The sequence below is a fragment of the Buteo buteo genome, chromosome 1, assembly GCF_964188355.1.
Source record: "Buteo buteo chromosome 1, bButBut1.hap1.1, whole genome shotgun sequence".
Lineage (NCBI taxonomy): Eukaryota > Metazoa > Chordata > Aves > Accipitriformes > Accipitridae > Buteo > Buteo buteo.
In genome coordinates, this window is record NC_134171.1 from 2,679,558 (window position 1) to 2,823,218 (window position 143,661).

Sequence of the window (143,661 nt, forward strand, 5' to 3'; positions counted from 1 at the left end):
AAAAACCTTCCCGGTGCAGAAAATTTCCTATATAAGCAAAGTTCTCTCAGGTGTGTAAATATTGCTGAGGTGTTCTTTAAGTTAATAACAATGTGATATAGTTAAGTTAATAAGAATGTTAATTCCAGAAACCTTTTGTAGCCCACCTAGGGAGAAAACATACCCAGCTCAAGTGAGGGTTTTGCACATGCAATGGGCACTCGAGTCTTATCCCGCTGACTTGTCGTCTGCCCTTTCCTATGCTTTGGCTGAATCTTCTTCAGATTATAAACATGGTCAAGGAATGACCAGTCACCAGCTTCAAAACTCCTGATATTTAAAAGGCGCATCCCCAGCGGTGTGGGTTTTGTGCTTGACATTTATATCCATGCTCAAGCAGAGCAGCGTGTGGCTTTGCGGATGGGCGCCGACTCGTCGGGTCGTGTTGCAGCAGCGTTAACAGAGAAACTTAATGCACTGCAGAATAGAAAATATCAATTCAGAGAGAAAAGAAATTTTGCCTCCTGTTAAATGGAGGAACAGCCAGCCCGGTGTAATCTGCTCCTGAAGCCTCCTCGCATCCTCTGTGCCCGCTCTCCAAAGCCCCATCATGCCACTGGGTTGTCCTCACCTCTCACTGCCTTGATCCTCTCTCTGTGGCCGGGAGATGGTTCATGGTTTTCTCTTGGGACTTCTTCCTAAAAAAATCTTTACATGTATTACACATTTTTTCCTCTTTTTTTTTTCTTTTTTTTTTTTTTTTTCCCCAAATCCAAGGAAAGTTCTCTAACTGCTTTTGAATACTGGGAGGAACTGGGGGATGCTTTTTGTGGCTGTTTGATTGCAGGAAGGTTTACAATGCAATTGCAATGCTAGCAACGTGCTCTTTCACAGTTTTAACTCTTCTGCATCAAGAGCTTTACAAAGGCTGATGCATCTTCTTTACATTTTATGATGGGATAAGTGAGGTATGGCAATTTCATGACTTTTTCCCTGAAATGAGATGTTAGCAGTGAGATCTTCCAATATGAAACTAGAAAGACTAGATATAAGGAAGAAATGTTTTACAACGAGGGTGGTGAAACCCTGGCACAGGTTGCCCAGAGAGGTGGTCGATGCCCCATCCCTGGAAACATTCCAGGTCAGGTTGGACGGGGCTCTGAGCAACCTGATCGAGTTGAAGATGTCCCTGCTCATTGCAGAGGGGTTGAACTGGATGATCTTTAAAGGTCCTTTCCAACCCAAACTACTCTGTGATTCTATGATACTATGAAACCATTCATTTTATATTTCTGGTTCATCTCTTAAATCCATGACAGCAAAGTTATCTTGATGAACTCTGGCCAAGGCTTCTTCCAGATGGCACAGCAAAGGCAAAGCTCCAGGCTTTAGAAACTCAAAGGGTTTCCTAAGTCAGTGGATGCTTTTACACCAAGTGACCTCACTTGCTCTAACTAGCTCATCCTAAAGCTCTCCTGGAGACATGGATGCTGTGCCTTCTTCTTCATGGAGAAGGTCAGTTGCAATGACATGGTTGAGAGGAAAGACATGGACGAGAGGAAATGGCCTCAAGTTGCAGCAGGGGAGGTTTAGATTGAAAATTTCTTTACTGAAAGGGTTGTCAGGCATTGGAACAGGCTGCCCAGGGAAGTGGCGGTGTCACCATCCCTGGAAGTGTTAAAAAACCAAAAGCATGGACAAGGCACTTCAGGACATGGTTTAGTGGGCATGGTGGTGTTGGGTTGATGGTTGGACTTGATCGTAAAGATCTTTTCCAACCTAAACGATTCTACGATTCTAAGTAAAGCCTGCTTGGCTCTAGCTGTCACAAGGAGACTTTGGATGACACATAGCGCACGCTTACTGCCCGTGGAAATGCTGCAGAGGTAAGGGTAAGGGATGTGTTAAAAAAGAAAATATTTTCATGAAATGTCCTCTTTCCCAAGCTTTTATCTGAAGGTACATTTTGCAGGCTTTTAGTTTCATAGCAAGTTTTGAGCTGTTGGGGTTTTGTAGTGAGCTAAAATTTCAAAAGAGATTTCCAAGATGTTGTCATAGTTTTAATGGAAGGGAAAAAAATGCTGTGATTTGCACTGAAAGTAGACATAAAATCCCCAAGGAGACAGGGCAGAGGCAGGTACCTCCGCACTGAATATCAGCGCCATGTGAACATTGCCCTTCCTCACCCACGGGGCTTACACACAGCTCTGTGACAACAAAAGCTATCTCCGATGAGCCACCTGATTGTAAAAACATCCCTTTTGACAAAAAAGAGGGTATTTGGCCTTCGCAAGATATCATACCATTTGCCTTCAGAGCAGTTCAAAGCCGTCAGCCGGCGGCAGGCGAAGGGCTGTGCCTTGCGAGTGTGTTTGCTAATGAGATCAGTGGTTCATTTTCATTTAATGGGCTGCAAGAGAGCACTTTGCTGAAGGGCTGTGCTTGAAATTAGAGTTGCCAGGAGGCCGTGGCGTAAAAGCCCAACTCCTTTGTTTCCGATGTGGGCGACAGCCATAAATTGCCATTTAACTTGACAGCTCGGTTCCTATTGTTCGCTTTTTAAAGATCAAGCAAGGTAAAGCGCTAGATGAAAAGCTCAGGATAACACAAGGGAGAAGGCAGACAAGGTCAAAGTCAAGGTCAAAGACGGGAGATTCCTCACGCCCTTCTCTTGACAATAGGGCAATTTTATTTCTGTGCTGTCGGCGGAGGACACTGTTTTCTATTCTAATTTTAGCTTCCTTTTAGCTAGTAAACAGTGAATATGATTGTGCTGGCTAAACAGGAATTGTAGTCACACAAACCCCAATTGCATTTTGCAGATACTTCCTACTCAATGCACAATCCTATTTCCTCACGTTATTATTTTACAGTTAGGAAAATGAGCAGCAATGAAATCTCATTTTGTATCACCGGACCTCAGACCTTCTCTTGTTTTCTTATATTGCCCGTGCAGCATGGAGGAGCATCACGCTGTTTGTGTGGAAAAAAGCACGAAGGGCTTTGCGGACTTTTCCGCAGATGCTATCTCACTGATTATCCCGGGCAGGTTCCCCCCTTCCTCCCTTTTTAACTCTCGTCTCGCTTTTATGCAGTCCCCTCCTCTGCATAAAGCGCTCCTCCGCTCGAAATCTCTCCCAGCTGGTCGGGGAATAGTTTCTGCTCATTGTCCCCAGATCTGCCATGCAAATGCAGCATCTCTGCTGTGCCAGGCGAGCAGCACGCTCCTCCTTCCCCTCGCCCAGCGCTCTCTAGAAAACAGAATATTTCGAAGGTATGTTGAAGACAGTAATCTGGCCATTTTTCTGACTCTGGGGCAAGAATGGATCATTTCTAATTGTCCGTGTTTGCATCTTAAGTGCCCTGTGTTGTGCAGGAAGACATCAGATTTCCTTAATTTTTTCTGTTGAGGAAAAAAGCTTTTCCTTTGTCTCCCCTAGAACAAAGAAATGCGAACATGCTATTTAAACAGTGAGGGCTAAGCCCATCCCCAGGGTAAAGGCGCTGCCTTAATGGGGTTACATGCAGAAGAAATTTGGCTCGGAGTGTGTAATCACTGCCTGAATTAATGAAAAAAGGGTTTCTTTGGAATAGGCTGAATAGCCCAGCTGCAGCAATTATCTCGTCACTCATCAGAATGACGACAAAATTAGTTCCAGATATAAAACCGGACAACGGAGGCGAGACACCTAGCGTGTATTTATTTTCCCAGTTAATGACACTTGAGGCTGCCTTTCTGTCCCCATATGTTTCGTGCAGCCTGTGCCGCACGCTTGCGGCTCACAGCAAAGCCCCGGGGGTCCACGCGACGCGAGATGGGGACGTGGACGTCGGGTTGTGCAAAAATCGGCTCCTTTTTCAGGAATCTGCTGCAGGTCCATCTCAGCAATCCTGGCCGGTCCCCAGCTCATGACCTCTGCAGGCAGGTCCTGCCTTTAAAATGGAGACCCCAGCCTGGCTGAGCCCCATCGTCGTGCTCATTGCTGGGGATACAGGGAGCAGCATCGTCACGCCGACCGCGACGTGCACGGATCTTTATCCATCCGTCGGGGACCCACATCTCTCTTGTGGCTTCTAGGTGCCACATGGTGCCAGGAACAGCCAAGACGGGCAATTGGTTTCTTGGGGAAACCAAACACGGGGCTTTTCCCCAGTCGCTGTTTGTGAACCGGGGGGCTGAGCCTGCTGCTTTGGTTATCATCTCTTCCTAAAACGCTGGGACTCAGCCGGTTTGCGTGGCTGTGATTCATGTCTTGTGGTGAGTGTTGAAGCAAAGAAGTCCAGTTTAGGGTGAAGTGGGAACGGGGACATCATTTGCTAATACTAGCTCTGTGCATTGGCTTACGGCTACTGCCCAAATTCCCCGTGGGTCTTGGAACCAACAGATAATCGCAAAGGGTTCATGCTCTACCCTTTGTGAGTGAAGAAGGAGAAAAACTGCTGTACAGTAAGACTAAGAAATTTCGTTACATATTTAGCAGGATTATGGACTAAACACCCCTTCTGCACTGCCTGCTCAGGACTATTGGCAGGAAGCTTTAACACTGGGGGAACTGGCAGCAGAACTGCCCCTGGAAAGACCGGAGCTGCAAAAAACCATTTTTGACTCAAGGGAGCAAACCATAGAGGTCCAACAGGGAAACGTAGCATATGGGGCACTGTTTTCCACCTAAAATCTCTTACCAGCCCTTCTGTTGGAGCACCCAGTGTCTTTTGCACAGGAGCATCAGGACTCTCACATCCCTGCTATGCTCTCATGAGCCTGCGATCACGGATTTTGCTTCCAAACCCACCTGATAGTGTATCTGTGATCTGGCACACAGGCATCCTCTTCCTTTCTATCCTCCCAGCCTGACTTTAACATGTCCACATAATCTTGGCCAGGTTTTTCCCCAAGGTTGGTGCAGGGTGACCCCAATAGGTTCTTTGACACCACAAATCTCCCTTACATGTTCAGTACTTGCATAGGCAGCTCCAAGCCTAAAATAGCTAATAAAGGCTGTATTCTGTGTTTGGGGGACTTTTAGCTGGCAGACACGTGCTGGCATGTTGCACCTCAGATACAGCTGCATTGGGTGGTGGGGGAAAAAAGACTGGTAGATTAATTTTGTGTTTTCATTTAAAATATCTGCAGGAATGAAAGCTTTTACATCAGGAAAGATTATAATAGCTGCAGTTGACTCACTGCAATCTCCCATTGAAGGAGGCTTATAGGATGCCAGGAAGAAAAGCATGTGATTTTTTTTGAAAAGGGGTTTTTTTCTCTCCTGGTATTTGAAGGCATGCAGAGCCTTTGCTTAAATGAGAGCTGTGATTTCAGTTTTGCTTGTGTGCCCTGCATCCCTGCACGAGCAGTTACCAGAGACCATTTTGTGTATTGTGTTTCCAGCCGACAAGCAGAGCTACATAAATAACCCAGCTGCTGCTACCGGGTGTCACACATGACTTCCAAGAAAGGGCTGACAATGCCCCTTCCCCAAGGAAAGCTGGCAAATGTGAACCGAAGCGGTGGGAAACCCCCTTGGGAAGAGGCTGCCCAGCTGGCTCAGCGCTGCGTTTCTCAGGGAACGGGAAAACCAGTCGCCTTCTTTCCAGGCCGCCCGTCAAACCGGGTGACCTTAGGTGACAATGACAAGCGTATCTGTTCCGTGGGATTTAACCGCCCCTCTCGGATCGCATGTGGGCGATCAGATGGGTGCCGTCTTTGGGGTGAAATACAAAAAGACATCACTGTGTGGTTAAAGAACTGGTGGCACCACTTTGCAGCAAGCCCATTAGCCATTTGCCAGCTGACTGAGCTTTGGGAAGCTTTCTATGCCTGTGCACCAGGTATTTTAAACTATCTGCTCCTGTCTTAGTATTATTACTAGTAATAATAATCAATAAATTAAGGCCTATGGGATTCCCCACTGAGATATCGCTCCATTACAAATACCTGCTGAGAAAGCTGTTCCTGCTCAAATCGCTGTCCCACTGGCTGGAACAGCCCTCGGGGTAGAGAGAAAGTTGTAAATCATGGTCTTGTAGAGGCTGGTGCCGGTTTAGTGCAAGGGATAAAGAGCCCACAAAGGCTTTTGTGCTCCGGGTTGGAGTGACACAATTCCTGCCCATGCCCAGGGATGAGAAATCAGGGCTGCCATCCCTATCCAATCAGGATTTTTTTTCTTGTGAAAGACACGGGTTTGATCTTTGAACTTGGCCCATGGTGTGCGCGACAACACGGTGAGGTTAGCAAAGGTGAAATAATCCAAAATAATCCTCCACCCAAGTGCTTTGTGCTTGTCCTGCAGCATGGACTAGTGTCTCTCCCTGCAGTAATTTGGGAAGAAAACTGATGGGAGCTGCTGAAAGAGGCTGGGGTGATGCAAGACCTGAAGTTTCTTGAGTAATGAAGAAGTTGGCTCCAGCAAAGCCCAACCCCTCCAACGCTCAGCATTCAGTCCTGCCGTGGAGAGCAGCCAAAAAGCAGATTTTGGGCCATTATTTCCTAAGACATGGGGCCAAAGCACAGCTTACAAGGGGCCTCAGCAGCTGCCTCTGCATAATGTCAACGCTGTGCCTTTCCCGTCAGCTCTTCACGGCTGGGTCTTACTTCTAGATGCTTCCCCTTAAGTCTCTTAAGATTCTTTAGCTCATGAAACACAATAAAGGTTGCTCACTGGTATTGGAATAGAGTTTCTCTGAAGCCTGCCCGCCAACTCTGATTTTTGGTGAAGATTTCCCCAGCATGTTAAGCAACAGGCTGTAGCGTTTCACTTTCCAGCTGTCACTGTCCTAGAGGTAGGGAGAGAAGAGTTTCTTAGTAAACCAAGATTTACGGCCGGTTATGCCTGTGTGCTTTCCCAAGCTGTGTATTTCACAACAATAATTGGGAATGGAGAAGCTCTCAGCAGCTTTCCTTCCCAAGGCTGGGTTTTAGGCTCTGCTTGTTTCATAACTGAGTGGTTTTGGTTTTTCTGCTTGCAGATGCGAGAATGCAGCACGCCGAAGCTCAGCGAATTGACCGAATACAACATTTTTCCCTGCGCGTTCCTTTCCAAATCTCCGTAATCACGTATTTGATTTGCAAAGGATCCTTTTGCTAGTGGCTTCAAAGCTGACCCGGTTGGAGCAAGCCATAAAATGAACTGTGTTCCTCTAATTTGTCTTGGTAACAGGGGGACGCGGCGGCTCGCGAGCCCTGAATGCTGCCACGCAGAGATGCTTGCTGAGCGCATCCCAGCGCGCGCCCGGTAGATCACCAGGATCCATGCCGAACATCAACTCCCTGAATAAATGGCTCGGGAGGACAATGCGTTTGTCCCCATCCGTCACTGAACAAAACCTGGGAGCTGAGCCTGGAGCCGTGCTTTGGCTGCTGGCTTTGTCCCACCCGCGGGTCCCCGCCGGTTCCCACGGCCCCTCTGCCAAACGGGGCTGCGCCTGCAAGCTCAGCCTTCCTCCCTCCGGACTGAGGCAGGAGGGAGGAGGAGGAGGATGGAGTGCTGCTGGTTTTAATAATCATCACCTTCATTTTCACGGATGAGTGAAAACGACTTCAAGTTTTCACAGAGGGTGAAGGCAATTGCTGCTTGGTGTTTTGCTGATCAGACTCTTGGCTTTCCGCTAGGCAAGCCAAATTGGAAAAAAAATAGCTCTACAAATGATCTCATTGCTGTTTCCTTCCCCTGGATCCAACAAGCAGAGCGCGCGCTGAAGTGGTGTGCAAGGTACTGCTTTGTCGGAGATCTGGGAAACTCTGCAGGGAACCTGGTCAGGAGCTGCATTTTGCCGTGAAAGAGGTTCAAAAGGAGACGGAAAGGCAGCTGTGAGACTGCAGGACAGAAATTAGTGATGGAGTCTGAGGACATAAATGTCCTTCTTTGGAGAAAAAGGAGAGAAAGGGATTAAGAGGAGTTAGGTCCCAATTCCCACTGCACTGTTGATGGTGCCTTCATCTTGCAAAGGAGGTGGACAGCACTGGACTGAGCATGGAGGTGGGTGGGAAACCATTGAAGACGTTGGCGACAGCACGACTATCTCACTTAAACGAAATGTTGGCAAAAGGAGATAAAAAGCGTAAGTGGATTTTCCCTTTCTGACATCCCTGGCCTTGCCAGCTCACAACCTTTCTGAGCCAGAAACCATTGCAAGCTGGAAACAGGGAGTCCGAGAGTGCGAAACTCCAGATAAGGAGAAATTCTGGCTGTTTTCTGGGAAAAGTGGTGGGCGAAAGATGGAGGGGAATGGTCTCAGAGAGTAAGAAACAGCTCCTTGGAGTCTGTTTAGGAGAGGAAAACAGAGAGGAGAGGTGCACCACCACAGCATGGCTCATATCTTCACAGAGCCCCTAAGAATTTTTCAGTGATGCAGTGGAGTTAAAGTGAATATAAGCATGCTGACAACTTTGCTTTCTTAGTCACCTTCTGTGGATCCCTTAGGAGGACCCCAGAACTCTCCAGGACCAGCGGCGGAGGATCCATGCCAAACGTGGAGAGGCTCAGAGATGCTCTTCACCTACATATCCAGCCTTTGAAGACATTGCATCGCCTGAAGTTGCAGCCTCTCCCCAGCCTGATGGGTTGAGGCCAACAGGTAGAGACTTGAGAGAGAGCTGGAGAGCTGTAAAATCAGATGCTGTTGGCTTAAATCCTGTTTAAAGAAGTGTATCCCCAGGCAGCGTTGAGAGGAGGCTCCTGGAAGACTGAAGCACTGTGAGGGGAGGCTTTTGAGCCCCGGAGGAAGGGAGATGGGAGAGGTGGGAAGCTGTTCCTGGAGATAATGAGGCACAGGGGAGGCCACACAGCAAGCACTGTAAGTCCTGGCTTCCTCCGTTCATCTGAGGCTGAAACGATTATATCAAAGGGAGGGAAAAAAGATGGATGTAGGGCTGGTTGCCTCCAAGAGCTGGTGGCCACCCAACAGGAGGACAGCTGTAGTGCTGAGTGTGGGTAGGTGCTGGCTACCACCAGGTCCCAGGGAAATCCTTGAGGTTTGGGGTATGGGGCCCAAGGGAGGTTGCACTGTCTCCATCCTTGGAGATTTTCAAGAACAGGCTGAATACAGCGCTGAGCAACCTGTTCTGACCTCATGGCTGACCCTGCTTTGAGCAGGAGGTTGGAGTAGAGACCTCCTGAGGTCCCTTCTAACCTGAATTTCCCTACAGTCCCATGATCCTAAGACATATCCAGGCTATTCCCCCTTTGCAGAGCCTTTCTAGAGCATCCAGGGGGTTAGAGGAGAGAAGCCAGCACATCATCCCAGACAATTATTTCCTTTCTTTCGTCAAACAAGATCCCAAACTGGTAAATCTGATGTTGCCAAACAGCTTTAGAAAATGCTGCTTTTAACTTCCAGGGTCACATGGTGACTGGGTAGATGAGACCTGAGTTTTATTCCATGGAGCTAGACAGAGTAACACCACGGAAATGAAGCTGGTCAGAAATTTAGAAAAGAATAACGTTTATTTTTTTCATCAAGGAGTGTCATACCGTAGCACCTGGAGATGTCCCAGACCGTGCTGAGATTAAGAAGCCACGACGCCATTCTCAGGGACGGTGGTTTGCCCATCTGGCAGCAACATCTCTCTGCTCCAACCACCGTTGAAGAAGTCAAGGGCAACTTCAGCAATGACCACCAACAGCACCGAATTCCCTACTTGCGTGGAGTTAGCAATTGCAAACAGAACATCCAATAAACCCCTTCCAGTTCATAGTCACCCTCAGCCTCATCTCTCTCTTAGCTAAACTCTTCCTTTACAAAGAGCAGTGGCTATAAGAAAAAAAGTCTGGGTAACTCTGGGTCAGCACTGCTATTTTTGCAATACGTTTCCTGTGCTTGCAGGATGTCGGTGTGTCGTGTCTCCATCATCTCCTGCATCTCCACCCTGTGTCCCATGGGCGCATGGTGCCAGATTCACGGTGGTATAGACACGCAGACCTCAGCTTGTTGGAGAACTAACTTGGCTTTTTATTTTCTTTGACGTGGGGGCTGCCTTTTGCAATGAGAATAAAACAATCATTTCAGGGTAGAGGAAATCTTAATATCTCTCCTCCCAAAATAGCACTTGAGAAGAACTTGAGAATCTTTTAGCCTGAAGAACTTGGATAAATGGAGTAGGAGGGTTTTTATCAACATCATAATTTATTATTTAATTTTCCCTCCTGAGGTAAGAAGTGGGAAACTTTTGTTACTGTCTTGTTTTATCCCTGTCTGGTGCTATTCATAAATTTTTTCATGAAGAGCTCTGTAGGCAGCAAGTTTGTTCTCGCTACGAACATCCACTGCTCTCAGGACACTGCCTGGAGGGTGGACTCTGCTGAAACATTTATAAGATCCCATAAAGGCAACAGGATCCCATAAATCTGAACAGAATGGAGGGAAAACAATTCTTATGAAACACAGCAGGGGACTACCTTGTTTGTTTACCACGCAAGCATAGCACACTTCTCTCTGAGAAGTCTCAATTATTTCCTTAAAAGTGCTGTTACAGCGGGAAAATGGCTCCTTGTATTCTTGATGCTACATAGGGATAAGAAAAAAAAAAAAAGCAAGCCCCCAAAAGTGGATCCTTGGCTCATAGGAAGCTGGCAGTGGGATCTGTGTAAGCCATAAAGCTTTTCTGTTTGTTTTTATCTGTAGCCGTTGTGCTGTCACTGCTACCAGTTACCAGCTGCATCTCAGCTGTGCCTGGCACCATAGCGAGAGCCGGAGCCATGCCATGCCATCCTCTGCTTTTATTTCTGGGCTTGCTTCTGCCTGGTCAAACACAAGGGATGGAGACTGGTCTTCCTGCTGGTAATCCGGGGGTTCCACCATCCTGGAAAGTCTTCCCAGATGGCTTGTGGACGGCTCCTTGGCATGCACCGGGACATCAAAGCCTTCCCGCAGCCGACAAACCCAGCAGCCCATGCCTTTCACGGGGAAGGGTTGTGCACGTGCCAGTAGCACGGGATGTATGCATTAATTTTTTAATAAAATGCAGCCTCCAGCCTTCCGAGCAGCCGCCAGCCAAGGGTGAGAAGTTTAGGCATTCCTCACGGGTGGGGGAATGGAGGATCTCTCCAGGTGCACGTCTTGGGGCGAACAACAGCTATTTTTGGCCTCTGTGTGTCCAACGTTGTTTTCTCCATCGGTGCAGCAGGGATTTACTAAAAATAAGGAGGTATTCACGGGAGAGGGTGCGAAGGCAGCTGTTTCCATAGGCAGATGCCAATGTTGAGGTACCCAAGCTGAAAGCACAGTGAGAGAGAGCCCTGTCAGGTCAAGTGAACAGAGACTTAACCCAGATTTGGTGGTTTACTGTTGGACAAGATCTAGGTCAGGAGGACCCACCAAGGAACCTCAGCAGCAGCTTTCCCCCTTTTCCAAAGCGCTCTGCTTTCCTCTTCCTTTCTTTGGTAATTGTTATGGATTTCATTCAGCTTTTTCAGCCTTCAAAACATGGAACAATAGTGGGACAGCGAAGCTCAGGAAGCTGGGGAGCAGGAACAATAGTTGACGCTGTGTCCTTTCCCAGCCATGCTGCCAGACACCCCTTCCCCTTCCACATCCCTCCTTCTCCAGGAAGTCTGACCTCTCTCTTGGGTGTTTTCCAGGCTGTTGATCTGCTTTTCCATCGCCGTGCAGCCAAGGAAAATGCAAGGCTGCAGGTAACAGCCTGGTGCAACGCACCAGTGGTGCAAAATGTCTTTCGTTTTGGCTGAAAGAAGAGCCTTGGGGGCAAAATTGCACTAACTCCTGCCCTGGGAAGACGTTTCCCCTCTCGCCGTAGCCTTGCGGTGTTTCTGGGGATTTGGGCACGTGAACAGCCCTGTGGTGATGGATCATGGCCATCAGGGTCTCGGCTGCGTGCCAAGGAGGAGATGGAAGGAGCCAACACAGCACCCAAAAGTTAAGGATGGCGCTTGTTGCAGGGAAAACACAGTGAGGACGCGCTCTTAGGACACATCCCCTTCCCAACACGAGCGATGGATGCGGAGGGAGCCTGGGAAAGCCTTTCGGAGGCTGGTGGTCCACAGCCGAGGATGGGGGCAACTGGTAGGAGTTCTGCAGGAGACCGTCCCGTTCAGCATACGACAAGAGAGGCAGGAGGGATGCGTTTTAGGGGCTTTCTGGAGGGAAGCCGAGGGTTTTTAGCAATGCTGACAAACACCAAGGTGTCTGTTTTTCCTTTCAGTGCTTCAGTTCCTGCTGCTGATGTTGCCTTAGCACGTCCAGGGGCTCAAAAACCAGGGAGAGCTCGGGATGGAGAAGGTGCCAACTCCCCATCAGCACACAAGACGGGGCTGGGTGGTGCGACCCATGGTTTAGGGACATCTGTACATCGAACCCATCGGGGCTTTATCGGTGAGGCCAGCTAAAATGCTTCCCAGTTGCCCCAGGGCAGCTGGGTCATGGCCCAGTATATTTATCTTGTCTTCTCTGCTCCGCAGCAGTGAGCAAAGTCCAATTTGGTTTGGGGGGAAAAAAAGAAATAACACTTTGGAACGTGTTTGCACCTGCACCGAGTTAAAAGCGAGGTGTGCGTGGGAGCCCTTAATCCCTCCCCGTGTGCCCCCTGTTCGCATTGGGGTCCATTGCAAAGCAAAAAGGGGTTTGCTCTTAGCAGCCCGCGTCTCCGTCGCACCCAAAAGCTGCAGATTTAGGGCTTTATGCCGCGCTTGCCAAACACTAGCGTCATTAAAATACGATGCAGACAAATGGTCTTATCTCTCTCTCCACCTGGGATGAGGAGCCGGGGTGATTAATGGGGACGGCAACGAGCGCAGAGAGCTCCGCCATCACAGATTAACGTTGGTCTTTCTGCCGGGGTGGGGGGGGACAGCACCAGGGGGTGGGATGAGAGCGGCGACAGCAAATTCAAGTTTTCCTTCATGCTTATTCGACCGCTTGTCATGCCACGGGGCAGCTTTCCTTTCTGCCAGGCTATGACGCAGGAGGAGAAGGATGCGTTCCCCGCGGCCGGGGGGGGGGGACGACACGCGTGATTAATAGGTTTCAAGCCGTGTGCCCCGGCACGGTTCGTTAAACCCCGGCTTCAGATCCTTCCCTGCATCGTGTTGACCTCAGTCCTTTAATTAGAGATACTTGGAGGTGTTGGTGTGTGCGGGACCTAAAATCACGGTGCTGGGTGTGCTGCCTCGTTTGGGGTTTTATTTTTTTTTAAATTTTTTTTTTTTTTGCAAGGACGCAACACACAGGCCCAAGGGGATGGTGGGAAGATGCGATAACTGTAAAATGGGAAAGGCTGGGGAAGGGGGGGTCCAAGTCCGGAGCCTGTGGCGAGGCTGGCACCTCCGAGCTGGGCAGGATGGGGCAGGACGGAGGAGGCGAAACTCGGGTCTCTTCCCAGGAGGGGCTGGGGGCTCTACTTCCCCCCCCCCCCCCCCAAATTTCTGGCGTAAAGTGAATAAAAGGGGTCTTTGAGGGTGGTTGTGCCGGTATCGGGAGACAGCAGAGGCTGGGGCAGTGGGCAGATGGGTGATGGTTGGAAAGGGGGGGGTGGTTGGAAAGGGGGGGTGTTTTGGGGGGGGTGGTTGGAAAGAGGGGGTGTTTTGGGGGTGCTGGTAGGAAAGGGGGGTGTTTTGGGGTGCTGGTTGGAAATGGGGGGTGTTTTGGGGAGTGCTGGTTGGAAAGGAGGGGTATTTTGGGGTGCTGTTTGGAAAGGGGGGTGTTTTGGAGGGGTGGTTGGAAAAGGGGTTTTTTTTTGGGGGGTGCTGGTTGGAAAGGGGGGGTGTTTTGGGGGGTGTTGGTTGGAAAGCGGGGGTGTTTTGGGGTGCTGTTTGGAAGGGGGGGTGTTTTGGGGGGGTGGTTGGAAAGGGGGGGTGTTTGGGGTGCTGTTTGGAAAGGGGGGTGTTTTGGAGGGGTGGTTGGAAAAGGGGGGTGTTTTGGGGGGTGCTGGTTGGCAGGGAGGGTGTTTTGGGGGGTGTTGGTTGGAAAGCGGGGGTGTTTTGAGGGGGGGGTAACAAGAGAGGGACCATGTGAGATATCAGGGGTGCTGGTGACTCGCCCCTGAGGGGTGCCCGGCCACGGTCTTGGGGCACAGCGGTGTGGGGAAGGGTTAATTCGGGGGGGGGGGTGTTATGTGAGGGGTACAATGCTGGGGAGGGGAGGGACAGAGGGGGTCCGTGTCACCTCAGGGGGGTCGTGTCACCTCAGGGGGGTTCGTCTCACACAGACCCGCGGGGCTCCGGGGGGGGATCGGACGAGCTCACGCCACGGCGGGCGGGGGGGGTGTGTGTGGGATTAAGGGGTGTGTGCTGTGGTGGGGGGTTGGACGCGCCCATGAGCTGCGGGGCGGGGGGGGGAGGCGTGGAACGGCCGCTGCGCTGGGGGTGTGCGCGCTGGGGGGGGGGTGAGTTGGACGAGCCCATGCCTCGCGGAGGGGGGAGCCATCCATCTCCCCCGCCGCTTTTGCGCTCAGCTGTTGCCGGCGTTTGAAGCCTTCCCGTCCCCGCTCCGTGTAAAATCAGAAAAAGAAGGTCGGCGTTGTGAATCCCGCCCGGCCGGGGGAGGCGAAGATCACAGGCGGGGGACTCGGCCTTCCCCCGGCTCCCCCTACGGCGGGGGAGAGCGGTGGTGCGGCGCGGGGCGGGGCGGGGCGAAGCGGGGCGGGGCGCAACGGCCGCAGTGCTGCCGGCTCCCTCCTCCCCGCCGCATCGCTGTCGCCATGGCGCTGTGTGGCCGCTCCGCTCTCCTCCTGCCGCCCCCGCGCCCCTCGCCGCGCCGCCCCCGGGCCGCCGAGGCTTTCGTCAGGTAACGGAGGGCGAGGGGAAGGGAGTCCGCCGGGGAGGGAAGGGGGGGTGAGGAGCTGACAGGGAGGAGCCGGGCCGGGCTTTGGGTTGAGCTGAGGGGGCAGGTAGGGTGGGGCCGGGCTGGGTTTTGAGGGGCACTGAGGGGGCTGGGGGGGGATGAAGCAGGGTGAGGGCGTTGAAGAGGCTGGGCTGGGGTGTTAGGAGAGGTGGGGGTACTGAGGGGGGGGGGTGATGTAGAGGTTTTGGGGGAGGTGGTGTGGGAGGGGGGGTTTGGGGGGGGTTAAGGGGTTCGGTTGGGGGAGAAACCGGGGTGTTCGGAGAGCTGTGGGAGCTGAAGGTGGCGGTTGGGAGGAAAATAGGGTGTTAAGGGCGTTGGGGTGGGCTGGTGGGAAGGTTGGGGGGGTTAAGGGCTTTGGAGGTGCTGAGGTAGGCTGGGAGAGAGGGGTTGGGGGCATTAAGGAGAGGTTTTGTGGTGTGCAGGGGGTGTTAAGGACTTTAGGGGGGGTATTGCAGGAGGACTTGAAGTCATGAAGGAGGTTGGAATGGTTGTGGGGGGCTGGAGCATTAGGAGCAGCATTTGTGGGGCTGGGGCTGTGGGGAGAAGGGGCAGGGGGGTTAATTTTGCAGGTGGCTACTGGGAGAGAAGTGTTGATGGCCTTGACAGGACGGCAGGCAGGGGCCTGACTTGACCTTGTGGGTGTAGGGATTGGCGAATCCTGAATCCTGCTGGAGGAGGGTGTGTGGGAGGCTGCGATGGACTGGGGACGGGGGGACAAAAAGGGCAGTTTGGGGACCTTGGAGAGGGGCTGGTCTGGAGAGAGTGGGCTTGGGGTAGTGTTACTGTGGGAAGCTAAGCCTGGGTCTGGTTTGGGAGGGGATGCGTGTGGGGCTACCTTGGAAGTAGGGAAAAAGGGCTTGTGAAAGGTAGGAAAGCCGAATTAGGGTAGGGATGGCAGAGATTTGGGAGGAGTTGAGGGATTATGGAGGGAAAGGAGATTGCGTGTTTGTGTGGGCATCTGTTGGGTGGCTTGTGGAGAATTGCTTGAGGGTATGAAGGCAGTAACATTCTCTGAGCTTCAGAAATATTGGGTATAGTGCTTGACAAGAGATGGGGCCTGGGGACATGTTAGATGATAGCGTTGGCTCTATGGGAGCTCGGGTGTCAGCTCAGGTATCGTTAGGTTGCTAGAGCTCTATTTCCTTTTAAAGACTTAAGGTGTACCCATGTGTGGATTAGACTACAGGGTATTATCTGAAGTGTCTGAATAGAGGGAACGGCTTCATGTTGTGCCAGGGGAGGTTTGGATTGGATATTAGGAAAAATTTCTTCACCGAAAGGGTTGTTAAGCATTGGAACAGGCTGCCCAGGGAAGTGGTGGAGTCACCATCCCTGGAGGTATTTAAAAGACATGTAGGTGTAGTGCTTACGGACATGGTTTAGTGGTGGGCTTGGCAGTGTTAGGTTTATGGTTGGACTCGATGATCCTAAGGGTCTTTTCCGACCTAAATGCTTGTATGATTTTATTCTATAATATCACAAAGAACAACACAGGAACTGAAGTGCTTGATGCTTTCAATAGTTATAGAACAATGCATGGAAGTATTCACCAGTGTGAAGTCAGATAATAGAGTAACTGGGACATTGCATGTAAATTGCAGACAAACAGTTGGCCAAACTACTTGGGTATTAAAATCTGTCTATGTTTGCTGTAGATTTTCAATTAAAAAAAAAAAAGTTTTTTATCTTTTGTACAAGAAGGGAATAAAAACACTTTCACTTTTCAGACAATATGCCTGTAAAATGAGAAATTCTGTACTGTGAGAGAGAAATGGAGGTCGTTCTGTTTGCCTGAAATAAATGAACATGGCTGTTCTGTGATGGTTATGTTCCCTCTCTGCCTGCAGTTAGAAATTGAACTGATCGTAAGAGGGAAGGAAAAGTGACCTTTTCAAATAATTTTTTCACTGAATAAATTAATCTTATTTGTTTAGAAAGGGCTTAGTATTTGTTTATAGCTGGAAAGTATCTAAAAATTCATCATGATCAGTAACAAAATACCAAGACACTAAAAAAAAGAGCTGAAAGAAAATGGTTTCCACTCGAGCCTCTCTCTTTATGAGTGATTTTTGTAATCTGAGATCCTGTTTTAGAGTTGTCATGAGAACATTCAGACTCTCTGTGAACATCTGCAAGCTTTTGAGCTCCACTGGGAGATCCAGACAGCATCTGTAATTTGGCATGTTTGTAGGAGGCATGTCATCCGTTAAGTTTTTTTCCTCCTCAACATTCGTTCTTGTGCAGGTTTTTTTTCAGGCCAGATGGAGGCAGGGAGGCCAGTGTTTGCAATAAATTTCCCAAGCAGTCAGCAGATACCAGGCAGTTAATAAAAATAAAACAATCCGTTACCCTCCTCCCCCTGCCCCCAAGTCCCAAACAGGAATGGAAAAATTCTTAACACTATATAAAGAATAGAGAAACGGCCAGAGATAATTCTTGGAGTTCTTCCACATACTTCAGAGTTTTGGTCTGCCATATGGTGTGTTGGGAGCTGGCGTTTATCATGGCGACCCTCGGCGTTGTAACAGCAAAAGCAAGAAAAGAATGGTTTTGTAAATAAAGAGAAAAAATCCCTTAACTAAGAGATGAGTATTGCCCGAAAAAGGGTATGCCTTTTTAGAAGGTGATGTCATGTTTCATGTGTCTGTGTTTAGTGGCGTGGAGTGTTTTCCTTAAGAATACATGCATTTCTGAACAAAATTTCTATTAAATGCTTTTGTTAAATATCGTCATCTAAAACCAATGTTAATTTGTTCTATTTGGTAGGGTTCTGGAGCCACCCAATTTTGCATTACCTTTATATAAATAGAGCAGGCAAATCCTCATTATTAATTACCCATGTTTGTAACATAATAAAGATTAGTTCTAGCTGTGGGTCTATGTGTGGAAATGCAAAATGAGTACTTGGGTTCATTTTTATGTTGTCTCTGCCTATATGCCTAATATTATCATCCTCTAAACCATTCTGTTTTTAATCACATAGTGGTTAAGTATGTGGCTTTTTTTCCTATGGCTTTGGAGGAGCAGTTGGTGGGGTGTTTGGGAGCATGGTGGTGCAGGGACGAAAGAGTTGTTGTGGTTTCCCAACCAATTTTAGTAGGGGACATGTCTGTGTTGAAAGATTAACAGTTTGTATCCATGTGTTCCTTATGTAATTATACCAAGGTTCAGGATTTTGTAATAGCACTGTTTCACCGAAATTTTTTTAAGGAATGCACTGTATTTTAGCTATGCAAAGAGAGAGCTAATTTAACTTGCTGAAGTACGGGGGTGGGGGGGGGGAAGGAGAAACAAACCCCATTCCTTGAATACAGATGGGTTTCTACCATGTTAGGGAATTAATATGGCTTAGAGACTGTTGAGTGCTAGGCTGCAGCCAAAGTTAAGAGGGATGTGGCACAACCTATATGGCTGGTAGGAATAGAAAGGTAGAATAAGTGCTTGGGAAGGAAAAGCTGCCAAGGAGAGGAGCAGAGCTATGGCGTTAACTCGGCTGCCTGTGGAGCTTCAGCTGAAGTTACCCCTTTGTGATTGTTCAGCTTGAACCGATGGCAAAGCATCTGGCTTGGTGATTTCTGGCCATGTGGCTGCAGTGGTTGTGGTCCAGTAATGTGCTCTGCAAGTAAATTTAGTCTTAAGGCACTGTAGCTTAACTTCTGTTTTCTGCTGAAGTGGTAGATGCTTGCCTTGTCTTTCTGATCAGAGTTTGACTGATGGCAGAATAATTACACTTGAGCTGCTAGTCTTTCCTACTTTTTTCAAATATTGTCATTTTCTCAGGTGATAATGTTTTTGGGGAGGAATAGGTGGCATCCTCCATAAGATGCTGCAATTTAAGAAAGTGAAAATGCAGAGCTGGTGTTTGTAAATCAGCCTGTTAATCAGAGAACGTCTTAAGGCTGCAAGTCTAGCTGGTACGTATGTGTGTGTAGGTGATGGGCAACCTATCATTTGATTGCACCCATGGAAGAACTTCACTTTGTTTCCAGCCCAGTAGATGATGTTGAGGTCCAGTCTGTGAGTTGCTCACAGTAAGCAAGTATGCCTAAAGACTGCACTGTCCAGTGTGGTTACAGAAAATACTGGTATGAATATTGATGTGCATCCTTAATAAATAGTGTTACTGTTCAGATGTGCTGAAGTGCCAAAGATCCTGAACAAGCTTGTAATTTGCAAAAGGCATCAGGTAGTCCCAAATGTTTAGTAAGGAGAGGTTCATGCTTGCTCTCATGTGCTTTGAGGTCTCTGAATTACAGAATTGAGTATTACTGTCCATTTAAAGTCAAGAAGCAAGGAATTTCGTCCTGTAAAATGCACGCAGAGTTGAAATTTCTTCCTTTATGTCCAGTTTTAATATTTGCTATTTACGGTTGCTAAACATGCTAAGTGTCTTTAAAGTGGCTAGATCTCCTATTTACAGTCAAGTCCCTATGTTCATTGTAGAGAAATTTTGAAAATAGCTGGAAAATTGTCACGTATTTTAAGGTAGGTGAATGCCATTGTCTTCTGTGAGTGCCAAGCAGTAAAACAGAGTTATTTTGGTGAGCTAAGAAAAAAACCAGAAAACTCAGAAAGCATGTTACTGTTCAAGCTAGATAGTAAATTTCAAGTAAACTGCTTTTGAAATTAATTAAATTCTGAGAGTCTCTAACTCAGGCTGACTTCTGGTTTCTGTTTTCACAAATATATTAAATGATGATAATGTCAGACTGTGGGAAATCCAGGGAAATCCCATACTCTAATAGAAGCAGACAATAATAATGTTTCTGGTAGTAACTGTGAGGTCAACAAAAGGCCCATGAAAAATAAACTTGATGTTTTGGGGGTAGAGGGGAAACAGATGGTAGTAGCAGCAAGTTAACAAGAAGTGAGATTTGGAAAAAGATAAACTGTTTCAGCTTTCCATTTTATTTATTTATTAAATAAAGTATTTCATGTTAAAACCAGTGTCTGTCTTGGGTATCCAGCATGAATCTATTCAAGTCATTCCCTGAAGATGAACCTTGTTAATGTGAGGATTTGCACAAGCTTGCCAGGGGGGGGTCTCAGATTTTTTCCCTTCGTTTGCTGCGATCTATCAAAGCTTTACCACGTGTGGGTTTTTACGACTGCCTAGCCTTTGTGGGGGAGGAGCGTAACATCTGCCAATATGAAGCAAAACATACTCAGCACAGTGAAATCACATCCTTTGTCGGCTGAATTGCATGTTAACCACAGCTGTGGCCAGCCCAGACGTATGGTAAGCCAGCCTGTGGGAATCGGTCGGCAATCAATCAGGGATCAATGCTAGTATCGTTGCTGCATTAGTACCACTGGATTACAACATCAAGAAAAGGAAGCTTGCGCCCAGAATAAATTCAGCTAGCAACAAGAGATGCAGAAAAAAGTAACACGTTGTGGAAATGTAAATGAAATAAAAATTAAAATGAAAATACTGTGTGGCATTATTTTCAAAATGTATTTGTTCTTTCTGGTTGAGAAAGGCACAGTTGTTAATATTCTCTTTATTTGCCAACATACATGGCTTGTAGTGCAGTGTCTGTTACTAAGTTGTGACAGGCTAGACTGTTGTAAAGCAAGGTACTTTGCATAATTAGTATGAAGACATGTGAACAGATGAGCACTAGTTCTTAGAAGTTAATGATGTCAATTATCTTTTCCCCCTTTTTTTCTTGGATCTAGTCCAAGATTAGCAGAATAACAAGTACCTCAACGTATAGTTTCTTAATTGGCCCAAGCACACTTTATTGCCAGATGCCACTTCAAAATGTGGCTTTGCCTTCTGACCCGCCTTCATCAGCAGTCAGATCAGCTTGCTGATATTTGAAAGTGTAGGGGTTTTTTTTGGTTTGGATCAGTAAGCTGATCTGATTTGGCACATGGCTTCAAGATCATCAGTGAAGATACAAAGGCAGTGATAAGGGTGAGACTGTCCCTTGCAGCACCCTGGTCTCTTACACTGGCTTAAGATGATGTAGAAATTGCATCTTCTGTTCAAAAGTGCATGTTGGAAAAATTCTCCCTTTTCACCTACTTTCAACTTCTTATTCACTTCTATAGCAGCCTGGTTGTCTGTGGTTGTCTTGTTGAACAGGACTGGATAAGTAGTTTGCAGCTCATGTCTTGTCCAAGTCTCATTGAAGTCCAGGAATTTGGGGCTTCCTTAGAAGGGCTTCATGTAATTGTGTTTTTGAACACACCTAATGCTGATTTTTCAGCAGCAAGCTACTGTGAAATTTAGTTGTGGTTATGTACGTGCATGGATCCAGAGCCACATCTTCCAGGAAAGTGTCCGGAAGCCCAGAGGGTTATGCTGTTATGCGGAGGTTCATTCTTCATTGTTTCTGTTTGAAATTGTGTTACTGTGGCAAAATGAAAAGGAGTAAAAAGTCAGTACTCTTACTAGGGCGCTTGCTTTGGAGGCGGGAACAGTCATGGATTTTTGTTCCCAGGACAGTTTCTTTGTTTTTGTCAGATGACTGTTTAATGTGAAATGCAAGAAAATGCCTTTTTTTTCTCTGACTTTATACACAGTTTAGCCTGTATTGTTTAAAAGCATGTAGTAAGAATTCTAATTATTCTCTTCACTATTTCTGAATAACATCTTTCTTCAGACACAGAAGTCTTCTGTTTTTAATGTCAGCCTTTGAATGTAATGATTTATACACACTTGAGATGACGTTGAAAATATTTCTATGAAGAAGCTTTTTCAAAGATTTTTTTCATAGAAACCACTTCTTTAAACGAGGCAAGGAAAAATATTCTGCTGAAGGCTGTTTAATATTAAGATTGAAATAAACATCTTTGTGGTCATACATCTCATTACGAAATAATGAACATATAATTTGCCCTACGCTTTTTCCTTTTATGTCAGGATTATCTCCAGAGGGAAGCGTAGCATTGAGATTCATCTTTCCTTGGCAGAAGTTTCCTAGCAGCTTAATCTGAGAACTTCATATTTTTTTAAGGGGTGCACCAAAGTTGTAGTTCTTGTGGGATACTGAAAGTAATTCTAGGAGAGTAAAATTCCTAACCTGAAATCAAAACTTAAGGAGGCAAAGAAATACCCAACCCAGAACAAACGTGCAAATACTTTCCTCCCCCAATTCCTCTCCCCCCCCTTCCCCTCAGTTTACTTGAACAGATCAGAAAATATTTTCACAGAGCTCAAGAAGACAAAAACAATGTGTGTTTTACTTTGCTCTGCTCTGGTCTCGTTGCACAGGCTCATAACATTACCTTTTATTTTACATGATAAACATACTTGATAAGGTCTACCTTTCATTGAAGCTGTTAGTGTGAAATTAAAATTTAAAGCTCTTAGGAGTAACATACCTTGTATCATATAATAATGCTTTTTAATAAATGGGAGTATCTTTCCCCACAAGTTCCTTACACAGAGTTTCCATACTTGTTCTTTTGTCAAACCGAGCCCTAACCATTCCTTTCTTCTAAAAGTGATCAGTATATAGGGAAAAAAAATGATAGCAAAATCTAGGTAGGTATTCATGCTGTGTTTATAATGCATAAGAGGTTTGAAAAATATTTTACAATCCAGAAAAACCTGTCTTTGGCTGGAGAATTACTTAAATTTGCCTTGAGAGTAGAAGTTGAACGCGAGTAGTAGAAGGTTTTTTTGCATCTTGTTTCTGAGAGAAGTTGAATGAAAATTGACCTTGTGCCTTCAGATGTGAAACATTCATAATATTTTTTCTGATGACAGTTTCTTTTCTCACGCTGAGCAGAAGCAGGAAGATGCATCCTCTGATATAGTAAATGTTTTAATAAAAGTCAGTCCAGAAGCTGCTTGTTGTGTCACTACAGAAGTCCTTGGGCATGCTTTCTCACAGTCCTTTCAATCTGTCCTTCAGATCGTCTCAGGAAGCATGGGTTTCTCCTAAACAGGGTTTTGCAGATAGGTCAAGAAGCATTTTTGTTTTCATGCGGGCTTTGTACATAAAGTTGTTTCTGTTGTCTTGTGTTTTACAGAGGCAGTAGCAATTCTCTTTGCCTGCAGCTCATCCTTAAACAACTGTAGGCTTGTTTGCATACTAACATATGAAATATGTCAAATTATTTTGTACCCACAGTGGAGAGTCTAGCAATTTTTTCTACTCTTGATGTTGTGACGTGGGAAGTGTAAAAATACAAGCACTGTATAGCTTGCCATAGCGGATCATCTCTCACCTAGCTAATCGGGGGTCCTGTTTAATGATGGGATGAAAATCTTCCAGAATAAGATACAAAACCTGAAGTTTGGACAGCTGTGAGATTCAGTTTTAGGTTAGGTATTAAAGATCTAATAATGAGAAGTTGCTAAAATGTGCAGCATAAAGTTTGATGTTTCTTTCACAGACTTCATAGCATCACCTCCATGGGCAACAACATCCGATAGTATCTGATTAGGTGTTTTTTGCTGTCATCAGTGGCTTTAATTTCTGTTTCTGGTATTTAAGACTGGGTCAAAGTATCTATTCATATATGCAGTGGACTGTGATACAGGACAGTGTATAATATGAATTGGGAAGTTTCAGGCAAAAAGAATAATTGAGGGATTCAGAACTCAAATAGGCAACCTAAAAACGGGAGAAAAATAGAACTGGAGTGTAGCTCCTATGAAAGTGTCTTCAAATGTTGCCTTTACTGCAGACGTTCGAATTGCACTTAGATTAGCTATAATGCAATCCTTTCGTGTTCATTCTGTCTTTCGGAGAAAGTAGAGCATGATAATTGTAGTATTACTGAAAAGATCTATTTGCTTTTTACTTTACTTAAAGGAACTATGAAAACAGGAATACTTGACCTTACTTGTTTGTTTGAGCTGATCATAAATTTAGCTGTTTAAGTGTTTCTGTAGGACATGTTTGTTTCCTAGAGCTGAACAGCTCATAGTTATATAAACAAGACTGTAAACAAGCAAACACATTCAGTAATATCAGCAGTGAAATTTCTTGCCTTCTCTCTGTATTAAAACAAGCTCACAAAGTGTTGCCTAGAAGCACGAATTATGTTGCTCTCTGGCTATTGTAGCTGAATTTTTTGCCTGGCTTAGATGCATATTGGACAACTGAATTAAACCTCATATAATAAACAATTTGTTTTGATTATGAAACTCTTGGTGAGACTTGGTATTGTTCAGTTTCTTTTTAATGTAGATTATCAAAGATTATACTTTAAACTTATAATTTTCCCAAACTGTTCATTTTAGAAAAATTTCATGGTTTTAAGATGGAAGTCATGAGAGAGGTAACATGCATCTTATGAAAATGATCTAGATATTTATTTGGGTATAGAGAGGAAAAAGTTCCTGCTTTTGTGATCGCATTAAGTATTAGTCAGTTAGAGTTGTTTTGAGCTGTGGTTTACTTTGACTGGAAACCCACTAGTATAAGTTCAGTTTGTTAATTTGTCTTGGAGGAAAAAAATTGTTCTTGAAAAGTAACGTTCTTCTGGAGTTCAGCTTTTGTTATGTTAAATGAGAGCATTGGCTCTATATTTTTTCCATTACAGACAAAATAAAATTCTAGAGAGTAATACCAGATGCAAGGAAGAACTGTAGCACCTGAAGCTTAAACAATGAGAGAAACCCCCCTAGTCAGGAGCTGTCTTATCTTGGAGCGCTCACTGAAATTGCTTTTTCTTTTCTGTCTGAAAGTTCCCTCGATTCTGCATTTCTGCTTATGTGTGTGCTTGTAATAACGACAGGGTGACCCATCTGAGTCTTTGTGATACTGGTAAGCAAAAGCATCACTGCAAAACCGCAAGTAGCTTGACACTGACACAAGGACGTGGATGAGACCCTGCAGGTTTGTGAGTGGAGGCAGAGTTCTCTGTGCCTTCCCCCCTTCGCCCCTATACAAATATCATGCTTTTCACGTTGATCTTGTAAGAGGTCTGGGATGTGTCCATGTTATGTAGTTACACAGGGTGGAAGAGGTCTGATGGTGCTGGAGGTGCTGAAACTCGCCTCTTGCAAACTCCTCCTGGGGTGTAGGAGCTACTGTGGTCCTTTCCCTTGTCAGCTTTCTATTCGGGCATCATCTGCACCATGTTGCTTTGCTCTCCACTTCTCTGGTAGAGAAAGGAGCGTTGCTGGCTTGGTGAGAGGAAACTTGAACAGAAATTTTTGCTAGAGGTTAGAGATTAAGAAGGTACTTGGTTAAAGGGGATAGTTACTGGTTCTAGTCTTCTCTCAGGCCTATGTACTTCATCTTTTAGTGGACAAAAATAAGTGATCTGGGGATGGTTTGATATGAGATCTAAATGTATTTCAAACAAAAGATACCCAAGTTGAAGTGTGTCCACTTAGCTTTTTTTCTTTATTATATAAACTAGGTCAACTCTTTAGCCTACCAAATTTGAGCACTTCAAAACACTGACCTTAAGGACAAATTCTCTTTCTTTTGCAGCTGCAGCCGCCTTCGAAACATTCAGAGTATCCTGACACAGAGCAGCAAATCTCAACCTGATGGAATCCTTTGCATCTTAGGTTAGTTTTACCTTCCCTCCCCTCCCTGTTCCCCCCCCTCCCCTTTTTTTTTTTTTTTTTTTTTTTGTTCTCACTGTACTGGTAAAGATACCATAAGTTTCAGAAAGATGATGATCATCTCCTTCCTGCCCCAAGCCTCAGTCCTGTTTCTCAGTGAATGGACAGCTATCTGATTGTTACACTCTTTTCTCCCTAAATAATTTTTAGGCCTATTTACTAATTTCAGGCAAACTTGCTACAATAGTAATAAGATCAACATTTTTGCAAGCCTTATGAAAATTCAGTGGCTGGAGGGAACAGAGAATCTTTGTTAATGTCCAGTTGAAGGAAAGATGAAGATAACTTAATCCATATCTATTTGGAGTAAACATTCAGCTGTCTAGGCACTGTTTGCTTTCTAGCTGATGCTTGCTGTAAAAGCTCAAGGCTGAAGGCACAATGCGTCTCAGCTGGTTTCCCTGTGGAGGGGGGAAGTGGAAGGGATTGGGAGGTGCTGAGGTTAAGGGTGTGGAGAAGAGCAGAGGAGCTCCAAGGTTAGGGATCATGATATGCATAGCTGTGGAGGGTGGTGGTTGAGAACAGGCTTGGCTTATAAGAGATGCAGGGAGAGGGGGGAATAATCAGAAAACTGACAGAATTAATAAAACCTGAATTTAGGGGGAGAGAGGTCTTGCCTTAGAAGTAATTCAAAATGCATTTGCAGAGTTGCATGAGAAACCCAAGAAGCAGTTATGAGTTAAATAGTGGTATAAAAACAGCATGTGGTTTCAGTGCTTTATTTCTTTTGGGGTTGGGAGAAAAGGACAATACAAAATAAAGCTGCATGTGCAAGTATTCTGTAGGAAAGTAACAGGTTTTTTTAATAGTGCTTTAATATAATTTCTGTATGTAACATTGACTCTTGTTTCTTATTATATAATCAGTATCAAGACATTAAAGGAAAAATTCAGGAATGATGGTTGAAATTCCTTAGAGAAAAGGACCAAGGAGTGATTGTTTAAATAATGTATTACAGTTAAAGATGGAGGAATCTAATGTAGCTCTAAAGAAGCTGTGTGTAGTAACAGGCTTGCATTAAGAAATCATACAACAACCTGTTTTTTTAGGGTTTCGTTGTTTTAATGAAGTAGCAAGAAAACTTGAAGAAGCTCATTTACTGAACCACAAAGAAATTGTAACTGTGTATAACCTACTTCTCTTTTGGTTGATGCTAACTGTACAATGTGACTCTTCCATATTCTCTAGCGTAACAGTTTAAGAAGTGTTTGGCTAAGTAGTAACTTTACAGCTAGAAGGTCTATAAGGTCACTGCATCAGCCTTCCAATGAAACTTAATCATACAGGGTAAAGTACTTGGGTTTTGCCTTTGATGCTTGTCTAATTTTATAAAATAATGTCAAGTTGTGCCATCTTGCCATTGACACTGTAGTATTTCTTGACTATTGTTGACTCTGGAGCTCCACTGTGTCCCAAGCAAAGAACAGTCCCTCAAAACGTTGTATGGCTTTAGGGAAAGCATTACAGGCAAAAGGTATTGCTTTGTGTAATCCTCAGTGTAATGTGGAGTATTAAGTCCATGCATAAGGCCGTGCCTCTTAATAAATAAGCATTTCTGCTATGGAAGTATAGGAAGTATGTTTTGTTATTAGACTTGTGCTTTGCACTAATCTTTTTCAGCACCCACAATGGGACTGTTGTCTAATCTGACCTAATGCAGCCTGCAGAATTTCTCGCATAACTTCTGATTAAGTAGGCATGTCACTCTGTTATAAATGCATTAAATCGGTCTTCAGATACAAGCCTCAGATGACAAAAAATATGTAGTCTTAGATTTTGAGTCCTGTTGACTTGTATGGAAAGCAGATACTCGAAACTGTTTTTTTTTTACAGTCAGTACATGTTATATTCCACTTGGCTGTCTTTAATGACCTAGAGTTAATGTATTTCCCTCACCCCAGCTTTAATTATACATACTGGGCTGTGAGATAAAAACAATATAAACTTTCATAGCTTCGCTTCAAGTAGATTAGTATTTATACTGAAATTAAAAACAGCATTGTGAGATTCCAGAGATGAGGACTGACCAATTATTGATACAACTATTTAAATGTAGTTACAGCTGATTTTTTTTTTTTTTTAAAGAATCCTGTCATGTTATTTTAAAGTGGTTGAATGGTAGCATTCCTGCATTCTTTGCTGGGGAGAAAAGGCATCACAACTGACAGGAAGAAGGAATTTAGAGGTTGGCATGTCAGCTGTCTTTAAAAAGCTGTGATGTCTCAGCTGGAGCGCGTTGCTGTTAAAGCTGCTAAAACCCCAGTATATTAAACTCCTTAAGTTGTACACTATTTTTTTAACAGCGGTGTTTCTTGTATCTTACCTTTTGGCAGAGACTTTCAGCTCATGGTTAAGTTGATCTGATTTCTGAGGATATGTGTTTAGTTTCAGTAGGGTATGACCATAAATCTGACTGTAGTTGTGGGTGTTCTGATTGTAGACAAACTGTTTCACAGGTCAGCATAGATAAGCTAAATTTTTTACAGACTTTGACATTTACTTTTTATTCTCCCTGAAGAGGATAGGAATACTTTAGAGGCTGTACCAGTAAATCTTTATTTTATCTTTTTTCTGTACATGTATTACTACCTACTTTTTTAGATGTCTTTTTTTTCCTCCATTATATCCATCCTACACAGAGCTCTTGCTCTTCGTATGTGGGAGAAACCTCACCAGCATTTATTACATTGCATTCATTGTTCATCCTATTTCCTTCCAAATAGAGACTATTTTAATGATTATTGTGCCACTTCTGATGGCAGTTCCACAACTGCATGTTGGTTTTGAACACACGTCTAAAGGTGATCTGTCCATTTTCTCCAGCCTCACCTTCCTGCTACCTCCCTGGTGTCCCTAGTGCTCACATGGCTGTTCAGTGTGTTATGGAACAACTGTTCTTTGTTTTGATCCTCAAGGGCATGTCAGAAGTGCATGGCTGGGACAAAAAGCAGAAGTTTTTACCTGTCGGCTATGTTTATGTCAGCTTAGCAACTGTGAAATCACAGATACAGGAGATGGTTGAGCTGAATACTTTTTGCTGCACAAAAGGGGAGTCTCAGACTGCTCCTCTTTCCTTTCCTCTCTTTTATCCCCACATGCATTTTTGCATCAGTGCTGGTGGTTGTTTGATATCTTGCACCCACTTCATCCTACTGAGCAGACAGATTTTTTTTTTCTTTTTTTACTTCCTCCCCCCGCCTCCCATCCATGTTTGGCCAGACTAGTTTTCTGCCAATTTAGCAAAGTGAATCAGCTTGCTGAGAGGTCAGATGAGCACTGACTACAGGAGAAGGAGCAGGAATGGCTCTTTGGGCCATTAGACTGAGTTAGACTGAGTCATTGTCTAACTACACCCTTGTCATGAGTTGGGAACAGGCTGGGAGTTACTAAACTCCCAGCTCAGCTGGAGACAAGCGTGGGGGTTTCCTAATTAATAGCTTTCCCTATTGTTCTGTTGAGGAGGACTCATATGCTTTCTGGAGGTATCTTATCTTTGTCATTGTTTCACTTCCTGTTTATTTTCCGCTAACTGTATCTGTTCATGTAACTCCCTATGTTTCTGTAGGATAGTATTAAAGCCTTAGTATGAAAGCTCCTGTCTGTACAGGATACTTAAAAAACCCCACAAAACAACAACAACAACAAAAAACCAAAACCACAAACCCCAAGTATTCTGCAGAGTTAATGGTTTTATGGTAAGCTAATGCCTTGCCTGCTAGCCTGTCAGAGCTCTGCAAGCAATAAATTCACCCATGTCCTCTGTTATAAGAGTTAAGCCCCCCCCCCTTGTTAACATATTTTTGTCTTCTCTTCCCCTCCTTCTGTCATTAATGGAAGAAGGAGGGTTTTGGTGTTTAGCTTTGAAGATCTCTGCTTCAAACCTGAAGAGCTGGTGCACCCAGATAAAACATCAAACTCTTCAAGTGATGGTGACAACTTTTTATGAGGACAGTTTCTCATTTTTCTTCTGATCTTCTAGATGTTATAATCATCTGTTTGTTCTTCTGTTTCACTATGTGTTATTCTGTTAGCCCGTCCCTGAGCACACCACCTTAGGCTTTGGAGACCCTAGCAATGAGCCTGATAAGAAAAAGTGCAAATGCCATGGCCGCTTTCATCCATGCTGTTTGGCCTGTAGTTGAGGGCGTCCTGTGAGATTAACATTTGATGTGATAGGTGATGTTTGCTTACAAAACATAAGTAATGCTGCTTGCAGACCAACTGATCTAACATCTTGCTGTCACTGAAAGGGAGTATCCTAACTCCTACTTTGTGCTAGATTTTTGCTCATCTGATTGCCTTCAAAAGTTGCCTTAGTTAGGCAAATAATCAGTAAAACAGATTATCTTCAGGACATTGTGTGTGCTAGCTTTCTAAGGCTATAGCTGGTTTCAAGGAGACTGATTACGTTTAAATGGAGTTCCCTAGAACAATGGGACGGTTGCTTCCTGGAAGAATGGAGTCTCCACACTTGATTGTAACTAAAATCCCACCTGGAGACAGGGACTTTGGTACCGGTATTAGTGTGTGGAGTCCCATTGAATTCTATATTACATCGGTATGCCTGCTTTCATGGGGCTGGAAATGTAAATTAAGAGAGACAGTGTGTTCTCTCTCCTCCCTCTGTTGCGCGCTCTCTCTGAGTTCCCAGATCCAGGGCAATCTGGTTATGCAGGAAATTATTGGCACAGCAAAGACAGAACATTGCAGCAGCGGGGGGAAATGAGTGACTGGGTCTGAGCATTCTTTAGCTGAGTCTTATCGATGCCATGATCCGAGTTACAGATTGACTCCTAAAGCTCTTGATACTCCCTTTGTCAAGGGATGCCTCCTAACCCACAGAATTGTGACTTGTTAAAAAGAGCATGGTCCAAGGTCATATGTATATGAATGGGAGATCAGTGCTAGAAGCTAGATAGCAGAGGAATGAGGATTCAGAGATTGTGGTAGGAAAGATTTTTGAGGACTGAGAAAGCTGGGGCAGGTGTGATGCAGCTTCCCCCTTTCCCCACACAGTTCGAGGAATGCAATGCTATAGTGTGTTATTGGTGGTAATAACCATGAAGCCATGAGCGGGGAGCAGTGCTACAGAGGTTCATAGCTTCAGCACAATTTAAAGTGATTTGAATTTGTCTCTTCTGTAGCCTTACATCAGATGTCAGATACCTTGGAATATACATGATCTATCCAAAGGCCAGTTACTAAGCAAACAAGGGAGTTTATTAAGATGTGGGATTCAGTAGCTGGATGCAGACACGGCATCTTGTTAGCACTTTAAAGCTGAAGTGTAACATAAAAAAAGGAAAATAATTGGGAGAACCTAGGGTTTGTTCCAATTTCTGTTAAGTTCGGGTGACTCTTGAGTAGTTTGGTTTCCGATGCAAGTTCTGAAACCCAGACATCCAGGCTGTGTTATTACATTATCAGTGTACTGATCTCTCCTTTGGACAGTAGTAACAAATCTTGTTTTGTTGGCAACCTTCCAGCTGTACCCTAATATAACTTGGTAGGAAAACTTGATGTTAGTCTTTATGAGAAGTTTTGTAACAGTCAAGACTGGTGGCCTCTGTCATGTTTGGATGTCAAGGATGCTTCTTCATGCATAGTTTTACTTGTGGAGAAAACTTGATTTATTACAGTAGAATTAGGAATTTTGACTGTGACTGTCTTTAAGAGAGATTAAAACATTTCCTAAATCTGTGGCCTGTTTCCTTTCTCCTTGTATTTATCTTCTATCTCTTCATGCTCCAGATCTTCGATTGTTTTAATTTTATTTTCCCAAGGACCGGAAAAGGCTTTCCTTGGAAGTTGTTCGTATACCATATGTTTTGTCAGAATATCTTTTCGTGATTTGTTAGAAGTCCGCACTGGCTTTCTGGTGACTCAGGGATTGCACTATAATACTGATAAGATAATGTTTAATCATGTATTCTAAAGCAGGAGATTTAGGTCACAGGATTAGTTTGTTAGGAAGCTTCAATCAAGAACATATTAATTAGAATGCATACTGCATACAGACAGATGTTTAAGTTTGAATTACTAGATAAAATTGAACTTTTGTCGATGCAGAGCACTGCAGAAAACTAGACTTATTTTTTTTAAGCAATGCCTGTGGATTAAGGTCAAGAGTGGAATAACTATGTGTGGCAATGAACTTGCAAAAACTCCTTTTTCCCTACCCTGTTTTCCCAGTATGTTCAACAGGCATAAGGGCCCACCAACTATGTGAGGGAGTTGAGTTAATACTCCTGTTTTAAAGTTTTCTTATTAGGGATGAAACCAAACTTTTCAGGTGTACAATGTTAGGACGCATAACACTTCACATATGGTTTTGCTTTTGCAGGAATAGATAGTCGGTACAATGAAGGTTGCAGGGAACTGGCAAACTATCTGCTTTTTGGGTTGTATAACCAGAATAACAACGACTTTGAAAGAACTGGGTTTCCTGAAGAAGTTCTTGATGGTGAGTAGCGTACTCAGCAATTTTACCTATTCTTCAGTTTCTCTGGAGGGAGGGTGAGCAGGAAAAGGGGCATACCTCAAAAAAAAAAAAAAGTCTGTAAGTCTGTAGTTGTGTGTATACACACCTGAAAAACAGTTCTTAAAAACTCTGCTGAAGAACTCTTGTTTTTAAACACGTTCCCCAAAATGTTCTAAACCTAAACAAATGCAGCCCATTATGAGGAGTCCGAGTTCAGCCATGGTATGTATGTACATGTGTTATCAATTATTGTGTGATCACACCTCTGGAGTTCTAAAATACTTTAACTCTTTTTTACTTGAACATAGTAACTCACTTTTGTAATATTTGGAAGGTGGCCAATCACCATGATCATAGATTATTATTCCCTTATTTGCATGAAACTTTGAATACCTACCCCATAAGCTGTAGTGCTAGTTTTTAGTTGGAGCAACCTTTTGATGTAGTATCAGGCAAGAGCAACTATAGTTTACAGTTTTTAAGTGCTCTGTAAGGACTCATCGCTGACAGTCTTGGCTTTTCAAAGGACAGGCTGATGCAAGTTCTTTGCAAGCCTTCAGAATAAACCCACAGTTGTTTGGAACAGTAAGAAGTACTGTTGTACTTGGAACTGTATATGGCTGCCAACTGTTTCTTTTTTTAAAAGTGAGGAATGATTGTGTATTCAAGTAGTTAAACAGTTTTTTTTTTTTTAATGAGGTGCATTATACGAAAAGTGTTTTCTATACAGTTTCTGTGGGTGTTTCTTTGTGCCCATATGATTCTTCTCTGTATGGAGTCTTGATGCTGGAATAATATTTGTTCTGCTTGTTGCAGATATAATCATATTAATAAAACGTGACAGTGTCCATCTGTACTGTAACCCTGTGAATTATAATCATCTTTTGCCATATGTGGCGTACTGGAGGAACTTGCATTTTCACTGTCTAACTGAAAATGAGGTAAGTGGAAAACGAATGCAGATGAGAATTGCTAATGAACTGACATTCAATGTGGAACTTTTTTTTAACATTCCTTACAGAAGTCTTTTCTTCTTTTTCATACTCAGCAGGGGAGTAATCTGCGTATATATATGGGTATTAATCATTTTGCTAATGTGTGCGAGAAGAATATGCTTTTAATACTTTGTGTTTGTTGGAGCATGAAGACAAATTGCTCCCCTCTCCCACTAATTACTATTGTTTTGACATGAGTCAATGATCTTTTAATGAGGAAAAACATGTGGGTTGTGAGAAATGAAGAATCTGAATCAAGTACCACAGTCAACACTGAGATTTCCAATGATGGCCTTATTTGCTACCAAAGCGGTGTTTTAACGCGTTGTTTGCCAATAGTTTTAGAATACTAGAAAAGATTGGTTTAGTAAGCCATATAAAATCAAGAAACTTCATTATGTATTTTCACTTTGACTTTCAAGTCTTCCTTTCAAGAGCTATTAACCTCTCTTTCACTGGACTGTGTGAGTGATGTGAGTTTCATCTTGCATTTAGAAGTCAAGGTATTCTTAGAAAAGCTGTGTTTATCATGGTGAAGTACTCTTAGAGGAGCCAAAAATGAAAATACTGTTTGTCTAGGTGTAGTATAAGAACCCTTTATTGCATTTGAGACTGGAAATGCTTCTTCCTAAATGCCATCATGAGAAGCTTCTCTCCGGGCCCCCCGCCCCACCGACCCCGTTCAGTTCTTTGTAGTTCCTTTTCTAAATTAGAATTACACTGAATTCTGAAGGGAGTGGGTTAGGAGCCTGCAATGTCAATGCGTGAAGCTGGTGGAAGAATGAGTGGGGAGGGTAGGGAGAGAAACCCTTTGTTCCCTTGAGTTTCCAGCTTAAAAGCAATGGGGCTTATGATAGACTGCTTGTTTTTTTTTATGTGGCTGGCTGATAGTTCAGATCACAGAATTATGAAATAATTCAGGTTAGAAGGGAGCACTGGAGATCATCTTGTCCTACCTCCTGCTTAAGGCAGGCTTAGCGATGAGGTCAGATCAGGTTACTTGAGGTTTTTTGCAGCTGGATGTTGAAAGTGTCCAAGGATGATGACTGCAGAACTCTTGGCTATCTGCTCCATTACCTGACTGTCCTAATAGTGAAAAAGTATTTCCTTTTATCCAATCTGAACCTCTCTTCTTTTAAATCGTGCCTTTTGCCATGCGTCCTGCAACTGCAGACCGCTGTGGCGACCCTGGCTTCACCATCTCAGTAACATTATTGTGGGAGCTGGATGGCAGCTATGAGGTCCAGCCATTGCCTTCCCTAGGCTGAACAAGCGTGGGTCTTTCCCTGTAGGACAAGCATTCCAACCCACTGATCATCGTGGTGGCCCTCCACTGAACTTGCTCCAGTTTGTCAGTGTCCATTGTATGTGGGTCCCATAACTTGATACAGTGTTCTAGATACCATCCCATGAGTGCTGCTTAGAGGGGGATAATTACTTTGTGTTAAGATGTAAACAGCTGAGCTAAGGTTAAAGCATGCTGTAGCAAAATCTAAAGCCTGGCTTCATAAGGTTTTTCTGTTGCCAAAATTCCTATTGAAAGGGCAAATCTTGAAGCATACCTAATGGTGGTAAAACACATGCATTTTGGAATCAAGAGTAGAGTAGTTCTTAACACAGTATTGCTAGTACAACTGCAGTCTCAGCTATTGAATTTTAAGCTGCATCTGCTTATGGGCTTTTATATGACTTATCGTGCTAAGTAGTAACCTTAATCACACAGTACTGGCTTGAAATAAGGGTGTAACCAGAAAGGTAAACCATATGCCTTGCTGTCTGTGGAAATGAATGGAAAAGTTTGATTTCTGAAGCTGAAAGTATAAAGTTTACTTCATTGCTGTTTCATGTGAATGACCTGAGCGATGCACTTCAGTCACATTTCTAATGTATAAGAATTGCCAGTTTCCTAGATTGCTTCTGAAAGAGAAACAAAAAAACTGTTGCTGTGTCAGGCTTTAAGTGCATCCTGTTTACAGGAGGATTGCCTGTGGTAGCTTTTAAGCATTTTTTTTCTTCTTTTCAGCGATAGAAATAACTTTTGCTTGCTTGTGTAAAAATGAAGCCAAAAAAGCTCAAGAGTTTTGGAAATAAAGCAAGCAATGCCATACCTGGCTCTGTGCAGCTCTTGATGAACCTGGAAAACCTACAGCATCTCCTTCCTTTCTTCTTTCCTACTTGCCTTTAAGTAGACCATAGGAATTTAAGTGAATATCCTGGTTACTGGGAGAAAAAACATATTAATAAAGAATACCCATTTTCAAAATGGCCAAGCAAGATAAAGTACTGAAATTTGATGCATACTGGATAAGCTTTCTCGGTGTCGTGACGGTACTGTTTATGGAACGGGCTGTATTTATACCTGCAATAGCAGATAGTGAGCAAGCCTTTAGCACCCTGCCAAAACCCAAGTTCTTATTCTAATGGCATTTTAAGTCTTGAGAAACTGGCAGTTGTTTGGGGCTTGGCTTTGAACTGAAACTTTGATCTGGCTTCCTGGGATTGAAGAAAGAACACATCATGGAGGAACTTGGGCTGCATCTTAAATTCAGGCTTGTCTTAAAAGAACTTGTTCTTAAAATAAATTTGTTGGGTGTACCCTGAAGCTTACAAGAGCTATATACAAAAAGTTCATAATCACGTAATTTACCTTGATATTAAGTTCAGAGCACTGTACATAAAAAAAAAAAAAAAAAAAAAAAAAAAAAAAAAAAAAAGACAAAACACTACTGCCTTCTGATCTTGCTCCAGAAAGCAAGTGACTCTTGAAGTACCCAGCAGGGCTAGGCCTGTTGGTTTCAGACTTGCTGCTAAACTGTACCTTTTCAGATAAAAATCAGAGAGCATTTTTAGGTTTTTGTTCTGTTAAAAAAATGATTTTTGTGTGATTTATCTCTTCGGTCTAGTTTTTATTTTTTCTGACAACTTCAGTCTGCTACTAGTGTGAAACAGCAAGATGGTGTTGCATGGTGGTGTCTCCTCTTCTTTCCTCTTCCTTTTCCTACATATACCTCTCCCTCAGACAGAAATTGGTTCTCATTGCTTGTTCTGTGACCTGAGGCATATCTTGTCAGTTGGCTTTCCTGGTTTAGTGTTGTTAGGCTGGTAATACTTTATTTTTTTTCCTCAGCGGCCAGTTTTTTGTGGCACATCAGTTGGTATTGTCAAAATATCTTTTATTGTTTGAAAATTGTCCAGAATCTAGTAGATGATGTTGAAAGACTTCACTGAAAGCTGAAAATTAAGTGTATAATTATGTCTTTCTATAATCTTATTAAAAACCTTGCTCTGAAGTTTGATTTTTAAAGAATTTTCCATTGGCTTGAATACATCACTGCCATGGTGGAGTTTCCAAAATATAGAGACTCAAGAGGTTCTTTAACTTCTGGAGGCTGTAGGTAATATTTTAGTGGATTACATGACATTTGCTATGGAATTAAAACGGTAGAATACATATTCTCTTTAGAGCAAAACTGACAATCAAATTAGGCATGCCTTATCAAATTTTATTTTAAACAACTTCTTTCAGTATGAAGATGAAGAAGCTGCAGAGGAATTCAAAATTTCCAGCTTTGTAGACATGGTTCGAGATTGCAGTCGCATTGGTATTCCATACAGCTGCCAAGGTAGGTTAGCTTGTTTTATGCTTATAGTGTAAGTGTTTTGCAGCATGCAAGTCATGCAGTTCAGGGAATGAAGATTTCCTTGCCTTTGGTAAGAAAATAAGGATTAATACATCAGTAGTTTCCTTTTAGCCTCTTTTCACTTGAGTTGGATTTCTTTCTGAAAAATGTAAGCCCTTAGACTTCATCTGAAGAGTGTGAATGCTCACAGCGTGAGGCAAAGAAGTAATTTGCATTCAGAGAAGTGTGTTCTGCTGCTACAGAAGTTCTCTGTTCAGATGGGAGCTCCAGATAAATACTTCTTTATGTAAGGAAAAATTAAACATTTCGTTATGCAAGTTTTCCTTTTTTAGCACTGAAAAAACTGGACTGCATGACTTCCTGTTATGATCGGTAGCCAGCCTTGCAGCCTGAACAACGTAATCTTACATTGTTTGGTAAAGTGTACTTTGCAGTATCCCCAACAGTGAATAATGCAGAAGTAATGCGGCGCATGTACTTCACTGTGCAGCATAAGCATGTGGGGGTTTTGCTCCCTAGTACAGTAGGTGAGAGGCAAACAAAAAAAAAAAAGCTTTCTATTTTTGAACCATATATGTTCAAACCAAGCTAATTCAGGGGTTTGTTTTTTTTTGGTTGAGTTTGTTTTTCTTTTTTTTTTTAATTCCTAATTCTTCATTGCTTCTCTTGAGGAAAGAATGACATGCTCTGACTGCCTGGAAAATCATTAATGGGTCAGGGCATGGGGGAAGGATGGTGGTTCTTTGTTAGGAAGTATCTAAAGAAGGTGTGTAGATTAAGGATGATAACCACACTTCACTTCAGATGGCTTACAGCTTCACTGATGAGTACCAGGCTGAATAGTTGTCATCTACACCAACTTAAAATTCTGATTAACATGGGGATTATGTTGACAGTATTTTAATTAAGGCCAAATATTTGAAGAAATTAGAGTAAACAAAGCTTCCTGTTTATTATCTTGAATTTTAAAGGGCACAATTACTAATGGTCTTAGAATGAAATTTGTAAGGAGACACAATATCCTTTACTAGACCAATAGCTGGAAAAAACGGGCAAAATTTGGGGTGTAGAGAAAGGAGTTTCTAAAAGCTACCGTCTTAACAAAAAAAGTTTTTTCAATTGCAGATTTCAAGTTGTACAAAGACAGGAAAATTGTCATCCTTTATTAGAATCTCGGAACAACTCTTAAGATCTCATAGAAAGTTAAACTGCTAGTATTTGTGAGAGAATGTCTCTATGAAACATTTCTTTTGCAGGTCATCTACAGATATTTGATATGTTCATTGTTGAAAAGTGGCCAATAGTGCAGGCTTTTGCGCTGGAAGGAATTGGGGGTGATGGCTTCTTTACAATGAAATATGAAGTAAGTAGTTACATTTTTCATTTTCTTCCATTTCCATTCTGAAGCAGAAATTGAATCATGGAGTTTTTTCTGTTGGAAAGTACCTTTTGAGATCATCTGGTTCTGACTCCTCACTCAAGTGAGCTTCTAAGTTGGATGAAGTTTTTCAGGCTCTTATGAAGCTGAATTTTGAATGTGCAAGGATGGAGACACCACCGTCTTGCTGAGAAACTGTTATGAGCTACACAGCACTCTGTCCTGGATAAACCATGATTGTTTGGTTCCCCCTCAGCCTCACTGCTGTGATTTAAAACTTTCTTGCTTATCTTCTAGAGCCTCCTCTAGCAATAACAAAACCACTTTTTTTTAACTCTGCTAGATGGGTGTAGATCTTCAGGAGCTTTGCAGGAGAAACTGGTTAGTGACAAATACCTTGAAGCGAACTGAGAAAATCAGAAGTGACTGTATTTCTTGGGTCACTGGGTTTGACACAAGAGATGCATCTACTTTTCTCACCAACGTTGTATATTCTTGGGTTGTCATAGCCTGCTGAATAGGGCAACAGTCAAGATTTTGAATGGTGCTCCTAGTTTTAATAATGATTTGCTGTTCCACTCTGAGCAACTTTTGTCATTGGATTTGCCTATTATTAAATATACTCTAACAGCATCTTCAGAGCACAGCTTTGTATTTATGTACTTGTTTGAAGCTTCTTTTATTTAAATTTTCTTGGACCTCTGCCACAGAAATGCAGATGTCCTGTTTTTCTTGTCACTCCTCTATTTTTACAGCCACAATGTTCTTTGACTTCTGACAACTGGAAAAAACCCAAGGAATTAATAGTACCATTGTTAAAGTCTTATCACATGTAGTACTGTACATACTTGCTCAAAAATCTATTATGTGAGTTCAAGAGTGCCTTTCTCTGAGCACTGTACTCTTCCCACTGATACCTTTTTTCATCCTTTTTCTTTCTTCATTCCATCACTAGTACTGTAATCATCTTGCTGTGTGAATCTGTAAAAACCATTAAATACAAAGTGCAAGTAGATGAGCATCCTTGTGGATGTCTGCCTAAGTATCAATAGCCCTGCTTGATGTCTGAAATGAGTCAATGAAAATTTGACTGTGAATTCAGGAGTTGTTTGGGTCTTTAACTGCCCTTGCCAATTCATTTCATGAATCCATAGAGGCTTTGAGAAAATGTGTAGAAACAGTGTGCAATGACTTTGTAAAGACAGAGCCTCTGCTATTTCATTGTGGGAGTTGATACTGTCTTAATAGCACTCTTGCAGATTTAAAAAGGAGCAATGAAAATTCTCGGTATCTGGTTTAAGAGTAAGCATGTTGGCTCTGGCAGTTCAGCCAGTTCCAGTTTGAGTTCTTGCTTTCTTCCTCCTTAAAGTCATAAGGGGGTTTCAAGTGGGAAGTGACATTCTTAACTACTTACGTAACTGTTTATGCATGGTTATATGTTAGGCAGCTGCTATATGCCACAGATGGGGAGGAAAAACCAATCTATGGGAGGAAGTACATTTGGGATCACTGTAAATGATCTATAAATGAATACTTCTGCCATTATTAAAAGGGGGAACTCTCTGTGCATTTTTAGCTCCTCAGACTGACTTTCCCTTTGCTGTGCGTTCTATGCTGTTAGATTTGAAGATAATCTAATGATGATAACGTTCATTTTTTTTGTGCAGTGTTTTAAGGGCTGTTGCTCTCTTACTACAGAAGTCAAGAGTTGCTCAAGGTGCTGTAATCCAGAGAATTTACTGTACTGTTAAGTGAATGGAAGTGATGTCTGGGAAGTCATTACTGCTGTATCTAATAATATGAGTAACTGGAATAACTGTAAAGCAATGGTTTAAGAAAATTCCAGTCAGTGTTGCATTTTTTAATTAAGTGTGTGGTGGGGATCCCTGTAAATGCAGAAATTATTCAGATACAAGTGTCCCTTAAGAATATATTTTGAATACTGTTCTTATATGCATCATCTTACTACTGGGAGAAGGTATTGCAAATTGCTAAGTTAAACTAGCTTAGCCTAAATTTACATTATGCTTACAGCAAGAATTGGCTGGTGCGTGGGATAAGTAACCGTGGAGTCTGCTTCTTGTCTGTCTTCTCAGAAAACTGATCTTTCCCTTTTGCTTGCACAAGCTGATACTATTCTTTGCTATTAACTCAATTTGAAAAACCTTGTGAAATGATTTTTTGAAAGCTGCAAGCAGAACTTTGCACATACTTTAAACCCTCGCTTGAGGAGATGAGTCTCTGAAGCATCCAGAACGCTTGAATCTGGTCAATTCTTTTGTAACCAGTAGTGTAATTCAGAATTAAGGAGGACTTAGGCTGGGCAGTGTGCTGCAAGTGTGTTTCAGTGTGGCTTAAACCTGAATCTTTCGCATTCTTCATGGTGTTTTTCACAGAAGTGTGTTTTAAAATCTTTTTCAGTTAATGGATGTCAGTGTTGACTTATGGAAGACATACAGCAAAATGGATCCTGTTTCCTTGGAGGACTTGCTCTTTGAGGTAATGCAGGTGAAATACTCTGCATCAGCTACTAGTCTGTTAGTGTAGCTGCAGAGCAAAATTGTTGTGATTTTGTTTGATTTTAATAGTGCTTACGGACTTAATCTACTGGCTTTGCATACTGTTGTTCGCAAGGTCTCTTTCCTTTCCTCAAAACTACCACAAAGTCCACAAAACATTAAAATAGCTTGTCTGTGATTCCTTGAATTTCTTAATTTGCCTGAAATTCTCCTAACAGTTTTTCTAAATAGTGTGACTATTTTTCAGGTCATAGGACTATGTACAAAGTACAGCAAGTTGGTATGTCTGTGTGTGATAATCCTCCTTTTGGAGCGATGGGGGGCAAAAAAAAATCCGCTTTAACATACAGCCATTCTTCCAGGAAGAAACACTTTAAGGATTGCTTCGTAGCTACTTTAAGTGGGTAACAGTGACACACAGTGGCTGCCCTGATGCTTTATGAAATACAAACACAGTGTAAAGTGATTCCTCATTTCAATGCGATGGCTTGTTCTCAGTGCTAGAGAAGAAAGCAGTGTATGAGTATTAGTATGTACTATTTTGTTGTTAATTTTTTATTAATTTCTAAGTTGGCAGAAAAATAGGCTTTTAATATGTATTATTTAAGTATCCTTTATTAATAGAATGCTGGTAGTTCACACCAATTTGGTGATTTAGTCAACCGCTGTAATGAAAATTAATGTCATACAGTTTACAAGGCTGTCAGTCTAAATAATCTCTCTCTGGTGCTTCACTTCCCCCTTTCTATGGAAGTGAGAGAAATGTTTGGGACTTTTCTTGTACCTGATAAGTCTACCCTGAAACAGACTTACTTACCCTATTTTGAAGTTTTAAACCTGAAAGTTGTTGTTATGTTGGCTTCAGATTTTCTGAAGAAAAAAAAAAGGGGGGGGGGGCTTTCATACAATTCTGGTTTCATAGAAATTGGTGATTTGAAAAATGATTTTCTCAGTGAGGGTGAAGTTAGGTGATCCTAAAGAACGTTTGAAGCTTGTATATGTTTATACTTTTTTGTTGACACAGCTTTGATTTCAGAAAGTTTTGATTTGACCTCTACTTGGGATTTAAAAGAACCTTCTGTGCAATATTGGCATGTTCCAAAAAATTGAGAAAAGCACTTTTAGTTCTTAGCTTCTATGAAAAGCTTGAGACTGGAATATTCTCCAGCGATACGTTCCTCCCTCTAAATATTAACCTTCATTTTAAAGCTCTAATGTAGGCTTTATTAATGTTCTGGAAGGCTGATAAGATTTCATCAACATTCATTCTTTAAATTTCATTTATTGCTGCATTAATGAAGTGGCTGAAGTAAAATACTGTGTAATACTTACACCACTGCTAAAATAATAGTTCTGGTTTTGCCTGTTATATATATATCTGAAAAACTACACTGTCTAAAATCAGGATGTCTCTCATCTTCCAAGTTAGTATGTGACAAGTAACTGAAAGTAATCTTGAGAGTGTTTTAAAATTGCCTAGTTCTGTAAGGTTCCTGTTTTATCAGCATGGCACACTCTTTTTATTGATTCTCTGATTTTTTTAATTTGAATGCAACACTTACCTGTAGTCATCGTCCTTTTTTTATTCTGCTTTAGTGAGATGTTACTGATATTTCCTTTTCTACTTACCATTTTTTTTTACAAATGCGGATGAAGAAATGACTGTCTGCCACTTGCATACCATGAGCTTCCCAAATTCCCCACCCTGTTCCTCATTTTCTATGCACAAGCTTACTTAACATCAGATACAAATTACTGCAGAACCATACACAGATTTAAGAACTGAAAATTAAATCTCTCCAAGTGTTTGTTTTGGAAGTCTTATGGGAAACATGAGATCTGAGTTATGAATGATCTCAAAACAGTGTACTTGGCTTAAAAGCAGGTAGTGCAGGGCTCTGGTCCCTTTCTCTCTTCTGCATCTTCTCTCTCTTAAAAAAACCCCAAACGGACCCCAAACAAACAAACGAAAAACCACACACTGAAAAAAGACCCCCTAACATCCAGCAGAAAGTCCTTATCTTTTTCTTGTACTTACTGTTTCATTGGGCAGGTTGTATTCTATACTGCACAGTGCAATCTAATCTAAGTTGTTCTAAAGTAATTTGTCTTCATTTAGTACAACCTGTGACTTCCTTTCTCTGGTGTAACACTTGCCTTAGTAAGTAATGTTGGATATTCTTCTTCTAGGATTTAATGATTTTTGAACACCAGTGGACCAACTTTTTTGCTAATTTTGATACCGAAATTCCCTTCATTCTGGAACTATCAGAATCTCAGGCGGGGGAGGTATGCTTGCTTCAGTAATCCTTTGAAAGGCTAGTGTCATCCATGCAGAAGTAATAAGTATTGAGCATTGGGGTTTTTTGGGGGGGTGGTTGTTTTGTTTTGTTTTCTCCCTACCCCCATCTCACCTTTCATGTTTGATGAGTAGAAACCTATTGTTTTTTCTAAGTTCACCACCCACCTTACCTATCCATGGTATGATGGTTTAGGACTACCTGGTATAATTCAGTTGAGTGTTTGTTCACTGATGATTGAGCTTAGCTGATTTATGTCTGCACAACAGATCCCTATTTGTAGGTAGATTGACTTTCATTTTGGTGGAAGCTCTGGTATGTGCACTTCCCAACAAGTTGAGGTTGCACATATCAAATCCAAACGTAACTGATGGTAACATACAGCATGGGTGAAAATAGCATGGTATTTTTGGTAGTGGATGTTGCTTTTTAAGCATATATGAGACTTAATGGAGGTTGGAAGTAGTTTTTGAGAGTTCAGGAGCTTTGTCCGAGAAGGACAATTCAGGTTTGTTCTTAATGATAGTGAGAATATATCACACTTCCTGTTCATTTCCTTGTTAATCAGTTGTTTTGTTTTTAATTCTTCACAGCCCTTCAGAAGTTATTTCAGTCATGGAATGATCTCAAGCCATATAACAGATAACAGGTATTACTCATTCCCTGTGAATTTGTGGTGTCACTAGTATCTTGATACGTTCTTTCCATATCTCTGATGCCATAATGCTTATAAGTCCTTTTAGGACCATCTTAGTATATCACATCTCATCTTTGCATATTTAAAAAAAACATGCAAATGCACTTCTGGGAAGGATAAGATGAATTTTCATGGGATTTAATGCTGTAGTTATTACATATACAATGTCAGTATGTTTGAAACCATCCACCTTGTGCATCCTAGTATCAATTTCTTCATGGTCAGATATCTAAACAAACTCATGAACTCAATACACAGCATAGCTATGTTTGAAAATGTTGGTCCTGTTTATATGATACTCAAAACCAATTAAAATATGATGGTTCAAGAGGTCAGTATACTTTTATGAGTCACAGATTGCACAAGACCAATGCTTAAAGCAGGGCAGTTAAAAACCCAAATTTTAGCCAATATAAGCTGGACAATACAGGTCAGCTTTATTTTATTTCAGAATAGAATTTTAACTGAGAGAAAGGTTGTTTGTCATATGTAGCAAAACCGAGCGTTCTGCTGTTCTGAGCTAAGTAAAGGTTGCTTAGCTACCTGACTGTGTCTTGAGATTCTTCTTTATTTGAAATTAAACAGTGGAGTTCAATGTCCTTTATTGTTTTCAGCATCCTATGTTGTTTGCATTTAAATAATGAAAAGAAAAACCTTGACCTCTCCAGTTGAGTCTTGGGCCCAAAGCCAGAACTAAAACCACAATAGTTTTGTTTAATTCCAATATAGTAATTTGGGTTTTTTTTCAAGATGGTAAATTTTAAACTAGTCAGCTTTTCAAGGCAATTTATTTTAAAAAAAGAGGAAAAAACCCCTTTTAATAGCATTTGGGGAACAGCCTTGAGATATGTTCTTGTATATGAAAGAAATTATAGTCTTGTTAACTCGAGTGCCTTTTGTTTTTTTCTCTGGAACTTGGTCTTTTCAATGAGAAGCTTTCTGCAGCTGTAGTAAATTTTTTTTTTGTCCTACTTTTTTCATGAGAAATTCAGTAGTTTGTCCATCAGACTTGAAAGCTTTGATTTAATTTATTGTTTGTAAGTTTTCTTCAAGTATTTTGGTGGTGATACATTCTTTTCTCCTTAGCCCTAGCCGGCAGCCCTTTGTTCTGTTTGGTAGCCACTCAACTAAGGAAAACTTGAACTCTGGTAACTTTAATTTTCCATCAGAAGGACATCTTGTTCGAAACACTGGCCTTGGTGGAAGCACTGCTAAGCATATGGTAAGGCTTTTAAGTAGTTATCTGATATTTTGAAACTGTGTATATTTTCTTTTTCTTTGTGTATTTTTTGTGCCCTTAAAATGCTTACTTTCCACGAGTTAAATACCCAGTTCTTTGTAACGTATAAAAACATACGTTACCTTAACAGTCAGTTTAAGGAACAAACTTCCTTTCTTTCTCTTTCCAAGTCAAACTATACTGGGTGTTTCATCAGGGACTGCTGAATGAGTTAAAATATTTTGTCCCCTGTAAAAAGACAAGTTTTTAAACACTTGTGGTGCTGTAAATATGTGGGGTGGGGGAGAGGGAGTTGCTGTTTGTGAGGACGTTTGTCCTAGCCATAAAGTGAAAATCTTTGTGATGGTAGCATATGATGTACTTAACTCTGACACACAGATTTTATTTCAATCAGAATTATTTAGCCATTTCTTAAAAAGAAATGGACAGACCCTTTTTTTGATAATGACTTTGTGAATAGACACAGGATACTTACGTGTATCCAAATTTCAGTGTATGCTTCAGCAGCTGAACATTTCATGAAACTCTGAAAATCTTTCTGGTGTTCAAACAATGTTAAGATCAAGTTGTAAGATTAACTTGTTTCCATTTTCAAGTAAAAGCTTAGTTTTAAAACATATGATGAGGTCGATGGCTTGTTGCACTGCCGCGCAGGGGACGTAACTGGGGAAGCGACCCCAGGGAATTCAGATCCTCTGGCTGGCTGGGCTGGGTGCATCAAGAAGGTAACTCGCAGCGAAGGAGGAGAGGTAGCGTGCAGATTGCGTTGTGTAGTTCTCCCTGGTAGCCGACTTCCACGGGCTCGGGGAGCGTCCGTCAGTTGTGCGAGTCCGAAGGCTGTGCTGCTGAGGAGGTGGATGTGGTTGAGTACAGGTCTTTGTGGAGTGAACGTATGATTGAGGGAATGAGTTTATGATCTTGTCATGACAACATTTCATGCGTAGTTGCCTCAGGGATGGATGGACGGACGTGGGTATTCTGGACACGTTGCATGTGTCGCAAGCCTGAGAAAGATTTGTTTTAGCACCCCGGTGAAATCTCATCCTCCATTTGCTGCTCTGTCTAACCCTCTTTCTGTAAACACACTTCTGAATTTGTGTTTTATCCCCTTATTCCCATTAAGACCATTTGATATCTTTCAAAATGCAAGTACAGTTTTATTCTGATGTACTTGCTCCATCTGTTGTCCTCGGATTCTGACATTTTTCTTAAAAAGGTGGTTTATTTACAGGTGATACTGTTTTAATAGGGTGTCATGAAAATAGCAAATAAGACCAAGTGCAAGCATAGTTATGGGAACCTGACACTTTCTTCTTGATGAAAAGAGCAGTTGACATAGGAAATTGAAAACACATGCTTAACGCTTACGGAAGTCAGAGGTCATCTCCTTTCCAAAGTCTTTCAACCATTCAGGTCAAGTCAAAAGTGAAATATACCTTTGAAAGCGTAAGTTGCTTTTTTAAAATCCAGTTAAGTCTGTGTTGTACACTTCCTGTAGTATGTCAGTGGTTAGAAGACTTAAGGGGAACTTAGCTTATTGTTAATTATTACACCATTTTTTTTTACTAAGGTCTTTTTGTATCTCATTAATACTGACAACTAGGTAGTGCAGTGTGTATCTCCAAAGGGACCTCTGGCTTGCTCAAGGACCTATTTTTTTGGAACCACTCACATTCCTTTCCTGGGTAAGTATAGTAAAAATACCAAGCAGTAATCTAAGACAGTTATTCTCTTGGATTATTTAAAATTTGTAGCGATTAAAAGATGGCTTTGATTCGTTGCTGAGCATTAGGCCACGGAGTGGCAGGTACTGTGTAGTTCGTAGCCAGTGCGTGAAATCATAGCAGAACATTGTTCCATTGCACATCCTACTTTCATGTGTGAAAATCTGTCAGATATTTGCAAAGAATAATTCAAAGGTCAAGAAGTGTATTTGTGTTTGCATCAGAATGCAGTGTGAAGGTAGAGAGCACCTCAGTGTGCAGGCCTTTTAAAAGATAAACATTAAAGTCCATGTTCCATACAGTTTGATAGAAAAACACTCCCCAAAAATATGGAGTAATTCAAAGTGGTAGTTGTCAAATAAGCCTGCTTTTTTTTTTTTTTTTAATACAAAATAATTGAGGATTCTTAAAAGGGTAGAGAAAACTCTTTGACTTTTACCCTTTATGCTCGGGTTTGGGTCCAATACAGTGTGTTATAATAGCTGTATTCCCTAATAAAAACAAGCCATGTGAAATTTTTAAAAACAATTTTCTTACCCCCTTTAAATGGCTGCATGAGTCCATGGGTAAAGTCAGTCTCCTTAGGGTTACTCTGTATCTTGAAACCATATCTAGCTCAGAAAGTATCTAAAGAGAAGATGGTTGGAGGCTTGCGAAATGGAAGGAATTACAGCATATGTTTGCTCTAGTTGTGCTTTTTCCCAGGCATCCAGGAATGGCCACTTTGGGAGACAGGATACAATGTGAGAGGGATCTTTGTTCTGATCCAATGCAGCTGGTTTTAGGGAATGCAGGTCTTAGCGTTGGCCCTAGTAGGTACTGGCTGTACCGATATAAGTTAACCTGTGCGGAAGAAATGTTATGCCCAAGAAATTCTGTGTAAATGCTTCTGAAAGTGCTTAAAACAAATATTTTTGTTTTTAATACAGGAAATGACAACGAGATGCACAAGCAAGCTGAACAAGTGTAAGCTGCCAACTTTTTATTATTCCTTAACTCTTCACTCTTTCTGCCTTGTGGCAGTAGGTCAAAACTGCTTTTAGTCAGCAGTGGCTGTTGGCATTTGCAGAGTTACATTTTTATTTAGAATAATGGGAATGTGAGAGGGTTTCAAAGGCAAGTTGCTCATTGAGGGTTTCAGTGAGCAAACTAGGAATTGTTAGTGTGACATCCCTTCTGCTGTACAGTAAAGTATGAAAGCAAATATTAGTAAATTTTGCTTAAATTTTATTAAAGGGGGAAAGTATCTATAACTGAATGGGAGCATGTTCCACAGATAGAAGTAAAAGTAATTTTTAGTCTAGTTTCATTAAGCTAAACAATGTGTGAGATTTATAATGGTTAGTGGAAATGCCAACAGGGAACGCTCAAACTTGCAAAGAAATTTCACAGTGTTAAAGGATAAATAAAAGTTAACTTCTGAATTTTTTCTGTTAGTAAGCTACAAAGCTTCTGGACACTTTGACCTTCACAAACTCAGACTTTGTTTATCCATGTTGATGTCCACTTCTCTGCATGTTGTAGATACCTGTCAAGCTTTAAGAACATGGTAGATAATCTGCTTTGGTACTGCTCTCAATCTTGATAAACCAGACCTTTCCTTAGAGATTTTGTTCTCCTCGCTAGTCAGGATAATTTTAGGAACCTGTTCTTGCTTCTGCAAGACATGTTTGCAAGATATTAAAGATGTGTCAGAGAGAGCTGGTAGTGGTGATCTTTCATGCTAAGTACTGTTGACTTTTGGTAATTGCAGTATGGTTCTCAAAGACGTAAAAGTGAAGTTATAAACTGAGCAGCAGATTTTTCACTTTTTATAGTAAAGTTAACTTTGGCAGGTAATTTTGCTTACATATATGTTCTGCTCAAACATATAGAATATTTCTTGTCCTACTTCTAAAAGATTTTGTGCTAAATACAGCTCTAACCGAGAGGGCTACAGAAGTTCTAAGCAAAGCAGGGCTTAGTTGATAGGGGGAGTCTTTTATGAGAGTATCTTTTTCTTGGAAGCATCCCCGTATTGGATCAAGTAATCTACTTTCAATAACAGCAGCAAAATTAGCTCTTCTGGCAAGCCTGACCTCATGATTTTGGAATTAGTTTGCAGTTAAGTCTTGTAACTGGTTTTTATATTTGTCAATGTTTTCCAGTGAAGTAAAAAGTGGAAAAATATTTCATAAGCACTTTTCAGTCTATATTTGGCTGTGTTTAGGAAGCAGAACTGCAACCTAGAGTGCAGATTGGCTGAAGCGCATAAACCGACTGTGTAACTTTAAGTATCCCAGGGGTAAACTTCGTATTTTTACTTTTTTTAAGAAAATACTATTTGCTGTTTTGCATTGTTAGTATTAAAATTTAAAAATGGGAATAAGAGTAAGGTAACTGTAGCGTATTAATGTAAAGCACAGCCCGCTGTGAGGTGTTTTCTTGCAAATATGTATGTGAACTTGCGTGAAAATAGGAATGGTTGCAGAGTTAGGAAGAATTATAAACATTTTCCTGTAACGAATGTGCACTGAAAACAAAAGTTAAATGCATGTTAACTGCATGTTAAATGCAGTTAGTACATGAAATTATGTAGAAGAAACCTCAAAGTTGTAAGAAGTTTCAATTTTAAAATCGCTTACTGCTATTGTGGATGAAGTTCAAAGACAAGCATTGGTGCATTTTGAGGTTCCTCCATGTTGGGCCATGTTTGAGAGTTTCAGATGCTTTTTTCCATCCTTCAGGAATGCTTTGCATATGGCTTAAATACTGTATCCTTCTCTTTCCTCCCTTCTCTTCCCTCCCTCAACACCTAGCAGTTGCAGAGGAGTAATGAGAGGAGTTAAAGTTTGGGAAAGTAGGACTGTTTTGCTGATCTACTTATTTTCTTGTTGCTATTTAGCTAGAAGACAGAAGCTGATGTTTCTTAGTTGGGCACAGGTGTGGGGGTTTGTTTCTTTTCCCAATAGTTCTGGAGCTATAAATATGTCAGTAGCTGTAAGTCGCTTCTGGCTTCACCTAATCTTTGTTTATTTCAGTACAATTTTTTCAGTTCCCTTTTAAGAAGGGAATCAGACTGAGCTGTTGTGTAGATGTGCTCAAAAGGTTGTGGTGACTGGTTTGTTGTGGTATCTTTTTTTCTTGACATGCTCCAGAACAAGTCAGTCTCTGAAGTCAGTTCACTCTATTTTCCAGTTTTACTTTTGTGGTATGCGGGGCTACCATTCTATTCTTGTTGGAATATTTAGGATGTGATCCTCAATACAACTGCAGTGAGGGTCGACAATAAAACATTTTTTCTTGACTGATGACAGCAGGGATACATTTGTGCCAAGAGGTTTTTTTCCCAAGATACTCTGTAATTTGAGCAATTTACTTGCTGTAATTTTTTTTTTTTAAACTGAAAGGTTAAGTATAAAGCTATTTCTATGCTTATTTGAACAAGGACCCCTTCTGTATAAGGGTGTTGTGTTATGAGAGGAAAAAATGCTCCTTTAAACAGAGGAGAAAGAAAACTCTATCTGTCTAGTAAATGTTGTGTTTGTATTTCTCTTCAGTACGCTGTTGTCGCAAATATATACTGCTGTTGTAGAGGCTGTGCTTGCTGGCATTGAGTGCTATGCTAAAACTTCCACTGAATCCAAGGTAAATGAAGCACCAATTCTGTACACTGTAATTGTTGATTTGGATTGCTTGCAATATAAGATTACATGCAAACCAAAATTAAAAAAAAAAAATAAAATGTTTCAGTGACCTGCATAACATTAATGAAGTTAATACCGTGGCCTCCAACCAGTCTCTCTGAATTCTGTTTAAAACAGAGATATTTCAGAGTTTATCTGATCTTATCCATCTACAATTGTTTTTCCATCTTTCATGAATTTTCCTAACCTTATAGTAAGGAAAACTGGATATGTGAAAGAACAAATTTTAGCCTGGTGCATCAGTGTGTTATTGTTTAGTGTATGGTCTCTTGTTTATCTTAGGGTGCTCCTGTAGTTGCTGGGATTTGGAAGTATGGGAAGAGTTATTTTATTCTCAATTTCTTTTTTTTCAGGCAAAGGAGGTAGCAGAGCAGATGCTTATGTCTGTGTTAGATACCCTTCATTTAACACAACTTAAAACTGCATTACGGTATGTATTTTCAAATACTTATTGATTGATGTATTGAGTCAATGCATTAGCTTCTTTTGAGGAAAAAAATATGTCAAATGTTCATTTTAAACTGAACTTGCATGACTACCGAATTCCAAGACTTAATGCATTCAGAGTTTTAAAATCGTTACAATGATTCAATTTTTCTTTTCCCACTTTAATCACTTCAGCAGTTACTTTGCTTTAAATCTATTATTGCTTATTTTTTACATGTAGCAGAAGTAGAAAACACGTTTTTCACCAGTACAATTTCTGTTCTACAGCTCCAAAATCGCTTTTCAAATTCAGGCTGTGAATAATCATGGAAGGTTTGTATAACTGTCTTACACTTCTTCTTGTTAAGTAGTGCTTTTTATACAGTAATAAGTTTCTTTTTCTTGGAACTTCTGAGAAAACATTGCATTTGATTATTTCATACAAGATGTACTAAATGCTTTTGTGTATGAGACAGTTTAATGATTTCATGTCTGTAATTCTGTGGAATCTTAAACATTTTAAAAAAACTAGAACAACTGGGCAGACCAATCTTATTAACTGTTAATGAGTAGAAGCAGCATGAGCCCATTAAGAGTTTCCTTTTAAAATTGTGCTTTTCACTTAGTTGATATCACAAGCTTGTTCTTTTTTTAATCCCCATGCTGTCTAATTGACTGAAATGGCCTACACAAATAAGGGTTTATTTTAAAATTAAATAGCTTTTTTGGCTGCTATGAAGTCACTCAAAATGATCTAACCTTTAAATATTTAATTATCATTATTGTTCTAGAATTACTCCATTAGATAATGAGGATAGCCTGAGTTTGATTAAAACGGTAAGCTGTTCAGTATTCTGATTATATGTTTTATTAGAAAATAGAACTCAAGTGGCTTTTCTTAGGGGGGCATGCTGAGATTTTTATCTGTGTGAATACAAATGTAAGGGGAGAGATGGGAGAGATTTCAGATGCTGAAACCAAGGTAAGATTGAGTTTTAGCATCAAGTTAGACAGTGGAATTTGGAATAAAACATTAACATAGAGTTGTGATCTCAGACTTTCCACAATTTAGAAGCAGTGTTTTAGGAGGTTTAAAAATATGGATTTCACTGCTTCAATTCAAGTGTTTCAAGTTCTGCTTTCTCTTCCTTTCTGTCCAACTGTTTGATTGCTGTAGGCGTCTATGATGGTGTTTGACATTCCAGACTTGCTCACAGAAAGAGGATGCTTGGGATCTGTTGTCTTTTCAGAGTCCTTTCTAACATCACAGATACAAGTAAAAGAAAAAGGTAACTATTTTAAATTCGAACACCAGCATTGTCATGCTTTTAGCTTTGATGTGATAGAAGAGCAAAAGGGCTTCTGATGGATGTTATTACCATTACCGTGATGGTTTTAAGCCTTTGGGTTAATTAAAAGACCTAAATGTTTTAGCTTGCTAGTAATGAATACCTGAAGTGTCAAGTTCCTTTAATCTCACTGAAAGGACTTTGGGGTTTATGGCTGCCTTGTTATAGAGCGGGGCTGAGATGTAAAAAATGCAAGTGAACTAGTACCCTTCCTAAACTTTCTTCAGTCTTAGTGAATGTTTTCTACTGTATGAGGAAATTTGAACAGGTCTTTCCATCACTTTTGTAACACTCATTTTATATGATATGTTTTAATTTCAATTGCTCTTTGTTTGGAAGAGTTGAAACAAAACTAAAAAAGGGTGTGATTTTTAGAAAGCTTGTTTTGGAACAGTCTTAAATTTGAAATACAGGGTACTGAGTAATTTCCAGAACTTTAGACAAGTGCTTATTTTCCAGATTGCTTACATGTGACAAAGATAGATAGTTATTGAGGTTGTCTGAACAATATTTATGAACTCTTCTATCCAGACAGGCTGTGGGTTTTTTACCATGTGAGTTGGAAGACATTTGGTGGGGAGGAGAGCAAAGGAAGAAGCCGTATACTAAGACCAGAATAAAAGCAGGCTTTCTTTAGTATTGTTTAGCAGCTCTGTGTATGTTACAGCACAAGAGGACTGGGAGCTAGTCTGCTGTGAAAGCTTCACTTTAAGTCCTTAAAATAGTGAGGAAATTTTAATTTTTTTCTAAAGAAGTTTCACATCATAGAAGTAACTTATTGAACAGTCTGAGGTATATGGGTGGTATTAAACTACTTTGCTTTCCATTTACTTCCCTGCAGGTGGCAGCATTAATTCAGAAACCAGCCACATAATACTGACGGCAGCTATCCCAAGATATGCTTCTTGGCTGGTTAGTACACAAAAACTTACTTGAGTTGTTTCCATATGTACAGATTCACAAATCAAAACTTGTTATAAAAGTATGGAACTTGGGCATTGAAACAGAATATTAATATGTTAATACTATTCTGATTTTTTTAATTTGGACATGAAGTGAAAAACTAGTAAGTGCAAACAAACTAATGGTTCCATTCATAACACAAGTTTTAAATTATTTCAGTTTCACTACTTTAGTTTTTTTATCTGTGTAAAGGTCTGGGTGTTTTTCAAGTACACAGTGTGACTCTTGAAAATTCTGTTTGTTGCGGGGCACTTTAGATGACTTAAATGTCTGCCCCAACAGAAAGAAAGGTCGTCTTCCAGACCTCTACCGTTCCACTCTGTGTTAGAGGTGTAATTCCAATGAATGTTATGAAGTTGGACAACATTATGCCCTTTGGCCAGCCATACTTCTTAAACACTTAACGGTAATAAAAAATAAGACTGAATGGGATACAGTACTTTGACTATACAATGCTATTTTAGTCTATAACACAGTTTAATGGGGAGTATCCCCTTGAATGTGTTTCAGGGAACTATTTCAGTCCCGTGGTAACACAGTACTGAAGAGCACAAAGCTGTCTTTGAAGCGTTCAGGTTTCAGGACTTTATCTATCTGTGGTACCTAAGGTTCTTGTCTTGCCTTGAATCTTCTTTAATGCTTTTTATTTAATGTTAGACTTGCTTTATCTACTAACAATACAAATGAAAACTGTTTCTGGCTACAGGTTGAAGATAGTGATGTGAAACTGTCTGAAAAAGCACAGTGTGTACTGAAGGTAAATTAAATGTTTTTGTTAAACTACAGAAGTTACACTTTCAAGAACCAGTATTCAACAAATCTTAGCTGCTAGCAAAACTGGCTTTTATTAAGCTTGTTACTCCTCTTCTAAGACAGACTTGCCTGTTCTACCCTGTCCCTTAAACTTTGACCTACAAAAAAGAAATACATTGTGTGTAAAAGTTTGAGGTTTTCTTTATTTCAAAGAACAACAAAACCCAAGAGCAAAAAGAATTCTAATAAAGCTACAATTTCATGGAAGTCTCACCAAGTATTACCCATGGAGCTCATGTGTTTCGAAAAAAAACCAGCCTGAACTCAATGCCACTCTACATGCAACTTTCTTTTAACTTAATTAGCATGCTAAATGTCTAAAGGAAAACACTTTAAGCACTATGAAAAAAGAATTTGGGGTCTGGGAACATCTTAAACCACATGAGTTTCACATTTGTGGTTTAATTTGTGGTTACCAGAAATCTTCATTATAAATAGATTTATTTTCCTGTAATATACTTTTAGTTCAGTAAATTGACAATCTAAAAACAAAAAGCTATGCCTGGTGGTTGTGACAATAACTTGTAACTTAACAGCTGCTGGCAAAACCAAAATGGGGGGGAAGTGCTTTTAAAAATTATACTCTTGACATGCTGTCTTTCACTAGTTCTTCTGTATCAGTGCAGTTTAAAACTCTTTTAAATAAAGGTCTGACAGATGATGTTTAAAAAAATCTTTTCTCTTGAAGCAAAAGCACAAGAAAATAGTCTTTCCTGGCTTACAGTCCTTGATCCACTCTGTGATACTACTGTTTGTTTTTCCTGTTTAGGAAGACAAATCTTTTCTGGGCACTTTACTCACTGGAGGAGATGGAGCGTATATGTATTCTACCAATCCACAGGCCATGCCTGCAGAAGGTGAGATGTGTTTTTTTCAATTGCTTATAGAGTTGGCCCACTTTATCTTGTGGGGTTTTGGGGGGTTTGGTTGGGGTTTTTTTTGTTAAACAGGAGAGATGCGTGGTTTCTGGGATTCACACATCTGGTGAGCCTGCCTATACCACCGTCTTGAACTTTCTTTCCATTTGCCTTTACAACTCTCTGTTATTAAACTCTGTGTCTTACTTCTTTGTCCCCAACCTCTGTTTGAAACTCCTAATCCTAGAAGAAGGATTCCTGTCAGAGCCATAGGCTTGCTTTTGAGGCACATGGGACTCTCACATGATTGACAATCAGCCTTTGCAGACCTGGGAGATGGCTTTTATCCATAGTTAACGTTCAAAAGCATGCACAAACTGGCTGCGTCTATCCTTAATAGGTGATGTGCCATATGTTTTCTGTATCTATATGACCATCAGGTTGGAAAGATTGGGCATTACAGTAGTGACAGGATGCCATGGGCTGCCAGCTCAAGAAGTGAAGGCAAATATGTGCCTTTCAGGCAACGTGATATGCTGCCTGTGATATAGGAGGGGACTGGAATGATTTGCTTCTAATTTTATTTACAGCCTTGTGTTCTTTGCTCCTACCAAAGCCTCCTCCTGGAGCTGACGTGCTGTTCCAGATTTTTTCCATTGTCATTTTCACTCAGGAACTTCAGTGCTTGTTAGCACAGATGCTCACCACATTACAGAAAGTTGCTTGATGTTGGTCCTTCTCAGATTCAATCAAGTTACTGCTTTCTGACACGAGATCACTAGCAACAGTCTTGGATCATTCCTCCTCCTTTGGTGCCTTTTCCTTCAATGACTTAGAGTAACGTGAATATCTCAGTAATATGACTAAAGACAATTTGGGAGGACTGTTAGGAGGGGTTTCCCTCAGTCCACAGCCTTGTGTTAATGTGTCTTGCTTTGCCTTGAACCAATAGATACTTCTTCAGGTGTAATATTTTTATATTCCACTGTAAAGAGAAGGTACTGTTGTCACAGTACTGATGTACAACAGAAGATAACTAATATCTGACATCTAAGTGCTTAGTATAATCTGATGATCTTTAGAGGAAAATCTTTAGCTTTTTTTTTTGTAGTTATGCAATGTAGTGTTAAGGATAAATAATGATGTACAAGGCATTTAAACAGCAACCTTCACATTGCGGAATTTGCTTGTGCTCTAATTGAACAGATTTTAAAGAAGGAAGGTTAATGCAGAATAACGTATGTAGCTATTTTGCAATAAAGTGCTGTGGGCACACGTTCACTCAGTAAATAACTAGAGAATAGTGAATCTTTTTTTTTGGGGGGGGGGGGACGGGGGACAGACGACTTTGTGAAAACTAGCTCTGTGTACCCCAGTGGAGCAATTTACTTTTTTCCCTTTTTTGGGGACATTTGTGAAGCTACATGTTTTGATAACTCTTGAGATGGAGAGTTATAAGTAGGTGGTATAAGGACTATTATGTAACACTTCAACGAGCGAGATATTTTCTTAGGTGTCAAGTGAAAATGAACTTGGTCTCGTCCCCTTTCACGTACGCTGCAAGACCGTTTGCTGTGCTCTAATTTGGGCTCTACTGAGGTTGCAGCTATGTAGTCTGGCAAGATTAGGTACAAAAGGTGCTGTCAGACAGGCACTCGTTCTCTCTGTCGCTTGTGTCTTACTGTAATAAGGTATGCATTCATGACTAAAATGCATCAGGAAAGTTCAGGCTGTTAAACCTTCTCCTTTGTATGCTGATACATCTATGTTACAGATTTTTGTAGGATGAACTTAACTGAGTCAATCAGTCTTGCTAATGAAACTCTCTTTTGTGATTAATCACTTCTGGAAAATATACAAGTAGTGTATTGAGTTGTTCTTGATATAATTCACTGAATTCCAAGTTAAAGGAAGTCATTTTAGTTTGGATTAACTAATGCTCTTTTTGGCTTGCTTTTTCTGTTAGAAAAGAATTAACATTTCTGATTTCCTTTCTTTCCCCATTGACCCATCTGTGAAGTGTGATATACTGTGAGATTTGACAGAAATGTACTTCAAGTGTTGTACTTTGCATGTTTCTTCCTCGACCACTCAATAGAAGGCACATACCTGTGCTTGGATTTTGTGAGCACTGGAAGCATCAGCAATGAGCATCTTGTGGAGGTTTAATAGTTTACATATACATCTATGTAATTATGTATAGCTTTGTCTCCATTTTGCTTGCTGTGAATTTGGACCTTGAATTTGTGATCGTAGTGTTTCCCAATTCAATAGTAGCTGTCTCTCCAGTGCAATTTTTATGTTAATTAGAAGCTTCAGTCTAAAACAGTTAACTTTCATAGTTAGCAGAGCCTATATGTTTTTTAGGTAACTGTTGAAATTGCTTATCTAGGTATGGTGATTTGATTTCATATCAAGCTCTTTTTTATTAAAACAAAGGCTTAATACTGAACAATTTTGAAGATCTTATTCTAAGTTGCCATTTCAAGAGCAAAACCTCTTAGTTCCTTTGTTATTTCTTCTGAGCATTGTTTGATAGATTGAGCTAGATGTGTGGTCATGTTTAGCTGTACGTTTTAGTTACTTTGCTGCTTGGCTTTGCTGCTTTTGAAATGTAACTGCGTAATGCTGTTTTTTTCTCTTTGTCTTTTTTTTTCTGTAAAGAAAATATTTAACCTTTCCCTTTTGCTGACTCACATGCTTCCCTGTGTGGGATGTGATCCCGCTTTTAATGCGTGGTCCACCGCTGGTAGCAGAGGTCCAGCTGGCAGCCCCTGCTTAGTCATTTGTTCATGGCTTTCTTATGACTGCTGGAAATCTAGCTTTTTGCTGATGTCAGTTTCTAGTACTTCGATGGAATTTTGTTTTTATCCATTATACCATCTAGCCTTGATGTTTCTCATTTTCCAGCTGCTTTCCCCGGTCATGCAGGTTTGTTAAGAACTGAAGTGTCTGTAAGATGGCAAGAAAAACAGAGCCAGAATGAATGCCATGTCTCTGTTAGCTGTCACTAGATTGTTAGCTTCCAGGGAAATTGCTAGCCTGGTAACAGTTGTCTCTATACACAAAAGAAAATGCCAGTCTGCAGGTAAAGGGCTTTTCTGTTTTAAAGTTTGTCTTGGTCAGGAAGTGAAAGGAATACTGTTTTGGTTTGGTTTTGTGGTTTTTGTTTTTTTTAAACTGTTTGCATGATATGTGTTAGTATACTGACATTTTGCTGAAAATCTGACCAATTTGTTACAATGTTTAAATTTTCAGTTGTTTTGGATTTAAGTTTTTCTTAAGTTCTTGTTTTGTCAGTTTTACATTTCTGGAAGTTCGCTATTCAACATGATGGACATATTTTTGCCTTTAAAAAAAAAAAAAAAGCCGCAGAATATTTATGATAAGTGGGCTCCAGGGGATAAGGCTAAGTCAAATGCAATCATAGTCACGATTCCTGCCCTCGATAGTGAGATCCAGTGAAGATCAAATGGTTGTGCTCTGAATGCTGTCTAGATACTATCCCAAATCTTTACTTGAACATACTACTGCATGTTAAATACAACAAAATTCTCCAAGAACATAGATTTCTTCCTCAGAAAGAAGGGACATTCATCATATGATGCTAAAATACTGATATATACCTAATACAATTTTTTTCTTTCAATTTCTAGGCAAATTGTACTTCTTTTCAGATGGCATTCTCTTTTCTGATCCCCACCATGGCAGCATTTCCATTTCAAAGAACCATATGAGTTCCATTTCACTCTATGATGGGGTGAGTATTTTGTTTGTTCCTACTGTCATAAACTTTTAATCAATTTCTAACAATATTTCTGTAGGGTACTAGTACAAAGTTTTGATTCCAGTTGCAGTTTCATAAGTGTGTGTGTAAAGCTGTAATAACTGATGCAAATCTCTATGCTTTTGGTATTGGTTAGCTTAACCAATTACTGATTAGCTAAACTGTAAGGAAGAGAGAATTTTGTATTAGACTGAATTATGAATGTGGTCTTAATAGTATGGAAAATGGCTTTTTAATAAAAGAAAAACTGCAGAACATAGCATTCATAGAACATCTAGCTGTCTTAGTGATGGATTAAGAAAAGTTCGAGGCATTGTGAAGTCATATGGTATATTGGAGGGTGAAATGCTGCCTTCTATTCAAAATACATTTAACCTTCAGTCGAATGTTCGTGGCAGCATACTACTTATCTCTGGAGAGGTCACGAGCGGTGTCTGTCTCCTTTCGTAGAGTGTTGTGTAACTGACAGGGTGAAGGGACTGACTGGTTCATGTTTCCCAAGCTGCGAAGTGAGAAGGAAAGGCATGTTGCATCTAATTACACATATTCTGAGTAATTGCAGTAAAAGACACATTGTTATGTGTAGGCTTTTGCTATCCCTGTGATCAACTTATATCACTTCACTTGGCCAACTTGCCATGCTGATAATTTGGTGTTCTGGCTTACTTGGAGTTGAGAGTTAGGTTAATGATGGCAACTCAGCTTTTTTTTTACCTCTTCAGAGCAGACATGCTGGGTTAACTATCACTTTTTCAGAATGGAAAAGAGATTAATTGGTTGATTTATGTTTCCTAAGCACTGGAAAAAAAAAAAAAAGAAAAATCTCAGTTTCCTTTAGTTTCTATTTTCTTCAGGTACAGTATTACCCATTTGTTTAGTGACCTCCAGAAAGCATTGTGTTGCTATGATTTCATCATATAATGGAGGAAACCAGTAAAATACAATAGAAGTGTGTGATTCAATTGAGATGAAAACATAACAGTGAAGTGAATCTTACCTTAGCTGCCTTTTTCTTGTATATCATATTGATTGCCCCTTGGTAGTTTAAGAAGCTATTTTAACACTGACCTTCCTTCTATTGTTTGATTCAAGACACTCACTTTCATAAAACTAGCTATTTATGGGACCTGGCTATCATTCTTGAACTGTTGCCAGATTTTTGTGTAAAGCTAAACCTTGACAGAGAGCGTTTTATTGTTCAACTGACTTGGCATAATATAAGGGTGGAGAGCTTAAAATGTTAAGAAGTGACAGGAGAAGAAGGGTAATTGTTAGTATGTTTTTTCTGAAAGTTATTGCAACAACAATATTGATGGAAAATAAAGGATAATTTAATGCTAGGATTAAAAGAAAGGATACAAAGACTTAAGTGATGCAAAGTATAGTTTCTTAGCAGCTCTATCAGCATGCCTGCTAGGTGCTTTTCTTTTTAACTTGAAAACGTTTGCTGTTCGGCCTCCAACGTGTGCTGCAGGCTTTTCTATTCTGAGAAGCTGGGCACCTACCTGCCACCTAAGCTCCTGAAGTCCTTGAGGCTCATAGACATCGAGTGCATGGTGCACAGGGTAGATTCCTCAACTGTACCATGAAGGTCTAAAGCAGAAACCATCCCAATCTTAGCAGAGTCAAACACAAAACTCCCATCTCCTAAGGCAGCACTATTCCAGCTTAGTACCAGCCATCCTGGGGGTAAAAGAAAATCCAATAGGCTATACTGCCACACAGTCTCCAAACTCCCAGGTTTTGTTTATTTTTCTTGTGTAGCTGTTCGGTGTCTCAATAAACTGTATCAAGGCATCTTTACTGTATAGAGCTTAAGATGCTCTGTGCTTGGGTTTAAGGTCTTATTTAAGACCAGGTATTTCAGCTTATATTTTTAGTACCTGAATCCAGCATTCATTTTGGCCATTAATCAAGTGAACAAATACTGCTAAGTAATACTTGGATTTCACAACATTAACATCCTGTAAAACTTTGAGCTGGATTCTTTTAACCTAATGTCCGTGGGGATTATTGCTGCTTCTTTTCAGCTTATTTCAATTTGTGGAATCCTAAACGTTTTCCAGGAGGGGGAGCACATTCTGTGGGACACTTCATATGCAGATTGCAGCATGCATGAGTTGGCCTTTTAGTTGCTTCTCATGAAATCTGTAAGCTATCCTGCAGAATCCAGGACCTGTGGACCATGTTCCAAAAGCCATATTCTCTTAAGAAAAAAATTTCTTTCTTAGGAGAACATTTTTGTATGTTCTTCAGTAATATCAATAACTTTGAGAGGATTACTTCTATAATTAATCTCTCAGTCAGCAAAGGGTAGAGATTCTGTTTGCAAAAGTCTCTGAATTGATACCAGTTCTTAAGTAAGTGTTCCCCAGCTCGAGCTTTTTCTTCTTGAAAATTAGTTAAGTGGAGTTCTTTGCCCATTTCTCCTGTTGAAAAGGAGATGGATGCTACTCAGTTTCTGATTTGAACCCTAAGTAATGGAATCCCCATTTTCCAGGGATATTTCACACCAAAGTATTAGAAAAATAGTACAATTTGGCAGTGTGAAAAGAGTTACAAGTCAAAGCTTGAGCATAAAACACTTCGGCATCCTGCGAAGCTGTGCATAAATGCCTACCTTGAAATGTAGAAAACCAAGGGTAGGTGGTGTTTTATTAGAACAAAAATTGGACAACCTGAGTTCTTCTGAGGGAAACGGATCTTGAGGGCTCTTCAGCTTCCTGTTGGTGAAGACATAATTCAGGTGAAGAAGCAATGGATTTAATAGAACTTGTGCTCGTTAAAGAATCTGAGAGAAACAGGACACTTCCAAAATACAAGTGACCTACACTTTAAATTGCAGGTCTGATAGCTGTATCTTATTGCAGCATGGTTCCTTTCAGGTCAGAAACTCAAGAGCATGGTACAAAAAAAAAAAGTTTGCAATAGCACTATGCCATCCTTCTAATCTTTTTAGCTGACATTTAATTCATTCTTCCGGGGCATTTGGTGTCAGAGGAGATGTGTGGGTATAGATGAAGGTGGCTTTGTTGTGAAGCATTAGCAGAGGAAAGGGCTAAAGGTCTAGTTTTTGGTGGAGGGAAAAGAGTAGATATTAAAATGCAAGCTGTTCTTTTCAAGACAAGACAAAGCACGGGTACTTAGAACAATCTCAGATGCTTCCTTTAAAGCTTATGATAGCTTTCATAGCTGCAGAGTAGAAACTGAGGAGTACTGTAGGTGGCTGCAGTCGATCCTTCTGCTCCATACCTGCGCTACACGAGCTAATGGATTTTGAAATCTTTATGCGTGCCTAGCTATCACTGTAGTAGTTCTTTTCTGATTCTGCTAGTTAATGTGTTAAACCTTTTTTTCACTTTCAGTAACTGTTAATTATAATTTGTCCTGTTTCTTCCTTTTCTAGGATTCAACCAGTATTGTTGCTGCTCTCTTTATAGGCATCAAAAGTTCCTTGCTTGCTCATCTACCAATTGAATTTCATACCCAAGACAATTTTTTGATGATTGCACTTTTCCCCAAAACAAAGATTTATAAAGCTTTTTATTCACAGGTAAAGTAAAAAAAGGTTGGTTTGAGTGGGGGGAAAACCACACAATTATTCTTTGTGTTTCAGATGAGAGGCAAGGGTGAATTTGTTCATGTCTGTCTTAACAAATTAAATTTGGAAAGAAGAGGTTTATTACTCACGTTAGTTGAGCCACTAAAGCTTGTCACCTGATAAGTAAATACAAGAAAGGTTCAAGTTCAAGGTCTTTCTTGCATCACTCTTCACAAGCAAAACCTTTTCCTATATCTTGGTGAAAAGGCACAGTTTAGAAAGAAGGGGCAGTTAATACTGAGGGAACAACAAGTTAGGAAATACATCTCTGTGAAGCTGGATGGGATTCATGGAGGGTATTGAGAGAGAAGGCTGATGTGATTTTGAGGCTGTTAGTCTTATATATAAAATCAGGGTGTTGCAGTAGGAAGGACTGTTACAGATAACTTTTTCAATAGTGGCCGATAACATAACAAGGGGCAGTAACCATAGATTGTAGCTTTGAAGATTCAGACTGAATGTGAGTAGGAGGTCGGTGCAGTGACTGGAGCAGGTCAGCCAGACAGTGAATCTCCACCTTTGAAGATTTTTGAAAACTTGGCTGGACAAAGGCATGGCTGAGCTGATCTGTACTGCCAGCAGTGGTCCTGCTTCGAGCAGGAGGTGGGTCTGGAGACCTCCAGAGACTCCCTTCCAACCAGAAAATCTGATTCTCTGTGGGACCTATGGCATCTGCCTTGCAGATTTGAGATTATTGTGGAGTAGACTGCCCTGCTGTGTAGACCTTCCCAGTCCTTCCTAGGAGCATTATTGCTCCTGACCTTAGGAACTTGCTTGTGTGAGAAACTTTATCTTATGTATGCATTTCTAGTGATTGAGTTGCTCGTTAAGTTTAGTGCTCACCATGTGCTTTCATTTTGTCTTCTGAAGCCAGTGAGTGCTCTAAAAGCTTGTTTTCTAGTAGTTGCATTTTAAATGTAGCACTGGTGTATAATTGGCTACAGCAGTTGTATGTAGTGGCAGAGGTTCTATTGTGTTTTTTTGTGGTTAGACACATTTGGATCATGATCCTTAGGGAAGTTTTGTTGAAGACTTTAAGTATCCCATATGGCATTGTATTATTCTCTAAGTGGATTGGCTTCATGCATTGTAATGCAGAGGCTTTTAATAAATGAAACTTTATAACAATAGCACTTTTGAGGAAATAAGCCTGGACATTTTAGGACTTCACAAGGGTTTTATTATGTGATCATAACACTGGACTGGAAAAGACCACCTAGCTCATGAGTAGTCCCCACTGGTAGCATTAATGTTACCCTAAAAATTCTCTTCCTTTTATCTTAAGTGTTTAGATTCCTCCCACTGTTCCACTATGTGAATGGTTGGGAATATTTTGTTTGTTTGTTTTTGAATTTTCAGCCTCTTTTATTAGGTCTAATTTTATATCTGTTCTTCTTCTGCTTTACCAGCAGACATCCTTGAAGTATTTGGAAAATTCAGACCTATTCTTTCTGAGTTATTTGGCCTAATAAAATAAAACCAGAGCCCTTTTTAATCTATGCTTATTAAAAGTTCTCTTTTCCTCTGATAGTTGTAATAGTTTTCTTTTGATCTGTTTTTTTGGCTGTAGATATCCAAACTGAGATGAGGGTATTTGTTTCTTGTACAGAGGCAGTAATAGTTTTCTCTTCTGAAAATGTTCAGAAAGTACCGTGGTTCAAAACCTTGGTTTGCCTTTACTTTTCATTGCTGCCTTGCTTTAATAAATGGTGCTCATTTTTTGAGAAACTCCTTTGGGTCCTTTCTCTTTTGCTACCCACTGATGCTCCAGCTTGATTCTAGAAATGTTTGTGTGCTCATTCTTGCTTTCATACTTACCTTCTTCCTATTTTTCTTTCTGTTTTTTCTATTCTTACAGTTAGATCAATTTTTCTATTGAACATCTCAATGCTGCGTAGACTGTCTCCCAACTTAGATCCCCAAAATGTTGTCAATTCACTTCAGTCTATGCCAAATTAATTGCAAAAGGTGTCACGGGGCATTCCCTAAGTGACTCTGCTGGTGAATGTCCCCAGACTTCTGTTGGGTTTTTTTGAAATATTTATTCCTGGTTTCCTTTGAATTAGCTTTTTGCTGAACAGTTCTATACTAAGTTTCAGTTTTTGCAGTTTAACAGTTTCTCATCTGGCACCATACCAGTTACTTTGCTCAAGTTCAAGTAGATGAAACATGTCTTTTGTCTCAAAGATATTATCTCATGAACAAAAACTATTCATAAGATCAAGTGTACCAGATTGTGAGAGCCATGGAAACATATTACTGTATTTTGTTAGTATTTACCATCAGGTATTTATTGATTTCCTCCAAATTTTTTTCTGAAAGTCTGCATGCCATTGAAGTTGCACGGACATAGTAGTCATTCTACAGACCTGTCGTTACAAAGATTCCCTAATGTGTAGGCACTAGTTTTACTCTTCTGCAATCATATGGCATGATACCTGGCTTACTGGACGTATGCTTTAATTATTCCAAGCCTCCTTGAAATAGGGAATGGCAGTTACCCATTCCTCCAGATCTGAGTGTATTAAATTCCTTGTAACTGAGACAGTTGCAAGATTTTGAGCACACAGAACTGGAATCTGGTTTGCAGATCCTGCAAAGACAGGACAGTGCCTTTCACATCCTCACTCTAACTGGTAGGGGAGGAAAATTTGCTTAGGCTTTGGGATGTATGGATTTCTCTGGTTTTCTTCACCTTCTGTAATGCCATAGCAGCTCTTTTTTTAAATGTTCATGAAGTTATACAAAAAGGACTGATTTATTTCCATAGCATTCTGTCTCACTCTGACCTGTGTTTTCACTTTATCCCTAGCCCTTTGACTTCTAAAGAATAGAATTTTCTTTTGACCAGTCCTTCTCTCCATCCCTTGTGGGCATTTTCCTTAGTCTCTTATATGTGTTTTGAAGTGGTTATTTGTTTGGTTGCGTGGATCCTTCTACACAAGCAATATTGTCTTTGTTAGTATCAACAGTTTATTTTATTTTGATGTTTTTTTATCTCAGTCCCCTTGCGTTTAGGATGGCGATTTGTTAATGGAAAGCAGTCTTCCCCCGCCCCCAAGTTGTTTTGTCTTGCAGCAAATTATTGTGAAAAATGACGATGGCGGCTGCCTTTACTTATTAAAAGAAGGGAAATACCGAACACTTAAATGACTGTGTGATTCATCTGAATCTGATTTCTAGGTTCAGAGTGCCATTCATATTAATGTGACTTGGCTAGAGCAATAGGATGTGAGCCAAAACTCTGTTCCCTAGAGAAACGAAGGGCTCCCTTTTTCTTTTGCAAAGGAACGGAGTTTTTCTTAAATTTCTAGAAATGATTGCTGCAATCTTACCTCATGAAAATTACAATACTGCTTAAAGGAGACTTAGACTAATTCAGTTCCTGCTTTACAGCAGTTGGACTAGAAATAGCTAGTATTTTTATCAGTGAAGCACGCTGTGACTAAAAGATACACGTGAATGGTACTGTTGCTTTGGTGGGTAAATTTTTTTCCTATGATTTTTCCCCCAGCTATGAAGACGGGGGAAAAATTAGACCTTTTCAGTAAAGTTACTTTTTAGGGCAGTTCCAGTTTCACCAAAGAGAAGCTTACAAAATCTGATCTGTGGCGTCTTCTTCCATATTTTGAATTCTTGCAGCCACGCCAGCATTGTGAAATATTTAATGGCTAGTTAAAACGCATGTATTTTTTTTGGTGAACAAAAACAATTCCTAAACAAATTCAAAACAAATTTTGCAAAATAATGATGCTTACGCATAGGTCTGGTTTGTTCCAGGTTTTCTCTTCGTGGCAAAACCAGACAAACTCAGGATTATCTTTAACGGTTATCCAGGAAGAATTCCTGTCTGTGGAACAAAAGAGACTGTAAGTTCATGCCACTTACTCTAGTGCAATTATACATTAACTGTGTGCTACAATCAAAAAAATGCTGTCATTCATTGACGATCTTGATAATGATTCAAAAAGGAGTTGTTGCATTCTTAGTGCAACACTTGCTTTATTTTTTTGTACTAGTTAATATGTAGCCGTCTGATTTAAAGAAGATAAATTCCTAGGTTTCTCCTTTAACTAACCAATTAATTTGCTTGTTTTAGGCATTCCAGTGTTCAGAAGCTATTTAATGCCTTGTCTTTTCCTTCTGGGGAAAGATGCAGGGAGTTGAAAATATCTGCTGCCCTTCCAGAATTAGAGAGGTGAGAAATTATTTTTGTTTTCAAGGGATCGGTTTTATCAGAAATAATACAAAAATATTTTGGTATATGTAATACTTGTCTAAAAATTGCTTATTAATAACTCTGTCTTCACATAGATATTTTTAATCTGAGATTAATTATTTCTTCTCTAGGAAGCCTCTGTTCGACCCTTTAACAATTTTACTTTAGCAATTTCCCAACTATTTATATGGATGAAATCTTCTGGTCTTGATTGTAAGAAAATAAAACTTTTATTTTTTAAAGGTTTCTGCAACATTTTACAGTCAGCAGCGTCAGTCATGAGGCAATAATGAGAGCACATCTTCCTATTCTATTGCAACAGTCAGAAATCATTCCTGATAGCAAAGCAGAAAGTGATAAGGTAAGGAAGCAACCCAGCAATACTTCCTATCCCTATTATAGAATATTTGTCAAATATTCTGTCCATCACTAGTTCTGTTGCAGGTAATGTAGTAAAGTACTAATGTATGTTTAGCCATGCTCTTTGCCTCCTTCTCCAGTGCCACCAGTTCACACTAAACTTGCTTCAAGTCTGTTTCTTAGAATAAATTGTTCTGCCCTGTTTTCCTGATTAGGTTACTTGAATTTTTTTCATTTAAACAATCTTTTGGAAATGTTAATGGCCCTTCAGCCTGGTAAAAGAGAGGCAGAAAATGGGACCTAGATCTTCAAGTGAACAGTTTTCTCTAATGTCCAGAGAGAGTTCGCCCTAAAGCAGTAGCTTGTTTTTATGAATTGCTGAATAATTTAACTGAATTGTTCTCCAGAACATAAAAGTCCTTTAAATAGCATAGAGGTAGCACATGATATTTAACATTTGCTGATATTATCTGTAGAACGCTCAGTTCTCTATAGGGGCAATAACAATTGTCAAACTTAAGGAGTGCTTTAAATAGCATTTTCAGAGAAAGTATTTCCTTGTAACTTTCCAGCATTTGAAATCTGCTGTAAGCAAGAAAGTCAAAGCAGCAGGAATATAGTCTTTCTCTTTGCATATTGCAATACGGTACCAGACTTAATTTCTGGGAGCTAGTTCAGAGACCATACTGACACTTAAAATTAAGTATTAATTAATAAACCCTATGAATGCTTTTAAATCTGATTTTAGGGTTGGTTTAACTGTCTTTGTGTATGTTTAAAAAAAGAAAAAGAAAGAAAAGTCTTTTTATAATGTTCATACCAAATTCTATAAAACATGCTGTCGTGGTTTAACCCCAGCCAGCAACTAAGCACCACGCAGCCGCTCACTCACTCCCCCCCATCCAGTGGGATGGGGGAGAAAATCGGGAAAAGAAGTAAAACTCCTGGGTTGAGATAAGAACGGTTTAATAGAACAGAAAAGAAGAAACTAATAATGATAATGATAACACTAATAAAATGACAACAGTAGTAATAAAAGGATTGGAACGTACAAATGATGCGCAGGGCAATTGCTCACCACCCGCTGACCGACACCCAGCCAGTCCCCGAGCGGCGAATCCCTGCCCCCCCACCCCTTCCCAGTTCCTAAACTAGATGGGACGTCACGTGGTATGGAATACACCGTTGGCCAGTTTGGGTCAGGTGCCCTGGCTGGGCATGAGAAGCTGAAAAATCCTTGACTATAGTCTAAACACTACTGAGCAATAACTGACAACATCAGTGTGTTATCAACATTCTTCACATACTAAACTCAAAACATAGCACTGTACCAGCTACTAGGAAGACAGTTAACTCTATCCCAGCTGAAAACAGGACACATGCAAACTTAGTACCTCAGAGTTTTCTGAGTTACTTCCCTATATCTATTATCATGAATACTCATTTTCTGTGAGTATCTGAAAGTGATTTTGACGTTAGGATGCAAATAGTCTGCAGATGGCTATCTTCAAATATCATGCAGTTACAAACTGGAAGAGGTAATTTGTCTGTTAGTAGCAGGATGACGACTGGTTGCCAGTGTGACATAATTTCTTAAGTCAAGTTCAGCACGGAGAGTTGTTTCAGTCGTGTTTTCTCCAGAGCTCATTTGCATACTTCTGTAGCACACTCCAGTATATAGTGTAGAAATATATATATACGTGCACACACTTCGGAAATATGGTCTGACTGCTTTTCAGTGTTTCTTTGCTATGATGCCTGTCTAAGTACCACAAGAAATACACATAATGGAAACAGAGGTGCTTGATGCAGAAAAGCCATTGGTATGTTAGAGCTGTTAGTGTGCAGCCTCTTACCAATCCTACTCCAAACGCAGCTTTGCTGGAATAAACTTTGTGTATAGCATGCTCAGTTCAGTATCAGAAATCTAAAGTTGCTCTTTGTGTTTCGCAAGACTGTATGACATACACCATCACTTTTTGAACCATTTTGGCTGAATACTGTTCTATGCATTTGAACGTACCCTTGTCATCAGAGGAAACGTAACCTATTTAGTGTCTCTCAGTGTTTTGTCTGACAGCTGCATTAATACTTACACTGCAGACTATATTGAAATGTAAAGGCTTTGATAATACTGTTTGCTGTATTTGTTAATTAACCTTTCACTGTATTTAAGGTATGAAAAGCAAGAGTGAATACATCTTTCTAAAATGATGCATATCTGAGTAATTGCATAAACACAATTACAGTTCTACACTATCTCGCTGTTTCTGTGGTTAGTGTCAATTTTGTGTTTAGACTTAAGATTTTATCAAGTGAGAAGCCTTATGTGTGTGTAATTGTTGTAGCTCATTTCTAGTCTTCAAGTTGCCCCTCTTCTTACTTGTTCCCTGTGTTTTAGGTGGTTATCACCGTTATAACTGGTCTTCCAGGATGTCGTTGCAGTGATCTGTGCGCTTTTCTTGTAACTTTTAACAAGGAGCGTGGAAGGTTCGTACAGTTCTGGTTTTACAATCCAAAGCAGTGGTCATACTAACCACCAAAGAACTAGTCAGCGTGAAGGAAATGAAACTATCAATGTTTCACTTAATTTATTTTATTTTTTTATATCCTAGTTTCTAATTTTAAAACAGATGTGTTTATAAGAATAAATTCAGTAAATATTATGAGGCACCTTAACTAGTTCTACATAGCACACTATACGGTAGGGTATATTACTTCAATTCTGTTACTTCAGGTATCTCACTTAACTGTGTTATGCCAGGTAGATTTGCCCTTAGATTTTAGACATTTAGACAAGAAAAATAGCCCAGGAGATTTCTTTGTTGCTATTCCATATTAAGAATACCACAGGTATAACTGTAGATCTATGATGTGTGTCTGGAACTATCACTGATGCTACAAACAGTTAAGAATAATCTTAGAAGGGCCACATGAATCCTGCCTTACGCAAGTATGGAAGTCGTCACAACTTGAAGGAAACGGGTGAAGAGCTTCCATTTACTGACTTGTGGTAGTAAGTCTAAAATGCATTTTTCTTGGAGAAAAGACTATACCAACAGTCCTTGTTACAGCACTGTTTTTAATATGACCTGGTTTCTATTTTATAATAGCAGGAGATATGTTCAGGACATCTGTTGTGTGGCAGTAAGATAAATCTGCTCTAGGAATTAGCCATTCTGTCTGTTGATATAGCTTCTGGAAAACTAAAACAAAAAAATTCTTACCCTTTTAAATCTTATGGCCAAACACCTTAGCATTTAATCTTAGTAATGTTCTAGATTGTTTTTTTTGTATTACTTTTAACTCAGTGTCTTGATATTAGCAAGTTGATTCAGAACAGTTTTGTGGTTCTGTTTTTAGGGCAAGCATGTAAGGTGACTTTTGAGTGTTCTGTAATAATACATTTCATCATGTTTTCCTGCAAATGTCATTGTTATTTTTTATTTTTGCAGTGTAATATTTTCATGCCCAGAGTCTATAATTTTAGTTTACTGCATTGCTAAAAAAGATCAGAGTTACTCATGTGATGTGCTGCTTTGAAGATGATGTTGAACATTGTTTTATTAAAAAACAACAACAAAACCCCACAAAACCTTTTGGCAGTAATGTAAAGAATGTGCTTCAGCTGGAAATGATAGAAAGCCAAGTAAATTCCTCTTTCCCACGTGGTGTGAGAGATGTGGAATCTTAGAGCTTGTCAAATTTATTTTTGGTCTGTTGGTTCAAAGTAAAAAGAAAACAGAAATACTATGTCATAGAACATTCACTTCTTGCCTTGTTTTCTGTTGTTTAGGTGGATAGTTTATCGGCAAACTATGGATAGTCCTGAATGTTTCAGTGCAACCCACTTCCAGCGTTACCTCTCCAGTGTCCTGGAGGCTCAGCAAAACCACAGCGTCCGTCAGTCCGCTTATGCTAAAAGGAACAAGCGTCTCTTGGTGGTCTTACAAGGGTAAATGTTTGAAACCATTTTAACTGTTGCACAGAATAAGAGATTTCTCTTCCCTTCCTATTTCCAGGGCATTTTTAAACTTTCCCATCACTCTGAAACAGTCATATTTCTGTGCTAAAGTGTCGTACTCTGAATTCTGTTGTACGTATGTACTAAACTCAGCTTTTCTGCAACCTGTTAACTTTATTGCTTGTTACTCCATTGGAAAAAAGGTGTCTGTAGTCTTCCTTCAATCATATGGAAGGAGGGACTGCATTTGGTGGTTCTGCCCTATTTAGGAGATTGACTGTGACTTTTGGCTTCTCAGAAGAAGTTTTCTTGCCCTTCCCAGCTGCATCTTAGACTGGTGTTAAATGCCACTTTATTGGTGCAGCTGCGTGTGGTTTGGTTTTGTTTTTTGTTTCCCCCCTGCCCCTGGAGGTCCTAGATGGAGAGGCATTTGCCCTTGAAAGGCTGGCAAATTAATTATTGGTAGTTTTTCCCAACAGACCTGTGTTTTGCTGATAACAAAACAAAAAACAATGGAATAAATGCACAACTTCTTTACAGAATGCAGAGAAATGTTAGCTGAGTTCTTGCCCTACTTTCATGTATAATTTTATTTGAAAGTTTGCTAAAACGTTGACTTTGTTTTGATGAAAAATGGGGGTGGAGCCACCTCCCTATTTCTTTCAGAGGAAGATCTCTTGTCTTTCAGGCATTAGATGACTGAGAGCATTTTGGTAAAATTTGAGTTGCTTCAGAATATAAATTAATTTTAGGAAGTGTGATATGGTTTGACATAAAGACTATAATTATATCTCTCAAGTGCTTACTGTACCTTAAACTTTTGAAAGAGTGCTAGAAAATCTGTAATAAATAAATTCGTAGTTTCCAGAATTAAATGGCCCATTCAGTTGGCAATGTTTTTTCCTCCAAATAGAACCTTAAAAACCTAAGCTATTGTGACTCTTACTGAATTTTTTAAACATAGAATGAGTGTGCTACAATAAGCAAAAGAACCAATCTTTGCTTTTTTTCAAGATTTAGCATCTTTGTGTGCATAGATGCTTGCTTTTTCTTTGCATTTCTGCTAGTCCTTGCTTTGATTCTTTGGCAGTATTAGCTACAAAAAATGTGACACAAGCTTTCAAAGTTCCAGTTGATGAAAGATAAGGAGATAGAGGGGCAATATTGCATGCATGTGACTTGCTCTCCAAATAAATATTTGTGCAATTTTTGCACATCACTTCTCGTATGGTATGTTCTGAGTCTCTGTACTTCAGAATGAACGGCTCCATAAGAGCTCGCAGGCTTTTGTCCTGCTGGGTGACTTCAACCACCCTGACATCTGCTAGAAAAGTAGCATGGCAAGCTGTAGGCAATCCAGGGGACTCCTGGAATGCATTTAGGATAACTTCTTAAGCCAAGTAATAGACAGCCCTACCAGAGGGGATGCGATACTGGACCTGATGGTCACCAATGCAAGTGAGCTAATCAGTGGTGTCAAGACTGGAGGCAGCCTGGGCTGCAGTGATTGCACGCTGGTGGAGTTCACAGTCCTGAGGGATATGGGTCAGGCAAAGAGTAAAGTCAGGACCCTGAATTTTGGGAAAGCAGAATTCCAGCTGTTGAAGGAATCAGTAGGACTCCCTGGGAGACTTCCCTCAGGAACAAGGGAGCAGAACAGAGCTGGCAGATGTTTTAAGGATGCTTTCCATAGAGTGCAAGAGCTCTTGATCCCCATGTGTAAGAAATTGGGAAAGGAAGGCAGGAGACTGGCATGGCTGAGTCAAGACCTGCTGGTCTAACTAAAGGGCAAGAAGGAGAAATGCACAGGCAGTAGAAGCAGGGACAGGTATCCTGGGAAGAGTGTAGGGATGCTGCCTGGTTGTGTAGGGATGCAGTCAGAAAGGCCAAGGTGTGGATGGACCTGAACTTGGCAAGGGATGCAAAGAATAAGAAGGGCTTCTACTGGTGTGTCAGCCAGAAAAGGAAGGCCAAAGAAAGTGTACCCCCTTTGATGAGCAAGACTGGCAAACTGGTAACAGTGGACAAGGAGAAGGCTGAGGTACTCAACAACTTTTTTGCCTCGGTCTGATTGGCAACCTCTCTTCCCACACCTCTCAAGTGGACAGACTGCAAGGCAGGGACTGGGGGAGCAAAGTCCCTCCTGCTGTAAGAGAGGATCAGGTTTGTGACCACCTGGGGAACCTGAACATATGTAAGTCTGTGGGACTTGACGAGATGCTTCCCAGAGTCCTGAAGGAATTGGCTGATGTCGTTACCAAGCCACTCTCCCAAGATACTTGAAAAGTCATGGCAGTCAGGTGAAGTCCCTGGTGACTGGAAAAAGGGAAACATTGCATCCATTCTTAAAAAGGGTAGAAAGGAGGACCCTGGGAACTACCGACCTGTCAGCTTCACCTCTGTTTCTGGGAAGATCATGGAACAGATCCTCCTAGAAGCTATGCTAAGTCACATGGAGGACAGGGAGGTGATTCAAGGCAGCTAGCGTGCCTTCAACAGGGACAAGTCCTGCCTCACCAACCAAGTGGCCTTCTGTGGTAGAGTGACTACCTCAGTGGACAAGGGAAGAGCTACAAATATCGTTTGTCTGGACTTCTGTAAGGTCTTTGACACAGTCCCCCCCAACATCCTTCTCTAAATTGGAGATACATGGATTTGATGGGTGGACTGTTCAGTGGATGAGGAATTGGTTGGATGGTCACATCCAGAGGGTAGTGGTCAATGGCTCAATGTCCAGATGGAGATCGGTGACGAGTGGTGTCCCTCAGAGGTCCATACTGGGACCAGTGCTGTTTAGTATCTCCATCAATGATAGACAGCGGGATTGAATGCACCCTCAGCAGAAGGACTTGGGGGTACTGGTGAATGAAAACCTGGACATGAGCCGGCAATGTGCGCTCACAGCCCAGAAAGCCAACCGTATCCTGGGCTGCATCAGAAGTGTGACCAGCAGGTCGAGGGAGGGGATTCTGCCCCTCTGCTCCGTTTTCATGAGACCCTACCTGCAGTTCTGCGTCCAGCTGTGGGGTCCTCAGCACAGGAAAGACATGGACCTGTTGGAGCAGGTCCAGAGGAGGGACACGAAGATGATCAGAGGGCTGGAACACCTCTGCTGTGAGGACAGGCTGAGAGACTTGGGGTTGTTCAGCCTGGAGAAGAGAAGGCTCCAGGGACACCTTATTTCAGCCTTTCCGTACTTAAAGGGTGCTTATATTCTGGTAGCAGTGCTGGCTTCAGCAATGGCTAATGACAGGTTTTCTGTTATTTCTGCATAGTTGACTGTTGGTATAGATAGCTTTTTAAAGTAGCTGGAGTTTTCTAAATAATCCATTAACTTAACTGACAGTACAGCTTTGAGAGAAGATTGTAACTGGGTGAGAAATAAGCACCTGGAATAAAAACTCAGGTTCACTTAAACTTTGCTATCATACACGAGTATAATACAGCAATGGCTGGAGTACTGATAAAAAATGGACACATTAATTATAGAAGCACGCTGAAATCGGAGTGCTGATAACTGAGAGGTGTTGCTTTTTAATTTCTTGTTTTAGTTGAATAATACTTAGTGCTTAATATGCTAGGGAGTAGGCATCACGTGCTTGTATTAGATTATGCCTTTTGTGCTTCCTGAAAGCTGGACTTTTCAGTTGTTCAATGCAAAGTTTATACTGCTTTTCTCTGTAGTTGTCAATTTATTTCTAACGTTACTTGCAGTCAGCTTTATTTGTCTGTATTTGCCAAGTTTGAACTGGTTCATGATTATTTTTGTAGGCTTTTTTAGAAATCTAACCTTCTTGCAAGCAATTGATTTCTTACTAGATCTTGAAATGCATCATTCTGTTTCTCTGAATCCACTATTTCGTTTTCTTACAGATACACTGATGTTATTGATGTTGTACAGGCTCTGCAAACTCATCCTGACCCAGACGTGAAGTCGTCTTTCATCATTGGAACTGTTAATACTTGTGTAGAGCCACTGAGTTGCTATATGGAACATAGGTATACTTTAAGTTATTTCTACTAGTTTGAAAATAGATATAGAAGCTTGTGAGATCACTTTTATAATAATTAGAGATGTATGATGGCTAAATGCCATTGAACTGTCTTAAAACTCATAAAACTGGTAGGTAATCCATCTTGGATGAACTTTGAAGTACTGTTTGGTTTATAATGATGACACTTGGTTTCCACTAGGGATATAATTATATATAATATTAATAAAAGTTTAACTTGTGGAAGAATAAACAAAGATTGTCATTAGCATACTGCTTAAATATGTATACTCTGGCTAAGGTCTTTGTAAAATCTGGACAGTCAACTGTCCTGTCATGTGCTTTTTTAAATCATTCTTTTGACATCTTTTTGTGAGTGTGACTAAAAATTGAGATGCGTGTCTCAGTTTGGGTTGTTGATCATGTCACTGTTTTGGGATATTAAATGAAGATTGTACAGATTTAAAATATAGAAATTATGGGAAGCATAGTTTTGTTGAAGAGAATGACAAAGCACGGAAGCAAAAGCATTACAAATATTAAAATCTGATATCCTGGGTTACTGCAGAGGCAGGGTGGGGAGGAAACGGTAGCAAAGCCAAGTCGCTGACATTTTAAAATAGTGTGGTATGGTTGCTGTTTCATAGTGTGTATATATATATATATATGTGCTCCACACTTAAATGAACGTGGAACTGATTTCATAGACCTATCTGTAAAATTGTAATATTTAAATTTTGCAATTATGCCTTGCAGCTGGTTTGATAAAAGTAAGTTAAAGCAGTTACAATTTTCAGAGTTCTTAGCATTGCTGCTACTTGTGATAAAATGCTCTGCATCGCAGCTTAGAGGTGAACTGCCCGATCATTTTATAAAAGTGCATTCCTTAAACTTCCTAGCTGTTTTTAAAATGCTAACCATTGCGCTTCTTGTGCTTTGCACTAGTCAATAAATAGACATTACCTTACTGCTTCTTTTTGTCTCCGTGACAAAGATTGTAAATAAATAATAAAGACTACATAAAATATTTGTGAATTGATGCTGGAGTGCTGTTTTAACTTGTTCTTTCCATAATTGTAGGAAAGACAAGTTCCATTCCTAGGTTTTTTTTAAACTTACTAATGTGTTACTAGTCATGGTACTGAGTAGTATTTATAGCAGCAGTAGCCTGCAGTCCTTTGACTAACATTGTTTGTCTCTTGAAGTGCAGTAGCAATTGAAGGAAGAGGCATAGCCTATGCTGTAGACTATTTGTGTCTTGCTTTGAAGTTTCTTCTGATAAGAACTTACCAAGTAGCCATGTGCTGCCAATGACAAATCTTTCAGTTGGGAAGCTTTGGCAGTTTCACTGTGCAAATTGAGAAGAGTGATTTTAATGTCTGACTTGAAACTTTTGCAGTCACGAAAATCAGGACTCTTTCTTAAAGTCTCAAAATTCATTACTGTAGAGATCTAGCTCTTTTGTAAGCCTAGGATGAAGCTCTTCCCTGTGTTGAATAGTAAGCCAGGGCAGGGGGTGGTAGTTGAAGGGGCTCAGGTAAAGTACTCCCTTTCCTCTAGAGGTTTTTTTTTAATTGTCACTTGTCTGACGCTATCAGAAATTGGTATGATATGTACTACAGAAAGTATTATGTATATACAATCTTTCCATGAGAGTTTCCACCATGTTTGGAAGACACAATTCTTTAGGGCAAGCTTAAAATTCCTGTTGTTTAATTAGGAATTAAAATAATATTGAAGCCTTTCTGTTTTCCTAGAATACAGAATAGATTGCGTATTAGGAATTAGCTGTGAAATCCATTAAAGGATTAAAACCATCTACAAAACTAATTTTGGGGGAAGAACTCCTGAAAGACATAACATATAGGGATGTTCCAGTTACATGGACTGAAGAAAGGAAACATGAAAATGGGTTGGATAGTAAGACTCTAGCTGTCAGTGTCCAGATGAATGTTAATGCTTTACTTAAATAATAATATCCATTCTTGATGTACAAACTTCTGGTTTTTCTAGGCTTCTTTTTCCCAAGTTCTTGGACCAGTGTTCACAAGGTATGTGTCACTTTTCTTGACTTTGAGCTCTACAGAACAAGTAGCTGAGCCATATGGCCAAATAAATACACTGTAAATGCATATAGTCAAAGTATCATGATAAACTCTTCGAGGTAAGAACCATCTGTGCAGAAAAATCTCTCTTCCTACATTATTAAACACCATAGGTGCCTGGAGAAGATGTAAGAATATGGAGCATGATGTATTCTGGTTGTCCTCATCTGGAGGATAGGTTTTCCAGGACCATGAGTTAAACTGCTTACCATGAACTGTTATAACTCGTGCTGTGTTGTAAATCTAGGAGCAAAATGGATTGGATCTGAGTTCCATTCTTTTTTGGCAAGGCATGAGGAAATAGAGCTCTCCTTTTTGCTATTTTAGAGAGGGAAAAATGAGCTGGTTCCCTTGTTCCCCATATTTTCTTCTTAATGCAGTGTGGAGGATCCTCGCAGGGTTCATTTGACACTGAAGCAGACAAAAAAGCTCACTTGCAAAAGAACTGTTTCTTACCTGTATATTCAGTTTTATATCCTGACTATGAAATGCATCATCCTCCTTGTCAGGCGTGGAGAGCAGCTGTTGGCATAAATTGGATACCATCCTTCCTGACTCACCATCAACTGAGTTCTTTAAGTTTCAAGAGCAGAAGCAAATTCAGCTATAGCACAGTTGTTTTTAACAATTGTATAGCTGATTTACAATGTTGAGACCAGTACATGCTGGGGGTGTGTGTATATATGAGAACAGATCTCTCCAGTCAGATAATCATCATTTTAGGCAGACTGTAAGCTCAACCTGAAATTAGGTAGACCAATGACAGTTGAGATTTTTTTTTAAGTCGCTGTTGGACTGCAGTTACTGCAACATGACTTTCTGATTTTATGCTCATGTCTTCCCAAGTGAACTGCAGGACTAATTTTTGTGTTTGTATTTAAATGCAGTTGTCGGAGTAGGATGCTGCACTCTTCTTGTGGCTATTTAGACTCTATAGAGTCTAAATACTCTGTAGAGTTTTGCTGCCAGAATTATGCCACCTCTTATTCATGTGTGAAGGGACCCCAAAAGAATGAAATCCAAAAGAACGAGGTTGTGAACAAGCTGGAATGTAGGTGCTCTTGTATAAATCACTATTTTATTCTTACTTGGAGAGAAATGTTGGTGCTACAAATCAGGGAACCGACCAATAGATAATTATCATGATTATAGCCATGGTTGAAATTGAAGAGAGCAGGAGAATGTTAAGAATTAAGAATATAACAAAGTATCAATAACTACTGAGAAGTTAAGAATGCAAGCATGCTTTTTTTTTTTGATGACAGAATGAAAAAAAAAAACAAAAAAACCCCCAAGAGGCTCAAAGCTATCTTTTTTTTAAAGTGCAGTTGTACAGACCTGATTGGGTGAGAATTTGTCATTGTTCAAGGAGGAACTAGAAAATGCATAGGACAAGTATAGGTAATTTTTCTATGGTTCAGACACTGAAAGAAGGAAAAATACCGGAGGTTAGAAGAATGTTCTTCTGGCAGTGAATTATTTCTGCATGTTGCAAGGTTTTGTCGTCCAGTTTTCAGATATAAAATGTCACATTAGATAGCCTAGAGGTCTATTCCTGTAAAGCAAATTGTTTCACATGAATGGGGCAATTTTTGTGTAAAAAGTTGTAAGAGGAAAAGTATGCTTTGAACTGAGATGTGGTACACTCTTAAACTTTCCAGACAAATGCAGAATTGTATCACATGTATAGTAGGGAATTTACTTCTGCATAACTGAGAATTCATTTCTGGTGCAACGATAGCAGTATTTAATGAGACATTCACTTTGACAGATATTTGTCCTACTTTTTTTGTGTGTCATGCACCCCAATATTATTGTTTGTGTTACTGTGCCATCAGTGGGCCAAGACATGTCATACTGCACGTTGTACAAATCTGAAAACAGAAACTTGCAATGAGGGTGTAAGAAAAGACAAGTACGGCTATAGGCAAGTAGGAATTAATTAGACTTTTAGGTGGTTATCTTGTCCACATAACTATCTCACAAATTTGGGGAGTGAGTAGGATTAGCCTTTTGCTGCTGCTTTCCAGGTGTCTTCTATTTTGTGGCTTTCTCTATAAACGAAGGGGTACCTATGCATGTTAGCAACGTGACATCATATTACGAGTGACACTTTCTGTTTGGAAAGCCACAAGACTAAGAGAAACAGATCAGGATCAGGGAGAACTGATAAAGCCTGGAGTAGAGTGACCAACGTTAGCAGTTTTGCTTTGTCCCTCCCTTGCATACTTGTTTAAACTTTTCAAAAAAATCTTGCCACCATCCATGTGCTGTAATTTCCTTTTGTCTCACTCCTCCTAAATATACCTCTTTTTTTTCTTTCTTTTTCTTGCATAGAAGCTGTAAGATGACACCTTACTAGTCTAAGGGCACGTTGGCATCTCTTGTGTTGTATATTAAATTGTTTTGCAGATTAAGACATCGCTGTTGTTAAATACGCCCATTGTATGTTTGGGAGCAAAGAGGTTCCATTATTTTTGTAAAGCATATGTATTTTTAATCTATTCCTCCTGTTTTTTTACTGCTTCTGTTGAACATGCTATTCCCCAGGCGGCAAAGATTTTTTTTCCTTTAGATGAGTGTATAAATAAGGAATTAAACAAAACTGGGTGGTCTTCAAAATGTAGTAGAAACAGAGATGGCAGTGGCAATTTAAATAGAAAAGGTCAAAATTATTTGTTACGAAAGCTATATAGGCATCTTCCAGTTCACAGAAAGCTATTTTTCTTCTGGTTTATATTGCCTGTCGCTCAATTCAGAATCATGGACTGTTGCCTGCTAACCCAGGGCCAATTCTTGTGTGATACTGGCACTTACAAGATTTATGTATAGGTGTCTGCAGAGCCAAAGCTTGCGGGTTCCCCAGGCTCTGAGCAGTGTTCTGTTACTTCCAAGACTGCGTGGGAGTTTACAAGCAAGAATGACAGCTAGCGCCCGAAAGCTGTTCCCATTAGACGAGCACAAATGAAGCAGAGATTGATGGAGAAAGAGTATGGGTGATGAACATGAGACAAGATGCATAGGTTTCTGATTTGCTAGGTATTTTATTCCTTGAATCTTTTTCTTAACTTTAAGCTTTGCCAGCTTAGTCCCTGACAAATACCTATTCTCTCCAAGGCATCGTGCTTCTAACTGTAATATATGCTTCGTAGCATTTATGTTATGCAGCCTTTTTATTGTTCTGTGCCAACTTCACAGAAAGTATAACTATGTTTTTAATTAAACTCGACTTTTAAATCAATATCAAGTTTGGGCATATGAAGAAAGAAAAACACTGCGCATGTAGTGCACCCGCAGTGTGGTGGTTGTTGATTAGCTTATTCATAGTTTTCATCTTAATTGCATGATCTACATAATAATTTCAAGCATGCGTGTGACTTAAATTTCTAAGTGTGCTTGCTGCTTTTCCCCCTCCCCCTATCTCTCTCAAGAGCGACTGTGTATTGGAGAAAACTTAGATGTTTCTGAAATTGGAGTGGAAACTTCTGTGGGAGATTAAAAAAAGAGAAATACTAATGATGAAAATTTGCTTGGGCTATTGCTAAAATTCTAGCTTGAAAGGGTCAGTGATGCAAGTAACAGTGACTGGTAGCATTTGGTATAGAAATTTCTGTGTAAAGAAGCCTCTGCAAGGATTAGTGTACTTTAATGACTTCTGTAAAGATCAGGAATAACTGTAAGCAGCAGATCACGGTGTGAGCTTCATTACATACTCTGCTTTAAATAGTGATGGGTTGGGGGAAAGGCAAATGCATCCTGGTTCAATTGTTCATGGATATTCGAGAGTTTACTGTTCTGTCTTACACCCTACTTGTAGTTACGGGAAAGTGTCTGAAATGAGCTGCACACCTTGTGCAAAGAAATGCCATTCTGCACACATTTTGGACAATACTGACATCCTAGGAAGTCCTAAAGAGTTGGCAGTGCAATCTCTTTGAGGAACTGGGCTGAAATTCATTCTGATGTAGCACCTTCTTGTTATAAGTGGAAAGCAGAGGCTCTATAACACTGAAATTAGTCGGATAAGTGCAATATGTCATCATTTCCTAAATGAGAACCCTTCCTGTGCCCAAGGCTTGATGGCTGTGATCGTTGGTGTGTAATTTCTGATCACCTTCAGAGGCAGCATCTGCAGTAGCAGCAGTTGGTTGACTTATACCTGGCAAGACAGCAGGTATAACATAAAGACTGTGTTGCCAACTTCAAATCTTGGGAAGTTTTTGCTTAAGAAGAGTAACCATGTCTTCAATGAAATTGGTGGCACTAGGTGCAACGTGAAGGGGTATTGTTAAGCCTGAAAAAGGAATCGCTTTTCTGATCGCACAGCGGAGTCTTTTTGGGAATTGGGGCTCGGGACAAATAGTTATCCCATTGTTTTTCTCTGTTACCATTTTTGATGCCTTGTGGGTTCAGGCTTGCTGTCTGAATACCATTTTGGGGTCTGTCTCTAAAAACAGAGATTAAAAAAAAAAACCAAACCCTTCTCTTGTTTTTAGAAGTGACAACTGTCAGGGTCCAAAATACTGTCTTTTAGCTGTTTAGTCTATCTTTCTACACATTGAATTTGCCAAGAGGCTTTAAATGTTAGTATTTTATTAAACTAGTCCTTCTTAAATTGATTCTCTGATGAATTTATTCTTCTAATTAATTGATTCTTTTGATTAATTGAGTCTAAATAGCTTCTGTTAGATGAAAGGTTCCTTGCTTGGGGTATTTTTGTTGCTTTTTTTTCTCTTTAATAACTTCAATGTAGTGAGATCGAAGGAAAATAAGAGAAGAATGGCTGTTATATCACTTAATAGTTTATTAGTCAGTGTTGCATGCCTGACTTCTGTAAACTATTCTCTGATTTCCTTACACAGGACTAGTGAGTAACGTGGTTTTCACAAGTCATGCTACAGAGCAGAAGCATCCACTCCTTAGGCAATTGCAGAGCCTTATCCGAGCGGCAAATCCTGCTGTTTCATTCATCTTGGCAGAAAATGGAGTTGTAACTAGGTAACATTAATCACTGTCTAGTATTTGTCACTTTTGGCACTTCTCTTGTTTTACTTTGGTAACTTGTACAAAGGAGATGAGATTTTTCTTAATTGCTTATCATGCAGAAGGCATCTTCCCTTTACATTTGTGGTCATATAAATGTAGGGATTAGGAAATGTATGGTTTTGTTTGCAGGGTATGACTTACGTTACTGTCATAATAAGGGAAAAATACTTTTAATTTTACTGTGACTAACACATTCTGTTTTATGTAAGTAGCATACAGATAGTGGCCATTTTATTGAACTTACAAAATTAAAAATCTTTCTCTTTATCTCTTTATAGGAATGAGGATATTGAATTAATTCTCTCAGAAAGCAGTTTTTCAAATCCTCAGATGATGAGAGCACGATATTTAATGTATCCTGGCTGGCAAGTATCTAGACTGAGAAATTTTAAAACTATTTTTCTAATTAACTTGAAGATTAAGAAGTCTCACTAACTTAATTTATATTTTTTTTTCAAGACTACTCATTTGGAACAGGCAATCGCTTTGTAAATCATTTTTAAAAGAGCTGATGAGTATTCGTAGTAGATACATGATTGCTGTGCTTTTATGGGGAACAAGATCCTTTCTGGACACTATTTAAATCAATGGCAAGATTCCTGTTGCTTTTCAGAAGAATAGCAAAGAACCCTCTGGGAATAGGCTGGGAAGGATTGGGATGGGTGAGGTCAATAATGACTAGAGTAATTTCATTCTGACAGCTGTTCAGCCTTACTGGAATGAACTTGCTATGTCAGTCTAGCTATTAGCAGAACAATTATTCATAAAAACCAGCAACCTTATTGACAGTCTTGGCAGAGGCTAAGGGCACAATAATACATGGTACCAAGCTTTCCATTTAATGCTGAGTGATATTTTTTCATGGTTCAGGGTTCTTTACACATCTTGTTGCAGTTATCTGTGCTGCACCTATTTGGCAGAAAATGTAAACCTGTCAGCCATTATAACTCCTGGCTGACTGTTTCCTAGTTAGGTTTGGAAGCACGATTTATTTACCATACCTTGCCAGCCCTGTATGTATGTATATCTTTTTATTCATAATTCTTGCTCTAAATTGGATGCAAGTAAGGCTCCTGAAGTAAACTGGCACAAAGCTTGGGATGTCAGAGCTGCTTGTGGATTGCGTGGAGCCAAAGGGAGAGAGAGAAAGCAGGAAAAGAACATATTTAAAACTCTTGGACAACTGTTAATCTGTTTGATGATAGTATGCAAGAATACTATGTAGATAGTATGCAAGAAGAAAAAATTGCAGCAGAAAGAGCATCAAAATGAGTCCCGAGTGCTTTGAAAAACCTAGTACTGCCAATATCATATTTTCATGGATGTCTTAGAGAAGACAGCTTCATATAAGCAAGGCTTACCTGTGGTGAAATAATAGATGTTCCTTTTAAGAAGTCTGTTAGATGAAAAACACAAGTGCATGTGTTTTCTCTATGTTGAAGGTGTGTGTGTTTTTGTCTTAAGGTATGAAGGCAAATACGGAGCTGGGTCTTTCTTCCCTCCAATGGTTCAGATCTGTGTGTGGTTTAATCGTCCTCTAGAAAAAACACGATTTGTGACCAAATGTAAAGGTACAAATGAACTTTGACTGACTTGATTTAAATCCAAGTTTGAAATACTGGGGAATAGAGAGGAAGGCAGGCACTGACGTAGCACAGTTATTTAATTACTGCTGAACTAAACTTTTAATTGAAAATTCAGCTTTCCTTCCTTGAAGTACAGTAAATTATCTTCATAAGTGTCTGCTCTGGAAAATTGACCCATGATTTTGTTCAGATTGAAATCTAATTTAATTTTCTGTTTCTAGAGACTGAGACACCTTCATATGTTTGCTTTTTATTTTATGTTTAATTTTACTTAGTAGTGTCGAAATATAGTTTATAAGTAACCATCAGCTTCTACTTTTTATGCTAAATAATTCTTTGTAGTTATTAGAAAATAGGCTCAGCTCTGTGTTAGGCTACTAGAGTAGATATATAATCATGCCTTTGCTTCTTTCCTTAGCAAAACAGTGTTAAGGAGCACCATTTTACTTTCCACACACACTGTAAGCGTTCATTATGCCAAACACATGTTATTTCCCACGTACCCCATAGCAAAGAAATGAGAACATATAGAAATGTTACGTAGTGGGGCTCTGGGGGACACTGCAGCTTTTCCCCCTGAAGCACTAGGATGTGGATTAGAGACCTGTAGCATAGGTCTGACCAGAATTACACCAAGGAGAAGAAAAATACATGAGATAAACTATTTGTTTTCTATTTCGAACAGCGATTAAGTCATTGCTCAAGCCAAGTCCTTTTTCTGGAAACATTTATCACATCATGGGCAAAGTTAAGTTTTCAGGTAAGGGCAAATTACTGTTTACACGTTGTCTTGTGATGGCAGTGCATGTATGTGTATTTGAAAACTTTTTTATGTACTGTATTCTGTCTACACCAATGTGTTGATGTTAATTAGATTAGCGATTATCAGGACATTTCTTTCTTCCATCTTCTCCTTTTTAGATTCTGATAAAGTGATTGAAGTCTGTCACAACACATCATCTAACTCACTAAGCCTTGTGCCTGTTCAGGAGGGGCCAAATCCTCCTGAATCAAGAAGCGATAACAGAGATGGCAGCAGTCAACAGGAGTGCTTCCTTGTGTTCATTGGCTGCTCTCTTAAGGAAGAGGATATAAAAGACTGGCTCAGAGAAACTGCAAAACAGGTTCGTGGACATGTTTATTTTTGTTCAGTGTGATGTGTTTGGCATTTCTTAACAGCAAAAGGAGGAATCCGAGTGTCTCAATGAAACTTTTTTTTTAATCTCCTTTCTCTTCTACCAAGGTATTAGCATTCCAGGATGTAAATGTATTTCAGAAAGAGGACTAACAGTTTGCAAATGTGTTTTGTAATTTGTGTATTGTTTTAATATCTGCTACAGCTTATTCATGGATTGATCTGCTCTTGAATGCTTAAGCAAATGGAGTATGTCCAGAATAAACACAAGATGATTTAGCTGAGACATGATTGCCAAAAGCTAAAGTGTAGTATGAAATAAATCTTCTTGAAGTACCTGAACGCTGCAAAGCTGAAAACTTGTTTTGATTCACTAAATTAAACCTCCTTGGAAGTAATCCACTGAAACGGAGGGTATAGTTTTTTTCATTTTGTCTTGCTTAATCTGTCAACTGTGCAGCTGTGTAAGGCTTTATGTATTTCTGCATGGCTAAGGTACCTATGCGGTAGAAGTTGGAGCAGGGAACAGGGACTATGTACGTCGTAAGGGCCTAGAAGGCACATTTTGCACTTGTGGTGTCTTACTAACTTCACACGGTGACTGGCACGACCTGACCGGGAGTGCGGGACGAGATGGTTCCCTGCTACATAACCAAGTAATACCAGCAAGTATTACTTTTGCCAGGCTGCACATCAAGGTCTTAGGAAGTGAGTCTTGATGGAGAAATATACTTAGACAGAAACTGTTCAACCGTACAAATTGCATATTTTAGCACTCTAGTTGGAACCTGAGCCTATAGTTGTGCCCTTTTGTGATGCCCACTTTGGAACACTTGTTAGTTAAAAATACTCGTGGTTACTTCTTCATAGCTTAGGATTTGTATAGTATCTCTAAAAAGCTGTGTAGGAAGGGAAAAAAGTTTCCTGCAGACCGTTGTTGGAGCTGTTTCTAAGGATCTTCAGGTTCTTACCTATGTTCTAGTAGGTTGTGTTACTTCAGGGAAGTATACATTTTCTGTGATCATATCTCATGCTCTGTATGATTCACATGGATAATATATGGAGACACATGCTTTTGACATGAAAGAAAGCACTCTATGGAATTATATTTTAATTTTATGAAAACTTAGAATTTAAATGCTATCTCAAGTGTGAAGTGCTTCCTCTTTCAGCAGTTCAAGACTACAAACAGTCTTTGTGCAGTCTCACTAGTCATGGCTAATTTAGGGTTTCAGATAGTTCTGACAGTTATTGCATGCTGCGTGAAAGAAATTAATTATAAAACTTTTCAGACTAAAAACTAGATGGTTTTTCGGTTCCTGTGCCAGTTTTCTTCGTTTTTTTGCAGTAAAGCTGTATTTAAATTGTATTGTTTGAAGTACTTTCAGAATTTGTCATTTCTAATGATGCTTTATGTAAGATGACTTAATTTTTATTTTTGTTTTCAGAACATAGTTGTGAGTGCTTTAATATAATTGAATAATTCTGTCTAGAAATTAATTTTTAAAATACATGCTTCTAAAAGTAGTACTTTTGTGCTGGGCTTGAGCATGATAGCATGTGATCATAGATTTTGCTACCGTTATCCACATTTTCAAGAAAAAACTTTTCTGTTTTGTGGTATGGGTTGGGGGTTTTGTTTGTTTTGGTTTGGTTTGGTTTTTTTGAACTAAACTAAACTGTAGTATCACACTGTCACTCAGTAGGTATATAACTGGGGTCTAATTCTTCATACAGAAACCTCAGAGGAAAGCCCTGAAAACCAGAGGAATGCTAACCCTTCAGGAAATAAAAAACATTCACGTAAGTAGAAGCAATTAATATCAAGCGTCTTTTTTTCAGCTGATTTTCTTAAGTATCCATTTGTATGATAGAGCGCCTCCCATACCTGCCATAACAAGTGTGCTGAGCGCTAAATTATTATGGCACTTACTGTCTTTGGATACACTTGAAACACAACTGAGGCTGTCCAGGAGGGATTTGAGATATAAATCTTGGTGTTACCTCAGAGCTTCAAGTTAGCTCTGAAAAGTAGGGGGAGGTGTAAGGTGTTGGACAAGCATACGCTTTTGGCTACCATAATGGTCTTTCCCCGTCTTTTCTCCCTGTTCTGTGCTGTGCAGGTTGTCACGTGCAAATTAGGATCCCAAATGCCTAATCCTGCCCTCATCAACTACCTTTAGGTTGTAAGTGCTGTTTCTGGAGTTGGGTTCCTTAGAGTTTGGCATGGCTATGATTAGTGTCGCTGTACCTAACTCCCCTAGTCCATATGGGTGTCATTTGTCATACTGTTTTTTCAGAGTGCTCCTTTATAGCCAGGAGCTGTACCTTCCTTATAAAGTTCACCAGAAGGAATTCGTCTTTTATCTATTTAAGTTTGTTAGGACCGTCTCTAAGCAGTTTTGAGTTTTAAATGTTTAATGTACGGTATATTCTTTCTTAATGTAGGTGAAACGCCACTTGGATCCACTTCCAGCTGGTTATTTTTACAACGGGACTCAATTTGTGAATTTTTTTGGTGACAAAATGGATTACCATCCATGTATCCTTTAAAATATGGGGGGTTTTGGTGAAGGTTTTAGGTAGGCAAGAGGCTCTGCAAATCTGAAATGTAGACTGTCAAAGCGGATGATACGGTGAAGAGCCAGTTTGATTTGCAGGTGGTAATATGAAGTGAAAAGTTTTGTTCCTGAAATCTGTGCGTGGCTACTTGCCATTTAAAGCTTACTGTTTAAAAACACTTTTTCAGATATATGACCTAAGAAGCAGAATAGAACCAACAAATCAATCCCAAAACTGTACATTGAGCTCACGCAGAGAATAATTTATGGACCACAGCTTGTCAAAGAAATATTTTTCAAACCAAATAGTGCTGTAGTATTGCTTAATGCCTGGTCACGACTGATAAAACTTCCAAATGAATATAATTTTGTGTGCATGCGTGTACGTGCACACACTAAAGTAAAAACAATCAGAGTTGGTTTAGGTTTTACTACAGTATCCTTTTTTCTGCCGCATATTTTGCAGTGAAGCTGATATTAAATGATTGCTCTCATTTTGTAACTTGGTATGAGAAAAACCTTACTGGATGCAAAGCAGTAGTATGAACAGGTTGTTCAGAATTAGGTGTGGAGGTGCATTTTTTTGTAATCACTTTTTAAACTCACTTAAGCAAGTAAAACCTTATTTTAAAACTACTTCAGCTTGCAAGCAGTATGATTTACTTATAAAACTGTGGCATATACACATTTGTAAATGAACTGTCCTTGCTGGTCTTGTGTGGTGTCAATTTACAGCACGTGAACTAGAGCTGAAGTAGGGTCCTCTGGATTTCTTTCCAAAAATTCCTTTTATTTTTTTATTTTAAACCTGATCATTTTTTTGTCTTTGGCAAGAAATGCCAGAGTAATGCTAATTTTCTAGTGTATTCCTGTTCTCCTTTCCTGTTTTCATAACTTTCTATTGCTTTTGTCTTTATTTTATTACCGAAATTTCAAATTTAGGTTTATATTTCCAGTTTACTTTTTCACTTTAACTTCAACAAACTTTACAAAAATCCAAGTGGGTTCTATGATTCTGGTTTGGAATAAGAACAAACAGTTATTTTCTGTGCCCTATGGGACAACTTTAAAATTTTAAACCAGCAGACTTCTGTCTGCAGGTTAAGCTCCTAGTTATGGTGTACTGGCAGAAAATAGCCTAACAGCAAATTTGGACTCCAGTATTCACTGGATCTTTACTCCGTCACCATCTTGGTGTCTGGCAATAAAATATACAGGTACTGGTTAACCACTTCTGGATGATCTGAATTTTGGGCAGTTTTTTAGACTCCCACTTAACCAAAATAGCTGTAAACATCTGCAAACCTGCTGTAGTTTTGCTGTTCTTATAGTCTTCCTCTTGATTGGGAAATGTCTATTGTGCAACTCCTTTATTCCCGAGTAATACAGAGTAGCTGTGGTTAGGTCTGACTGCAGGACTCTGGGAAGGTAATATATTGAATTTCTGCTTTCAGTAAGTGTCCCTGAACTGGCACATCCTTCAAACCTGTATGTTCCTTTCTAATGAATGCTATTTGCACAAAAGTTTTTCCTTAGTTTTTCAAAATCAGTAATGGACCAATTCATGAATGATTACTTGGAAGAAGCCAACAGGGAAATAGAGAAGTACAACAGAGAACTAGAAGAACAAGAGTATCACGATCTCTTTGAGCAGAAGACATAAGCATGTGTGTTCTGTGCATTTCTGAACCACCGTCAGTAACCAAAAATGCTGTTGTCCTTGCTGGTTAACTAGAAAATTAAGTGAAATGTCAGTTTTCAGCACTCCTTTTAAAACTAAGAGATCATTCCTGTAAGGTTGGCATTTTAATATGGTAACTGCTTAGCTGTTTGTACTGTCAGGTTTGCTTCCACTTCACCTTAATTCCAGACTGTAAAAAAGCATCACCTGGAATCTCTGGCTAGTAGTGGAAACTTATTTAAAAAAATAAGAAGAAAAGAAGCAAAACTGTATTTCCTAGTAGGTCAGAATGTAATCATGGAATTGGTCCGTCGTGCAGATAATCAAACCATTTTAATCTCTGGGTGTCCCTTGAAACTTGTTGCACAAGAGCATTGATGAGCAGTGGTATACTTCAGTATGTGGGACTGGGGGATGTTCCCAAAGCGAGAAATGGGGGAACACTTAAAAACCTCGGAAGAGTACCTAATCCCACTGCTGTTAGGGTGTTCCCAAAGCGAGAAATGGGGGAACAATTAAAAAACTCGGAAGAGTACCTAATCCTACAGCTGTTAGGGTATTCCCAAGGCGAGAAATGGGGGAACAGTTAAAAACCTTGGAAGAGTACCTAATCCCACTGCTGTTAGGGTGTTCCCAAAGCGAGAAATTGGGGAACAATTAAAAAACCCAGAAGAGTACCTAATCCTAGTGCTGTTAGGTGTTCCCAAAGCGAGAAATGGGGGAACGATTAAAAAACTCGGAAGAGCACCTAATCCCACTGCTGTTAGGTGTTCCCAAAGCGAGAAATGGGGGAACAATTAAAAAACTCGGAAGAGTACCTAATCCCACTGCTGTTAGGGTGTTCCCAAAGCGAGAAATGGGGGAACACTTAAAAACCTCGGAAGAGTACCTCATCCCACTGCTGTTAGGGTGTTCCCAAAGCGAGAAATGGGGGAACAATTAAAAAACTCGGAAGAGTACCTAATCCTACAGCTGTTAGGGTATTCCCAAGGCGAGAAATGGGGGAACAGTTAAAAACCTTGGAAGAGTACCTAATCCCACTGCTGTTAGGGTGTTCCCAAAGCGAGAAATTGGGGAACAATTAAAAAACCCAGAAGAGTACCTAATCCTAGTGCTGTTAGGTGTTCCCAAAGCGAGAAATGGGGGAACAATTAAAAAACTCGGAAGAGTACCTAATCCCACTGCTGTTAGGGTGTTCCCAAAGCGAGAAATGGGGGAACAATTAAAAAACTCGGAAGAGTACCTCATCCCACTGCTGTTAGGGTGTTCCCAAAGCGAGAAATGGGGGAACAATTAAAAAACTCAGAAGAGTACCTAATCCTACTGCTGTTAGGGTGTTCCCAAAGCGAGAATTTGGGGAACACTTAGGCATCTGCATTTTTCTGAGGGGACAGTATGTCTCATAACCTCTGCACAGTTTGAATCGGCAGTCAAAATTTTTGAATTTTCTAAAGAAAAGATGCTTATACATTTCAGGGTGAAACAAGATAAGTAGAGATATCTTGCTTTCTTCCCAGTGTTGTTATTGGTGTTCTACAAAACAGGACATGGATGGTAGTAATCTGCAACTTGCTGTTGCTTAGAAGATTATCTCTGAAGGATTCTTATTTCACTACTAAAAACTAAGCAAAGCAAGGGAAGAGGGAGATTCTTTAGCTAAGGAATTCCTTTTCATGAAAATGACTTATTTCCAAAGGTAAAAAATACCAAGAGTTACATGTGAAATACAAAAGAACTTTTTTTATGAAGCTTTCAGAAAAATTTGCATGCCGTAACATTTCACTAAACTGATATACCAGGTTTTAAGTACTTGCAACAAAACCTTTAGAGTTACCAAATCATACTATAACAGGAATTCTGGCAACTTGTCCTTTAACTTAATTCAGTACAATTTTAAGTGAGAATTCATAGATCACTGAAGGATTATAAAGTACCCTAGCAGCTACTTAGACGTAATTATTGAAGCTTATTTGAATAAGCAGATTATTATAGCGTGCTGTGTGTTCTGAATTTAGTCAAGTGAAAACAGTCCGGGAGGAATTTTTTATTTTCATATTCCTTTGCCTTAGGAACAGGTCCGTCTTTTAATACAACTGCAACTTTTGTTTTTGGTCAGATATATGTAACACAGTAAGAAACAGAATGAATAATTTCTTACAGTACACTTAAAATACTTATAACGTGTCCACGCAGTCTCTTTCTGTGGCAGGAAAATGAGATTTAACTCCTGCCATCAAACCTAAGGCTAGATACAGTTTTATGCCTTACTTAAGAAATACATTTTTTACCTTTGGAAAATGAAATGGCTGAAATTTCAGTAAGCCTGTCAAAAAATGAAACACCTTTTAGGTAGACTTTCAGTACGTGTTGCTACTAGCTGGCTCAGTGCCTGTGCTGTGGTGGTTATACAGTGCAGAGGTGGAATTCCAGGTGCTGCAGACTGGGATATAGATGTTGATAAGGTTTCGTTACTAGCTTTCCTACTAGATTTAAAAAGCTGTCTGAATTTAAGAAATTTTTTTTTGCACACCACGAGACTTTATAAACTACTTGTATCCTGTTCAAGTACAATAAAAGCCAGCAATTAGTTTGTGTTTCTAGGCTTTCTGGGGTAACCTATATTACAGGTATAGAGCATCATGATAAGGCTCGTGAGTTTATCTATGCATGGCTATACTTTAGTCTTAATATACTGTAGTGCCTGGTAGAGCAAACGTAGCTAGCAGTGGATTTGAGGGGCTAGCGGGTGTTTACAAACTAAGTACAGTTGGTTGCATGAAACAATTTATCAGACCAGGATTATTAGAGTACAAAATCCTGGTCGTAACACTGCAATAAAGAGGGGCATTAGAAAATTCTTAACAAATTATAGTGCTTTGCCAATAAACTTAGTGTAAACCCAGTGTGCTCCTTTTCAGTACGAGTTATCTAATCTGCAAAGCCATATTTCTAGAATAGTGGTATGACTATGTAATGTCAGAAGAAATACCAGTGGTTGGGACAGCAGACACTTCGGTGATGCTTTGTCTCAACTTGTAAGTCAATAACAGAGTAGATTTAAGTGCAATTGATTGAACGATAGATGAAGATACTGTAGCTTATTTTGCTCTGCTGAACTCTTTTTAAGAACTCCAATTTGTGCAGCTCTTGAAAATAAATGTTGATGGGGCCAATTCATCTGGGGTTGGCATAACGAGTTGTAATTACAAGTGCTATGCCCTGTGAACAAAAAGGAAATAAGTATTCAAAATTGGCGTGCTACTGTGCAAATTGAGCTGTTCCTTAAAAACTGAAGCAGAAGAGCTCAGAACAAAGGCCTAGTATACTTATATACCGTACTGCATGCTATATGGTAATAGCTGTGTATTATGAAGACCTTTCACCATACTGGTACTATTTCAATTAATATATTTTGGTATTGAAATAAATTGATTACCTCAATTTTTATTTTTTTTTTAGTTTTTAACTGTGACTTTAAAACAGAAAAAATACCGAAATAGTGAAACTGTGACAATGGTATCCTTTAAACATAGTAGTGCCTTGCAGATGACACCATTTATTTAAGAAGCATAAAATAAATGGATGTCATGGGTTGTATTGCTTGCACCCTCTTTTTTTAAAGGAAAAACGGTTTTGGTGAAAGGACTTAAAATTAACCTAGTGAAGAATATTAGCACAAATGGTTAAACTGTTTAAAAGAAAACTCTTTGAGGACTAAAATGTGTAAATGCCTGATGCTGCTGATAGTTTAATAGCAGTTGCTGATTATTTTGGAGTTACTTCTAACAATCAGCAGCATTTTTTTTTTTTTTTAGAAGAGCATAACTTTTGTACTCTGGTCAGAGATATTTATACTGTATCAAACCCTGTCTGTAGGGTAATCTGGTTTCCTCACTTTTGAAGTCGAGGTGAGGATGGAGATACTGCTAAGGATCTAGTTTTGAAAATTTTTTTAGCTACTGTAAAACTAAAAAAAAAAAAAAAAAGCACCATTTCTAAACCACAAATGTTTGGATACAGAAAAAGTGCCATTACACTGTTCCTTTATCTTTTACTGTATTTTGAAAATTGGTAACAGTAACTTTGTGTCCAGGCATTTCTGATATTGTGAAGAAGTGCTGAGAGTCCTCAAGGGGTTTACGTGCTTTGCTGACCTTCATGTTAGCAGCTTGTGGTGGTGTTTTTTTTTTTTTTCCTCACCGAGAATGAGTGTGGTCAGAAGTTACTGAAGTTATAGGGAGAAAAATGTGATAAACTTAGGAGAGGAACATTTGCAACTTGAACCATGCTGCAATCTCGGAGTATTTTATATTAAGCTGTGCAATTTGTTATTAGTCCAATTTTACACTTTGCAATTAACAAAGCTGATTGCAGGGAGGATTTAAGTTGCATGTAAAAGTTCCCTAATAAATTTTTTTTAATTATTGTTTTTTAATTGAAACTTTTCTGAATTTGCACAGATTTAAGCTCTGGAATACTTTGGTATTCTTAAAAGGGAAAAATTGTAACTAGTATAGTGAATTGTAAACTGTGAGTTGTTAGAACCGCATTGTTGATCTAATTTTAGATTGTTTAAAAATGTACCTCAGAAAGCTAGTGAGAAATTACATCATTTTTACACAACAGTCAAATACTAATGTAACACTTCTCACTTTACAATGTGCCAAAATTCACTTTCATACTAGTTCTCAATGCTTTAATATTTGCAACTTTAAGTTAAAAACTTGTATTTACAAACACTACTGTAACTTCAGTTAAACTGAATTGTGTGATTGAAGCTTTTTGCCTGTTGTATTTATTACACAACTTGATTCAGTAAATATAAAATTACCTTTCCATTTATTTTTGTATTGTTTTACATGTTTATACCTGCAGTTCGTGTGACTTTTACACCTGTAACTCAGATGTGATGGAAAGAACCAATAAACAGTATCCATCTGCTGTCTGTCTTTGACTTCTTTAATAAACTCATTATTTCCTAAACTTGAATTTTTAAGCATTGAGCAGTTTTCTTTTAAAATTGGTTAGTTTTCTAAACTGGCAGAAAGGTGACTAGTTTATATTCAAACAAAAATGTGTAAGATTTAAGGAAATTGGGGAGGTTAAGCTGTTATTTTAGGTTTAGACCTTCTTGTGTGGATTTCTAACTGGGTAAAACTTAAAACCAGTTGTAGGATGAAGGACCTTGATGGGCTTCCCACCTGCCATCTCCGTCCTTCAGCAGTTGTCCTTACGGATAAGTTGATAGTTGCATATACAGAAATGCAGAAGCTAAATCCTACTCCTTGTACTCATATAAAGGAGGATGCAGTTTCAAGATCAACTTCTGTTGATCTAAAATCAAGCTGCCATTGGGAGGGCAATCCCACCTTACCCTCTTTTTTTCTGCTTTGGTTGCTGAGCGGGAGTCTGTGCATGAGTCAGGTCAGTTTGCACATTTTTGTCTGTTTGACAATGCTTTTGTTTGTTTTGGTTTTTTTGCAGGAAGGTTTGTGCTTGATTGATGTTTATGAACTGTTTACATAAAAACAGCATGTTAAAGTCAGCCTGTACTGCATACTCCAGGTATGCACACAAGAAACAGCAGCCTCAGATGCATGGACTTTTGACTGAAATCCAGGAATCTTCCCTTGCTGCGCCGCTAGTTTTGGAAAGTGTGGACTCTTCCACTTGTAAATGCACTTGGGCTGCATCAGCTGCTCTTGAACTGCTGAGTTCGTGCAGTTTCCTTTGACTTTGTGTTACGTGCTGTCGATGCAACACTAAACAACTTCCCTATCGTTATATACTGCTCATCTCGGAGAAGCAGCCAGTTATCACTTCAGTACTGAACTACAGACCCCACAAAATCGTTCACGTGTCAGCTTTGCCAAGAGCGTTCAGATCCTGTTACTGCTCACGTGTGGGCACGTGTTCTCAAAACAAGCCTTGGGGTAGTTCTTACGCTGGCCAAGCAGCTAGAAGGGTTTCCACCATCCCTTGGGTGCTTGAGTAGGGAAATCTGGAGTCTTGGCTCACGGCTTAATTCATGTCTTACCATGTGGTTATTCTTAAGATGCTCATCACATGCAGCTAAATTGCTGAAGGTCAATGAAAAAGCAACTTCTTTATTACTTTCTTTTTTTTTTTTTTTAAGCCTGCCTGGATTATCTTTCAAGTTTCTGTGGTGTGTAACTGCTCTCTGCATTTGTGCACTGGTTTCTGCATCTTCCATTCACTTTGGATTTTCAAGATTTAACCTGAGATCAGTTTGTGGTTGATGATTAAAATGTGAAAGTCATTGTCTTCCTAGGATTTTAAGAGATGTTTTTTGCAAATAAATGCTTTACAGAAAAGCTACAGGAATTAGACTGTCAACTCAGGACGTGTAAGTGCTTTGAAGCTCTGGCCAGGAGTACCACCTCTCTAGAGCTCTGTTCATGACAGCCCTTTAGCTTGAGTGTAAAGAGAAAAATTCTGTGACCAGTGACAAGCTGTTTGTGATTTAGGAATTTCTAGAAACTACTCCAATACAGAAGTATTGGGATATTTTTCTAGAAGTGAGGCATCTTTTACTGGACTTGCTGGAACATCTGGTGTTGGGGACCACTGGCTTAACTATCGTCCCCTCCATGAACACAACGTCATGTTCAGCAATTATTTTGGCCTGAATTCAGGATGCTCTCCTCCCCAAAACCCCAAATGACCGTTTTCTTGTGCCTCCGTGTGATAGTAGGCACACGTTTGGTTGTATCCTAGAGGTGCAGTCAGCTGTGTGGGGTGCTCGACAAAGTCGAGAGCTCAAAATCTGTTGCTCTCGTGCTTCGTGTTGCAAATATCAGCCCTGCGCTTAGCGAAGGCATATGGCGGCAGAGTTGTCTGAAGGACTTACAGGAGAAAACATCACCTACAAATACAGGGCAAGTTGTTTTTTTATTCTAGATACCAATTTCTGTCTTTACGGTTTTATTAGTTGTACACACTTGCAACGTATCTTAAGATTATTGGTGGGGAAGATTTTAAAGCAAGCACCGTGTTGCCTCTTTATGTGCTCTGCTAGCTACTGCTCCCCCAATTCTGTGCTTCCGATGACTCTTCCGTATGACACAAGTGCCTTTTTTCCTGCTGCTTTTGCCCCCTGTATTGTAAACCTGTGCTGCTCCATCCTATTGGATTATTCTTCCATGGCAAAAATAAGGGAAAATCATTTTTCTCCATCCCAAGAATACTTAGCTTAAAACTTTCTGAAAGTAGCGGTCATAACTGATAAGTTTTGAATCACCCAACGGGCCAGTGGTGCTTTCTCCGTGCAGGTTTGATTCTGCTCCTGGTGGCCTCAGTTTTGTGAATATGTGCTACCGCAGCTCCTGAAATCCCTCTGGGTTGAAGTTGCCTGTGAAAGTATAAAGCTGCATCAACAAATCTTGCAAGAAAAGAGTGTTTGGGGGAAATTTCTTTGTTATAGGATCAGAGGAAATATCCTTGCGTTGGCACGTTAGCAAAAAATAAAGGGCAATAAAAGCTTTGAGCAGGAGAGTATGCAAGGTGAGATTGTTTTATCTGCTCCCAATTTTAAAACCCTTGCCCGTCCTCTAGGAAAACCGGCGGTGCTGACTCAGTGCTGTATCTCACTCGCTGCCCAGCCCCGTTGCCCTCGCGTTGAGCCCTAATCTACAGCTCTCTTCTTCAGGCTGAGGCTGTTGAAATGTCGATTTATTTTTAGCAGCCTAAAACTTTAGAGGGAGAGCGTGCAATGTGTTCGAACTATTGTGAGCGCACTTATAAGCTTGTTGTTTTTACGGTCTCCTTTTTTAGAAACAAAATATAAAGGTCAAAGAAGGTCTCTTCTGTGATCCAACTCCTGTAAGGGGCTGTGGAGATGAATCCTTTTTCATTTAAGTGGCTTATTCTTCTTCTCTCCCTCATTCTCTACTTACTGCAGAGCAGAATCAAATCTTCCAGCTAATGTATATTTATTCTTCTCTCACTGCCATTTAGCTTCAAAGGTATGGGTCCCATTCACCCCCAAATCCTTGTTCCAGTCCCCTTAAACTCAAGGACTCTCTTCTTTCCTCCTCATCAAAGGAGGATCTCTGGGCATTGTTGTGCATCTCCCTGCTTCAACCTCTGCCCTTTCGTTTTCTTTTTCAGATGGGTCATCTCAGCTGGTGGGATCTGCAGGCAGAGCTTGAGTTGTCTGACCCATAGGGTGGATGCCAGACGCTGACCCCCAGGCTCCTGGGCTTCAGCAGCTTCCAAATCTGCCCAGCTGAGAGACGTTCATTTACGTAACGTGTCTTATGTCCGCACTTCAGTGCTGACACGGGGAACGTAACCGGCAAAATTTCTGTTGTGGCAGGTCAGGCACGATCAAGCTGAGACTCTCAAGGTCTTTTCTGCCTTAAAAATCTTAAAATTTAATTTGGTTTGGGGTTTTTTTCTGGTCTGAAATAACTTCTTGCTGCCTACAGGCATGGATGGAAGGGATGCACAGGTGGGTGTCCTAGGAGCTGCAAAATCTCAGTTGGGAAAGACCTCATGAGGTTGGTCTGTCCCCTTTATCATTCAGACTGTTCCCTATCAACTTGAGTTGCTCCTTCAATAACTCCTTTTCTAGGCAAAGGAAATGTGGAAGATCTCATCTACCTGGACTCCGGCAGTATATTTGGTAGGTTTTCAAGCTAGGAAACTCTTAATTTGGTAGACCAAGGGGGTTGGTGGAAGAGTCACAAGGTCAGTTAGGAATTGGCTGAAGGTTTGATGATGGTCAATGTTCCAAGGAGAACTGGGCTGAGGAAAGGTTTCATGGTGGAGCTCATGAGGAACATGCACAGTGAATACTTTTATGAAAATTATCTTAGTCACAGGAGATTTTATACAGTAAATTCACTAAGGATGTGAAGTAGAGAGGACTTTTACAGACAGAGGAGGATCAAGTAATGGTGGCCAATGAAGTGGAGGACCCAGGGTAGCACTGAAAATCATATAATGAAGGTATTGCTAGAGGGATTTGAGCTCTTGCCACTCAAAGAACCGAGAAAGAAAAGCTGAATGCGAGGCTGGTGCAAAAGCATCTCTGAAAAATGCAAATAGGTTCTGGCATGTGAATGGTACCAGTATTTCCAGTGTGGTAGGGGGTGACCCACGCACTTGTAGATCACTGGGATAGCTTGTGCTTTTCTGGTCACTTGTGCTCAGAAAAGAAATACTCCAAAAACGTCTAAGCGAGAGTGACCAGGGTGGATGGAAATCCTGTTTCATCCAGGGACACTAAAAATGAGCCTTGCTTTGGCCTGACCACAAAGAGGGCATGCAGTGGCCAAGGATAAACACAGATTAGATGCTGGGAGGAAGGTCTTAAATGACCAGCAGGAACACCGTGCTCCCTTACTAATAGGAGTCAGTGAAGAGCAAACCTCTCAACTGATGTAAAGCTTAAAATCCTTTGAAGGGGAGTAGATAACAGGGATGCCCTAGAGTTTCATTTCCAAAGAGAGATGAGTTAGGTTTTCCTAGATAAATCTGAACATATCCCTGCGGTCAGGGTTTTTAGTCTTGTTCCTTGCTCTCAGTTATCTCTTTTTATTTTGGCAAGTCTGGTAGTATCTGCAGAGAGAGGTTTCTAGTTCTGCTTAGCTTGTCATGAGCTCCTCTGCCTTCCAATGTGAATTGATCTGGAATTTCTTTGCCTACGTGTCCGCAGACAAATGGTGCCTTGTTAGCTTCATAAATTGCTAGCCTAATTAAAGTAATGAATTCACAACAGGAATTGCATGAAAATGGAGCACTTGTTAATTGAATAGCCCTGGGTTCGGCTCCCATTGTACACTTTCAACAAGGTGCTTGTGTGATCCCTCCTATTGAATTTGCTTAAAATAAACCTTCGGGGTAGTTTGATGTCTTGGTAGGAAAGAAAACACCCAACGGGCAAGGCCTGGAGGATTTCAATAGCTTTATTGCTCCAGGACAGACAAAAAAAAAAAAAAAAAGCATGGAAAGTAAAATCTGAGTGACCCATTCACGGCTAGGAAATCATTAGGCACACAATGTATTGTATAGATCACTGTAAAACCGCCCGACACGAGTAAAACAGGAAATTTATAATAGTTAAAATTGAGCCTTCAGTTAACCCCACCAAAAATCTTCTATTTTTCTGTGTTATCAAAGTTAGTTCAATATTTGCTTTATATACATCCTGTTCCGGACTTTGATTCCTCTATATAGCGCACCTTCCTGCCTTCTAATATCTGATTTATTACATAATTGCTTTTCTTCCAAAGCTTTTGCTTTGCTTGCTTTAACTCTTTATCTTGTCAGCCTAAGAGCTGGTTTTGTCCGTGGTCTTCTCCTGCGCCTCTGCTCGCTTTGTGAAGCCCCGGATCAAAAATAACTGAGGAGCTGGCAAAGAGGGGAGGCTACGGGGGACGTAAGGTAAGGATGGGTTGCAGGGTCTTCTGGAGAGAAATGCAGAATATATCTAAGGTGGCTTGTGTGCATCAAGCGAGAAGTTGGGTGGGTTTGTCCAGGTTGTCTCTGAAGTCAAAGGGTTGTAAACCTGCAGGATGTGCTCAGTGTCCTGCTGCCGGAGCTTGGGCTGTACGAGCACGGGAAGGAAAGCAGGTCCTAACCCCACGTGCCCACCCTCTACGTCAGTCTCCTCTTCCCTAAAACCCAGCGCAGGACACGCTCTCCTGGCTGCGGTGCTGAGTTGGGGATCGCTGCCCTCCCGATGCTCTGGGGCTGTTTGCAGGCTTCGCCACGTCGCGGGGAAACGGGGAGGAAGAGCTTTGCTCGAGGTCAGAAGGGATGTCACCAGGAGACGGGGAAGGTCCCGGAGGCAGGTTTGATGCCGAAGACTGTTGAAAGATGTGTTTCCTGTGCAACAATAGAGAATTTAATTGTATTTCCCTGTGGAACCTCTTGAGATAAGGGCTGAAGTTCATCCTGTACCAGCAGACACATCCCTTCTCCCTTTGTTGGCACGAAGAAGAACACAAAGGCAGAATTACAAATCACAGTGCCTCTTATATGCCTTGCACTGTCAGAGGTGGCCTGCCCCTGTTCCATGTATTCCATCCTGAGCGGTCCACCAGGATGACACGCATCTACCTCACACACATCTTCATGTGCAGTCGTGACTACAGATGCTATTAGAAGTTGCCTTGTGGAGAACAGAAGACTTCTGCTTTCAATTTTAGGAAGAAAATGAAGAAATTGCTTGCTGTTCCTGGATTTGGCTGGTCCTGAGCCCAGCAGAAAGAGGAGGCAGCAGCCGTCCTGCTCACAGGGAAACATCTTCACATCCTCCCACGCCTGCGGCGGGGATGTGAGGGTGCCTGGCTCGGGCTTTCTGCTGTTTAGCGATGGGTCCCCAGTGGTGGGCATGGCTCGGATCTCTTTCTTCTGCAGATTCAGGCTGGCCAGGAGCTCGGAAGGTATTAATGGAGAGTGGCAAAAATACAAACCCTTCCCTTTCCTTAAGGAAGAAATTTTTTGTGATGAGGGTGGTGAAACCCTGGCACGGGTTGCCCCGAGAGGTGGTGGATGCCCCATCCCTGGAATAATTCAAGGTCAGGCTGGACGGGGCTCTGAGCAACCTGATCGAGTTGAAGATGTCCCTGCTCATTGCACGGGGTTGGACTAGGTGACCTTTAAAGGTCCCTTCAAACCCAAACCATTCTATGATTCCCTGCAGTCCCTGCAGCTTTATTTCTTCAGGAGATGAGGTTAAAAAGCTCCTTGAATTATGCCTTTTTTTTTTTTTTTCCCCCTAAAATTAATCTGCTAAAAGGCAATATTGTCCCCCTGCCCAAGGACCTTTGCCCTGGCAGTGGGACAGGGTCATGACAGAGTGGGGCTGATAGGAGATTTCTCTTCACAAAGCAAAGGCCTATGGCTTTTTTTCTGTCTTTGGCTGCAAGACCGGAGAAATAACTAAAATCCCTAAATTTCTTTCCCTAAAATGGGAGAGGGAAGCAGGGAAGGGATGGCTGTGCTTGCTTGATCTGTGCTGCAGATTAAAATCGCTGCTGCAAAGCAAATGAAACACAAACATTTTAGGTTTGGCTTGGTTTGGGAAGGGTGTCCCTTTCCGCTAGCGGCTGTTTGTTTGGTTAGGTTAGGTGGGTGCAAGCTTTAATAATAAACTTTCCTGGGAACACGACGGCTCACAAAGAGGTCAAAGCAAAGGAACAAGCCAGCACCAGTGGATGGGATGCCGTGGGGAACGTGAGAGGATGGGGTGGGCACAGAAAGAAGCGTGGTGTGCTCCTTCCCACCGTCCCTGGGTGTTGCCTGTCATCTTGCCCATCTTGCAGGCAGTGGTGGGCATTGCTTCGGCTCTTGAGTCCTTTCAGCCTCTTCTCCCAAGCTAAGTGGTCGTTAAAGGGCTTAAAGCATTGTAGAGGCAGAGGAGAAGGGATGAAGAGAAGTATGGGAAGACCCATGAAAAGCCATCTGGTTTAGCCCCATTGCCCCAAGAGAAGGTCTGCCCCAAGAGATGCTCTTTGGGGCATCCAAGTGTGGAATTTTCTCCACCTGAACTGAGTATTGCCTTATTTCTCCCTAAAAAGCTTCTCTTGGTGTCTGACTCGCCTCCCTCTTGAATGGTAGAGCTGAATGGAAACCCCAGGAGGAGGACGAGGGGGGTTTTTTGGTACAGCCAAGCAATTTGAGTCCCCACCGCATGCAGCAGCCCAGCTCCTGCGAACTAATAACAAACCGTTCCTGCCGCTCCTCGACAAACACCCACAGATCGGCGCCGGGGCAATATCACCCGTGTAGGTTGGGAGAGGGTGGTGTGACCCCTCTGAGCCCCCAGTGATGGGGCTGTATGTCAGGTTTTGCTGTCCTTGCTGGAGATGCCAAGGAGCTCCATGCTCCTGCTTCCCACCGACTTCGGCATGAGCGAGCAAACTATTTTTTCGTTCCCTAATGAAGTGGAAATATGCTCCAGATTTGAGAATATCGTTGGTGCAGATCTGCCAAAAGTGGCCAAAAGATGAGAGCGGCATCCCTGGAATGAAGAGGGGCAGATTGGCCACGATGAGTCAGGTATGGCTAATTACTAAGATTAATTGGAATAACGTGAGATATGGGGGAACCAGTGTTTTCATGGTCTTACCTGGTCTGGGTTGGAAGGGACCTTTAAAGGTCATCCCGTGGACATGACTGTCTACATAACTGCCTCTACCCAGCACCTTGCAATGATGCTAGCATGAGGCCAAGCCCAGATCAAAGCACTCCAGCAAGGAAAGTCTCTGCCTCGATTTCCCCTTGCAGGAAAACCCAATGGGACTGCTTTGCTAGGTGTGGGGAGGAAAAACGTCAGGATTCACTGCTAGAAGCAATGAGATGGGCAGCATCAGCCTGGTGGGACCCTGCCTTGGCGGTGCCTTGTTGGGATGGACATGACGTCCCAAAGTAGTGGTGAAGGGCAGAGCTCATCTCCAGTAGGAGGAAGGGAAGCCAGAAACCTTGCAAGCCCAGGGTGTTGATATCTAGGAAGGGATTGTGGCACTGGGAAGCAGGGTGAACGTCTTCTTATGGGACTAGAGCCGTGGGGTTTCCTTCTCCCTGCTTCAACCAGAATCTAACTGCAAGTTTCCTTCCCTACAGTTCTAGATGGCAGCCCAGTACCCGACGCTGTGGGACATGGTAACGGAGGAGGGACACATCAATGTCATCCAGCATACACTAAACTCTGTCCTGAACTTGCTGGTCCCTCTGGGATGCATGGAGAAGTTCATTTCTCGGAGACCTTCTGATTCAGCTGGCTCGCAGACAGCGCTGAGTTCACCCATCTGCCGCTTTTTTGGCAGCTGGTGAGGGTAGGAAAATAATGATCGTTTTCAATCAAAGTTTAATGTGTGCAAAAAGCAGCCCAGAGGATTCCTTTGGCAAAGCCTGCCGCGGGGGAAGACAGCCACTGGAGTGGGCCAGGAAGGCATTTTCCCCTGCCCTGGGTCAACTTCTTTGTTGTAAGTGAACATCTCTGATTGTCTGCAGCAAGCTTGCCAAGTGTCTCTTGCTCGCCACGGAGGTGCTCTCATCCCTTTTTTGCCTTCAGTAGTCCTGTCCGTCTGACATTTCAAGCACGATTTGTGCACTGTTGCAGGCACCCTTCAAAGGCTGAGCCATGAAGATGCTGGTTTTGGGGCCCATGGTCTTCTTTGTGGGTCTTCTCCCAGCAGCTTTCCCATTGCTGTCCAGGCTAGCAATCTGCACTTGTATCCTACTTGCAGAATGGTGAGGAGCAAATCGTATTTTCTTTGTGATCTGGACATTTGAGAGGTTTTGTAATTGTTTAATTCCCTGTTTTTCTGCTCTGGATGTGCAGTTGTCCATGCAACACTGTCCCTACCCATGTTCTTCTTCCTAACCGTTGCTGCCAAAGTCTGCTGCCATGAAGTACGGGGGTTGCTGGAAGTGGCCGTGCTTGAAGGTGAAAGGGAAGCTCAGTAAAGGTGAAGGATGCTCTTAGCTTTACCAGGGAAAGGCATTCCTTAGTGCATTGCAGTAAGCCTTGAAGCTATCAGTCAGCCCTTGAAGGGTTAACTGATACCTGCACAGGACTTAAGCTTACAGAAAGCTGGCCTCAACCTGTCAGCTAGGGCATCATGCCACAGATTAATTTTTGTAGCTTAATTGAATTGGCTTTTTTTTCTTTTTCTTTTTTTTTTCCTTTTGTAAGTCAGAGTCTTTCAATTAATTACGTATCATATGCAGCCAGATTTCCTCTTTCATTTCCAATGGAAGAAAAGGGAGCTGGTGAGCTCTGTTCAGAAAGAAAAGCTGCTGGGGTTTGGGGGAAATGATGGTTGCTGATTCAAAGTACAACCCTGGTGCTGAGCTGTTTGCACCTTTGCTTCATCATCAGCTTTTTGCCGCTGTATCGTGCCTGGTTTGTGTGGCTTGCCTGGTAGCACCAGGGCTGCTGAAGGCTGCCCTTAGATGGCTTTGCCACCTTCTGGGTTCATCCTTCCCCCACCTGCAGTGCATGTGAAGATTCATCCTTCTTTACACGCATGGGTTAAACCAGCCGTGCCACAGAGAAGTGGCTTTGATCACTTCTGCTGTGTTAGAAATACGCTCTTAGCCTGAATGTTGTTGTAGATCTCCCTCCCATAGGAGGAAAGCAGGAAAGAAAGCAAAATAATGGGGAAAGGCTGTTGAGAGAATCTCCTCTCTGGCTGGGAAGGAAAAGCTCAGCTAAAGAAGACTCTGAGCACCAAAGCCCTTTTACCAGATCCTGCTTTCTAGTCGCCCCTACAGGTGATGTAAAGAGGGTGGTAGCTTTGATTCAGTATGATAAATCCAGGTCAAAGTGCTCGAGAGACCCCAGCATGCGTCTGAAATTCACGTGGGGCTGCAGATCCCTGCGTGGAGCCCTTCCCCCAGATGAGCAGAGTATTGCAAGGTGAGGAGCAGAGGTTACTCTGTTCTCCTCCCAGGTGAAGATAAAAAGAAGGTAGAGAAAGAAAACAAAGTGCCCAGCTATTTCCTTGCTTCTGTGTTGCCTCTTTGATGGCAGCTATTTTTGGGATCTGAGCTATGTTTTGTTCCAGTTTTGTGATACCTGAAATGTTCAATTCAGACTGTCTTTGGGGAATGCTTAGGGGGAAAAAAAAAAAAAAAGAACAGATTAAGCACATTTCTAGTAAAGAGATACTGAAATAAAAAACTGAACTTCTATATTACACAGGAGCTGGGACTGTGACAATAACATGACCTGAAAATGGACCCCAAGCCTGACTGTCCTCTCTTGTGGTGCCACCTTGACCACAGGGACCAAGTTCTCCAAGGAAAGGAGCATTTCTGGAGAAGAAAAGCCTAACAACTACGATAAAACAACCAAAATCCTTTCTGCTGTGTTTATAAAGCATAGGTGAACGAAAGGTCTGTGTACAGAAGCTGGATGTTCTCTCATGTCCTCTCTCAGCTCTTGGAAAGGGGAAACTAGACATATGCTTGGGTGTCCTTGGAGTCTAAGGTTAGAATGGGTCCTTCGGGGTTAAAAAGTCTAACGAGGAGGTTTGTTCACCACTGGCTGCCTTGTTGCTGCTTGAGATCTGCTACCCATGAGGTTCAGGGGTGCTTGGTCCTTACTGCTAGATCGTATTCAGCTGTGCGGAGCTGAGCGCCGTTACTAGCCAAGCTCATCGTCGTGCCAAGTAACGAGAACACAACATGCTCTCCTTCAGCCAGATAGTCAGCATGGCTGTTAATCCATCATTACATGCAAGGACTAAGTCAGTTCTTGCTGTTCCTTGCAGCAGGGACTCCCTTGAGATCAGAAGACCCCACTGTGGTTGACCTGCAGAAGCAGGGCAGGATTTCCCAGCAGGGCTGCGTTCAGCTACCAGGAACCTCTTTGGGATCTCCTTTGAGCAATCTGCAGCTCAACTCAGGAACTCCTCGCCATGTTACACAAAAGTTGCAGAAGAAATGTTCCACCAAGAGCCAGTAAGGATAACAGAAAGGCAAACTTGGTGTCTACCAGGGTGGGAACCACAGGTTGCTGGAAGCTCGAAGGTTAAGGTGAGGTGACCATCACCGTATGGCTGTGGTCTTTCCACTAGCACTGGTTCTGGCTCCTGTCTGGCCTTGGTGGACCCTTGGTCTGATCCAAGACAGCTGTTGCATCAAAAACCCCTCGAGACAAAAAGCTAGTTAGCGAGATGGCCATAACAGCCTGGGTGTCCTTCTGCAAATTCAGGTCCTGGGAAGAATTGAGAGGATCTATCCCAGGACTGTGGCCACGTTCCTGGAGATGTTGCAGCATTGTCTAGGGGACAGCTGGGACAGCTGATCCTGCCCAGGAGGCACTGGCCACCATGTGAAGGCTGCCAACCTCTCGAGCATCTCACCCCAGGGTACCTGCTTATTTCTTGGCCACAAGCTCTGTTGCGGGGCCCCCGTCTTCCCGCGCTCGGGGTTTAGTACAATGGAGTCCTGTTCCATCTGAGGATATGCTGAGCACCACCGAAAGAGGGAGGGGGAATATCGCTTTCTCTGGGAACAAAAAATCACAGAAGCAAAACCCAAGTAACCTTGGTTACCGCGCTTTTGTTCACGGTAAACAGAACGGTTGATAGCAGAAGTCCTTTTCTTGTGTATGTACCGAGTACGCAGTGTACCCACGGATGGAAAACAGCAGAGCCAGGGCAGTGAAGACTTCAGTAACGCAAGGAAAATGCTGTAAATGTGATGTCATGGTTTTCTCATCACTCCAGTGCTCTTAGTGAGTCTCTCCTAAGGAGGTCAGCTCTTTGATACAATGGGAAGTTGTTCCTTTTCTCTTTTTGTTCTTGCCCAACTTACGTCCCGTGGCGATTTGTTTTTGCAGCTCCTAGAGGTGAAACATCTTTGGCTGCAGCCACGAAAATGCTAACGAGGTGTCCATGGTTGGATAGCTTTGTAAAATGGGTTTGTAGCTTAAATCCTTAATAATGTGGGATTTGGGAGATATGTTTGCCCAGTGCTTAGCCTACCCAGGAGCTAATCTCTCGGTTCTGTTGTTATAGAAATGCCCTTTGAGGCTTTCCTACCAGCCTTCAGCTCTGGAAGGTCTCTCTCCTGCCGTGTGCAGAAATGTCTGCTCATCATTTCCTCCCTTTTTCTGTGCAAAGGGAGACTTCCACAACCAGAGCCACTTGTGCTATATCCTTGTACTCCTCTTCAGGGATTTTCCAGATTCATCTTTTCTGCGTTATCAATATTACGTTGCCAGTCTGGAAAGGAGGAACGGTACCTCCAGCAGAAGTCTGTTTATCTCCAGTCCCTCTTGTACACCAGCCTGCAGAGACACAAGCCGCAGCCAAGCTTTCTCTGAAACATATTTTTAACCCTTCCTCCCTCCCACTCATCTTCCCAGCCAGATCCCCCGGGACTTGCTGAACAAGATTGTTCTTACTTCACATGTCTCTTGTGACAGTACGAAAGAGCTTAGCTCTGCTTTGAGAAATACACTTCTTACATATATTCTTCTCGTCTATACCCTTTTTATTCTTGCAGCTTTGCCACGAAATCCCAATTGTCAGGCCAAAGAGGAAAAGTCTGAAATCTACTTAATTTTTTTACTTGATTATTTTTTTCATCTTTCCATATTTTGAAGACATTTGGGCAACGTAAGGCCTGTTTTCCCTGGCATGTCCTCTGACCTGATTGACTAAAGTACAGCATGTTTTGTGCTATTCTCATACTCATTGTGGGACTTATTTGATCACGTGCAGGCATTTAATCCGGTCCAGTCTTTCACAGCCAGTGAATCCTACCCCAGTGAAGATATCCTGCAGTTGGATTCTACCCTTGATACCGAAGCTGTAAGAGCCGTGCTGGAGCTGAGCCAGGCTGGTTCATGATGTGCACGGACATGCAGCGCGCATGTAGATGTACAGCCATGATCTGCTTCAAAGGTGGAAGAAGCCTCATTGTATTGCCATGCCAGCTTGCATTACCACAGCCTTGGCATGACCTCCTGGTGTAGGAAACCCATGGGCACATATGGACAGGGCTGTACTCTGAGCATACAACTCATCCCAACTGTAGCGTGCAAGTGGGAAGACTATTCTCCTGCTGTTTATTTGCTGCAGTCTGACAGCTAACGACACATCTCTGTGTGTTTCTGCAAACTCCAACACCCTTGATCCCCACCCAACACACTCAGTGAAGTCCACATACAGGTTGGAAAGGATGGCCATCTTGGGTTTTAATAGCACTGAAGTGACGAACCACAAGAAGAAGCTGAAGAAAACATGATTTGCATGGACACCTCAATGGTACAGTCTCATTGGATAAATTCAGCCTAAACAAGTATTAACATAATTTAACGACAAGATAAACACAGGCACAGCACAGGGAAATATGTAAAGCCAAGGAGTCTGGGCACAATGTTTGGTGGACATAGTGTATGGGTCCATAGAGGAGGATAAAAGCTCAGTCCAGCTGGTGACTGCTGTCTTACTGTACTTAGGAAAGGCTTGCATTTTTAGCACACAGGTTTCTGGTTCAGCCCTTCCTGGTCTTACCTGCTCTGACTTTGGTTTTAAGGGAGTCTCTCAACTAAGACAGCTCATTGAGTTGAGTGCAGCGTCCTTGTATTGGGTTGCATGGCAAGGTTTTGGTAGCGGGGGGGCTACAGGGGTGGCTTCTGTCAGAAGCTGCTGGAAGCTTCCCCCATGTCCGACAGAGCCAACGCCAGCCGGCTCCAAGACGGACCCGCCGCTGGCCAAGGCTGAGCCCATCAGCAATGGTGGTAGTGCCTCTGGGAGAACGGATTTAAGAAGGAAAAAAAAGTTGGGATGGACAGAAATGGCAGCCGGAGAGAGGAGTGAGAACATGTAAGAGGACCAACCCTGCAGCCCCCCAGGTCAGAGCAGAAGGAGGGGAGGAGATGCTCCAGGCGCCGGAGCAGAGATTCCCCTGCAGCCCGTGGTGATGAAGACCCTGGTGAGGCAGGCTGTCCCCCTGCAGCCCAGGGAGGTCCACGGGGGAGCAGATCTCCACCTGCAGCCCGGGGAGGACCCCACACGGGAGCAGGGGGATGCCTGAAGGAGGCTGGGACCCCGTGGGAAGCCCACGCTGGAGCAGGTTTTCCGGCAGGACTTGTGACCCCGCAGGGGACCCACGCTGGAGCAGGCTGTGCCTGAAGGACTGCAGCCCGGGGAAGGGACCCACGCTGGAGGAGTTTGTGAAGAACTGCAGCCCGTGGGAAGGACCTACATTGGAGAAGTTTGTGGAGGACTGTCTCCCGTGGGAGGGAGCCCACGCTGGAGCAGGGGACGAGTGAGGAGTCCTGCCCCTGAGGAGGAAGGAGCGGCAGAGACAACGTGTGATGAACTGACCCCAACCCCCATTCCCCATCCCCCTGTGCTGCTCAGGGGGCAAGGTAGAGAAATCAGGAGTAAAATTGACCCCAGGAAGAAGGGAGGGGTGGGGGGAAGGTGTTTTAAGATTTGGGTTTATTTTCTTCTTATCCTACTCTGATGTGATTGGCAATAAATTAAATTAATTTCCCCAAGTCAAGTCTGTTTTGCCCATGACGGTAATTGGTGAGTGGTCTCTCCCTGTCCTTACCTCGACTCACGAGCCTTTCTGTTATATTTTCTCTCTCCTGTCCAGCTGAGGAGGGGAGTGATGGAGCGGCGTTGGTGGGCACCTGGCCTCCAGCCAGGGTCAACCCACCACACTCCTGTTGATTTTTTGGCAACCCACAGCTCGATGCCTGCCTGGAAGCCTCCTAATAACTTTTTGAATCAAGTTTGCTCAGAACTAGGTGTGTTTTATAGCTTCAGGTATGTGTTGTAATCTATCTTTACCTAATTTAATCCTGCTGGGCAGAGGGGGCGAGAGGAGGAGAGACATACGGGTTTGTTCTTTTGCTTATCATTGTTTTTTCGTGAGTGACACTTGCCCCAGGGCTGTTATTTTCTGGAGACTTGGTGCTCGTGTTTATTGCTAAGGCTCCTAGAGCTCTGGGCACAGGCTTTGAGGTATGTAAATCTAAATAAGAATGACATTTAAAATAGGTTACATGCTATACCCGAGTGTGCACAGAGAGGAAATATGAGTAGACTGACTTGAGATCCCTGAAGTAAAAAATCCCCCGTGGGAGTATCATTAAAGTTCTCAGCACCTCCAGGTAATTATATTCTGACATAAGTTGTTTGGACCCCAATTCAAGGTAACTCTAATGTGGACCTCATTATGATGGATAAAGAGGAATTAATCACCGAGCTGGAATCTGGATTTTCCCCGGAGGCCTGTGATCATGACCTGCCTGCTTAAATTTGGGCAAAGATGGGACAGTTTCAGCTAACAACGTGTGTGTACACACAGATACGTAGAATAGCTTAAGAGGGTCAGAGCGACGCAGCTGAGAAAAGTTAACAGCAAAACTGACTGGAAGGGAAAAGGACATGGAGAGGAAGATAGCAGTGGGAACTGAGAGTCGTTTCACTTGTCAGTCATTTTTGTTTGCCGAGCCAAACCGCTTCCACAAAACACAAACAAAAATACAGTCTTCGGGAGTCTTCTGGGTCTGCAGATCTCATCTCGGTACCGGTGCTGTCTGTGGTCGATGCCCAGGTTGGGAAGCACCGAGGAGGTCCGGAGAGTTGCACAGCAGCATCCTCATTACTCAGGGAGCGCAGCGTGGTCAGAAGATCGTTGGTCATGGAAGGTACGTGCAAAGGTCCTTAGCTGGTAGGGGGACTTCGGAGGACAACACCAACTACCAGCAGCTTTCCAGGCTCTGACTTTTGGGGCTGGGCCCTGGATTGTCTGCTCAGCCTCAGGGGGAACAGGGTTTTTTTTTGTCTATGGTTATTCTGAAAGACACGCAAGGGAGCTGAGTCACACTGTGCTTCTCTTTCCCTTACCCATCCAAGTGGATGGTCCTTCTCTTTCCCTTATCTATCCAAGTAGATGGCCCAATGTGGAGTAGCCAGACCATGGGTCAGAAGAGAAAGATCTAGGGATCTCTACTTCTTAAATTGTTCTCTAGCACCACAGGCGAGAGTTCAGCCTGCGTCTATGATTGCAAGTGCTTCCCTTAGTTCAAAGTAGTCCTTGTCATTTGTTCTTCGGGGTAAACTTCTAACACATCAGTGTGGTTCCAGCAAGTTTGGTGTGAAATGTGGATCCTGAGACATTAACTGATTTCCAGGCCCAGAAAAGGTTGAAATCTACTTGAACTTTTGCTACAAGTCAAATTTAAATTACCAAACCTGAAGAAAGCAGACTGTGTTCCCCCACTATCTTTTGTGCAGCATCCAAAAGTAACCCACAGTTCTTGTTCTTCGTAATTGCAACCAGAATCCCCATTTCAAGCACCAATCCAGTACAGGCATGGAGAAGTATTTCCGCTGTGTATCCTGTAGCCTACCTAAGTATGAAAATCGAGTTTGTTTTCAGCAAGTTCGTGTTTGTGGTACCTTGCAGCGTGTTTAAGAGCAGAGCTGCCTGTGCTTTCTGCTCAGTGATGCTTTGGCTACAGAGCTGCTTCTTTACCTGTTCCCTCTCTTTGTTTCAAGACCTCAATGTCTTAAGTATATATCTACATGTTATTCTTGATAATGAAGACCTGGAAGATATTTTAAAGACATAGATGATGAAGTACAGCATCTCTTTACTTCCTTTCTCCTTTTCTCTGCCCAAGCACAGGGTCCCTCTGCAAGGAGGTCTTACTTGCTTTACTATATATTTATGTTTTAAAAATCTTGCTACCATCTGAAGCTGTTGGCTCCAGTTTGGGCTTTTTTTTGTGTTGTTGTTATTGTTGTTGTTGTTATCCTCTCAAGAGAAAGAAACTATGTGGGTTTCCAAGTTCTTGAATACATGTCAAATAAAACATTCCAAACAATTATTCAAGCTGGTAATAAGCAGTGAGACATCCTTCCTGTAGAGAAGCTGAACAATGGTTTCCTCTGACAGAAGCAAAATATTAGGAGCCTTCCATGTGTTGGTGCTGATTTAAACGGCGGCAACATCTCCGAGTGGGATAGGAGGCCCCAGCAAGTATCTGGATATCCTCCGGGAAGAAAAGCTCTGCGGGTAACACCCAGACTCCCCCCTGACATGCCATAAAGTTCTGGGAGTTTTCTCCTTGTCTCCTCAACATCCTCCAGTTGTGAGAGCGTTTGCTTCCTTCCCTGGCTTTTTTTTAATCCTTCCCAGCACATCCAGCCCTTCTGTGGTTTACCCTGAACGCCCCAGGGAGGCAGGTGAGCCACCCTCCACCTCAAACGCCAGGATGACCTCCAGGGAGGAGCAGTGCTGGGTGAACTTGGCTGCCAGTTTGACCTGCGTCCCCGCAGCCCCGGTGAACACGTCCCCTTCCCAGACCGCGTTTGGGGTCCGCTGCAACACCGTCTTCTCTTGCCCGAGGACAACAGCTTGGTAGGCTTTTGGCACCTTGACCCTGAACCGGACCCAGCTCTGCTCTTGGAGCGTCCCCGTGCGCGGCTCTAGCAACACGCACCCTCTCCTCCACGGGCTGTACACCTTGGGGAAAGGAGGCCAGCTGGGATCGGAGAAGCAGCGTATAACGTAGTCGCAAATATGGACAAAGTCCTTGTGATCCTTGCTTCTCCCAAAAAGCCCCACTTTGTAGGTGCCCGACTCGGGGAGGGCAACGCAGACGCTGATTTTGGTCCTCAGGTGGGTGACCAGGAGGTACCTCTCCAGGGGGTACTTGGCGCGGGTGACTTTGTCCTTACTCAAGCTGGCGGACACCTCGAGGTCGGCAGGCGCGTGGAAGGTGATGTTGCACTTGCCCAGCTCGGTGGTGATGATGGGGGCGGAGTGGCTGGGGTTGGAGAGGCCGTGGCTGCTGGAACCGATCCCGCTTCCACAGTGCAGGCTCAGTCCCGAGGGGAAGAGCTCGTTCTGGTTGACGGGCCTCAAACAACGAATGAGGAAGTTGGCGGCGTTCCTGAACGTGATGCCTCCTAAATCTTTCACAAACACGGAGAGCCGGTAGTAACCCTGGAAAGGGCAGAGCACGTGGAAACTCAGTTTCTCCTCCTCGGCTTGAGCAGCAAGGCATTTCTTGCTCAGCGTAGCGTCTAGATCTTTATTAACCAGCTCATACGTGGCAAGCAAGGGTCGGGATGTCTGGAGAGTCAAGAGCAAAGCTCCCTGTGGAGCAACAAGCAGCTCCCCTTTGTGGCTGCTCTCCCTGATGCCAAAATCTCTGACCTTTTGGTGAAGGCCCCAGAAATTAAAAGGGTTTTCAGGCAGTTTCTCTCCATTGTGTGGCTCCAGGCATTGGATCTGATAGGAGCACACCCAGTTGTAAGGGTCCTCAGAGTCGGCGTGGCGCGCGAAGATCATGAGGTCGAACAAGCCCTCGGTTGGGGGAGTCACCTTGATGGTCGTGTTGTTCTCCGACACCGTCATCATCCCGTGAACTGCGCCTACATCCTCTCCGTTTTTGGTGCCCTGGAGTTTAGAGAGCTGGTAGGTGAACTCTGTTGGGTGGGTGCTCCCCAGCATCACTGATACCTCCCCGTGAGCTGTAGAAGGGTGAACAAAATGCTTTTTACAACCTCTTCATCAGCAGCGTAACACATTCACTTTTGCAGTGTTGAACCAAATCACCTGCACGGGAAACAGAAACCTGATTCTCTTCTTTTTGCCTCTACCTGTTGAAGGACCTGAGCAAGACTCTTCCTCACCTTTTACCATTTTTCTCCCCTTGCTGAAAGAGAAATGATGATACCGCTAGATCTGGAGATGAAGGGGACAGGTACAAATAGTTATCCTTTGGGCCCTGAGACACCCCAAACTAAGCTAATGATGTCCCATATGGGGTAATTCTTGCATAGCTTCTTGAGGTGGACTCATTCCTCTGAGCTGCAGGTCTTATACTGTGGTGTCAAACCAACAAAGCGGCTGGGAGGATCAAAATATCCCAGCCTGGCTGGTAGGAGATCCCACATCACTGCCACATTTTAGGAATGAATTTAATTTTTCCCAGTATTACTATTATTAAAATATTTTTTCTAAATTTTGGTCTCACCAAATCTCAAAAATCCACAAGCCTGTGGCTTAGAGTGTGTGCTAACCAGGGAGGAGGGGAGAGCAGGAGCTCCAAAGGAGACGTGCGTTGCTATAGGTACCTGGTGGTGGTACCATGGTTGGTGGATATGGGCTGGGGCTCTTTCCCAGTGACTTTCGTTCCTCGGGTGGACATAAGCGATCTCCTGCTCAGGGCCACCATCCAACCTGCTCCCCCAGGCAGAAGGGGTAGTTGGTTGATTTTTGCAATGGAGACAGGGCAAGGTTTCGCAAGCGCTGAAGTCTTGGACCTGAAGAAGACGGGACGGTCTAACCAGCAGGCTGCTTTCAGCACGTGGTGAGCCACACCGCCCCATGTGAAGCCACAGGTACTGGGGCAGCCTGGCTAAAAAAACCCGGTTTAACGGTGTTTTACACCTTTTTTTCTCCAGGTATAGATGACAGCATGAGAAAAATGGCCACAGAGAACAAGACTTTGAGTCCTTTTGCCCTTGAAGGATCCCAGAATGCTTCACAGAGCCTGGCACCGGCACATAGATGTACTGAGATGCGTGCTTAAACCCGCCATCCTCAAGGTCTGTGGAAATTAAGCCTGTTCTTCGTTACCCAGGGTCCCTAAGTGCCCCAGGATGGCTTGTCTCACGTCCAGAGTGCGGCTGCTCTGTATCGTCCTATCCTCACCACGGTTTTGGTGGAGAGAATACCGAGCACTGGCATTGCGGGAGCCTACGGTTGGTATCAGCACGCGTGCTGTGCACAATGTTCATTTGGTTTGGGTGCTAACACAAAATGACAAAAGACTCCAGATTCATGCTGAAAAAAATTGTCCCTTGCTAATTATTAGATTATGAAATGTGTTTCATAATCTAATGAATAATGGGGGGGGATGACTTTTTTTTTTTTCCCTGTTTGAATCTGGATTTTTTCATTGTTTGCCCCACAGTTTTTGTTGGTAGGTTGAAACAGAGATGTGAAAAGAATGGGAAGGCTGGGTTTTATTTGTGCCTTGCCTGTTAAAGCTGTGACTTGGCTCACACAGTAAGTGCAAACAATTCTCTCCTGGCAAGTGTTCAGCGGAGACATTACTGATGACAGACTTTATTAACTGCAGGTTTGCTTGTTATTAAATTCGCTCTATGCTAGTTTCCGAAGCTGCTGGCCTGGCCGGCTGCATCATATTAGGATCTTTAGGAAGAAAGAAAAGAACAGAACATTGTATGCAGCAGAGCCAGCGATGATGAGATAGGGAAGCCAGCAATGCATTTCGCTTTGGGAAGGAGACCCAAGGAGATAATTAATGGCTACGTTTAAAACAAACATTTGTTTGTTTTATTGAGTTAATTCAAGCCATGCGCTAGAGATTCCTGGTTTCCAGGGAGGCCAGGTGAAGCTGAGGATGTGTTCCCATGTCAGCACGCTCAGTGCTGCAGGAGGTCAACGTATGTTGCATTAATTGTTTGGGGGAAAAAACCACCCTTAAAGTGCAGGCATGTTTCTAATTTCTGAAAGCCTTGTTTAAAAGGCTTCCCTTCCCCTCTCCCACCCTAGCTATTGTATCTACAGCATGCCACCAATGACTGCCTTTCTATTAAAAAAAAAAAAAAAAAAAAAGTCTTAATTCCATAAGACTGAATACCCTTCTTCATTGCAGTTACCAGCCTTAACAGCCTGGGCAATGGTAGCAATTAAAAAGCCTGGGTTTTCAGAGGATGGGTGCCAGGTATTTCCTGAAAATCAGGTCCCTTTACAAGGTGTCCTACCTTCAGCTTCCTTCAGGTACTGATTTGTGGGAGGAATCTTGGCTGAAAGCTTTTAAGCTTTTTAAGCAGATGGGAGCTACTCAAATATAATAGAGCAGGAATTGATCCACAGTAGCCAAAGGGGGAAAATAGGCTGATTTTGCACCAAAGATCTCGAGTGTTTTTGCATTGAGATTGCCTTAGATGCTTAAGTGTACCCTGTAAGTTGATGGCTTACTTCCATCAACCTAGATCAATATAACCATAGTTTTGCATCAACAAAAGCAGACATCTGGTTTGGTTCACAATCTGGGTTTGCAATTTGGTGTTTTAAGCACAATTCTGATATGAGGCTGGCTGTTGAGGCTAATTGCAGTAGTAAAACTGTTTAGGTTAGGTCCAGGAATACAGTTCTTTCCCTCCACAAGATGAGAAATTCACAGAGGGGGGGAAAAGTTTGCTTTTTTTTTTTTTTTTTTCCTGTTCTAATGGAAAAATCTAGTTTCATCTCAGTTTTGGAGGAAAAAAGAAAACTGTGCCTGGTAGCCTAGGTCACCCAGTGAGTTTTGTGGCTGAGGGACAGGAGTTCCTCCAGCCAAGGGGTGATGTAGCTGGGATGTGCCAGGCACGTTTGCTTCCCTAAAATCTCTCCCCAGGTCCATTTTGGCTCATGGCAGCTAGTGGCCAGCGAGGATCCAAAGCCCTGAGCTGCTTCTGAGCTCCATCTCTATGTCTTTTGGCTATCAAAAAGGGTGTGTGTGTGGGGGGGAATAATGAAATACTTATTTTTCCTCATTCTTCCCTTTGGGCTTTTGTACCACCCCTAATGATATTTGATATGAGTCTATGTTTTCCAATTTGTCGCCTTGGCACACAGATGAAGGGACTGGTAGGACTACTGATCTCCTGGTTTTCCTCTGACACCGCAAGCGTGGTGGTGTTTGGTTTTTATGCCTTGGAGCCTCCCTGGTGGCCTGAGCCTGAAAGGGGTTTCTCCAAGTTTCCAAAGATCTCAGAGTGCTTCTCCACCTCAGAGCATCCTGGGGAGGGGACTTTATCTACCTCTACCCGAGGGCACACAGCACCTACGTGGCAAAGTCCCCATCATGCTGCATAAAAAGCAGCACCAACCTTTCGGCTGTTCCCAGTTTAATTTGGTTTGCACAGACCACTCACTGCCTAAAAGGTCCATGATAGCCCATCTTGGTAAAGCCCCAGCATCCTGGAAATACTGGAGGAGTTTGATTTCTGGGTAAGTAATAATCTCTCTCAATCAAAAGCTTTACAGTGTGCCTTGTCTGTCATATTCATTTTCCCTCAATCTGAGATTGCTTTATCTCCTAGCTTGCTGTCCTGATAAAATAACTTGCAGGAAAAAATCCATACACTCTTGGGACCATCCGTGGGACTGGGTGTACAAAGAGTGTCCAGGTAAAAAGAAGATGATGTTGTATCCAACCTGAAAAATCATCATAAAACTACAATCATGGAAAACCAACTCCACCCCCCTCCCTTCATTTTCAAAAAATGGGACATGAACATCTCAGGCCATGTTTTATCTGGAAGTCGCCCTCCCCAGCTTATGAACACAATGAGGATTGTGTCTCGGGTACATTGAAGCTACTTTGCTACCGTTGGTGAATTAAGATGGGAAAAGCCAGGCACAAAAGGGCTTAAGTGATTTGGCTCAATTAACTATAATTTATGAATCCTAATTCCCAGTTTACTAATCACAGTATCACACAATGGCTGTGATTTCAGAAATTGCTTAAATGTGTGCCTCTGCTCTACTAGATGTTCAACACATGCATAAAAATAGACAGATGGGCCATTTTTGAAGGAGGAATGTTTTTCTCAACCCAAACTTATTTCTCAAAAGCAAGTAAGTGAGCTTTTATATTACCAGAATTTAGCCCTTGCTTTGCATTTACCTGTTTTGAGGAGGGAAGTGTCTGGAGAAAGGAGGGAGAGCTGAAGTCTGAAAAACTCTGACGTTTTAAAAACTCTCTGCTCAAAGTCTTCCCGCAAGATGGGGGGCTGCAGAAGCTGCCATTGGGGGTCCTCTGGCCAGTGGGTCTCAATGAAGTGCTCAGGGTCAGTAAGGAAGAAAAAATCGTCATGCCTGCGAGGTGAGAGGAGAAGACACCATGGAAGGAGCAAGAAAACCCTCAGGGTCCCGAGTGGTCATGATGCACGATTCTAAGGGAAGGGACCTTCCTCCACACCATCAGAGCTGCACCAACTTCAGTAAGGGAGGACCGAGCTCTCATTTGGCATTTCATTTTCTGCTGCCCTTATTTTCTCTCTATTTTTCCTGTAGAGATGCTGTCCCCGGCCCTGTAACGGACCTTTTCCAGCAGCCAGTTAAGGTGACCCTATGAGCTGCAGAGGAGTTAATTCTGCTGAGTGACTCCTCTACCAATGCCTGTTACTTGAGGATATATTTCAATATGATGTCTGATATTGGTTTAAAGCTCTTCCAAGAATTTTCATACGATTTAAGAAACAAAATGCATCTTGGTTCCAATTTGAATATGCCTAACCTGATTCTCCAAATATCACGCCTGCTTTTGGTGTTTGCTGAGTGGGTCAACCTGCAGATGAGTGCTCAGCCTTGTATTGGGGTCATCCTGTGAAACCCTGTTGCATCTGTTGACCTGAAGGTTTTGAGGACACTGTGTTGGACCCACAAGAAGCTATTATCTCTGCCTGTTGCTCTAGGTGATGTTTCATTTTCCCTCTCCTCTTTTCCCTATGCTCAGCTAAAAACAACCCACACTCACTGGTGTTTTAAACTGTTCTCAGCAAGATAATTACCAATTAGAAATTCCACAGTTATTTCATTATGCATTATTGGAGAAAAAAAATTAAAAATGCAATCCCATAAGACCATTAATGGAAATTATTAAATTTTACAAATAACTTTCATGAGAGTCATTATTTGCTTAGCATGGGCTGAGAAATCTCAAGTAATTACATATGGAACCACATAAGAGCAAAGTTGCTGTGAAAATGAGGATTTGTTACTTCATAAGTGACGCTGATTGCAGATTGAAAACAAGTTGCGGGGAGGGGGGGGAAGTTGTCATCTGAATATTTACTGCCCCAGCTAAGGGAATAAGGCACTTCACGTAGATGTTTACACGTAGGTGATCCGTGTTTGCATGAGGTCCCTGAGCACCCACCGTAGTTGAGGATGAGCAGAATAGCTCTCTGGACCTTCTGCAAGTAGCCTCTGGGAGTGTACCCAAAAATAGGGGCTCAAGGCCAGCTGAACCCAGACTTTGAGTATATTGGAAGGGTTGGGATGGCCATTCCGGGGTGTATCCAAAATCAGGTTGAGCCTTGTTCATTTGTGTTGGGGACCATGTCTCCAGTGACGGCAGGGGCAGGGGTGTCTCACCTGGGCACGAACAACCTGCTCTCTTCATCCACGGTCCCTGCACCCCAGCAAGCATCCAGGAGGCACCACTGGCCTTCCAGCTCCACAGCGTTCCACATGTGGCTGTTCTTCTGCTGCTGGCACCGCCGGCCTCCGCGGGATCCTGGGCTCCGGCCAAGCCCTGGGACCTCCACGCAGCTCAAACCGGCCTCCCTGTCCAAGGAGAGCGAGCAGGGGAGATAACCGCAGACCAAACGCTGCTTTGTGCTTGCTTTCTTGGAGAGCAACCCAACCTGCACGGTAAGTACAACTTTCTCCTTCTTAAAGCCAGGGCCCCACTCGTGCAAGCTGTTGGCCAAATTCAGATTTTATCCAGCCCCCCCCCTGCCTTCCCCACAGCTCCTCCCAGCCCTTATCCCTCGGATCTCCGGTTCTGGTTAATCTGTCAAAACCGTACGTACTCCTCCATCCAAGTAGAGGAGGAAGGAGGCAGCTGCTGTGCCGGGGGATGTGGTGGGTGAATGATGGTGGTTGTGTGGCAAGCCCCGTGCCAGGTATATGTCCCCACTTCACATCTACAAGAGGACAGAAGAAGAAAGCCCAAGGTGAGTTTTACCTGCACATTTCCTGGCATAAATGGGCATAACCAGAGCACACGGCTCTTCCCGTTTGCAGGACCTGCTCTGGCATGTGGATCTTCTGAGACAGTCCCAGGAAGCCGTCCACGTCATATTCTAGGAAAGGGAGAATACCATGAAATTCAGGCCAATGTAAGGGCTTATTATTTCCATAACGATCCCATTCCTTCTCCTGCCCAACCCTATTTCTCTGGAATCCCACCCTGGAAGCCATGACAGCTCTTCTGTCCATCATTATTCAAGAGTTTGACAATTTCCCATACGAGCAAAGAATTGCCAAAGCCTTGGGGGAGCTGGGTTCCCAGTGCATGTAAACAGCCGTTGCGCCATTCAAGTGAGGTACAGGGACAATCATATTGTCTCGCACACATGGATGTAGTAGGGTAAAGTACCACGAAGCGACTGCATTGTGCTGAGATTCCTGTGTCCCCAGATGACTGCTGCCAAGTGTAGCTCAGCCTCACCGAATTTGCATTATCAGGGAAACGGCCTGCAATGCGTTGAAGCTGAGTGCGTGGGAGGCAGGTGGGCTTTAGCGGGGTCTCTGGGGGTCTGGTACCCACGTACCAGTGAAGCAGGTGTCATTTCCAGGGTGGAGGGTCCCGTGGTGGGAACCAATTCCTACTCCAGGCACTTTCCTGAATTCAAGAGGGAATTCAATTCATGACTGCAGCAGGATTACTGTGGAGTCTTTATTCTGCAGGGCATGAAAAGCCTAAATCCAGGAGGTGGCATATGAAGAAAGGGCTTTTCACGGCTCTGCAAAACAGCTGGGACCAGACTTACCGATGTTGTGGCAGAGCCAGAACCATATTGCCCGCATCGTCTCCAGTTTGCTCTGGGATTTGGCAGTGATCAGGGGAACGATGGCCTGGACGGACAACCTGGCGTGCCCGGACTTCAGCTGCAATGGAGAGGATGGGTGAGTTCAAGGGAATCTGGGTGTCACCGCTGCGTGGGTGGGTGCCCGCTCCACACGGCAGGCTCACTGGAAAGAAAATGTACACCACAAAAACCTCAAAGCTGCATTCCCCCCCCCACCCCCCAAAGTTAAAATGCAAAAATACTGTTTGTGGTAGAGCAGAGTGTTTTCCCCATTTTCTTAGGCATGGTTTTATAAACGCCCGAGGGCTGGAGTTGCAAGCTGGAGGAATTGGAGGTGGCATTTCCCATTCCTGTGGAGCAGCTGGTTGGGATGTACTGGTGCCCTCTCTGTCCAGTCCATCGTGTCCACTGGCCCAGAAGGTCTTGCCCTAGAGGTGGGTTTCTCCAGTGACGCTATTCTGCGACACTTAACTAGGGACAGCGGGTTTCCAGCCCCGCACTGATTAACATCTCGGTGTATTTAAGCAGAAGTGGACCAGACTTGGGGGTCAGATGCTCATTTTGAGGATGTGAAACCTCACTCAAACCCATGCACCAAAATGAGCGGAGAAAAGCTTTTTGCCCTTAGCACTAAAATTTCACTAACTTTTTAATCCATACCTGACCCCAAAGAAAGTCTTTCTGTCCCTTTCCTCCAATTCACACATTCACATTTGTGGGCTCTTCCCTCCTTTGTGATAGCACAAACATTTTTAGCAGCAGGCTTTTCTTTCGCTGGGTTAAATTTAGTCCAGCTCCTTTCTGCAATGTCCTGCCCCTGCTATTTCATTCCTCAATGACTTTCCTGCCCCAACCATCTGTAAGATAGTTTCACATAGATGGAAATTTCTTTCTTTTTGCTTGTGGGAAATGTTGCTTTTGTATAGGCCAAAGATTTTCCTGGGGATGTGGGTTTAAAAATGATAGTGCAGCCAGGGGAGCACCGATTTCAAAATGATGGTGCTCCTGCTGATCTCTTGCATTTCTGTCATGAGGTTGTTATGAGCGTGTAGCTTCTAGGCAAACAAATAATGTTAATTATTCCCAAGGAAAAAAATAATACTCAGCCATTAAATATCTAGCTACCTGCTTCCCTGTTGGCACATCTTGGTGCAAATTGAGCCCAAGTCCATGCTATTCTTTGTTTCAGTCAGAGATGGTAAAAAGTAGGTCCGAGACTGAGCATTGCAACGTTCCCAAGTAATCCCAGTCCCGACTATGCCTGAGGACCCCAAAGAAATGGGTCAGAGCATCTTGTGTTGCAGTAGCCACGGGCTCCACCTGAGTGTTTGGAGTTGAAGGATGGAGCTGTTTTCTCCAAAACCACCCGGGCAATGATCCTGCCATGACTTTTTCACACGATTAAGGTGGATACATGCAAGCAAGTCCACAGGCTACTCCTAAATGGCCAGGGAACAGGTTTGGCTTTGTGCCTGCCCTGCCTGGGGCTCTCCCATCAACCACCTTCTCCCTGGGGACTGGCCCCAGGGCTTGGTGGATGGGGAGAAGGGACAATCCTGTATCCCCCACAGCACCGCAGCAGCCGTCACCAGGGGTGCAATACCCTACTCATAGGTGGTCAGTAAACCACTCTGCTACTGCTTTCGACAGCAGCAATTCACAGCTAAGTGGAAGAGATGAAGCGCAGCAGGTTTTAGTGCAGCTAGCACTTTGAATAAACAGGGAAACAAGTTGTTCTCACGACTCCTCACTGCCTTGGAGGTATTTTTGGTTGTTTATTACTCTCTTTTTCCTATCTTCCAACTCCCTCCCCCTCTCTTCTCTTTTTAATAGACTAGGTAGACTCTGAAATCCTCAAGCATCCTTCTTCCCAAGGGAGATTAGCCTCAGGCTAGGTAGAAATTACAGGTTTCAACAGTAACGGAGAGCACAATTATTCCTTGTGCCTCTTCGCTCTCACTAAGGAGTTGCTGTATAAGCTGCAAACACTGCGTCGGTTCAGCATTCCCTGCTTAGGCAAATTGTGTTGACCCTGGGGGAGAGATTACACTGACAGTGCGTGGTTCAGGTAACAGGAAGGAATTACAAAATTCGGCGCTCCCCTTCTGGGCTCTGGAGCTTCCAGTAAGTGGGAGCATCATATAACAGCAGATATCCTGAAAAAAGGACACAACCAATGCCTCCTGCTTGAGAAAAAGCAGGACTTGGTCTGCCACAGATATGAAGGGGTTGGTGGACACAGCCAGACTGGGTGGTTATTGCTGGCTCTGTGTGCTTTTCATGCAGCAGCATGCTGGTTCACCAGCTCCTAGGCTAACTAAACACAGCCTGTGCTGCCTCCGGGCACCCTGTGGTCTGAGTCCCTTCTTCTCCCCCTTGCACCCTTCCTAGAAGGTTTCCCAGGATCCCTCGACCCCACTGCAATCCTGTTTGGGACCCTGAAAAAAATCCTATCCCGTGATGAAACCAGCCCTTCTTCCCAGTTTTGCATGGTGAGCTGCAGCAAGCGCTGCGTGTTGTAGCTACACACCGGTGCTGGCCTTGGGTGGGCAGCAGATCTTCAGAGGTAGCGCAGCAATCTTTGGCCGTGGTCAGGACAAATTCACAGCCCAGGGCCTTGTGAGATCTCCTAGTTTTGCTGTAAGGCGCCCTCTTGTCAGCCGAATGTTAGGATGTGGATGTGGTGATGGCACCATCTCTGCTCCCACTGAAGGACACCGGGACCTACCTGCTGGCTCACGTGTAGGACGTGGGTGTCTACGTGGCTGAAAACCTTCGAGTCGGAGAAGAGATCTCTCCTGGTCTTTCTCCGGGGATTTTTAACCTGTTTCTCTTCTTCCAGGCTGCTAAGCCCTTCCTTGGGAAGGAGGGCTGGAGAGCAGCTTCCCGCAGTCACAGGCGACTTCTGCAGTGGCTTTCGGAAGGCAGTCGTTTTGCTGCTGCTGTTAACTTTGTTGGCCCAAAACGTGAAAACCGCCTTGGAGGAGGAATCCTTGGGCTCACCTCTTACTTTTTGTGTAGCCGAGACTTTCTCTACCGTCCCCTCCTTGTTCCTGTTCATGTTGGTGACTCGGTGAGGGAATTTCTCTGAGGTCTTGCAGCTGATCTCTCCAGAAATGTGTCCCAGGGGAAAATTGCCATTACAGACGTCTGACATCTGAGCTTCCCTCCAGCCAGGCAAGATGTTTTCTGCCTGGCATGGCATTGCATTTTCTCCGTGGTTCCCGGGATGGGCCCGTCTCGACGTGCTTTGGGCAGTTTGTTTTTCATGCTGGTTGCCATTCCTGGAGCGATGAGAGGGAATCGTCTCGTTTGCTTTGATAGTCTGAGATTTGGATGACTTGCCTTTGTCATAGCTGGTCTTCATCTGTGCAGTGGGTAAGGGGGTGAAGAAACTACGGTGGTCTGCGGGTGGAAAGACAGCTGTTTTTTTTCAAAAGAAGAATGTGCTCTGCTCCGATTACTTCAGAGCCTGCTTGTCTATATGGTTAATTACAGCAAATCAGGATTTGGTCAGCTGGGTTTAGCCAAAAGTACTGATTTTTTTTTTCTATTTTCAGAAGTAAGTTGGGACAGCAATGCCACAGAGAAGCCCTTGGCCTGCTTCTAAGTGCAAATAATTTTTCTTTTTTTTCTGGATAGTTGAAGATCCAGTGGTGGGCCATCAGCAGTTACATCTCTGCACCGGAAAGGAATGGAAAAATCAGGGTTATTCCTTTCACAAAGAAACGGAAAAGAGACATTTACGTGTGTTGGAAGGTTCTGCAAGTGGGTGCAGGGAATGGGTGGGTGCCTCAGGTTCCCTACATGAAAGGGGGAACTAATCACATAGCATTTCTCCTTGTCCCCAGAGCCAGGAATCAGGGAGAATAAAGAATTAATATAATTAGCGTTTTGGTGCTCCAGAGAGGTACATCTGCCAGAAAACCTTTCCTTTAGGAGGACCCCCACCTCCCACCCAGGATGTTTTTGTTTTGCTTAGGTTCACTTCTGCCATTCAGGATCTGCAGAAAAACGTCATTCTTCTTATTATTGCTTTGCACTTGAAATGTGTTCAGTGAGAAGTTCACAGGAGAAAATATGTGAAAAATTGGAAGGAAAGGTGCAGTCCAGGACTGATGAGGTTTGGGGGTTAAAGCTGTGGGTACAGCCAGCTCTTGCATGCCCTCAACATCTGCACAGCGCTCACTAGTTTTATCTTGGTTTAGCTTCTATTTGCTGTTGTTGTTTTTAATCATAAAATGACTATTTGTGCAATGCAAACAGCAGAGCCTGCTGTGAGCCACTTAGCGTAGCCCAGAAATGTCACTCTCCGTATTCATCCAGCCTCCCTCGTGCGGAGGCAGACGGGGTTTTCAACAGCCGCACTGGGGCACTGGCCTCGCTCTTCCAGGAAAGCGGAATGTCACTCATCCCTCTCTTTGCTATCCTGGTTTCCCCCTCCCTGCTTGGGATCGAGGCTTGCAGAGGTAGGACAGCCTTGTCCAGAAGGGCTAAGAGATCGTGACCGCTCCAGCCTTGCCGAATTTTTTTTTTTTTTCTTATTAACATACCCATGCATGTACAAACATGGAAAGGATGCAAACAGCACCAATGAGTTAATCCAGCGCTGGATGCTCCGATAACCAGAGGATGCCCCAATGGGAGGATGTTCCCTGGATAGGTCCTGACTGCAGGGGATGGTTTTCTTCGCAGGACAGCCGTACCGGAGCTCAAGCCACGGGGTTTTTGCACGGCCGGCCGAAGCCGTACGTTCTCTATTTACTCCCGGACCACATCTGAGCCTGAAGAGACGAATTGTTCGTGCCCAGCTGTTGACACTTCAAGTTGTCCTTGTGCGTGTGAGCTGCGGTCGGTGCTGGGCTGCTCTCCCATCCCCAGGCGCAGACACCCGCTGTCACAGGCAGAGAGGGATTTTGCCTGCCACTTTCTAAGTGAGCAACAAGAGGCCACTTCTGAATCCTTCACGGTCATTACCTGACGTGAACTGGAGCACGGTAACTCAAAAAAATAAATCCCAGCAGCTGCCAGGAGCCCCAGGCTTTCTCCGCGTGCTTCGGCAGGGCTTGCTTCTGCAAAGTGTACCCTACGTCAGAGGTACTGTGGGGGTCTAAGCCCAATTTTTCCACAGCCGTGCCTTCTGAGCATAAGTCTCTGTGCTGCCTTCCCACATGGCATTTTGGGAGTGGAGTAGCTTGGGACTGGGGTGGAAGATGCCCCCTCGGCGCTTAGCCACAGCCTCAGAAAAAACAGGTTCTCTCCAGATGACTGGAAATGTGAAAATCCCCGCTTGTCTGGTTTTATTTTTTAATCTGAGCACTTTTTCTTGGGTTCAAACCAAACATTTTATTTCAATTCCACGTCACTTCTGTATTTGTGGCTTCAAAAGAGATTTAAGCAAAAGCACCGCTTTGATATTAGCCTAAACAGTTTCCTCTCCCCATGCCTTAAACACGATGCTTCATACAAAACCCCTACCTCAGAAATCCCTAAATCACTGCTCGCCGACAGTGAGAGAAGAGGATAACGGGGGACTGCTGCTTTCTGACTTGCCCCACAAATTTAATCCATGCTTGGAGAGGATGGATCTTTGAGAGCATTGATCTTAGTACAACCTCCGCTCCCACCTGCAGGGTGGCCAGCCCCTTTCCCATGTCCCATAGTGCCCCGGAGGTGATAACACATTAATCCACGAAACACCAGCTCCGGGGGGGATATTTCAGTCTGGAGATGCTGTTGCAGAGGACTCAGGGAGGGGTGGGAGAAGGACCCCATGCCTTCCCCGGGACGGTTGTGCTATCAGCAGGCTCTTGACTCATTCCCAGGCAGGCATTTTGGTCTGCCCTGACCACACTCCAAACAGGTAAATGGAATTTTCAAGTACTCCGGGCAACACGATCGCTGGCGGCTCCAGCGTTGGGAGTACAGAAATGGCTTTGCCTTTATGAGCTGTAATGGCAGCGGCTTAGAGGTATAAAGGGTCGAGTGGAAAATCTCCGCAAGATGAACAGAGAGAGACGGTCTGACATCTCTGTAGCATCCTTCCCGTGGTAACTGGCCTGGCAGGGGGGTGGAGAGGGAAAGGGCAAAGCCGTGGGGAGTGCAGAGTGGGCAAAAGAGCTGTTGGGGTGCGGAGGGTTTGGGGGGAGGAAGGTGGAGGTGGTCAGGAGATGGGGGAGAACCATAAAGAGGTCACCAAAGCAGAGCCACGCTGGACCCTGGCCACTCCACGTGGGGAATGTGGCACTTTTTGTCCTGTGGTGGTACAGGCAAGGAAATGGATGGAACTGAGGGAATAAATGCAGAGAAATTTCCAAGGGAAATGTTCTCTGGTTGGGTCTGTGCGGTGTCCCTGGAGAGACCCAGAGCAGCATGCGCGGGGGCTAACGGCACAGCTGGTTTTTTTGTTTGGTTTTTTTTTGGGAAAAAGGGCCATGTTCCTACTCACCCTGCTCGCAACACAGCCGTGGCTCCCCACCGTTTGCAAAAGGCAGGCAGCTCCCAGCAGCCCCCATCCCTTTTATACACGTGCCAAATGGGGACCGCCTTTATTTATTTTTTTTTTTTTCCCCCACTTTGCTAATGTCAGGAGGGCTAAAAATACTGTAAAGTGCCGGCGTTGCTGCTGCCAACCAAAGCCTCTGCAGGCCTGGCACTTCTGCAGAGCGTAGGGTCTAGGGTGTATTTACAGGAGGGATAGGGAGAGATAAGAGGCTTTCCCTTATCAGTGGCCAGGCTTTGGCAGGGGAGCAGTAGCTGGTTCTGCTTCTCTGGCTCGTGTCTGTCCCCCCTGCCTGGGGAGGGCAGCTGCCTGCGGGACGTAGTGCAGCCTATCAGTTTGGGGATTTCTGCAGGGTTGCTCCTGCCTTGTTTGGGTTTTTGGGGGTTTTTTTTGGTTTATTGGGTTTTTTTTTTCTGGGCAGCTTTCACTGCATCCTTATAGCGCTTTGAATTTCGTCATCCTGGCTTTGCCCTGGTCGGGATCTGGGGAAAGCCAAGAGCAGAGTTATGCTCTGGTGGGGTTGTCCTCTCTCCCCCTCTGCTCGTTAGTACTGCTTGGAAAGATCTTACTATCTTGGTGCTCATGGAAGCAATTCACACCACCTTCGCCATCATCTGCATCTGTCCTGAACTTATTGCGTCCCTGATTTTCCCACTCTTCCGCAAAATTCCCTGTGCCATCGGGCTGCATCTGCAGGGTTGGAAGGGGAACTTTTTATTCTGGCTTTGCGCAGCACAGGCTGCTTTGCAGCCCTCGTCTTTAGCTTGGTACCCTGGGAAGTCCCTAGTTAGCATCAGGATTAAGAACACCGTCTCATAGAGGTGACCAAAAATCTGAAACACAGATGTTGGAGTATTGTTCTTTATTATTATCTAACTATGTTCCACTAAGTGGCATCATATCCCTTGTTTCTGTTCACTCATCTTAACTCTGTCTCCAAATATTGAAAATTTTCTTCATCAAACAGACAGGAAAAAATAAAGGAGAAAACATATTTGCCAACTGAATGGAAATATATTTTTGGAAGAATTTTTCCTAGTTTTTGGCTGAAAGCGGGGAGGGGAAAGAAAAGGAGAAAATTATTACTTTGGAAAAAAGGAGAAACATTTCATTTAAACTCCCCCCCAGATCTTAGCCCCCCCCCAGGTTTGCTCCCTTCACCTGGGGTTCAGAAACCACAGCGTCCCGATGCTGCAGGTTCTCCCCACCTCCCCGCTCGGTGCGTTGGGTCCCAGCAGCGAGACCTTCCTAATTTACAGGAAAATGGTTTAAAAACGAAATTTTCACAGCGAGGGGGTTTTGGCAGCGGGAGGCTGGCAAAGGAAAGTCCTGGGTCTTTGGGGAGAGAGCACGAGATGCTCCAAGATGTTTCCCGTTGCGTATGGTCACTAATGGGTCTGGTTTGCTATTTGTCACCCTGCGCTGGTCTCTACCCAGTCCAGAGACCTACTGAAACACTGTAAAAGGCATTACACCCCCTTGGCTGATGTAGTTTTGGAGCCAAGGTATGAGTTCATGCCTCTAGGTAGACCTATGGACAGCAGTCTGGCCGTGGTGGTGCCCACTGTCAGCGAGACCCCGGTTCTTCAGTCTGGGAAATCAGTGACATCTCCCCTGGATGCTGGCCATGTCCTTCCAGCAGCTACAGAAACAGATTTGGCTCATCCACGCTCACCAATGAGACAAATGAGGTGAGGTTGAACTTTGGTCTCTGACACGCAGCGAGTTGTCGCCGTCCTTGCTGTGGGACTCTTGCTAGGTGATGCCTGAGGGGTGAACTAAAGCTTTTGCAATTGAAATAGAAGGAAAAAAAAAAAACAACCCATCAGACAGACCAAGGGGTTCACCAAAAAAGTGACGAGCTGTCGTGGTTTAACCCCAGCCAGCAACTAAGCACCACGCAGCCGCTCACTCACTCCCCCCACCCAGTGGGATGGGGGAGAAAATCGGGGAAAAAAAGGAGTAAAACTTGTGGGTTGAGATAAGAACGGTTTAATAGAATATAAAGAGAAGAAACTAATAATGAATGCAGACAGGCAAGGAAAATAGCACAAGATTGCTTTCTTGGAAATTCGGCAGCCGGTAGAGGGTGAACCAGGTGAGCCTGGAGATGGAGTTGGGATCAGAGCTGAGACAGGAGGGGGCATAGAGGCCTCAGATAACAGAGGCAAATCACTTATTCCCTCCTTCCACAGGGGGAAACAATGCAAAGAGAATCAGGACGCAGAAAGAGTTGACCTGACCAAGGCAAGGAGCTAAAAATACTCTTGCAGAGAGGTATTTTGCATGTGCAATGAAGGCAAATTTGCATCAGACAAGTCCAGATGAGAGGCTGTGTCAGGAACCCCGTGCGGGGACAAGGGCCTCGATGAGCTGGTGGGCAGGGGAGGGCATTGCTTTAAAACGCCAACCGGGAGGGGGTCCAGGCTCCGGCTGTGTTAAGAAAACCTGCCCGCACTAACGAAGGCTGCTACAGATTTGATCCTAATTATCCACGTACGGCAGGAAGGGTCAATTTCTGTATTCAGTTGCAGCTGTAGGTGGGTGTTTGCGGATCAGGTCAAGGCAGATAGAGTTGTGCTGTCCCTACCCTGGTTGCATGGCACGGTGGAGAGCGGATAAAACCGCTCCGTTGCGTTGGATGCAGCCCCCAGGCTATACCCATCCCCGAGCCACGGCATTGCTAAAATTGCAGAGCAAGGAGAGATTTCAGACGGACAAGTATCTCTCTCTAAACTGGGGCTGGTCTCATGCTGTTTGCTTCATCTCTGCGGCGTCACGAGCGACTTGGGATTTGCAGGACCGGAGTCGAGCGTGGTGCCTCTGAGAGGGACCGGCCGTGGGCTCCCGACCAAGGCGTACGGATCGTGGCAGCAATTCTGCAGCCTTCTCATGCAGAGTGTGGTTGAGAAAGTAATTTTTATTGTAATCTTTTATTTTACTTGTGAAGCCTTCCAGACTCAGGGAGTCTCTTGGCTCAAAAGCCAGGAGCTGGTTTTTGGGTTATTTTTGGTTTTTTGTTTTTTGTTTTTTTTTATAAAGCACTCAGCAGGAATCCAGAATTTAAGAGACAAGAGAGAATTGCTCACTCTTCAGATATTGGCAGCGAGCTGCTTTTCCAGTTTATTTCCCTGGAAAGAGGGGACAAATACATGGAAACAAAGCAAAGGCAGTATTTTAAAATCCTCCAGACAAGCACCTTTACCTAATGTAGGTCTGGCTTGGCTTTTCAAGCTGCAGCCTTCCTAGCCTGGCAGATCCTAAGCCCAGAGCAGGCAGGGAAATCCACAGCTGGTTTTGCAGCCAGCAGTGAGCTGTGTTTGAACAACAGTATGTCTTTCAGGAAGGAACCCCAACTCAAATCAAAGCATCCAAGAGGGGTTGAGTTCACCCCAGCCACTCAGAAACTAACACCGTGTTGTTTTTGCAGCTAAACCCCCAGATTTACTGGGAGTCTGCAATTTTCCAGTCTACAAGGGACAGCTGCTGGACACTGGTTTCCCATCCATCTGCTTGATTTAAGAGCCGTTGGCCAAAATGTGCACTCTTTGGGGTTCAGGGCCACCTTGTTCTGTTCGTACAACACCTGCTGGGTTGGGGTTAGTGTCCAAGTGATGCTGTTCGTGTCTAAGAAGTTTACAGCAAGCCCAGCTAGGGAAGGATTTGTGTTCTGGGGTGGCCTTTGAAAGCATGAGGTTTGAAAAACAAACAAAAAAAGAGACAAAGAGGTGATGTTTTCTGATTTGGAGGTCTCTCTAACACTGTGTTTTAAAGGCTTTTTTTACAGTATTCATGGAGAAATTAGGAGACCAGAAAGAAGAAATTGAAAACTGTCATTCCTGCTTTCTTGCCTGCGGCTGTAACATAAACCACAGAGGCTTGGTGTCTCCTAATCAAATGGGGAGCACGGGTGAAAATGCCCACGTTCCTCAGCTCCTCTTGCTGCACGCTTGCAGGGACTTGAGCTCACGACCGCCCGTTCTGGCTGTGCCTTTGACCGCTTGGCACGTGGGATCCAGTCCCAGGTGGGACCTTTCCCCGCTGCTGCAGTGCAGGGAACAGATTTACAGTGTTGTGAAAAGATCTCTCGGTGGGAGCGAGCTCCTCTTTGGTAGAGCTCACCCATCCGCAACAGGGAGCTGTTGCGGTGCAAAGGTACGTCTTAAGGAACAATACGGGAAATAATGCATCAGACACGTCTGTCACCAAGTTGCCTCATCTTATGCATCACTGTCTTTGATGACCTTTTTCAAGTGCTTTCCCTTAATGAATAGTTGTTTTTCGCAGACTGAGGAAGAACACAGAGCTTTTGACAGTTCCCTTCCATCATAGTTTCCCTTCCTTTTCTTTGTTTTGTTTTGTTTTGTTATTTCTTTCAGATGAATACTTGAACCAGAAATGAGTCAAATCTTTCTCTTTTTTTGATCAAAAGCACAAAACATCCCGCAGAGACTGGGCACATTGTGCTTTCTGAACTCACCCGGCCCTGGCATCTCACCGCGACGACGATGTGTTTGATGAGCTCCTAATAACGCTGCTAAGAGCCATCCCCCCTTGAAGCCCGCCTCCTGGCACCAATCTAACACTAAAATCTTTGAAGCTTGGACAAGTATTTAATTGACATCACTGAGCTGGCCTGGTATCATCACGCTGAAGCTGTCAGACTGCTGCAGACAAAGTGAAGGAACAATGTAAGTGACCTTTTTGTTTAGAGGAGGCTGGAGTGGTGGGGAAACACAGCTGAGGATTACAGCAGACTCGCTCCCTGGTGCATTTCCATGCTTTGCTACCCTATAGCGTGTTTTACCGTACAGAGCACACGATGGCCCATAGGATTTCCTGATGGTCTGGTAATATACACAGCAGTAGGGTCATTTTTGGCTGTGGTTGTTCGCCTGGTGATGTAAAAAGTCCCCCTGGCTCAGCTGATGCATCGGAACACATTAAGGTTCTTTGCCAGGGAGAATGACTGTCCTTCATCTCCACTTGCAGGTCCCAGTCAGGAGCTGGTGCACTATGAAAGACTTCGTGATTACGCAGTATCCCAAAAGATATGAGATGTTCTGGGTATCTAGTAATGCTCTCAGCACTGGGAAAATTTCCAAACACAAGTCTCGGGGGAAAAGGTGGGGAAAATTACGGACCAAACCTCCAAGTTCTTGAGGTCTGTTTGCCAAACAAAGGCAGAGAGTCCGTGGGGTCCATGTGGACCCCCCAGCAGGTTTCCAGACACGGTGATGGGCTGTGACAGTCTGCAAGACAAAACTGCTCATACCACCAGCAGCAAATCTGTCAGTAGAAGAGGCCACACGATGCCACCAGGTGTGTAATGATAAATACACCTCCCAGCTTGCGCTAGCGATGTTGACTACGTCGTGTCTTCTGGTTTTGCGCTGGTTCTTGTCTCCTTTTCATCCGCCGTGGGTCACGTCTGAGTCAGAGCAGACAGGGCAGGCTGTTACAAGAGATGCACTCCAAGAAATGTGCTGCTGTGGTTTATTTTTATTCATCCCTGCTTTGCAAGGATGGAGTGTGTGGGAAGAACAAATGATCTATCTTTGCAGATCGAAAGTGAGGGAGAAAGTAAGTGATATTTTAGTACAAGATTGTGCTTGAAAACCAGCAAGTCTGGATTTTAGGCCTTGATTGGGCTCAGAGGTGACTTTGCAAGAAAAATGGACAGCTTCCAGTCCCTGGCACAACCACCAGGCAGGAGAAAGCTCTGAGACAAGTAGCCAGCCCTTCTCCAAGAGGTGATTAATTCACCTTTCTCAGGAGCTTGGCCATCGACATGGCAGGCATTGGCTGTTCTTGGACTGTAATTTTGACTTACAGTTTCCTTGGTGGCCTGGTGGTCCCTAAAAAACAGAGAAGGGACCTTGGATGCCATCCATTGGAGAGGTGTAGGAAGGGGGACGACAAGCTGGCTTCATCTGCATGCGTGATACACCACCTCAAAGGGACCGTTTTTTTGGCTCAAAAATTCACTTCCATCTAGAGTGGGTGGGTAATGAAGTGTCTTGTCTCTGTTCTACAGCAATAAGGCAAAGGTAGAGTCTGTAGTATGGGTTGTTCAACGTAAACATCATCTCGGTCAAACCCTTCTGGGGAATAGAGTAAGGAAATAGAGTGATTTCTTAGCAGCGTGTGGTTTGCTGATGCTGTATCTGGGCAAAGGAGAAGAGCAAAGGCCATGGCTGGCTGGTTCTGCTTAGCAGTTGTGGAGCTGTTTGCTCCGAAACCAGACACTTGCTCCTCTCCTGGTTGGGTGACCAAGGACAACACACACGCTACTGACATTGTAGGACTCAGATGTGTCCAAAGTAATGTTCTCCTGATGGTCTCATCAGCGTCCAGGAGATCTGGGACAGAGAACTCCTGGCCAAAAAGGGGAGCGGAGGGGTGCTTTTACTATTCATACATACAATAAGGTTCAGTTTATTGCAGTGTCTTGTTCTTCTCCTCTTGGGTCACGCAGGGTTTGTGGGGACCTGTGGATGCTGCTTAGGTTTTCCAGGGGTTTTGCCCCCTTTAGAAGGACTATGTGTCTACTTGGTGCTTGAAAGCAGTAGTCTGATTCCAGCTGGCACCAGCTAGGGATCCAATATACACACTCCACGACTATTTTCATTGCACTAATTATCGTTGCTGGTGTAACAAGCGGCTCTGTAATCACAAGTCTTGCTCTTCATGGATCTCCACAGACCCATTAAACCTCACTGTAATCTGTAGGATCCTTGGAGTACATGAAAATTAATAGCAGTGCCCATGCATTACAACTACCACCAGGCAAAACTCGGAAATTCCTTTTTGCTGAAAGTCCAATTCTCTGGAAAACAGTTATTCAGAATTACCAACTCTTAGGAAAACAGGAATCCTGAAATAAAAGTTCAGAAATCCTCTTTCTCAGCTATTTCAAAAACTGCATGTTGAGCTTCTCTACAAGAGATCAGCCTCTCTTTTTCTTTTAATTTACTCTTAGTGTTATACTAAAAAAACCCCCACAAACCAGCTGCTACTCTAATTAGTATTGAGTAAAACAGTTTCTTGTACCATGTAATTCAAAATGTCAAACAATTCCCTTCTAGCAGCAAGACACACATCAGACAAGCAGATAAGATGTTTCATTAGAGTAGTAGCTGCTTTCAATATTGTGGAAAACTGATCACAGGCTAAAATAAAAGCAGAAAAATATGGAGCTGGACTGGCAGGTGGGCAGGAGAAATCCTACATGAAGTTAGCACCCAGCTGTTTTCCCAGGCAGACCATTAGATGCAATTTTTATTCTCTTTTTTTTCTTTTTCTTTTCTTTTTTTTTTTCCTGGCAAATTGTTTTCTGAGAGAAAATTTCAGTCTTGCCAAAACTTCATTTTTCTGAGCAGCTGCAGTCCTGATAAACCTGCGGCCAACAGGGAAACTCTGTTTGCAGTGAAGTAAACGCACCTTCTCTGCAGATCCCCAAGAGGTGGATAGGACAATCCATTTTATGCCCAATTTATGGGCAAAGAAACAATCCAGGTGTGACTTAGTCCAAACCTTCACCCGTGTTTAATCACCGGCTTGTAGGAACTACAGTTCCTGCTATGCAGCATGAGCTTTCTAAATATTCAAAGAGGACAATCCCTACTTTAAAAAAATCCCAGTTTAAGTTTAAACATAGTCAGGGATTAAAACAAGAGCAATGTATGTACAAAGCAGCATCATTCCCTATGGGTAAGCAAATGAATGGAGACTTTCAGGGTATTCCTGAATTAAGTATGCCAGCGGATCTCCAAGCCTCGCGTGCAGTCCCTAAGGTGACAAGCAGAACCTCAACCTTATGGGTTTCCACAGCTGTGGAAAATGTCTAAAAGAGGATAACACAGTAGATACTGTGCTGAAACAGTAATTTAGTTGTGTTTAAGGTGGACCTGGACTTCTGCTCTGGAGATGGGGCTTGAACCGTGGTGCCCAGCGACTGCTCCAGCCATCAGACGTGGCCGTGGGTTGAGTTGGGAGAGCGAGGATGGACCTCTGGCATGGATCAGAAACAGTCCCACAGCCTGATGACCTTTCCGCTCAGCACCACGCTTTCCCAGCTTTTTTTTTTTTTTTTTTTTGACAAGTTGAGTTTTTCTGACAAAAAATATTTGAGGGATTCCTGACCTACTCCAACCTGTGATAGTTTCTACCTGCTTGTGCCGGGGATGTGGGCAGCAAGGGTCAGAGGGTTTTTGGCACCGCAGATTGGGTGAAAAAAAAAGGTGGGAGGAAGCAGCACAGACGTGTTTTACTTGGCTGGAAGTTCTGGGAGAAGCTGGGAAGCCAGCTGGAGAGCTCTTCTCTGTAGGAGGTGAGTTTTCCTACCTCCCTTGCGTGTGGGGGCGTTGACAGCTCCTCCAGGTCTGACAGACGTAGACAGGTTTGCTGTAGGATGCTTAGCCCACGAGTGCTGGTGCCTGCGGGGTAGCTGTTATCACTGGAGGGCTTGGTGTCCCCCTCTGCTGAATCAGCACTGGTCACAAGTCATCGTGCAACCACTACAGTCATCTTCGTCTCTGCTCGGTGGTGTCCCCAGGGGACATTCAGGAACCCGAGGACAGTGGGGTGCACGCTGCGCATAAATAGAGGGCAGCTGCGCGTCGCTGCTAGGAGCGAAACCCAGTCTCTCTATATTGTTTGAGTAACAAACAGAGGAAATATCTGTAATCTCTCTTCCCTGCCACTCCTAGGGAGCTATCTTGTTGCTTTTCCTGTGGAGTCCTCTGCTGTGGTTCTGCCTGTGGGAACTGCTACCCAGACAGATTATTTAAGCTTTGACCCGTTCTTCTCAGGGGGTTTTGCAGGGTTCCCCCTTTTGCGCATCTTTCACAGCAGGAGGAAAAAACCTGAGTGGTCTCCAGTTTCAATCTGTTTCGTGAGTTGGGATGATCTGGCAGCTCCTCTCCTGCAAAAGCTGAGCTTGTGCAGTGCTTCTCAAAGGTCTGCCTTCTTGCTGACCCTTCCCCAGCTGTTACATGCTCGGAGATGTCTTTTTCCCAGAACACATCCTCTTCAGTAGATCACACCTGAGCTGGAGAAAAGCCCTGCCTGGAGCCTAAACAGCAGAGTTTGGTACTGCCTAGCCTTTGTTACCAGCACCCTGTTCAGGCACCGAGGTGTGGGCTGCACTTCCATTTCGTTGGTTTGCAAAAATCAGACCCTTACGGGACAGAGGAAAAAGCCTTGTTGTGGCGGAGAGAAGACACAGCAGCTGGAAACGGTGCTGTTTGTATGGGAATGAGGACAGGTCTCCACGACACATCATTGCAAAGCCTGGTCACGGGAGCTACCCGTGGAAACCATCTGCAGAGTAGATGAAGTCCTAAAAAGAAGCTGTATGGCCCCGAGATCCATGACCGAGGCAGGTAACGGAGGCAACATGCCAAAGTTACAGCTTTGCAGTTCAAGGCAGCAGGGAGCAATCCCATACCCGTGCCCTGACATAGGAACCTTTGGATTATGTAGGTCTGGATGAGACCCTGCTGTCACAGATAAATGTGCTGAACAAACTTAAAGGCATCACGCCATAGCTGAAAGCAACTCAGGTCATGCCACAGTCACTGAGCTTGGAGGGGCAGCTGAGGTTCCTCAGTCCTCCCAATGTAAGATCCCAATTAAATTCCTGCCAATTAAATTCCTGCCTATATTCTACCCTTGAGCAGGTTCCCATCCTGCTAGCACACAGCACGCCCGCCTGCCCCCAGCTAAACAAGCCCTCATCCTAGCAGACACAGAACTGCTTCCCTGCATGGTTTTGGGGAATAAAAGAGTCTTTTCTAAGTCCTTGTTTGGGAAGTTTGGGATGACCCACGGCCATCCAGGCTGGGAGCATGGATGCCTTGCAGCCTTTCCCAGCCAGCGCGCTTCTCTTCCAGCAGCACGAACCTGGATGCCAGACACCCTAGGATGGAGGGAGGACATGTTTCGGCTCCTCCAAGTCCCCTAGCTTTGCTGCAAACTTAGATTTTACCTTTCCTGCTCACTGTAGTACCACTCCAGCATCTCTGTCCTCCAAGCACGACAGTTTGGGTTCAGCTTTTTAAAATAAGAATAATCAGAACTATTCAGGATGTGCCAGTTGTGGTCTCACAAGTCTGATACAACGGCTTCAAAGTTTCCTTACCAGCACTGAAACTCCTTGCCCAGTACATCCTCGGATGACATTTTCCACAAATGCCTCAATTACCTAGGTTATAAATATCCCGTATCTCCACAATTTCTACTCTTCCTTTATTTCCAAACTGTAATTTTTTCCCTTTTAGTCAAACTTTTTGTTTGATCCCCTCAGTACACACTCTCATACCTTATTAAATTCCACCCTTGTTAGGTCCCAGGCTAAGGCATTTTGTCTTTTATGATAATTTCCAGTTCTTCCCTCTGCAGATTCTTTATCTCTGTACCCACAGCAATCATCAGTTCCCTGCTCTCCCTTTAGTCAAAACTATTATTGAAAATACTTTTTTTTTTATTAAAAAGGGGCCCAATGTCTCACCTTTCAACTCCATTGGAAACTTTATACCCATCCATCGGTTCCCCTTCTATCAAAACCTGGTGTTGGCTACACCCTGTCCTCAGCTTGGTGTTTACTCATCTTCAGAGATTCAAAAAAAATCCTCTTTTTCAGGACATTACTGAATAAATAAGACACCAGGAATGATGTCAGCAAACAGATCAGTGAGGTTGTCAGACAGAAGACCTCTCCTGTTTTACTTTTCTAGGAAAACACTGTTTTATGGCAACGAATTAAGGAAGGTGGTATAGGAGGAAAGCAACTGCGGCAGCTCCTGCTGTTGGGTAACAAATGTTTTATGAGCAGCAACTGATTTCCTACCACAACAACTGGGGCTCATCCTACCTGGTTTTTGATGTCCACGGTGTGGATAGAAGATCCAACGTAGCCACTTTCCATCCCTCATGCTCAGGAGGGAGAGCAGGTACTGGTGGGCAGCAGTAGGTCTGATGAACTGCATGCAAGGAAGAAATGTCATGATAAACCTTAATCTTGGAATTAGCTTGTGAATCCCTCAACCTGCTGTGGAAATCACCTTCCTCCTCAGCAGACTTCTACCCTGGCTTTGCACAGCAGATCTGACAACGAGCCGCAGGATATCCATCTTTTCAGAGATCTTTCAAGAGCAAAGTCTTTGAGGGCCCAGGTCCAGACCCACGGTGTCACTTGCTGATTGCATTAATGCGATGCCAGAGATTAATCTATCCCCTGCCTCGTAAGCACTAAAGCCGCAGCTGCTGGGAAGAACTGCTCCAGGCTAAGTCTTGGCAAATATCTTGGCATATGAACATTTTAAAGATGACTTCATAACTCAAAAAAATAAAATAAACCAGCCCCTAAACCGTGCAAGGACCAGCGAGCCATTGCGTATTGGCAGGATTTCTGATGGGAGGTGGCCAGCACAACGCATCTGCAGCTTGTAAGGTATGCACAAGCCCCCAGGGTTGACTCTGTGGCCAGTTAGCCCTAACTGGGGGCTCAACAAGTAAAAAGCAGAACAGAAACAGCCAAGGATCAGAATATTGCGAGGTTACAGGCGGAGAAATTCACAGCCTAGCCCATCCAGTGTCACTGACTTTATCCGAATTCAGCCTTCTCTGTATCCTTGGTGTTTTTCCACATGAACCAATTCCCATTTTGTTGCTTAGGAGAATTAATTGTATCATCCAATTCTTCAGATATTTCATCCAGTCTCTCCTCTGAATGAGGAATTTAAAACCCCCGCAGGTTTTATTGATACCCATTATAAAAGAACATAATGCCTATAAAATGTGCACTGTAGTTTTATGTTTTTCTGCATCCCCACAGCATTTCAATGTGACATAGCTGCATGTTGCCTCTGTCTTTCTAATGCAGGACTTGCATTAAGGCCCGAGATAAACTTTCCCACAAGGTACAACAACCCCAAAAAGAGAAGAAAATATTGAATGTGTGTGTGTCAAATGCAAGTAAAATGTTCGCTGGAGAATGACCCAATTTATAGGGTCAGAAACCCCTTGCTAAAGGTGAGATGAGAGTTAGGGAAGCCTTGCTAAATTTCTCAGAGCACTGAATTTTCTTTAATTGGCATTTTCTCCATGCTGACATGTTTGTGAGGGTCCCCAGGACAGAGGAACTTTGCTAAATCTCTGGTCTTTCATTCTATAAAATCTCTCAGACACAAGCTGAGGTGTATTGTGTCACCCCAGGTGCAAAGGATGCAGACACCACTAAGAATTTATATTTTCTATTACCTTGGATGCTTTCTTTCCAGGGCTGGCTTCTTAACGTTGTATTAATGAAGCCCACTCCCAGGCAGAATTGCTTCACCAGCCTCATTTGTGTACTGTGAGATAAGGGAATGAAGTTGGCTGGTTGTCAGTTAATTAACAGACCGCTGATGAATTTGTGCCACTATCAGCAGGGTGTTAGCACTCTCCTGGGTACCTGCTGTCAACGGGAGGTGGAGGACAGAGAGTTTCTGCAACATCCATGCTACAGAGCAAGCAGCCCCCAGGTTCTGTACAGCTCCACTGAGGGCAAGCACTATTGCTACTCCCAGATATCACAAAGCAATGGATGTTTCTAAAGAAAAAAAAAAAAAAAAAAAAAGAAAATCCAGAGCAGGGTACCCCCATGGCCTCCACCCAGGATAGAAAGGCTTGCACATACACCTAAACTGTAATTATTCAGGCTGAACACTTGCAAGAAAATAACAATTTTTCTTTTCTTTTTTTTTTCGCTGTGAACAAACGATGAAAAATTCCAGCAAGTGGAACTTGAAGTTCTCCCTTTCCTGTGAGGTCCTGCACCCCCAGCTGCCACAGGGTTTGAATACTTCAGATGGAGAAATAAATGAATGGATTTTCCCTGATCCTCAGTCTTTGCGCAATCCTTTCACTCTTCTGGGGTACCAAAATGAGCTCAGCCCAAGGGTCAGGGTGGGTTTCATTGAAAATGGGCAACATCTCCCAGGGTTTGGCAATACAAGCCTGCTGTCAGCGGGAGACACAGGGCTTCACTGTGAACAGATGTGGCTTTGGGGAAATCTCTTTCTGGTTGCATGTTTTGGGGACTGAAAACCCTTTGCTGAGCCCTTGCTGAGAAAAAGGTACATCTGCTAAGGGGTGAGCAAAGAGAAAACACGTGGAAGGGGAAGGAATTGTGAGCACGTGCTCTGTATGTACAGAGAATTATCTGAGCTCAGGTATAAAAATAACAAGTGCCATTTCTGGGGTTTTTAACCAACCTTTAATTCTTCAAATTCTTCCACTCAAAGAGCATGTCTCTATCTTGTTCTCCCTCCTGTAAAGGAGTGATTCTACCCTAGAAGGAAAGAATCAGAAGAAATATATAATAAACATGAGACACCTTGGACTTCCAGGGCATCTGTATAGTGGTCCTACTATTCCCAACGGGTTCCCGTGCCAGCCCGAGAAGGTGCATGCTGCAAGGGGAGTGAGACAAGTTTCTTCAACAGTTTGGTGTCTTACAAAGCAGCATGTGGTATTGTGCAGAAGAGTGGCCTCAGAGACCTCAGAAAGGCCACTGAAATACAGGCTCATGGTCGAAACGTGTTTATTTGTGATGTTGGACATCCAGGAAAACCTCAGGTAAGCCATGTTTGTATGGTGGGGAATGCTGTCTGGGGAGCAGTGACTGAAAAGGATTTGGGGGTTGACCTGTTAAGTCCCAGTGCCCGATGTGATGCTACGACCGAAAAAGCTGGCAAGGCTTTGTATGTGCGAGGTGGGGAAGCTCAGGTAGGAAGGTGGGATCAGGTTGGTGACCTAGGGCCACGGACGTCATCCTCACTTCAAGAAGTGGAGGTCTGAAAACGCAATTTTCGCGTACATCATCAATTTTTTTTAAAAGGTTCCTCCTGATTTGCAGACCAAACCCCACTGCCCGAAGTCAGGACCGTGGCCGTGGTGGGAGGCAGCAGCGGGGACAACAGAGACAGGGGCTGGGTCGGGGCAGGGGAGGGGGCACAGGGACCCTTGGGATGTGGACACAGGGGTAACCCTCCAAGTGAGCTGAGTTCTCTTCGGGTATGGATTCTGACGGCAACCTCCACCCTTTTCCAAAGCAACCTCTTGCTTTGCTCTTCTCCCTGGCCCAGCCACTGCTAACTGCAAAATATCCGTCAGGCAAAGAGTGCTCTGCACCCAGCCTGCTCCTGCCTTCACCGAGTTGACAAATGCATTGCTCCCTGACCGACAGCCTAAGACTGATCGTTTGCAACAGCTTTTTGTCTCTGGGGCTCTCGCTACCGTAATCCCAGGGGCTGTGTTTGTGCTAAACACAGTCCCAAGCCCTCTCTCCGTCTTGCTGTTCGTTACATACGTTATTATCTCTGAAGTCCTTTGTAGAAGCAAAGCCCAAGCAGATTTGTACTTTCATTTATCCTCCCTGAGCCAGCTGAACGGGGGCAAGACTAGGTCACACAGGAGCATAAGAGAGGCAGTGCTGGGTCAGACAGGACACCCGTCTAACCCCACGCCTTGTGTCTGACCACGGCCAAAAGCAGGATCCTAGAGAAGGGTGGGAGAGCAAAGCCTGCTGCTTCATGTCCAAGCAAGGTCCTCCCAGCCCCCAGGCATGTTGTCGTAGACACTTCCCCAGCTGAATGTGGCCTCTTGTGCATTTAGCAACTCTCAGTTAATTTCTCCTCCGTTAATTTGTCTGGTCTCCCTATGAGCCCACATAAGCTGTCAGCATCCTCGTGATCCTGTGGCAAGGAGATAGGTGGCTCAGACGTGAAGAACCATCTCTGCAGGCCACTCTCATATATGTGGCCCTCACTGCCAGCCTTCTCTGCACCTTCCGCAGGCATCCCAAGAGCTTTCTGGGAACAACACGGCTGTTTCAAGCCAGGTCTGTAGGATAGGCCAGGTAATGTGGACAGAAATTACCTTTATCACACAAATGGTCTCCAAGGCCACTCTTTTCATCCCATGTAAATGCAGCCCATATCCCCCTGGGGTATCATTTGTGAGTGCAGCAGCTGTGTTAGCTTCATTTGGAGTTACAAATTGCAAGAAAAGGGCCTATACTTTCAGAGTTGATGCAACATTAATATTGCGTTGCTGAACAGGACTTTAAAGGACCCACAGGGGCACTGACACAGCCAAAACCCACGGGATTTCAGCAAGGGGTAAGTGCCTTATTCTCATGGGAAATAGGCGGCTTTTCTCTGTAATCTATCTTGTCCTCTAAGCTAGGTAAAAGAAAGCATTGCATCTTGCAGCGTGGAGAAACATTTGTGCAGGTCTCCTTCTGCTTGGATGATAATCCTCAGCCATTTCTGGTTTCTTGTTTACTTTTCTTTCTTCTTTAATTGAAGCGCTGCTGCAAAGAATTAAAACCAAACTTTTTTGAAGATGGGATACACTTGGTCATAAGTAAAGCTGTGCAAGCTTCACCCACCCCTTTTGGAGCTGCTCGGAGCTCTGGGATTTACTGACATGTGTCTTTCTGTACTGAGTTGCTTTAATAGAAATTTGGTCTTTGCTCCTCTGTCTCCTAAAGGCATCTGCAGCCCTCACTTTCATGTGCTCTCTGCTTGGAAATGCACCAGCTCCGATGGAGAACCTACTAAAGAGGGAGCAGAAGATGGGCAGCAGCATCCCTTGAGGTGCACCGTGCCGGTGGTCTCCCACCAGCCGAACATCTCCCTGTCTGCAGCCCTTGCCTCTTTGCTCTCCCACCCGTGGCGGTCAGCACCCTGCCTCGAAGCACGGGGCCAGACGCCGAGGATAAGTAATGAAACGAGGCAGAAAGACTGACAAGGAGGCAGAGGTGAGGAGCAGGGAGGACGATTCTACACTTGGATGGGAAGATCGAGGGTTCAAAGGAGGTGGAAAGGCCAACAAAAGGGGAGTTTCAGGAATCAGAGCTAGTCAGCAACTCCCTTTAGCCCAGGGTCATCCTTCGTTTCAGCACGTGGGCTTGGCACGGAGGCGAGCGCCGTTTGTGAAATCTCCTCTTGTGCTGTCACCTTCACGGACAGATTGTTGAGTCTTGGGAATCCTATCTGTCCCATACAGCCAAGTCCGAGAATAAATAAGGCTGCAGTGTGGGGACTTCAGTCTGAGTGCTGCAGGAAAGCCAGGAGGCACCTGGCCATGCTTGCAAGGCTAGCATTGGTCTTAAAATCTGCTGTACTGTGGAAAGATTCAGCCCCCTCCCCTCTGATACAGGACAGATCCTCCACCGACAGATATCGGGTGCCTCTGCTCGGTTGAGTTTCAGTTTTTATCTAATAAGACCTTGCAATGAGTTTTTAACTGCATTGGAGGAGCCAACCCCAGGCACCAGAAAAAGCAGAAAAAGGAAATTTCTGCCGACGGCAAGGAAGAGAAGAGTGGCCTCTACAAGGAGAGGATGTACAAGGGCAGCCGTGGAGGAGAGCAGTTTAGCAGTGATTTCTCCCGGTTCACGTTATTGGGATATTGATAGCAAGGCTAGTGGCCCGACGGTTCTGGATACAATGTGCAAGACTGTTTATAGCGTCTGCTGAGAGGCAGTTACTTTTACTCTCGTTGGCAAATCATTGTTTACGTCTCGTGTTTCGAAATGCAGCTGGGTTCCAGCCTTTCCTCACCAACTGGCGGAGACGAGTGAATCCGTGCCCATGTGCTGCTCTTTAGCAACACAAACAGCACAGCCAGATTCCACTTAGCAGGGTTTGCTCACTCCCCAAACACGCAAGGCTTGGCTACGAGCGCACCAGCGCGTTTCCGACGGCTCCTTGAGCACAGCGAGTGCCGCGGGAGACTCACGAGCGGGTTAAAGGGTGGCCGGGCACCTGCGAGATACCCTGGAACAAGAACGGCCTTGATTCTCCTGTCAAGGGGTGTGCTGTGGTTCATTTTCTTGGCGCTATCTGCTCCTCTTCCTCAGTTCCATTCGTGATCCTGGAGGTGTCTGTCGACTCGTGTAACCCTCGTTTCATTTTGGCCTTCTCTCTACCTTTTCTGGGTCTGTCAGCAGCAGTAGGTTGTGTTTGCCCAACCTAAACGTTGCAGTAAAGACCCTGAGAGCCCAAACGGCGGTTCGAGTTGTGAAGGTGGAGATGAAAGGCTGTAGCTCCGAGGAGATCTGCGTGGGTATCTAGGGTCGGCTTGGATGAATCGCATTCATCCATCATGAGCTGCACATGGTGCCATCTCCCGCTGTATGTTATTTGGCATGGGGCACTAAAGCCACCCTTGCTGTCCTGCTTGTTCCCGCTTGGAAGGACTCTTGTTCCTCCTTGTGGGTTTGTCATCAGCTATGGGAAGAAGGGACACGGCATCCAGACGATGAGTAATAGGAGCTGTTGTTGCTGGACTTCACCTGCTCGCTGCCTAAAGAAGTCCCAGATGCCCTTTTAGGTTGGAAGGTCTTCTGCGCAGAACTCCAGCAGTGGTACAGACCGATACCAGCTTCCCAGTATGTGCACGTGGACTTATGGCCCAACCAGCACTGCAGACATAATCTTTAAGATCTTTTACGCACGGTTAATCTATAATGTTTAGACACAACTTAGAGGTGAAGACCAAGCTGAAGCCAATTCCCTGTTTATTGGTGTGAGCTGTAAATGAGACGGTGGTGTGCAAAAAGCAGAATTGTAGCAGAAGTGTTACAGTGATGGGT

General features: G+C 42.8%; 1 protein-coding gene across 2 annotated transcripts; it reads left to right on the forward strand.

The window, feature by feature from the left end:
- The first annotated feature begins 14,588 nt into the window (after window positions 1-14,588).
- Window positions 14,589-93,413, forward strand: DNAAF9 (dynein axonemal assembly factor 9). Of its 2 annotated transcripts, XR_012652607.1 has the most exons (38): window positions 14,589-14,715; window positions 25,182-25,261; window positions 31,662-31,781; window positions 32,616-32,740; window positions 36,321-36,417; window positions 37,692-37,798; window positions 40,235-40,312; window positions 42,523-42,621; window positions 43,226-43,281; window positions 44,416-44,551; window positions 46,173-46,254; window positions 47,223-47,259; window positions 49,833-49,920; window positions 50,333-50,409; window positions 50,694-50,738; window positions 51,197-51,242; window positions 51,583-51,694; window positions 52,596-52,666; window positions 53,424-53,474; window positions 54,300-54,387; window positions 58,044-58,147; window positions 61,581-61,727; window positions 65,556-65,644; window positions 65,875-65,973; window positions 66,238-66,355; window positions 68,756-68,844; window positions 70,151-70,309; window positions 74,192-74,317; window positions 76,324-76,361; window positions 81,278-81,413; window positions 81,740-81,826; window positions 82,926-83,032; window positions 83,733-83,807; window positions 83,969-84,171; window positions 85,920-85,985; window positions 86,631-86,724; window positions 88,294-89,238; window positions 89,311-93,413. XR_012652607.1 is itself a non-coding variant. In XM_075044040.1 (37 exons), the coding sequence occupies exons 1-37, from the start codon at window positions 14,630-14,632 to the stop codon at window positions 88,404-88,406; spliced, it is 3,531 nt and encodes a 1,176-aa protein (XP_074900141.1). In that variant the 5' UTR covers window positions 14,589-14,629; the 3' UTR covers window positions 88,407-93,413. The 2 variants fall into 2 exon arrangements, 1 of the variants encoding a protein (XP_074900141.1); XM_075044040.1 differs by having other exon boundaries at window positions 88,294-93,413.
- The last annotated feature ends 50,248 nt before the right edge of the window (window positions 93,414-143,661 follow it).

Coding starts and splice junctions, on each gene's coding strand:
- DNAAF9 (XM_075044040.1), top strand. CDS start 14,630: ATGGCGCTGTGTGGCCGCTCCGCTCTCCTCCTGCCGCCCCCGCGCCCC. Junction 52,667..53,423: donor CAAGATATGCTTCTTGGCTG/GTTAGTACACAA, acceptor TTCTGGCTACAG/GTTGAAGATAGTGATGTGAA. Junction 84,172..85,919: donor TCAGAGAAACTGCAAAACAG/GTTCGTGGACAT, acceptor TTCTTCATACAG/AAACCTCAGAGGAAAGCCCT.